Source organism: Perissodus microlepis, chromosome 18 (assembly GCF_051167445.1).
Source record: "Perissodus microlepis isolate ML-2025 ecotype Zambia chromosome 18, ASM5116744v1, whole genome shotgun sequence".
Taxonomy (NCBI): domain Eukaryota; kingdom Metazoa; phylum Chordata; class Actinopteri; order Cichliformes; family Cichlidae; genus Perissodus; species Perissodus microlepis.
The window spans coordinates 23,094,641-23,221,372 of record NC_140478.1 but is presented as its reverse complement, the minus strand read 5'-3'; the positions used below and the strand labels follow the sequence as shown (position 1 = coordinate 23,221,372).

The window sequence follows — 126,732 nt, the reverse complement described above, 5'->3', positions numbered from 1 at the left end:
CAGTTCCTGAAACTCTAAATGAGCATCTGTGCTGTCATGTAGGCTTTAACTTAAAGTCAGAGGGTTTCTCATGTGGCAACACGAGTGTAGTATATACTGTATTATTTTGGAAATACACCTCTCATGGGAAGGTAATTCAAGAGCTGTATTTGTTTGAGGTATCTGCATGGTGAGCAGATGCCAGCTCTGACTTATTATGATGAACAGCGCAGTGAGGCTGTAGTGGACAGAAATCATGGTAATGTATGTCAGGTGTGCTTGTTTTGCTTAAAATTTATACTCTGGATTTCACCGTGGCTGCAAGATATCTAAAATTTAATGTGTTGTCGCCATTATTCATCCTCCGACTACCCACTAAATTAAGCAGGAAAAGCTCTTCCTGAGTTATACATGCATGAAGTGCTTGTTATACCCAGGAGACACAAATCCCAGCAAACTCCAGACGCCACAACTTCTACAAGTTTCTGCTGGGTTTAAATGAGGCAACGCCGCCTCTTGGAGCTCATCCGTAAACCGTGATTGCAGGTATTTGAAGTTAACCGAGGAGTCGGCTTCAGTTATCTGAGTTTAGAGCTGAACAGAGACAGTTCTTAGAGATTACGGTCAGTGAAAACTTTTGTATATTTGTGAGTTAAAAAACAACCAAAAAAAAAAACCCCTTGGGTTTTATTTGGCCAACCAAGCACATGTTTGAGCTTGAGTGGGACTTACTGTATTTACTACAGCTGTGGGGGTGAAATGATTTCAACAGTTTGTATTTTGAAAGATTTCTTATTTTAAAGTCAAGCTTCAGGAATAGCAGGGAAGTGCATGCCTCTGTTGCATGAAACACACAGTACCCTCAAACATTTGGATGCAATTAGATCTGAAATATAAAGAATTTCGCCCTTGAAATGACAACTCCTCACTCCAGTTACCACCAGAGTGAAGAGAAAAACTTCATGCATGTTGTATTTACATTGTTTTCTTTCTGCAATTTCCTGATCGCTTCTCATACACTGCGCCCTCAAAAATGTGCTTAAAAATGTTTATAGCTGCACTGAAAAAGAATCTGTACCTCTGACATAAACAGATATTTCCGCTACTTACCACTTCAGCAAATGGACGTCAAACCAAAGCGCCTGCACATGCATCCACAGCAGAGAACTGGAAGACCTGCAGGAAAGAAATGTTGATAGCTGCTTAATCAAAGCAACACTGGTGAGAAATGTAAACTACATAATGACACATGGCACCCATTTGATCACAAAGTATAATTAATCTAGAGGAATCTGTAACACTCCTGCACCGTGGTTTGACATTTTCAGAGAAATAATCATTACAGCTATTTGTTTTTCCTTGTGTGATTTCATGGAGCGTTAAAAGAAGGTTAGACTTTGGGCCAGCGGGAGGTAAAGTCCAAATTGAAAGAAGGGAAGCCTCCTGCCGACAGCTAAGTAAAACCGAACCAAGAAGATGTTGAGCGACGCTCAGTTAAACCATTTTAACCGCAATAATCCCTCCTTAATGTCGCCTTTTTGGACCTTTCTTGTGCAAACTGTAAGCTGTCCGCGTGCTGGAGAAAGTCATCACAGACGAAACAGACGATTGTTTGTGTTTGCAGATTTAAGGGAAAACCCCGGAATATTCCTGTCAACATTAGTGTTTAGGGGGATAATAGTGTTAGTGCATGTAAGACATCTGTTGCTGCTAACGGCACTGACAAGATCTACAATAAACATGCCAAAGTTTTACAACCCCCCTCCCATGTCCAGCTGCAGCGTGTTGGTGAATTCAGACAGTTTTAGAGGAAGATAGAGGCACGGAGGATGCAGCGATGACTCTGGAGAACCCAAACAGCCTGAACAACTGCAGCGCGCAGGTGTTTCTCCTCTTCCTGAGCAACCCTGAACTCTCCAAAGACAAATTAGCACAATCCCTTTTTGGCTGTATAACAGTATGCTTACTCTAAGACACTGGGCGTTAATATTTTTAATTAAATTACTTGATTTATATAGGATTTGTTTTGGGGGGGTGGGTACTTTAGATCATGGATAAATCATTTTCTCATAGAGATCGATGTATATGAGTCATAGAAATGCAGTTGTACATCCTTCTTCATTCATAATTTATGTTCATTTTGCCTTCCACATCCATAAATATTTAAGTGCTTAAAACATAAATAATCATTAATAATTCATTACATTCATATGGCGGATCACTGAAAAACACTTGTGCACACTTTGTGTTTCAGAAAAGACCTTAGTCGGTGATTAGCTTATGTTGCATATGGCATAAATGATCACAGTGAGGGGCAGAATATCGTAACCAGATCCACTTGGGCCGCTGCAGGATTGAGCTGATTCCACTGCACTAGTGGGGAAACGGTGGCTTGATTTGGCAACGTTTGTCTCTAAACAGATCTTGGATGGCACTGCCTCTGCTGTTGAAGATAATGACGGCCATTCTGCGGGCAGGCTGGCGTGAGTTTATGGAACTGGGGATGTTCTGTTTTCTGCTTGTGATGTCCTCCGGTGTGAGTCTCTGCAAGCAGTGAACACTCGGCTGTAAGCCTACCTCACTTTGTCAGCCAGGTTCTATTGAAGTGTTTCGTTCGTGTTGAAGGAATGTAGCTGCAGAGATGCTACTGAGAGCTGGGCGAGCTTCAGCAATGAACATTAACGGTGCCGATAGCATGCTGAGATATGTCAGGCATCGGCAGTAAAGCTGACAGTGTTTTCTCAGCCTCCGCATTCTTCCTTTATGCTCTCTGTGGTACTTGCTGTGGTGCTCTTATTTATTTGTTTATTTAGTGTTCCATTTAGTCTTTGGTTCCCATCTGGATAAGGATACGCTCCACACCTTGCAATCTGTAAACTATAGGGTCTCTCACAGTTCACACACTAAACAGGCAGGGGAGAGGTGTTTTAAGTTAAAATGCTTTTGATTTGAGTCAGATATTAAGAGGCCTGTGCGTGCAGGGATGTTTATTTTTCAATGCTGGGTGTGTGAGTGTTTGTAGTGTGCATGAGTGTTTGTAGGGGCTTTGGGGTGGGGTGATCACTGGGAGTGGTGGGATTTGATGGAACAGTGGAGGATTAAAGGGAGCGGAGGAAGAAAAAAGGAAAGGTGTAGGTCTGGAAGGCCAGAGGAAGCAATGAGCTTACAGCACACTTCAGCTCCAAGATGTTAATGTTCTTTTTTAGGATCATAATTACACTGATGAATCCCAATTTTAAACTACAGTTTGTTTGTCTTGTATACAGGAAGTTGCTGCTAGATATTTAGTCTGCAGATGTAATCTGCTAATAAAGTAATGACTGTTATTTTTCACACGAATAAGCTTTTTAAATGAATTTATTGTCAGATTTAAATAATAAAAAGGTTTGTTATTCATATATTATTATTGTTAAATATTTACAGAGGCAAGGTGGCCTCTTATTTATTTATTTATTTATTTATTGCCATAGAGGTTTCACCTCAAAGTTTCACTGAACTTGAGGCATCCTTCTCGTTTCACAGCCCCACCTTGTGGAATATAGAAGAAGGACAGCTTAAAAAACAGTATATGATGTGATTTTATATCTAAATATAAAAACAAACCGGGATGTCCAACTGCTTTAAGGACATGCTGCATTTACACCTGTTATCAAAAAGTATAGGGATGATATATATATATTTCATTTTCTTAAACAACTTCTAGTCCTTCTGCTGTTTCCCAGAATTATAATGCTTTGAAAAGAAATCCTTAAACTGCTCTGAAATATGGAAATTTGAACATCTAAACTTCATGTAGTGAGGAGGAGTCAGATGTAGTTACAATTTAGGAGGAAAAAGAGACAAAATTGAATGCGGCTCATGCATAATGAAACAATTCCTCGACATCTGTGATGCTTTCTGCTGTCTGTACTGTTGTCCGAGCACTGCAGTACACAAACAAGTGTTTGTCACCAGACAAACGTTCCCTGGGTATCAGCGCGGAGAAAAAAGACAAGCCATTTGTCTAGTGTCTAGACTTCTAATAAAAAACCATGCTAGATCATTAGGTTGGGTTTGTGCATTTGGCTAAAATTCCACACCATTTTGCATCTCATTCATTCTGGCCGATATTTTTCCTTTATTTATACAACATTTCCATCCCGGAGGAGGATGCTGCTCGTAAATGTCTCATACTTGAAATAGCAATGCTGAAGTGATTTTTATTTTCCCTGGCCTCCTAGGAATGGCTTAATTCCTTGTAAGGAAATAAATGACACAAATAAAGAATCATCGGCGCCTCTTTATGGGAGATCATATAAATATTACTCTGGTTTTGATGGCTGTTTTTATGTGGCACCTGCTGTTCACTTAATCTGCTCAGAAGGAAGGATATAATACGACTATGATAGATACTCACCTCTCTTCGCTGACATTAAAATACTACTCCCCCTTCTCCTGCATCACAATCTTTTATCAGCTTCTACCTCAGAACTTAATCCTCTCTGACAAGATTGTCCTTCAAGCATTGCCAAAACTTCTCGGATCAGCTAGAAGTACATGACTCATTTACAGATTTGCCTTTTGTAAACACGGTTCAGCTCACGGGTGATAACAGGTCTTAAGACACGGCGTCCCTTTTAGTGCCATGTGAATTACAACACCAGCGCCGACTCCATGAAGAAGAGCAGCGAGTGTTGTGTTAGCAATTGTAATTTGTCCTCTGTAAGGAATTCTTAAAGGGAACTCTTTCAGCGGTGATATAAGAGTTCATTCCTGAGCTTTTACTTTCTTAAACAATGCATAATAGGTGCGGTATCACTTTGCAATAGCTTCCACCTGGTCTGAAGTAATGTGTTTCTACAGCGCGCCATTTGCATTTGTTGGGCGAAAAGCATCAGAGTGTTCATTTGATCCTGAAACGGTGCAAACTGAGGGGAACATTTTTATTTTTACAGTGATGAGGAAAAACAATATTTTTCCCCTGATTTCCTATTTGTTTGCATATTTGTCACATTTGCATGTCTCAGATCATTAATATTAGACAAAGATGAATTGAGCAAATACAAAATCTGGTTTTTAAGTGATTATTTCATTTATTTGGGAAGAAAAAAAACTATCCAAACCTACTTAGTGATAAAGTAATTGCCCTGTAAAACTAATAGCAGGTTATGCCCTTTGGCACCTTTGGCAACAAGAACTAAAAATGCAATTTGTGATGACTGGCAATAAGTCTTTCACATCACTGTGGAGGAATTTTGGCCCACTCTTCTTTACAGGATGTCTTTAATTCAGCCAGATTGGAGGGCTTTCAGGTATGACGGGTCTGTTTGAGGTCGTTCCAAAGCCTCACAATTGGATTTTAAGTCTGGACTTTGAGTAGGCAACTTCAAAACAAACTCCTTGTTGTTTTGAGACTTGAGAAGACAATCTCTTTCAAGGTTTTCTGGTAAAGAGCAGAAAGGATGGTTCCGTCAATTAAGTCATCTCAGCCAAGAAGCAGAAAAGCATCCCCAGACTGTGTTTGTCTGTTGATATAATGTTCATTTATGAAATGCTGTTAGTTTTATACCCGATGTAACAAGACAGAAAACTTCCAAAAACTTCAACTTTTGACTTGTCAGAATATTTTTCCAAAAGTCTTTGGGATTATTAGATGTTTTTTAGTAAATGTGAGACGAGCCTTTGCTCTTTTTTGGCTTAAAACATTTGTGTCCATCTTTTTTTTTATTATTATTGTTGAATCATCAACACTGGTCATAACTGAGACGAGTGAGGTCTGCAGTTCTTTAAATGAAGCTCTGGGTTCTTTTGTGACCTCCTGGATGAGTTGTGGATAATGGCTCTCAATGTGGTTTCAAAACCTTGGAAATTAGAACTTTGCTTCTCATCTGTTCTTTAGTTTCTTTAGAACGCAGCATTCTGAAATCTTTTAGCCTACTTCCCTTTGCCACACAGGTTATACTCTAACTCAGCGGTCCCCAACCCCCGGGCCTCGGACCGGTACCGGTCCGTGAGTCGTTTGGTACCGGGCCGCGAGAGTTGAGGCTCAGGTGTGAAATGTATAGTTTTCAGGGTTTTTATCAGTTTTCAGCGTTATTTTGTTATCGTTTTTATCGTTTACTCGGTTTTCCTTGGTCTTTTCACGTGTGTTATGAATAAATTTTCTTTTTTTCGGTACCGGTACTAGTTTTATTTTGTTGTATTTATCCGCGACACCTTAAAGGCCGGTCCGGGAAAATATTGTCGGGCATAAACCGGTCCGTGGCGCAAAAAAGGTTGGGGACCGCTGCTCTAACTGATTTCTTGATTCAACAGGTCTGGCAGTAATCAGGCCTGGGTGTGGCTAGTAAAACTGAGCTGAGCTTTCCAAAAACTTTAGTTAATCACAGTTAATGTATGATTTAACAAGAGGAGGCAAATACTTTTCCACACAAGACGGGGTATGTGTGGACGGCTTTTCCCCCCCTTAATAAATAAAATCATCAACTGCATTTTGTGTGTATTCATGTTATCGCTGTCTAATATTAACATTTGTTTGTTGCAAATTTGACACATAAATTTCATCCATTCATTCATTCTAACGGTTTGTTCAAATCACGGTTGCGGTGCAGGGTGGAGCCCATCTCAGCATGTTACCTGTGACAATATTTCCTTGCAAAAGGTTCCTTAAAAAAATGACGAATTATCCTTCAAATTAAAACACTCTGTGTGACCACACCACAGATGAAACTGAGAAGGAATAATTCAGTTAGAACAGATGAAGAGTCAGGAAATCTATGGTGACGTTTAAGAGAAGTAAGAAGAGGGTTTAAGCTCCTTGCATAGTAATTTTCATTCCCTATGAGCGTGGAAAGCACTAATGAGTATTTAATTCTTATATATTTCATGTATTAAGGCAAGAAAGGGGAGCAGAAAGACACCAAGTTAGCAATTCTCTTGAATTTATCAGTTCTACTCATCATCGCATCATCATAAAATATGTGAGAGAAGTGAGAGTGGATGGATAAAATAAAAACCTATAAGGCTGGACAAAATGACAACAACCTTACCAATGTTAACCACAGTCTGAACAGACAAATTCTTGATGGGAGTATTTTTCCTGAAAAGCCTCGAGTCAAATGCTGACTCCCAAAATTGGCACTCAGTCATCAAAACTTGATTACCCGTATGTCTACAGCAGGGGGTAGGCAACTCCAGGCCTCGAGTGCTGGTGTCCTGCAGGTTTTAGATCGCACCCTGGGTTAACACACCTGAATCAAATGATTAGTTCATTACCAGGCCTCTGGAGAACTTCAAGAAATGCTGAGGAGTCATTTAGCCCTTTAAATCAGCTGTGATGGATCATGGACACATCTAAAACCTCCAGGACACCGGCACTCGAGGCCTGGAGTTGCCTACCCCTGGTCTACAGGTAGCCGTGTATTTCTGTAGCTGCTGTGACACAACAATCTGGATCGATGTGGTAGACTGAACATTTGCAAAACAGACCAATTTCACTTCAAGTATGTGTATCATCTGCTGTAATATATCAAAAATATTTACCTTTAAGTGTTGCCTAGTAGTATCCACAATACATGGCGATTATGGAAACACTGTGATTATTATTACCTCTTTATGACACCAGTGCCTAAAGCAAACAATAAAAGATGTGATTCAGAGCACCAGTTATGTTCTAACACGCTTTTTTTTTTGGAGCTAGCTGAAAACCTACCACTTGTCAATATTAAGTCCACTTTTTCCAGGGGATTACTGTTTGTTTATTTAATACTTTATTTTTTTTTCAAGGAAAGCTATCTACAAACCCCATAAATCAACACAGGCTTGCAGAGAAGAGGATTTTTCTCATCATCCTATGATAGGAAAAAATAAATCTTAATTTAATGCCAATCTAACAGCATTACAAAGCATTACAAAATACATTTAAACCCAGTGCTTTGGATCCACATGCTCAAGTTTCATTATTCATTATATGTGAAGATAAATGAAGAACTGGAGCTCAATTTTTTTTTACTGCAAAGCAGAATTCGTGACTATATTTGGGAGACATCCCCAAGATAACACATGGAAACTAGGATGAGATTCCTAATGAAAAGTCTAGCTAGAGCTCCAGTGTGACTACAAAAGATAAGAGGACAGACTCAGTAGTGGAAACCACGTTAGCACATTTATGTTTCACCTATGTTTTAGTATGCTCTAAATTTCTTCTTGAATGTCTGTGGCTTGCCAACTCTAGTAGAAAACTGTGGTCTTATATTTCTTCAGCCTTAAAAAGTGCTTGTGATCCATTTGATCAGCTGGAACATAAATGTGGTCCAAATCTGTGCAGGACCAGCAAGTTTTCTATGAAGAACAGATGCAGGGCTAAAACAAACTATCCACAAGGTATGCATTTAAGGAAATATTTTATTTCTGCAAAAACAGACAACAGGAAATAAGACTTTCTGTCTTTCTTTAGAATTGCCTTGAAAAACTGTTCTAACCTTGTCGTAATTATGCTAGTAATAAATTTATGCTTCACATTGTTTCATTAGTTCCTCCATTTTTTCATGTATCAGTTTGATGGTGTTATGGTAAGTTTAAACCTTGGCATAGATACCAATCGCCAAGAAGTTCTGGGAGAAAAACCCTTTTAGTCACAGTAGCTGAGTGTTAGTGGAAAACCCTGATAAGTACAGTCCCAGTTTTAAGCTCCATTTAAGTCGAGACCATGTCCCAATCTCTCTATTCTGACCTAACAAGCTGAATCGCAACCTGACTAACTGCTTTGTTCGTATAACTAACTTTAAAACGCATTGCGGTTATAGCTTAGTCATTACATAGTTTGACCTCACTACTGACAAAAGCCAGGTGAAAAAACTATTCAAGTGTGTCTCCATTTAATTCACCTTTGGTGGCTTTCTTCTGATTTTAGAACTGGGGTATGCATGTTGTGCAATTCATTTTCCTCTCTGATGCTTATCTTATCTCACCTCCTTCCCCACTACTTTAAAGTACTTTGAGAAAATGTTAAGAAGATTTCTATTGTTTGCGGCCCAGTCTTTCAGGTGAAACCCAAATGGTTTATGTGTGAAGTTTAATGTTTGGGAATTCAATGAGGCGAAGATCCTTTGTGCTGACGACGACCCTGCTTTTAAAGACATGTTCACAAAGTCAACAATCTTTCAAACAAACACCATCACAATAAAGATGCGTGCCCTTGGTTGTTACCAGTATTTAGATTTTTAAAAGAAAAGGATGAAGATGAATCACATTTGATGAGAATTAAAGAGAATCTGCAGCGCACGTCAAGGCCTCAAGTAAAACTCCAAAAAGTTAGTAGTGCTTGACTTGTTACACTAGCCCAGCATCTAAGTTCGGAGTGTTTAGCTTTGACTTTCACCACACAACTGCAATCATTTACGGGAGACGCTGCAAAAAATGCTTTCCTGCCGAGTCACCACAGAAAGGCAGATAAGGCTAAGAATTTGCGAGCGGTGGCAGTTATGTTTCTAGTTTGGATGTATACGATTAGGCTGGGCTGTTATGATAGGTACATGCATCAAATATTCATGACCTTGTGCCTGATGAATACTGTATATAAACAAGATTTAGTCTGATTCCTGCTCAGTGCAGTCAGCACAGCATTCATCAACCTGCAGGCCAGATCCAGCACATGAATACAAAACAGATAGGCTGTTCTCATTCCACGTATTCAATTATGTCCAAGGGTAAAATTTGTTCCCTCTTTAGAGAGTTATTCATTATTGTACTGTTGCTTACAGGTACTACTTATCACTAGAGACAATGTCTAAGTATTACATATACTATACTGATACCCCTCTTGCTAGTGCAGAAAACCCAGTTTCAGAGGGAATAATAGCGGTCAGTCCAAAATGGTTTATTTTGTAAAGGGGGCAGCTGGAGATGAGAAAACATGGTGCGCTACTAAATGATGATATATTCAAATGTACATGACATTCAAAGGGTATTACAGTTGTCACTCAAATTTTCCACACATGAATTCTTTCATTCAAAACCTTTTTTCCAAATGTAAATGGATAAAAAAAAAAAAATCTTCAACATAAAAATATGAATCAACACGATAAACCCCTGGGATGCTGGAAAAGGAGAAAAGTAACAGTTACATGCAGAATGTAGACGGGTGAGTTCATGTTTTTTCTAATTTTGGAAAAAAGTAAAAACCAGACGCTGAATGACTAACACATCGTAGAAATCTAGACGAAACATTGTGGTGAACTGCCCTTTTGTCCCCAAATCATTAACTCACATTAGCGGAAACTGCACTGTTTCAGTCTTTTATTCGCTATAATATAGGTCAATAGGAAATATAAGAAACTGCTATTAATGACAACTCGAGTGGTCTTGGCTAGCCATTACAAACAGCACATATGTGTTGAGATGCCTCATGAAAATGACAGCCCAAAATAAATTACATTTGCCAAAACTTAACGCACAGACTGGTCAGGATGAGGGGGGCAAGAGGAAGGCTGGACTTGATGTAAGAGAGATGTAAGAAAAAAAGAAAAAACAACAAACGACTGGATGACGAGTCAAATACAATGTGAATTAAGCTCCTCTGGATGTGTGGTGTCCAGAGGTACGGCTGTAGAGTGAGTATAAAGGTCCCAAAGTAGAAACTGCAGTCTTAACATGTGCCATACTTTAAAATGTAGAGGAAAACACCCTTACACTCATCAATATGATGAGCAGAGAAGTCCCAAACCAAAGCTTTGAAGTCTTTATTTTTGCTATCGGGGAGAGGAAGAAAAAAAAAAATACTCGAGAACAAAAATTAAACACAAAAACAGGAGAGGGAGGGCGGGAAGAAACGACTCCAGATATTACGCTGAACGCAGAGAAGATGAACTGCACGAGTTGGGTGAGACACTCCGGCACAGGGGGTTATTTCCTGGAGCTAGACTTCTAATATCCAAAAGTACTGGTCTGGAGGACCCACGTTGGTCATGGGGTGTCCATGGAGATGCCTGCAGCAAAATGCTTCTACAGCGGCATCTCAGCAGGCTTTCCAAGAGTGACGCTATGTGCTTCCAGCTGCCTGGCTCTCTCCTCCCTCTGAATTACCTGCAGGAGCAGAGTCGCAACATGTCAGCAAAGGTATTTTAGTTGAATCACTGAAAAACAAACAAGAGCTGCTGCAGTAAAAACTATAAAATCAAAATAAGAAATAAAAATCACTGACTTGTAGCAGGAGTAGAGGCTGAAGCGGAGGCAGAGGCATTGTCCTCCTCGTCGCTGTCATCCTCGTTGGACTGCGGTACCTCGGCATCGGGGATGGTTGTTGCCGGGGTCTCGGACTCCTGTTCCACCCTGCTCTTCAGGGCCAGGATACGGTGATGTAATGCTGCAGCCAGCTGACCTATGTCTTTAGAGCTACCCTAAATATGCAAAAGTGTAAACAAAATTCAGCCACATGGACATGACACATGCACATTGCATTGGTACGCTGTAACGCTCCATTTGCAGGATTTTCCAAATTATCAGTAGGATGACTTCATCTTGTTGAGAATGCAGCAGCCAGAGTCCTTACAGATTTCAACATATTACCCAGCTACTGAAGTCACTTCACTGGCTCCCAGTTCAACACAGAATTACCTGTCCTTCTACAAGCTTATAAAGCTCTCAGTAGTTTGCCCTCCCAGTTCATCTCTGACTTTCTCAGTATCTATAACCTAATTAGATCTTTTAACTATTCTCAGAATTAGATCCAAGTGTGCTGAGGGTGCTTCAGTTACTGTGGAAACTGAACCTTGGAACAAGCTGCCTGCTGACTTGAGGTCATTTACAACTGTTTACACTTTACAAAACAAGCTTAAAACCTCTTTTTTTAAACTTTCTTGTAAAGTTAGTTTTTTATTGCTTTGACTTAAGTAAGCCTACATTTGTTTTTATGTTTTTCATTTTTGGGTTATGCACACTGAGTTTACATTTAATGAAATGTGTTATATGAATTATAAAATTGCCACTTCGATACGCAGATGTTTCAGATTAAATGCTTTCCAAAACCCACAGAACGGCTGGAATGTTAAACATCTGGGGGAGGAAGTAATGCATTTTATTAAGAACAGTTTTTAACTACCTCAAAATAATATGTTTGAAAGCAGTATTCTTGTACCAACTGTAGGCACTGAATGTTTTAATATCACAGGACAATACTGAGCTGATCAAATTAATAGCATGGAAATGTATTCACCCTTTACTAAAGAGGAAAAATACACAAAAACAGAATGAGACAGATGATAAAGACACATTAACAGTGGAAGGGACAGCGTGAAACTGAGGCAGAATATGTTTCACCAGTTCAATGCTTGTACAAAAAAAAGAAATCACAATTTTCTGTGTTTTTCTTACTTTTGATGTATACACAGAGAGGGGGGAAAACACTTAAAAGCTAACACCCTTTGGAAAAATTAAATGTTCAAATGTTAAACGTTTAGTAACACATACCGATATTAGGAAGACCTTGACACCCTGGTCCTCCGTGTCCATGGCAGTGATTCGTACACTCTTCTCGCTGGCCTTGTCCACTTGCATCTGGGGCCAAAGTTTAGTGTTGAGGATCAACCGGAGGCTGCCCTGGGTCCTCATTACTGCAACACACGACAGCAGTGACATACAGATGCAAATATGCACGTGTTTACCATTTCTTCAGCCCACTGACTGTAAAATCTCTTCACTAAACAGGCACAACTAGTATTTGCAGTAAATACACAGCTATAGTCCTAGAAACTGCTCTGTTCTGTCACTGAGAATGTGATTTGTACCAGGATTTCACAGTTTAGTCAAATATTAACCAGGATACAGTGAAAGGAAACTTCTGAAACTGTTGAATATTCATTAAAAACAAAACTTCAGAGTGCTTGTCCACTTAGATTTTGATTTGTCTGAATGAAACCACCATATATAAACATTACCACTGCGGTGGCCAGTCAACAGAGCCATGTAGTAGGAACAGACTCCCTCTTGTGTTCACTGTTGGGTTTTGTCATAACACGTGTAATCAAAACAAAAGGTATGTTTTGGTTTACTGAGATAATAGTCGCCCCTACCTGTCCCGGTAGAATAACAGTAAAAACAATCACAGATGCTTTCTTCCGCTAAAGCTATTTGGGTGACTGAATTGTAAAAACAAACCGTGCACATTCATAACAGGAAGGGTTTTTTTCCCTCTCTCCAGCGGCTTTTTGAAGGTGCTTTTACCTAGACGGGACTGTAGCGTGCCGTCGTCTGTCGATGCCATGTCATTGAGCCTCAGCAAACCCCGACCTCTCTCTATCCACGACTGAGCAGTCTTCTCAAAAACATACAACTTGCACTGCATCTGAAGTAAAAGAGGGGAAAAAAGAAGATTATAAAACATTCTCACCATGTTATTCGCTGCATGTCTTCAAGCGAAATACCCCGCCTTGTCTTTTACCTGTAAAACATTGCTTTCTGATTCCTCTCCAGTTTTCACATCGACTTTCTCTAAGATGCACTTCTTGGCTGTGGCTTTGGTGTATGCTGCTGCAGACTCCTCCAAAGACTCTGACACGTTGTTCACTGGTGAAATAAAACACAAACATATAACTGATCCTTTAGCAACACAGAAACAGTGCTACTGCAGGGTAATCAAGGAGCCTGTCTTCCATCCCCGAACAGAGAAGCTTGATAATGTTCTCTGCATCATTTCCAGAGCAGAGGCACTTGAGCTCTGCGCCCACATTAATGATTGCCTGGGCACTGAGTAGCTATGAAATGGTAAATTATTTTTCTAAGTCACCGAACAAAGTGAAATATTCTCTCACTCAGTATTCCCCTTTTGTATGTTAAGACACGAACCCTGGACACTTTAAAACCTTGCTTCCATGACATAAATCAAGCTTTTTTTCTTTTTAGGTGGATTTTAAGTTTAAGACAATATAAAACGAATATACAGTCATAAGCCCACAGGTCTTGTTTTTGTCTTGAGTGGAGTAAAGTTTTGTGCTTACACCTACTAGTAATCAATCCAAATAGCAACCATTTTTGTAAATAATAGGAGGGATGGGTTTTTTACCTTTCTCTGGGGTGGCTTCCTGCGATGAGGGCTCTGAAGCAGGGGCAGCTGACACGTCTTTATTTTCCTCATTTGAAGAGTCACCCTTTGGTGGACTCTGAAAACACAACAGAGTTGATCATTGCAGCTCGTTCAATTGTAGTCATTAGGAATTCTGCAGTATTGCAGAAGGTAAACAGACTACTGAATTCACCCTATTAACTCACCAGAACTCGTTCAGACATATTCTGCCCGAAAACAAATTTTGCTCCACTGTCTGCACTGTTTGTGGCATTTTTTGAACTGAAAAGGCAGAAATGCAAGTGTGCATCAACACGTTGATCAAAGTTAATACTGAATTTTGCAGAAATACTATTTTAAAAATGTAGAAGTAGAACACATTTTTAATTACCTTGTGGTAGAGATGTACTGCAAGAAATAATTTGTGCCCTCTGATTGAGAGTCCAGCGGCACGCCGTCCTTTGAGTTGTCTTCTTTATTGTTTTCCTCCAACTAGAGAGAGAGAGAGAGAGAGAGAGAGAGAGAGAGAGAGAGAGAGAGAGAGAGAGAGAGAGAGAGAGAGAGAGAGAGAGAGAGAGAGGAGAAATACACAGGAAGGAAATCTTACGACAGAAAGTAGATTAAGAAATCTCTACAGACAAATCTTAACCAACCCAATATGATGTAATCCAAGCATCATGTTGGTCCAAGCAATAAATAAGCACTTCTTTCATGTCCACTTTAAAGTTTCACAATAAATATGTCCACTTACATGTATTAAGGCTCATTTACTCCAGGAAACCTTACTCTTAAAAAAAGTGCCATCTTGTGTGAAGAATGTGATGTCATTAGGTGGGTTGGTTATTAGCATATACTAGCTAACTTGTGACAGCTAAAAAGCAGTCTAAGGCTCACTTTTATCGTGCCCCTGACTGCAGCAATGAGTTTTATGTTAAAAACAAAAACTAGAATATCTTGTCCACTCTGTCTCATAGGCAGAAAGTGGTTCTTCACTGTTGGCTAGCTGCACTGAAACGGGAATTACCAAAACTAGCCATAATGCTCAGGTTTGTATATGACTTTGTAAAATAGGTCTGTGTGAGGGAGAGCCTGTTTGAGTCAGATGTTCACTGAACCAACTAGCTGGAGTCAAGCACCTTCCCCACTATTTGATTTGATCTCATGAGGTCGGTGTACAGACCGAGCGACCAATCAGCCGACAGAGTGCATACCCAGAAAATAGGATCAGTAGGTTTAACCCCCAGTTATTTTGAAGTTAAATCTCTCTTTTCACAAGCACAGCGAAACTACAAGATAACTGGTTACTACATGCATTGCAAACATAAAGTTTCTTATCAAAGCAAGATTAGTAATCCTGATCTTCGCAGGTGGGACTCTTCACTTATTTTAATTTACTTCATATTAGAAGTGAGTAAAAGTTATCAGTGAGATAATGTGCTCACCTAAACAATTTTCCACAGAAGTTTCCCAACAGAATTTCAAAACCAAAACAAACAAAGAAGGGTTCCAAGAATTACGGCATCTCTTCCTTGGAAGCTCCTGTGTGCCCCCCCCTGGGTCATTGCCCACATTAATCTATTCCCCTCTGAACATCCTGATGATGGTAGGCTTCTTGATTGCACTTTGGTAAGAAACTTAGTTGCATTTGCACTGTGTCACCAGTTAGACTAACATTACCATATGTTAGCTATTAGCAGCAACCAACCAACCAGTGACTCACTCACCTTTGCTCTGTCTTTGATATTCTGACCAAACACAAATGATATTGCTACATTTGACTCTTTCTTCTCTTTTCTTTCTCCATCCTTGTTACCACTCGAGCCATCTTCCTCATTTTCATGTTTCTGAAACAGGAAGAAACAGAGCAGCAGGGTCAACTAATATAACTAGTGTTCACTGAGCCTTTATCAGATTTGAAGGATCTTTTACCAACAAGAACTTCCCTTGCATGCAGCAAGTTTCATTAATATCTTCCACAAACCATACTGACTGCAACTTGCACCGTAACTGTGTTTGCAGTTGACTGTGCGTTGCATAAAAACAAACGGGACCCAGTCTCACTTAGAAAAAAGTGACATTGCACTTTTAGCAGTCTGGGTCATTGTCAAGTATGTAGCCAAAATACTAGAAAAGTGGCATACAGCAGCAAGACGTGCCTAATTTTCCTAATGCAAATCCATTTACTTAGCAAGCCTATTAGTGCACAGCAATATAGTTAATATTTCTGGATGAAACTGATTGCAGAAAGCATCATTTAGTTACTAGTTAATTCATGCAATGTAGTGTGAAGTTCCCATCATAAAGAATCAAGAATAAGAATCAGCAAGCTGCCCGAGTCTCTGGTCTCACTGCAAATCCAGCTGCATAGCTTTAGACAGTGGCTAGTAATGACACTCTGAAGAGCTAGTGAAGGGCCAGCTGCAGACAACGACAGTGGATTTGGGGTCTATGCACAGGATAAAAACTTACAATTTCCTTTATTCATCCTTACAAAGTATCAACGGTTGTAATATCCAGTATTGTGGGAAACTGAATACAACTATGCTAACCCTGCTGAAGCACATATATGTGCGGCCAAATGACTCCAAGGCGGTCTCGTTCATTTTCATGCTGTTTGAAGAAATGTGTCCAAGCAACATCTGTGCTTCATTATTTCTTCAATTATCAGAATTTCTAACATACTTGTGACTTAAGAAATAATGAAGCCAAAATGTTTGCTTTACTTGTACAAATGATACGCATGTGAATGAGTCATCACTTTGAAGTCATTTGGACTTTATTGGGTGCTGAAACCGAAGCCTAATCATAATTAATTTATTAAAAACAGTCACAGCACAAATTCTTATTTGGCCTAAACAAATGACTGAAACTGGCTGGACTGCTGTTCTGAACACTACGAGGAGCAAACTCGTGCAACCTGTGTGGTTTCTCTTTGTTAGTCAAATTATGTTTGCCTTTTTCAGCTGTGGCTGAAAGATTCATTAAAGAAACAAACAAACAAAAAAAACCCTGTAACGATGGAGACCTGAGGTAATGACAAAAAAGCAAGTGTTGCAATGTAGTAACATGTTTGTAGTAACAGTTTAATAAATATGTTTATATTATTTAATCAAATGTAAACAAAAAACATTTAAAAAAAAAAACATGAATTTTCTATGCTGGAGCTTTTCATTCTATGACTTGTATCTATTAACACAGTAAAAAGACAAATATGTCAACAGGACAAATAAAACACACAAGCAAAAACTGTAATAAAAAAACTCAACAAACAAAAACTGCAGGAAATGCAGTCATGTTTGATTTTTGTCTCCTAATTATAAATTGTTTAGGTTTCGCTACTTCTCACCGGTGTCTTAGTCAGCGTGGCTGAGTGCTCTGTGTTGTTCAGGAAGAGGGACTGGGTCACAGGTGTGCCATCTGAGGACTTTTTCACACCATTGGTTCCACAACTGGAATCTACAGACAGAAAAAAAGGGGAAATTACTCCAACTTTTCACCTATCCTGATAGCATTTGAAGCGACACACCTCATGAGCAAAACAGTGCACAGTGAGAACAACGATTGCAATTATATCTTAAATTACATGTGATTAACTAATGAGTGTAAGACTCTGAGCTTTACTCACTGGACTCTAAATGTGATTTAGAGGGCGGTGCCTGGAGAACTGCAGGGCGGAGGACACTGCGTTGCTGCTCCTTGGGTTTCTGACTAGGGACACCTGCAACCGAGGCAGTTTTTCTCATGCTTTGTACACACAGTTATATCTTTTACATGTTGATGTGTGGGCTGCTCAGAAAGAATTTTTTGGATTTACTGAAAATAATCTGCAAATATTCAAAGCTTTGCCTGGGAGTAGAGTACAAGTAAGGGGTAGGTCAATATGACATTAGTAGTCATTTGGGATCCCTTCATTTGTGTGTGGGGGGGGGGGGGGGGGGGGCATATTTGCACAATCTGATGTTATTCCAGACCATAACCTGCATTCAAATGCTTGACTTTTTGTGACAGCTTTCAAACATAGTTGTAACTTGTATAATCATATCAATTGTTCATGAGGACTGTACCAATGTCAGTGCTGATAATTAAGATTAAATGTCCTCATCAGATAAAGCCTGAATAATAAATGATAATGCATAATGAACAGGATCGGTCTGAGTAAACATCTGCCAAGGATGAAAGTTCCCTCCACCCTGTGCATGAACTGAGTGTCTGGATCAACAATGGGTTTTACATCTAGATGGGTTTTTTTGAGCCTCATGACGATATCTGATGATATCTGCCAGTTTTTCTTATTTCAGTAACAAATATAAAGTAGTTGTGAAGATATGATACAATTTTGCTCCATCTAAAACAGTAAAAACCTTTTCCAAATATTTTGCATGTGTGGACCAAGTAACACCTAATGCAAAAACATTTCATGCAAATCCAGCAATAGCTTTTGTATTATACAGCAAATAAACAGAAAAACTGAACCAACTACAAAAGCTACTTGCCAGATTTTTGTGGTCAGGTATATAACAAAACCATAGTATAAATAGTAAAAATAACACAAAAATATTTTAAACATCTACCTGAACTTGGTGCCTGTCCATGTATGAGAGTCGGTGGTTTTAAACGGAACCCCACGGGCTTCTCCTCTGGTGTAACAAACCATAAAAAGAAGCAAAAGTTCAAAAAAACATATTCAGGTATTGCACAACAACCTAATGTGAGCATGCTCTTCTGTCTTTGCAAATTTTGTAACCACAGAGCCAGTTACCACAGCAACCCTTGAACGGCCTTAAGACTTGTGTTGGAATCTCAGTAACATGGCGGGCTCTAGGGCCTTTGATCTATTTCTACCTCCGTCTCTTCATCTCAGTGGCTTTATTGGGATACCATCAAGTAATCAGCACTAGAACAGAAACCCAAAAGCACATGCGAAAAGCCACATCCTGTTTGTCCTCAGCGTTTAGGAGACCCTTCCAGTGTGCATAAATGTGTGAAGCTTAGATTGCACATATGCTAAAGAAAAATGTTTTCAATCTAATTATAAGAAGTATTTGCATAATTAAATATAAATGAACGTGAATATCTTTCAACATTTTTACTAACCAGCAACTCTCAGGACATGCATGCAAACAATGAAGAAAAAAACCACACAAGCAATAAAAGCACTATAAACATTTTAAATGCAACTAAAATAACCAAACTTCCAGCACATAGTGTAGTTCTGCGTCCCTATTAACAACATTTTTTGGGTCTGTTCATCATTATTTTTACTTTCAAATACACACATTATGTAACATGCTTCAGGCAGTTATTAACTACAGCCTGTTTGTTTGCTCAAGTGGAAGTCCTCTCTGTAAATCTGTTGACTAGTGATTTAAACCTCTACGTCACTTTTCAATTGAGCTCAAGCCATTAAAGCATTATCACTTTTATCTTTGACAAGAGATGGGATTAAAAAAAATCCATAAAAATCATACTTCCTTATTCTCCCTTAAAGTGCTTCTGCAATAATAATTTCATATCTCTATTAACTAGTCAGTATTTTTCATAATGATATTTTCCCCCATTTTGACTCGTCTTACCAGTGTAATATGACCTTGATGAAAGTGATTCAACAAATTAAAGTATGAACGGCTACTCGGCAAATGACTGATTAAGCTGAGCTTCACAAATTAAACAAAATCATTTAACATCTAAAGTGATACAACAAATTTACTGGTCAGACTTCCTATAAATATTATGCTTTGGCAGGAAAACCAGACACAGACGAGTGCTGCTGAGTTCAAAGCAAAGTTACCACAAGATAATTATTTACAAGCTTCGTGTTAGAGATATGCTACTGATAAACAATGTTGTTAATCCAGCTTCACCCTAACTTCCTCTCCTCACAGTTACTATTTAATTTCTTATTTAACAAATATGCATATGTTTTTGTTCCCATTAGCCTAATTTATGTCAACTAATATAACTACTTTTTTGGCCTTGTACATTTCCTGTGCAAATGAACAACAGATACATAAACTGCAAATGACTAAATTTATTGGGGTTTTTTTTTGGGGGGGGGGGGGGGGGGGGATTTAGATGGATTTTTAACTTAACAAAAGGGCATAAACAACATAATAAAATGACAAATTTTAGTTTGACACAAACACACCTCTAACCCTGGCAAGGAGCTTGCACAAGCAAGGTCATGAAGCGGAAACCTTTAAAGTTTAAAGCCCAACTTACCCTAACCTACCAGCTGCAGCTTATTTAGAATTTCAGGTTATATTTTATAAATTTGCAAAGAAAGAAATACTTCAGTTACAAAGAAGGATCTAATGTGGGAACAGCTATTTTATCCAAGTCATACTGTATTCATAGAAAGACACCATAGACACCTAAGACGGCGCTAAATAAACTAGCTTTTAATACCCAATAAGCTAGTCCTCTGTAGCAGTGGCACTAGGAAAATTGCTGTCACATGACACTAGGAAATCATAATAACAAACCCTATGTATTTACTAATGTTAACCTTAACTCTGCCTTTTTCAAATTCAAGCATCATAAATTTGTTTTCCAGTTGAATCTGGCAGTTCAGAGCTATATTATATGGAGGCAGGATCACTGAAGGTTTTGAGAGGGCGGCGAATTACAAGATATAGAAAAAGACTTCTCCCTGCTTGGTATACTGAACGGTCTTTGTGCAACACATGACACAAACTGACAGATCTTTGGAGCAGTGAGAGCCAAATGAGAAATGAGCAAGGAGAAGTGAAATCTCAAACCAGACTAAATACAAAGACTTAAATTTAAACCAAACAAAAACAAGATGCAGAAATCTTTTGAATAATTCAAAAAGTTGCAAAGTAAATACCAATACTACATTTATAAAAATTAGCTTTCAGTTTATGTTTATGCAGTAAAGACTCTGAAAGGACAGCAGTCAAAACTTAATGGACAAAATCAGAGTAAAATAACTAAATAAGAGTCAACAAGAACTAAGAGTCAACTTAGTGAGAGTTAAGAGTTTGTGACACTTTTAGAATTACCAAAATGATCTGTGACTTAAAATCTTTAAGTCAGCAAAAGCTACTATTTACCAGTTTTAGTGAGCGTCTTGTGCCAACTGCCTTAAATTGTTGATGTGTTTGATTTTTAATACTGAGATTTTTTACCACAGGGGCCCTTTAAGCTGTGAAAGGAAAACTAATAGTGGTCTAGATTGCTCACCTGGCTCGGAGTCAGAGTTCCCAGTCGGAGACTGGCAGAAACTTGAGGGCATGAATACATTGTTCTTAGGAACTGCAATGTAACAGACAGACACTGCAATCAGCATACAAATCAATGTGTACACCACAGGCAAGAAGCAACATAAAGTAAACGCTCTGCTTTGCTTAGTCATCACGTGCCCTTACCAGAATGTGGGGGTGGGAATGATGAGGTCCTTTCCCTTTTCACAGGGGGAGTATAGCTTCCCTCATCTTTATCTGAATCTGAATGAAGTGAAATGATAAAGACTGCATGTCAGTTTAAACAGAAAGATAACATGGACAAACAAAGTGGCCAATTTGGATATTTCATTTACCTTCTCCATCCTCTGCACTTGAGCCCTCAGCAGATCTCTGCAAGGAAGTGCAAAACGTTTGGGGGGGGTTTTATTTATACCAAAGGAGCACCATTACTCATATAAATCCTAGGTAGCTTTCTTAAATTCATGAAAATATGACTTAATTAAATTAGAAACAAACTAGCAAGAAAGATGTGCACTGATTTTGCAGGAAATGCTGCTAACAGTGACAAATTTGAATCCAAGAACTTTTCTGGGATGTGTGCTTTTCAGAAACTCAGCTTGACTAAACGTTGGCATAAATAACATCTGCAAACTTAAAAAGGTAATTTTAGCCCTTATAGATAAAGAAAAGCAAAACAAAACAGAAACTTACCTTCTGTGGTTTATCTTTATGGAAAACAAACACAGGGGGCGCTATGGCAGGCTTGTCTGTTAAGAAAAGATGTAGGCTAGTCATCTAAACACTAACTTAAGGTGTGCAGCAGTACTGTCTGTCTGATTCTTCATGCTCAAAAGACCCTATGCTGTGGCTTACTTCTTCTGTGTACCTGAACATTGTAAGTGTATTTGGACATCTTCTATTTTATAGACTGTACAGCTGATTAAAAATAAAAAGTCAAACTTTTCAAAAATTGCTGTGGTAAAGATTCCAGTGAGTTAAACAACTGTTCACAACTAATTTAAATGTAAGAAACCTAAAAAGATGACCTGCAAAAATGCAGCTTAACAACAATCTGATTTCTATCTGTGTCAACCAGCCAGGCGAAATCATGCCATCAAACCGAGTACACTAAACTTAACCATACAATCCTATTAGAAGTTCCTGGAACAATTATATCACATTATTGTGGATTGTTCACTTTAGGTAAACTTAAACTAAATAACGTGATCAAATGTAAGATATCCAAATACACGTATTGCAGAATAGGCAAACTAGACAGAGACTGTGTAATTTTAAATAAATAAATAACTAAATGAGAAATTATGACGCTTTCCACCGGTATTTTCTTGCCTCCATAATCTATGATCATGACATAACAAGAATAACTAAAGCCAGGCTAGGCGATAACATGATGTCAGCTCAAGCCACTTAACGACTCTATGTTCACACTGTACCCTGGTGTAAGATGTGTAATCCTATAACGTTAGCAGACAAAGGTTTTCCTCTGTCTGGGTCAGGCCTGCACACTGAACAGGTGTAGCATCGCTGTAGCTGCGCAAAACATGCATGCGATATCAGCCAAAAGCCGGCAGCACATAGCCACGATTGTTTCCTGAAGCGACAATCACCGCTTTGACACACGCTCGCATGGTTTAAGCTGATCATTTTTGTGTGAAACTAAAGAAAATGTTGTGTGACCTACATTTTACCCCCACCTTTGTATCTGCTGTCTGTCTCACAATCAGCTAACTTGTCCAATGATTATAAGATTTCCGGCACGAAACACTTCTATTCACATCTGAAATACAAGTAGCCCCAATGCGTCCCTTGCTTATGTTAACCAGTTAGCATATATACCCATCTGACCCTTTTCAGTAAATAGTCGGCGCCACTGGTTGTTCCCTAAAGCCGAGGGAGGTTTAGCTCGATGGCTAGTTAGCCTGCTAATGCGCTCCAACCAGCATGAGTCATGTCGCCTGACAAACAATGTCACTACGGTCCTCACTTCATTCTCCCATATTAGAAGCCCAACATGATGACAATCTGATTTTGATGGAATAAGAAAACGCGCAAACAAGCAGAGGCTAAACCGAAGCATTGTCTGACTGGCTGACATTTTTCCTCTACGCGCCTAAATGAACGTCAAGCAAACCTAAAACGTAAAGCTAACAACATGAAATAAACACGGACACTGTTTCCAATCACTGTTTTTCTTACACTTTAGCTTCGTTACAAGCTGTGCTTTTCAAATGTGGCTTAGCCAAGTTTGGTGTTTATAATCACCTTAGATCGTTTAGCTCACCACAAATGGCAACAAATACACACACACCGACTATAAATAGCCGGGTGCTAGCGTTAGGAGGTAAACCGGCTAACTGACAGGCAGAACTGGAGGGCGTTCCGAGACATTCCAGGTATTACCCCAAGCCCAGCGTTAGCATTGTTAGCCTGTTTGCTAACGCTGTAACCTTATAAACGCCGCGACGTTATTAATCCACCTGAAGTCGCCATTTACGTGTGCCACAGTTGCTTGATTTCAGCTATCAAACATACAAACCGCGAACAGACACGCTTTACATGGCCACAGTAGCTGTATTGTTTTTCTCATTCTGCCACTTACTCACCTTCGTTTGCCAAGTCCGCCATTTTACTTCGACGCTCACACACCCACAACCCACCGCGCAGATAACACCAGTCAAGGCAGCAATGTGCTCAGAGACACCCGTTTGCTAATGCAGCCAGCGACCCCTGTCCTCGCCACCACTCTTTTAGTAAACCAAAACTCTAGTATATGTCCATGCTTATCGATATGTTTATGTGCTTATTTATAATTCAGCTGGCCCAAAGGAAGAGCTTGAAGTTTGCCTGGGTCGCCTAACCCACTATTACAGCTTTCCCAGGCCCCTGTGTACCAACACAGACTTTAAAGGTATTATTAACTACGATAAAGCTGCACATAAACACCAGATGATGACACGAATGGCTCAGGTTTCTTAACCTAGAAAACAGTGGTTTGGCGGAAAAACAAAAATACAGCCTCCGAGCACGTCACAAAGGCATCACCACAGCCCGTGTTAAGTGGTGATTTAATCAGATTCCCGGTAAAGGTAAACAACCAAGGCGTCGTTCATATTTCCTGTTTCCAAATTATGTGTGTCCAGTAATCACTGTGCTTACATTTATACACATGGTTTATGCAAGGCCACCTCATAGTAAAAAGCCCTGTTAGTTTGAATCTATTGCCCTTTTTTTCTCCTGGGGTTTACGCATTGGTGTTGTTTGTAAAGGCCACATTTACAGTGCCAAACATGACAACACCACTGACTTTACTGCAGTGCCAATTGGCTTTGATAGACACACACATACACACACATGCACGCAAAAACTGTATTCTTTAAGATAGCATAAGTATAAGATCAGACTCTGTTATTAGTCCTACAGCAATGAAATTTCAAGTGCTAGAGCAATACAGAGATAACGCCATAAACGTCACGCCTAAGTAAAAAAAAAAATCGTGAGTAGTAAAGAATAACTCAAATGAGCAATACCAAGATGACAAACAAATAGATCAATAACATTTAAGCAATCTCTGCGCTGATGTAGCACTTGGACTTTACCAGGCCTGTAACCAAAACACTGTGTGATCATGACTCACATTATTTACATGAAGTGCATTATTATAGGAGTGATTAGGTCATGATTAAATCCTTTCCTAAGGATGAATTTGAATTCTGCCCATTTTCTCTGTTTTTGTTTTCTAGACGTGTGGACTTATTCAGCTGTCAGGAGATTTTCACAGCTATGTGTTTTGCTCAGAAATGTGCAATAACGTTGAATGTCCTTTTCCAGTGTCCTGTCAGTGCAGTTCCACTTTGCTTCCACTAGAGGGCGAACTGTTACTGCAACTGAGCAAATCTGTTACAGGTCAGCAGTGTTTACATTTTTTCCTGATGGCTTCGGGACAAGCTTTGGAACTACAGGCAACTTTACAACACCAACTACAAAATTCTACAACACCAACTACAAAAGCAGTTCATATTTTTTTGTAAAAAACGATAAATAAATATATAAAATATATATTTTCTCCAATGGATGAGGTAAACACAAACCATAAACTGCACAAGTGCATGAAGTACCAACTCTGCAGTGACAGTATAAATAAAATTATTGACTTGTGGGGGTTTGCTGTTTGCATTTTGTACTTTTTGCAAATTCTTTGTACAAAGCAATTTTGGCGTGCATATAGTAAGCAAGCATTCACGCAGATATCCAAATGTGTAAACTACATATGTTTATTCTGGATACAGTATCATGAAAAATATGGGCGGAAGGTATTTCCTTTGTTTCCTGAAGGAGTTTCAAAACAATAAAACCACAGCGGTTGAAAACAAAAAGATTTGTGCTATACATAAAAAGAAAGAACGAAAGCAAGTTCTGAGCTTATTTGTGCATCTTGTTTACCTTGGCCGGCTTGATAAAACCTAAAGCCCCACCTGGATTTATCAAGTATAATTATGGGGGTTGTCAATATTCTCTGTTAAGCCGGGTTTTCTGCTTCAAGTTGTATGCGTGGTCACATTTCAGTCAGTTGGAAATTAATTTCACTGACTGAAGTGGTATTGTTGGTGTGTGTTCTGTGTTCTTTTAGCTGCAATTCAAGTAGTGTGAAAGAGACTTAGCTGTAGATTAGACTCAAGTATGCAACCTTCAGTTTGCACTTTATTGTGTGGTTTTCTTGCACATATAAAATATATTCCAGCAGAGAATCTATATTGCGTTATACTGCATGCTGTAAATAAAATAATCATTCAAACTATGGTGCTTCCATAAGATTTTAAATTAACACTGGGAAACATAACCTGCACCTGACCAGGTGATGTGTTTGGCATAAGTTACCACGGTAATTTATCACAAGCACTTCTGTGACACAGAAACTACAACTTTAAGCCCAACATAGCTTAGTAGGCCATTAATCTCACTTTCTAGTACACCCTTCAGGCCATAGTCTTTGTGGTGTTGAGTTTGGCAGTTTGGAACGTGCCTGAAGTGAAATGTAAAGCACTGAGTTGTTTTCTTTTCTTTTTTTTCTTTTCATGTTTAACAGACAACTGTGTTAAACTTTCTTTAAAAAAGCGTAATGCTGAGAATATACATGTGCACATTTAGTTCGGCTACAAGTGTTGATGTGGTTGTAGAGGCTCAAGAATCACTCTTAGAGCTTAAACGTTCATAAAATATCATAAAATACAGATAGTGCATGCTCAGACAGTGAAGGCAAAGCTGTGACACTATGTGTTTTTATGGTGAGAATGTTTAATTAAATTGAAAATATCTGAAATTCTTTCTAATAATAAAATGTTAATAATTTTAGCCTTCTTTTAAAAGGCCTTTGTTAGCAGCTATATGTTCATCAGCCTTTTGTAAGTTGAGCCAACTTGAAATTGCTTTTCCCATAGCACTTGTTAAACTTTCCAGACCATCTCTTATCGTAATACAACATTCTTCCTGAAGATAACAGGATAATCATCCTGTTACGATAGGAAATGTTGTAATGTGGGAATATTGGTATTACGTGATTCATTATTTGGTGATAATGGTAAGTACCCCTGCTTTTCATCTTCCAATAAATGGTCTTTCCCTGCATTTCAGGCAGAGCCATCTGCTTAGTTATGAACTAGATTAAGAAATGTAAGTTAGGCATAAAACAATAGTTAAATACAACACAGTCATAAATACAAACCAGATCTTTGCCTTCTTTGCTCAAATGTGGCTAAGGAACACTGAAAAGAGGACATTTCATAAGAGTTTGCCTGAGTTGACCAAAAGTTGGTAATAATAATCGAAATAATCGTGCTTGAGATTTCCCCTCAGGCTCCCCTCAAACAAGCCACTGCATGTGTTTATACTCTTTGCTGCTGAGGGCTGTCATCCATCAGACGAGCTTGGCTTCTGCTTTGGGTCATATCAGTTTCTCTTTTGTACTTATCCACTGGTGTGGCGAATGTCCACTGTGCATCACTGTGTTTGCGTCTATGGGCAACAAACACCCCTCGCTCAAAAGTTGGAACACACTCCCCTGCGTACGAATAGCAAACTGGCTCTGTAACGCTCACCAAACTCTAATGCATTCGATGGTGTTTCTATCATAACGAGTCAAAACCCATCATGGCAGATCCTGTAGCATTATTAGGAGGGTAAAAAGTAGTCTTTCAGTCAGAATCCATGCGTGGTGCAAAACCTGACTTTCTCCCTTCCTGATATGTGTAATATCTGTGTAATGACAACATCTACTTTGAAGTAGTCCAAGATTCACAATACTTTTTACATAACAGGCTTCTCATTTTCCAGAGTTTTGTAACTAATACCTAAAGATGAAACCCTTGGGGGAGTCCCCTACAAAAACAGGGGGTAATTATGGTTATGTAACTTTCTTCCACAAAATCCAAAACCATGTTATTTGGTCAGTGGTATAATGTTGGATCTTATCTACTGAAACTTGTCATTTGAAGGGCAGAGCTGATTGTGTAATACATTAGAATAAAATAAAAGTGCTAGGGGAAAATTAAAAACTCCAAAAATGCTCAACGTAGCCACATTATATGGACAAAAGTATTGGGCCTCATGTCTTAGTCTTTGAATTCAGCTGTTTTCTGCCCCATTGGCACATGCATATAAAAGATCCTAGCCATGCAGCCTGCCTTTACAAACATTTGTAAAAGAATGAGTCATTCTAAACAGCTCAACCATAGTAATGTTGCAGGATTCCCTCCAAGACACTCGACAATTGATTGTCAGTGATATTATTGCAAAGTGGAAATGTTTAGCAACCACAGCACCGTAAAGTTACAGAGTGAGCTTGATGAGTGATGAGGCATATATTGCTTAGAAATTTCAAATCTCCTCTGGCGTTAACATCAGCACAAATCCAGTGCACTGGGAGCTTCATCCTCTGGTTTTCCATGGTCCATGGTCTACAGCTGTAATGTGTCATACTCTTTGGTCCATAAAGTTTAGCAGTGTTGTCTTTCATTTCAACTCGAATCCTGCAAAAAATGTGCATATTTGGTTATTTGTTTTGGGTTTTCTAGTGTGCCAAATGTGTTTGAAGTGTTCTCCAAGTGTTCCCATTTTCTCCCTGAGTCTGCAATACATTTTTTCCAGACTCTGACAGACAACTCTAAGTGCCTGCAGGTGTAAAATTATTCATCTATCATTAGAGTCAGCTTTGTGATTGACTGGTGACCTGTGTCTGGCCTCTCACAGTCTCACAGTCATAGCTCAAACAGAATCCAAGCTCCCGCAACCCTCAGCGAAGTACATCGCTGATATATGGATGGAATAAATTACAGGTCTGGGACAGGACAGGAATATGCATTAACCTAATCTTACTATCCACATTACTACATAACATGCACACATAGATTTGTCTGCCACTGTGGTCTGTGTCAGTTCTGCCATCACAATCAGGTTTTATTTTGATACTGCAATAAATCTTCTGTGAAATAGGCCATTAAGGTTCCCGGAACTTCTGGGAAATTGTTGCATCTCTAGAGGTGGCTTTGTGTATGTTTATATATGTTTATGAATATATAAAATCTCATTATTGCACTTGCAACTGGCTACTGAAGGTCTGATGTCCTAACCTAACATCAAAAGACAATAAAAAATACTTGTTATTGCAGAGGCCTGTAAGATTATAGTAAACTTACGCCTGTTTGTTGTATTCATTTCCTGTTTTCTATGTTGATTTAATGTTGACATGAAAAGCAAAAAGGCCGAATCATAGTGACGTTTGCGGCACAAATCAATGCCCCTGAGATTAAAGAACCTTTTGATCATGTCGGTTATTTTTCCTTCCAGAAAGCAGTCAGTTAAAATTTAAACCTCAAATGAATTTTGAAGGCCTCCTCACAGGCAAAAGAAAGGAAGAGCGGAAGGAAGGAAAGAAAGGACGGATTTGCAACTCCTTGACCTTTGCTTCAAAATAAAGCAATAATAATAAAACTGAAAAAGAAATAGTAGAAGCTAACTTGTTTTGGATAGCTTTCCCATGTGTTTGCTTTCATTTTTCCTTTTTTTGGTACACTGCAGTTTACAAATGGATCGTTGCCAGAGAAGTAAATGTTAAATCAGTATCATTATTCAGTCTGCAGCGAGTAAAAAGCCCTGTCCTCATCTATGCTGCTGCTTCTTTTTTTTTTGTACTGCGTGCCAAAGTAAAGTTTCTCACACAATGATAAATGTTGTCTTGGAGATGTTAAATGACAGCGATAATGAAGGGATAAAACAACATATCACATTATCTGACGGGAATGCTGAAGACAACACTGTGCATCTTTGCACAGACAGAGTCCAAGTAGCTTTGGCAGCAGACCATCATCTTCTGACAAATACTCAATACCATTAATCCATCAGGATTTTTCAAATATGCAGTCACATACAGGAACAGAGCTCGGCACAGCCAACAACCTTTTTTTTCTTAGAAAGTTACTCATTGGTTTGCCAATGAATGTTCAGTTGAATTGTACTGTGATCAAACCCGCACATCTAACATGAAATATTCACTGCAAGACCAGAATTGCCCCTCCAAAAAAAAAAATAGAGACAATTTAATCAGCGCAATCTGAACGTATGTAAACGTCTTTAGAGCCTGGGTGGCATCAAATGCAGATTCTTTCTTTACGACACATGCAGGTTGCATGTGGGAGCAGTAAATAACTGAAGTGAGCACAAGTATCCTGCAGGCACAAAAGAAAAAAAAGGGACAGGTCAGTGGCACGCTTCACACCGAAGAGTGCTATCAGATGTCCACTTAGCCGCTTGAGGCTCATTAGTACCTGTCACAGGGCGTTCAAAAAGAATCCTTCTAAATGTGCCGCAGGAGCCTCTTGTCAGGAATTAACATGGGTGGATATGCATAGATGGATTCTGACAAGTATCTTTAATGCAAAGTTTATCATCTGTCAGAACTTAATATGACTGTAGGGAAGATGCATGTACATCCTGATGTACTCTTACAGCTCATGTTTCCCACATTAAAGTCAGGTTTTCTGAGAATACTGAAGAATGTAAACAAGCGTTTAATGTTGCGCTAACATGTATCCCCTACACCGCACATATCAGACTAATATTGGTTCTGAAGTCAATATATCTGAGCCTAAAAGGCAATTATTATTATCATGTAAGCTTGGGCAACATTAATGTTATATAAACCTGCACTTATGACTTGAAAATACAAAGACTTGTTGTCTCTTTTTTATGTCCCCTTTTTGGTAAGTTCCAAGGGTCAAAATGGAGTTCTCATATTTCCAGAAGGCCTCGTGAACTATGCTGATATAAAGTCTTTATGGTCCAATAAAACTTTGCGTAACACCTGCAGGGAATTTCCACATATTTAAGAGTAAATGAACAACAACAAACCTTTCATCTTTATTCTGTGATAGACATCAAAATGTTTCTTTTTCTATAGAAAAAAAACACCATACATTTACTGTGTGCTCTTAAAATACAGGTGGGGGTGTGAAGATTTATGTTATCAGATGAAAAGATTACAGTGTTTGAGAGTGATTCAGTCAAATGAGGCTTTAAGATGAATTTATCAAGAGATCTAAAGGAAAATCGTATGTTTGTATGTAGTAAATATGCTGTTAGCGTGTCAGAAAGATCTTATCAAGTTACACAATTGCCAGTTTCCAAAGAAAGAAAAGACTCAAGAAATGGGAATAGTTTTCTGTTTTGGAATTTAAATATTCAACTAAATCCTTATTTTGCTGTTTAAGGGGTCATTTATTTTGACATAAACAGAAATATCTTATTAGTTGGATATTTGACTGTTATGGTTGTGGCAGCCACTGCTCTGATTTTGCAGTTTGATACATTCAGCAATTATGCAAGAGCACTTAGGCTTGAAAAAGAGCGCTCCAGTACAGAAGCCCTTTGCACCGTAATGGCTGTGTGGTAATAGTCTGCTCCTGCTCAGTGGAGAGTAGGATACTTTGTTTATTTAACCTCATTACTTAATTATACCTATTTAATTTTCTCTTGCATGTGGTGGCCAACTTGTAGATTTTGTTGTTTTCTTTTGGATTTTTAAAAATATCTACAAATAGAGTTTTATCAATAAAATAAATATAAAATATGACATATGTGGTATACTATAAGCAGTGCTGTGCGTATATTAAAAAATGTCAGTTTTGCTTCTATGATTGTGTTTTTATACTAATGTGTGTGAATTTAGATGAACTGCCTGTGCTGTCTGTATGTTGTATAATATATATAATAATAACCATATTTTTTAGTGTTATAACTGATAATCTGATAATCATCTACCAAATTTGAGAGTGATGGTAAAAAGAAAGTACGCCTTCATTCAGTTCTAAAGTTTTATGTATCAGTTCATGATTTAAAAAAAAACCTTAGATGACACAACATGTTACACTGTGCCATTATTTATTTAACAGAAACAAAATCAAAATAAGTCAGAGGCAGTGTGTAGAAAAACTAAGTAAAACCCACGATTGATTATTTGGGCAGCAATAGATTGAAGTAACTGTTTTCTGTAAGATTCATCGATCTCTTATGGTTGTAGGGGAATTTTGGCCCACGCTTCCTTACAGTGTTGCTTCAGTTCATTGAGGTTTGCAGGGATTCATTTATGCACAGCTCTCTCAATTTCCCACCACCACTACATTTCAAACAGGTTGAGGTCTGGGCTTTGACTGGCCCATTGCAACACTTTGATTTATTTCTTTTTTTAGCCATTCTGTTGTAGATTTGTAGTTGTGCTTAGGATCATCCTGTCGCATGACCAACCTTTGACCGTGCCAGATGACCTCACATTGATTATAGAATACTTTGATATAAAGATGAGTTCATGGTCAACTCAGTCACTGCAAGATGTTGGAGATCCTGTGACAAGCTCCAACCTCTACCACCGTGCTTGACAGTTGGAATGAGATGTTTGCGCTGTGTCTGGTTTTCTCCAAATGTGATGCTGTGCATTATAGCCACACATTTCCACTTTGTGTTATCTGTCTAATTATTCCAGATGTTTTATGGTTTGCTTAGGTGTAACTTTGCCAACCTAAGTTGTTCTTTTAAGAGAGAATAAACTTTCTCACGGCAACCCTTCCAGACAAGCCCTACTAGTTCAGTCTTTTTCTAAATTTACTATCATGAATTTTTAGTTAGCAGGTTGGGTCCATGTCTTCATGACCAAATTTCAACCTTACCACCCGTATATCTCAGCAACAGTCAAGATTCACAGTTTAGATGTTACCCATGTAACTGTCAACAGCCACAGATTAGTATTGGAGCCCAAGCCCAGGGATCATTGTTGTAGATATTCACCTAAAGTTTACCAAAAAAGTTCCCATGTTCAAGTCTGTTATTCTGTTAATGTCATTAAATACTGTTAAGTACAAGGATTTCCCCAGCAGAACTTTTTGGACAAGAATTGAGAACAAGTTACGCAAGTAAGAGTGCACTTAACACCTTCATTCAGCAGCCATTCAACAGTATTTCTCAATATGTAACTGTCAGTGTGACAGTTACATATTGAGAAACCTTTAGAGTACAATATGCCATACTCCAATTACAAGAGCCTCAAGCAACATAGGAGTAAATGTTATAGTTAGAGATGTATATTTCAGATAAATAAAGCATAATGTAGACACTAAACATTTGTTTAACCTCCGCCTTCACACGCCGGCAGTCTGTTTGAATGCAACTGAGGCAGGTGTGGCACTGACAACCACGTGAAAGATATGAAACGAAACAAATAGGATTTTTTTAAAGAGAATAAGCACAAACGTTTGCATTTATTGTGCATTCATTTAAGCGTGCTCTAACTTGGATTTTTTTTGCTGGTAATGACTGATTGACTGAAAAATTATATGATCTAATGCGTGAACTTTTTTAAAGGCACCAAAGTAGGGCATGTCAACAACATGAGAAATAAACTGGGATCCACCTAGTTACTGGAAACTAACTGCTGTCTTTGTTTGATCAGTATTAGAGGACATGTCACTCTTTGTTTCACCTTTTATCGTTATATTGACCCAATCTTGTCTTTCATAAGCAAAACCAGTCTTTTTAATCAGCGTGCATTGCACCTGACCAGCTTGATCCCTCACAGACACGTGCCTTTGCACGAAAATGCAAAAAGTCAAGTTTCTATCAGTGCAAGTTCATTCAAGTGTTTTTACTTTTTTTTTTTTTTTTTGAAAAAATCAGCAAAACATAAAATTGCAATGCCAATCAAGAAACCTGAGGCTGACGCCTTAAAGGCATTCATCAAACAAGAGTTAAAAAAAAGTCTTGGTACAAAGGTTATGGAAATATGATACTGCCCCTGAGTGTCTTTATAAGCGTGCTGTGCCTGCACAAGTTGATAGACACAACGTTAGAGCTTCAGTCTACACCTGGAGAACAGGAGGTGAGTTATCATATTCGTTTTTACAAACAGACATTGCGCTCGGTTTTCACATGGATGCTCCCTAATTATAGGTTTATTTATTATCATTTAATTTTATTAGTATAGTAATATTAGTATTGCATCTGATTAGTTTCAGTAAGTTTTGCAGTATTTGTAAGAATACTTAAATGAAAGTAATGATCTTATAACACATTTTGCTATAAAATCATTTAAATAGATAATAGAATAGATTCAAATAGAAACTGATTTGATGTTTATTTGTTTTGAATCTTGTTTCCTTAACACATTTGGGCATTTGATGCATATTAATTCACATTTTGTGGTCTAATGGCCAAAGCTAAGTAGTCCTATTTTTGCAAATAGGGTAACATTTCTTTACCAGCTGAGCTTAAAAGATTAATGATACATTTCGGTAACAAGTCCAGTTAATGTACAATATTTGTTCAAGGTTCAAGGTTTGAGATGTAAATCATGAATGCATGGGAGGGGTTGAGGCACCATAACCACAGAGTGATAAGGCCTACAATGTTGATTGCAGGGAAAAACTTATATTTCTTATATGTATAAACCTATATTTTTTTTTCAGCGCTGCCACAACAGACCTCGCCATGCGGTTCAACACTCTGTTCTTCCTGCTGATCCTTTCCTGTGTCTGTCTGGCGTTGGCACAAGGTACAGCAATTTTAAAGAAAGAAATCTGAAAACAGTGTCATATGTGCAGCATGCAATAAAGAGGCGTGAAGACACAGCAGAGATAAAGGAGGTTGTTTTATTGCTGAAGTGTGTGCGTGGGTAGATGTTGCTTCACTGTGTACTTGTCTTAAACAATATATCTTTGTTGTGCAAATTTGATCATGTTGTTAAATGGTGATTTTATGTTTTCAGTGTCCTATGATAACTGCTGTCTAAAGTATGTGAGATCAATGGGCCCCAGTGCTCAAAAACACGCAGTGAAGTACAGACATCAGAAGACAGATGGAGGCTGCAACATCCCAGCTGTAATGTAAGTGGATGTACAACAAATAGTGACGTTATTATTGTTAAATAAACAGTCACAAAAATGCTTTTCTGGTTGCGTCTGTACTGTAGCACCCATGACATGATGTCTTTAAGGGGTTCCTCTGACAAATACCCCCTTCATTGTTATATTATAATAATGATAATTACAGTGAAACTAGCAAAAATCTAAGTGGAAAGTGAACGTACATACAAAACTTCCATTTTAGCACTTTAACACAGCAACCTCTCTGAACTCGCAGTGATTTTTTCTTTAACCCATATCTGTTTTATTTGCATGCTAAAAATAATCCTCACCTGTGCCAATTATCTTTCAGCTTCACCATGAGGAGGGGCCGTATCCTCTGCACAGACCCAAAAGAAACGTGGGTAAAGGAACTGATGAAAAAAATTGACGAGAGAACAGAGAAGCTCAGTAATATGGTAATTACTAAAACCATTTTGCGGCCTGAGGATTTGCTTGCGCATTTGAAAAACTGATGTTCACACTATTGTCTCTGTTCTTAACAGCGACGTCGACGACATTCAAGGAGAGGCTGAGGGCAGCTGCCAGCTAACATTGGCCCCCGTTCATCTTTCTGCCATCTGCTATCTTATAAACGAGCAACGTGTGGTTTTATGGTGGTTTTTATGGTGTCTTACGGGAGGCAGTTGTGGAAGCCTGCCAAGAAATCTTGTAGCATTACTTTTGCTTTCACTCTGTGCAAATATAAGGGTCAAACGCTTAAAGTTTCGACACTTTTCTCTTTTTGGGTTGGACTCTTCGAGCTAAATGGCCACAGAAGAATTAATATCAATGCATGGCTGGAAATATTTCAATGAATTCACTGAAAATATTTGCTACTGTTTCTTGCCTTTTAAGACATGAGATATTCAACAAGCTGCTTAATAATCTAAATTGTCATTGAGTGTAAATGTTGTACTATTTAGAATAGCTGGCTCTTATGTAATATGTCCAGATGTCTTTAATTACTTTTTGAAATCAGCAAAAATAAAATAGGAGTCATAATTTTGTCCATGTTTTAAATGTTAATCTTTTCATATATTTTCATGTATTTTGTTTGCACGTTTTACTACAGTATATGTACTCAAATAAACATAACTTTTTGTATCATGGTCACAGAGGCTTTGATGTTTTCTTGCTGTCACACAGTTAATCACAGTATATGCAGATTGGGATGAATTTAAGTCTGAGTAAATAAACAAGTTGGACTTAAAAACCTTTGGTAAATGCATATTATCATATTATTTTCATACTGCGTACCATCTGTGCCAGTATTTATGTCTACATGTGCGGTCTCTTCAAGAGATTTCATGAGGCTGTTTTAATGCTCCTCCCTTACTTAATTCAAATAAAACATTTCTAATCCTGCGTGTGCAGTCCTAAACATCAGTTTTAGTAAACAGCCCCAATCATAAAAGACCTTGACGTTTAACTACTACTTCAATAATACAAAGACTGCAGTACAGAGATTACTATTAAAGTTTGTGTTAGAGTGATGGATGCACATGGTTTGCCATTGCATGCTCTGATAGTCTTTGTCCACCTCCAACAAATAAAATTGCTGCATTCTCTATTTTTCCTTCCTTAGCTTTTAGTGGAGCTTCAAATTGAATTGCTTTGCACAAAATGCACAAATTCTTCAGTTTAATAATAACAAAATAAGCGACTGTAATATCAAGATTTAAATCCTCTGACACAAGGAGGGAAACAAAAAGGAAATTCTCGAGAAAGAAATCAGGCACAGGCAAATCTTCAATGAAGCATCTGTGAATGATGATTAACATCAGTATGATCTGATTTGACAGTGCTGGGCACATTCATTGATCTGTGCTACTGCTGAGACTTGCAAGCGATAAAATCTCGCTGTGAGTAATGTAGGTGCTTTCACACAATGCTGCTCTGCAGAGACCTTTTTTTTCTTGCATGCAACAAGATGAAGCAAGTTGGTAAAGTATGGCTCATGTACTAATTTTCTTGTGTTTGTTGATTAAAGAATTAATACGAACACTGCTGACAGCTAATGTGCACGTGAGAAAGAAGTGAGAATGATTGGTATTGCTAAAATTGGTATTGCTAAAAAAAAAAAGAACAAAAACTTTTTAGCACAGGGCAATTGAGATTTTAAAAAACGAATCTTCTTTGCATGCAGTTGAAGTATTTGTTTGAAAAGGTTGCCAACTTAGCCAAAAGGCAAAAGTGATTGATAGTCTGACAAATACAAAATAATTACTGAGACATCGGTGGCATAAAGAATATTGATGGACATCCAAAATTGCATCGAGTATGATTAGTAGTTGTACCACCATTGGAGGTCAAAGAATTGGGTTGCAGCTTAAAAAGGTTTTCGTTGCTGAGGCTTTGTTCCTTCGTGTTTATACAACAGTAATGCTGATGAATGTGCATGCTGAGGCAGAAAGAGCTGGCTGGTTGGCAGCCTGAGCAGAAATTTTAGCATCTTTGTTTAAGAGGGGGGGACGGGGAAAAACATGAAATCAAAACATGTGGAAAATCACCCTACACTGAAACAAAAGTGATGCATTACAGGAAAAGTGGTGTTTGAACACATATTAGAGAAGCAGAGGAATTTATGTTTTAAAAAAACTTGAGTAGAGACTTTTTTTTCCGCTGTTCATCTTCGCTTTTTAACTGCTGCTGGTAAGCGGCACTCATCTATCACTCAGAGACATGAGTGATGCCTATAAATCATGGTTATTATGAAAATGTAAAAAAGGGAAACAAATCAAGTACCTAGATGAAAGAAGTTGCAAAAGATTACACATAGAAAAGTTATTTGAAATTGACATTATATTTATTACTGTGATAATTTAAGACTTTAATCAAACTCCCAAGCTTGTCACCACAGCTACTTACTTTCACTCTGACCAGTGAATGCAGTGAATGAAAAATATTTGTCTAATATGTGACACAAATATGTAACAGAACTGTAATGACTGGACAAACGTGCAGTTTCAACCACCAAACACTCTTTGGTAGATTTCCCATCAAAGAATGGCCTGAAGGAAGGAAATCACAACACAACTTTGTACCTTTTATTTATGACAGGTGTAAGCGTGCTATTTCTGAGAGATAACGGTTCACATTAAAAAAAGAAAGACTGAGGCAAAATGCAGAGTTTTTAAGAATACATGGACTTTTACATATTTATTTACTGAACTTGAAAGTAAACTTGCTGTGCTTATTTTGTGGAGAAAAAGGAGAACTTGAAGTGTTTATCAAAGAAAGTTTGGTGGACTATAATGGCACTATAATGGCCCAAGAAAAAAAGAATTTAAAACAACCAGAGTGCTTCATAGGCAACCAAAATAAATACATAAATAAATAAATAAAACAGATCGAGGATATTGTGGGAAATCTGGAGCTTCAGTTCATAAACAAAGGAGATAATTTGACTTTTTCTCCTTGGCTCTGGATGAGAGCTGCAATGTTCACGACACAGCACATCTTTGTATGTTGGATAATGACCGACTTTAAGATCATGCATGAGCTGGCATCAATGCACTCAGTGAAAGGGACTATAAGAAGGAGTGATTTGTAAGTTTTGATAGGCTCGGGCTGAAATGGGACAAACTTGTTTTACAACATGTGTTACAACCACTGGCTGTCCAAATCTGACAGGGAAAACTTTTGAAGCAGATCCAAGATAAAGTGACTAAAATAAACTTTTGATCTACCGTTATATACGAACAAACAATTTCAGTGATAATGTTCAACAAATCCAAATACAAAGCCTCTCTCTGTATTGATCACCTCTCTGGGTGATCCAAGGCGACTTTAATCTATTTGTTCAAGCCCAAAATAGACCAGATGTCTCTTAGTGAAGAAGAAAAAAAATGAAAAACCTAAACTATGTGCAGTAACAGTCTACAGAAAGTTTTTGAAATTTTGCAAAAGAAAACATGGCCATTTGTTCACAGTTGGTTTTGGTAATGTTGATTAAATAGTGAAATGTTGGTATTTTACTATGCTATTTCACAATTTCATTACTAAATTGTAAGATCTACCCTTACCAGTAGTGGTTTATAAAAAAATAAAATTAATATTGATCTGAACTGACTTCAGTTTATTGGTGCTTCATATGGGCCCTTGGGAAAATTTCCCACCGCTGGTCTAAGTCAATAATTTTCAGTCATGCTGCACCAATGCGCTGCCCAGGAACTGCAATCCATCAATTTCTCAGCTTTCTCAGCCCAGAATGGTGACTGACCTACTGTAAGTCTGCTTATGAGCCGGTGTATTTCATGTTAGCATAACATGCACACAACTGTGCAAGTATATGGTTTAGCATCAAACCTAATCAGACGCTTAAATCACCCTCACACAGCTAAACATGAACATTTTTAAAAAGCTAATGGCTAAAACTAGAGCTGGCCAGAGTACATATCTAGCAACCTGGGTATGAGCAAAGCGTCAAAGCACTAACTGGAAAGTGGACAAAAGACAAAACAGAGAAGAGGGTGGATGTCCTGTCATACTGGTAAAGGATGTCAGTAACTGACATATGTTTTGTAAGGTACAATTAGTCAGGTAAAGGTGACACAGCACACAAACTCCTCTTCAGTTGCACTAACTTCCAGTAGCAGAGCACTTAAGTTGTTGTTTTTTAATTGAGAGAAGATCCTCTAACTTAATACAGTTTTAGGAAAGTTATAATGTTATTAAAATAATATTTTGCATTAAAAATGGTCAGTTATGGCTTTTAGAAAGAAAATGGAAATCTGCAAAAATCGGTGTCGGGAGATCAGACTTAAAAAAAACTAAAATTGGACAGAAAAATTGCAATTGAGAGAACTCTAATTTTAGATATAAATCTCTGTGTCTACTTTAAAAGTAAACATTGTTGGGCAAGCTACACATTACTGTGTCAGCAAGGTAATTTTGCTTTTTGCTTTGTAATTTTATTTGAAATGAATAAACATGGAATTCATTTTTTTTCAAAGTCCAAGAGTTAATAAAACAAAGAATCTAAGCTTCGGGAAAAGATGAATGAAAACCCTACAAACACATTAAAATCATATTTAAAATTCAGATATATGGAGTATTATGATCTTGTGAAACAAAACACAGAAACATGCACGTATTGTTAAAACCAATCAAGACTTTGCTCCTTTAAAAATGAACATGTATTTATGGGTTTTGATACTTCCACATTCCTGTTACCTTACCGATGGATGAACCTGGGTTATTGTCAGCCCTCATAATATTTCTGTCAGGCTCATTTGGTTTAAATGCTCACTTCGTTAAAGCTACAAAAGAGTGCCAAGTATGGTCACAGAGTGTGTCGGTGTGTACACTGGCATTTACAATAACGTCCTATCCAAAAACAACTCAAAAATGAAACCATTTCACCCCTTAAGCAGCTCCATATGACAACAGATAGATAGATAGATAGATAGATAGATAGATAGATAGATAGATAGATAGATAGATAGATAGATAGATAGATAGATAGATAGATAGATAGATAGATAGATAGATAGATAGATAGATAGATAGATAGATAGATAGATAGTAATTGTACCCCTCTTCTCATCTCATGGTTGTTCTTCAGGAAACTAAGCCAAGTTTTCCAAAGCTGGTGCTGTACTCTTTAATTTCTTTAAGAAACAAAAACTACATGATGACACAGACCACAGAGTAGCGCTTGTTTAGCAAGCCATCTGAACCTGCTCTCCATCTGAGTCTGTTCTGAGATTCTCTGGTGCATGTCTGAATGTAACCCACAGCTTCCACAGACCTCCTCTTCTGAATTCGATGTAGCAAAATCCGATATGCACCAGTAATGGGGCTCTGCAAGTTTAGGTTGTTGTTGAGAAGATGAACTTTGGTGATGCCAAGATCCTCCAGCATTGCTTTTAAATTTAGATCATCTGACGTCAGGATGTAGTTGGGTTCAGCCAGATGAAAGGGGGTAGATCTACAAGGTGCATAGGCCTGAGGGTATTCAATGCCTCTCATCCAGTCACTCTCCATGATCTGTGTCATAGTTAGGCGATCCAGTGGAAGTTGCCTCAAGAGGCCCTTGATAATATCCTGGCATGACTGGGGTACATAAGAGGGGATTGTATAAGAGCCATGCAGGATGCAGCACTTAAGCCTGCCTGTGTTACTGGCTTTAAATGGCATTGTGGCAGTCACCATAAAGTAAAGCAAAATACCCATTGCCCAGATATCTACGTACTGACCAATGTAGCCTTTCTCTTTAAACAGCTCAGGGGCTGCATAAGGCGGAGAACCACAGGATGTGTAGAGGACATCGCTGAGGCAGCAGGATGTACTAAAACCAAAATCACCCACTTTAATGCAGTATGTGCTGGTGTAAAAGATATTCTCAGCCTTCAGGTCCCTGTGGACGATATTATTATCATGCTGGAAAAAGAGAAAGAAAGACTGTTAAAGTTATTTTACAATTTAATAACTGACAGTAGTACTTTTTTTAAGATATGAGAACTTTAATACAAACACATGAAAGTTTAAAAGTGTCACTTGTTTTATTTTCCAGCAAAACGAAACCTTAGCAATGATCAGCTGAATGTTTCTCTGAACTTACCATATATCTGACTGCAGATAGGACCTGTGAAAAGACAAGCTTGCTCTCCAGGTCTGACAGGCGCCCCCTGGTGCTGATGCGGGAGAACAGCTCTCCTCCGCTGGCATACTCCATCACCAGGTAGAGCCTCTTGAATGTTTCCACCACCTCATACAGGCGTACTATGTTGGGGTGGGCCAGCTTCTCCATGCAAGAGATTTCAGAGGCAAAAAGACCCTGAGAGTGTTTGTCCAAACGCGCCTTATCCAGGACTTTTACAGCTACTCTTTCTGTAAGATGAGAGGAAAAGGCAAAAAAAACAACAACAAAAAAACCAGTGAGGAAACCAGAAAACAACGTTTTCCAGTTTCTTTTCTACCTTTTTCCTGTATTCAATCTTCTTTATCTCTGCATAATCTGCTATACAAACGAGTTTCAGCATCATTGTCATATTACACCACGTACACGGAGTGCTAAGCACAAAACAATATGGATTAGTGGCTGGCTGAGATTAGCTGTCTTCTGACATCTGCAGTGACCCAGACTGACTGAAGTGATGTCTGTGCATTCAACTGATAGCTTACATCTAACAGGTGAATGAGGTCATTTGGCACAAAATCCCCCGTGTACTTTGCAGCATATATAAATAACAGAGATACTTAAGAAAGACGTCCCTTATAAAATGCCTGAAAAGCTTGATTTTACATCTTTATCACATTCTTGTAGTACATCTTTTCTTTGGGAAATGCAGTGTAATTTAAAGGTTAATTAGGATCAATCGGGCACATATTTATGTATTGAGTGCTGATAGCCAAATACAACTCAGTTTATTGCCAATGTTTGCTTCATGTATGAGATAAATGGCAGACGTAGCTTTTTCTGAGCAATTCAACATTACACCGGCACTTTAATTGTATATTTTATCTTCAACGAATGTGGATCACACACTGTTTTCTGCTTTAAATAACATAATATTATTTATGATAACAACAGGAAGTAAAGCTTTATGTAAACTGGATTATTTCTGATGTAAATATGTGATATAATAACAATGATTTTAAATTTACAACTTATAGTCATTTCCTACCTGATGACCCAAGATGTGATAATGAAGGTAACAAAAGACAAAGCATCAAAAATCTCACCTTTGGTCAGGTCATGAATTCCCAATCTAACCTGGGAGAAGTTGCCAGACCCAATCTCCCCTCTGAGCTCGTAAAGCCCTACTCGACGTCCAAATATCAGGTCATTCATCACCTTTTCTGAATGGGTCAGATCATACAAGGCCTTTCCAAATGCCGTGTGCTGCGTCGCCGCCTCATCCCCTGTCTCATTCTCTTTTGTCCCTGCCTTTTTGCCCAAATTTGGAGACATCACGGTAAAAACCTCTTCCTGGCGAGGAATTGTCTTCAAGTGAGCCCCTGAGAAGAAGAAGGGAATCCAGCTGTTATCATACTGTGAGATGCAACAAGAGTTACTTGATTATTGAATGATTATTTCTGTATTGGATTTGATCTAATTGACATGTACACATAAAATGCAATCCTGCAGTTAAAAATGTTCAAATCAAACAAAAAAAAACATCTTTGTACTCACATGTTTTCCCTTTTATGTTCTTTTTACTCCTTTCTACGTTTATGGCATTATTTTTGTTTTTTAAATACATGATTATTTTCGCCTGGCACCAGAGAGTCCTCCAAGTTTCTTTGTTTTCTGTCTTGTTGAATATTTTAGAAAATTAAAAGTTGATAAATTAACAAGAAAATAAATTTCCACAAAACAGCAACCGGAGGAAAAAGATTGTCTGAACAAATACGAGCAGTATGATAGGAAATGAAAATCATCTGCAGGCATCAGGAAAAATGCTCAGAGAAGAAGTTTCTTAGATGATGTCAAAGGAGCTTGCAAAGAAAAGCGTCTGGACTTCTTTAAGTTACTTGAAGACGTTTCACCTCTCATCCGAGAAGCTTCTTCAGTTCTAAGGTCAAATGGTGGAGAGTCCCAGATATAAACCTAGTGGGAGTATCCCCCCACAGAGGGACAAAAGGACCCCCTGATGATCCTTTCTTAGATGATGAACCGCTTGTCCAGATGCTGCTACTGCACCAGCTCTCGCCCTACGCTGCAGTGTGTCTCTCCTCGCATATAATCCGGAAATACAACATAACGCCATGTAATCCCAGCGTGTTGGACTCCTCCCACGCAGACAGACAATAGACAGGATTTGGAGGCTTCTAAACTCTAGACATGAACTAACCTCTGTATATCCTTGTTAGGGGTCAGCCAGCTGGGGCAGGGTGATTACTGCATCTTCAGCTGGCTCAGCTGGACATGCATTCCTCAGATTGTAGCCTTTATTGAAGACAAGCACGGATCACATTTTGACATTACTAATTAAACATTTTACCTAAACAATTATCATACTTGTCAAATTGCGAACAACAGCACTGATAACTCAAAATACTCATTGTTTTCCAATAGAATTGCAAATAAAAAATGCAATCCTACCCTCACCTAAAAAACTAAAAACAGTGAGAATAGAGTATGCGTGCCTTCTTTGCCTTGTTACTGGGCTACAGAGCAAAGCAGTGACCCAGACATTGACCATGACACCAGACAGACACTTGGCCAGACAGCCCACGCACTGATATGTGTTACCAGTCAGTCCCGTCAACCTCTGCTACCCAGGCTGGACACGGGCACCGTCTGGCAGTCACCGTGCATAAGCTGCTTGTTCGTGTCACAAGTGAGTCTCTATAATCCAATCACAATCTCAGTGATCATCCAAGCACGTGTATTGTAGTCTTCTAATAAAGAAGAGATCTGTCTGGGAATGTGAATTAACTACAAAGGGACTATTTCCTGATACAATATCAGGATGATGTTACAAGAAATTTGTGATCTGTCAGCATATGGTTAAAATTACATTAGATGAATTGAATACAGTTGTGTGATTGAAAGGTTTTTTAATGGTAATCCAAATGGGCCAATGTCAAGACTTGAACCTAATGCAGTTTAAAAACTATAAGAAAGAAAAGAAAAAATGGTTTATGCTTCCTCTTCAAATATTATAAAACTATCTATTTAAAAACAAGTACTCCAAAGGTTTGTAAGTATTCCAATGACCTGTGTATTTTATATTCAAAAGAACTTCACAATGTGAGAAAAAGAGGCACACACAATGCTTTGAAAGACTCTTAAATGGACACAAACTGAAAGTCATTCTCACCAATAACATCTGGAGGTTTTTCTACTGTCACAGTCACCTTTGAACTGATTTTATTTTGGCTGTTTCCAAGTTTAAACATAAAAAACAAGCTCAAGTAACCTCCATCTGTGGAGGAAAGGGTGGGATCCTAATACTGGACATTGTGATCAGACAGCATGCCAGAAAGCTGCACTATATTTTGCACCGATCAGCCATAATATTAAAACCACAGACAGGTAAAGTGGACAACCCTGAGTATCTTGTTGGAAAGCAAAGATCTGCTGGAAAATCTTTGGTCCTGGCAATAATATGAATATTATTTTTGATAGATAGCATCCACCTGGTTACCCCTGGTGCATCCTCCACATCCTTCAGCCCCGCATGTGCTTAACTCATCTGGTTTGTTGTGGCTGACCAGGATGTGACTTTTATAAACAATCTCCGATAATCTTCTTTATGTGTGACTCAAACTTGATAACCTATGTGACCAGATTGCATTAATACAAGCCAGAAACTTATTTTGAAAACCAAAAGCAAAGCAACACACCCTTTGATCTACATAATCAAATCAAGTAACTATGAATGTAACATTACCAAGATTATAAGAGAATTTCAAAGAGATGTGTAGTAAATTAAAGAAAGGAATCAACAGCTGAAACTGCTGTAGGGCTGTCACCTTAATAAAGGTGTCTGAGCGCTGATGGTCTTCACGTTGATCCGCTGATCCTGGTGAAAATGAGGGGATCACATCAACACATCAAAGAAGGATTAACACCTCGTCGAGATACTAATTAAAAATGAGCAAAATGTGAAGATTACCACACAGCTGAACGCTAAAGTCAAGATATCTGAAGAGGAGAGAGAAGGCCTTATTGACCTGACAAAGCATCCAGATCCACTTTTATCAGAAGTAATATTGACATAAACTTGTATCTCTACAAGTTTATCTTGTAAGTACTTAATCTCTCCACTTTCAGTGAAGATTAAAAGCAGAGGGCAGTTCTGAGGGGTTTGGCCATTTGGTGTCATGTTGAATAAACACAAAGGTGCTGGAGTTTTCTAAAGGTGAGGCTCAAGCCCCCATGCTGATTGTGTTTATGTGTTTGGGACAGATTTTGTTTTAAGTCAGAGGTGCTAAACACCTTCCCCCTGAGATAAAAGATGATTAATGCCTTTGAATGAGCGACACTTTAATGACTCAGGGATACTTAAGCACTTCATTAGCGTGAGCTGAGGCCCGGTCGACACACTCGAGCCAGTGTGTCCTTACAGCAGGAACGGAAAAGCTGTAGAGATTTCCTTTGAAGTTGGCTTCTGGCTGGAGAAGCATGGAAATTTGATTAGCTCTCACTTTTTTTTGACACCGCCCCTCTTTGAGGATTTTAGGTGACATTTGGGGCTAAAGCTCAATCCCTTATAAATATCTGAGGAGGGCAGAAGGACTCTCAGGATCTGGCAACTGAGGAGTAGATTTGGACTAAAGCCATGGATATACAGCAACCTTTCCTACTCTTTCTGTGCGTCCTCCACTTGACCTGTAAGTGTTTGCATTTTCTTTTCCACTGCAGCTGTGATGTGTAGAGCAGAAGGTAATCACTGACTCAACTGACACAAATTCGCTCAGATACACAAATGATCGCCTTTTAAATGTAAGTAGCTGAAGGTGTGATGCTGAGATCAAGGATGGGTTTAAAGATTAAAAGTAATATTTTTTGTTAAAGTTTTCTCCATAGAATAATCTTTTTCATGAATAAAAGACTTGGAAGAAAACCGAATCCTGTACAGCTCATGTGTAACTGAAATGCAGTTCCATGTTGAATCACCAGGGGAAATGTTGCGTGCTGCTTCTTGTGTTTTCCAGTGATGGGAGTGCTGAGCAAACATGTTGACCACAGGAACCTGTTTACACAAAGAGTGTGCTGCAAGAGGCAGAGCCACTTTGTGTACATTGGACAAGGCAAGGAAACACATTCCTCCACATGTTTCAAAATCCCACATCTTTCCACTGTACCCTCTATAGAAATCAAAGCAAGGTTTCCTCTGATGTGTTAAAACAGGCTAAAGCAGGCCTTGAAGCTAAATGATGAGTTTAGACTTCTGCAGTTAAAAGGATGAACTTTGTGTGCTGTCTGTCTTTAAATTGGCCTCGTTTTTCTTTCTTCAGATATTTTAGGAAGTCACATCAGTGTAGATGTAGGAATGTGCAGATCACATTGTGGGGCCCCAACAACACCATCGTATGAAGCAGGGAAGCAGCAATACTCAAAATATTCTTCAATGCTGGACTTCCTCAAGAGCAAAAAAGTAAGTGAAAGCTTGCATTATCATAAGAATAGCTGCAATAACAATATGGAAAAAGTGCAGCTTTGTAAACCATTAGCCTAACATCTGTGGGCTTACTTTGCACAAACTTATCATTTATATTATTTATAATGTGACACTAGCATTAGCAAGGTATTAGCAAGTGCTTAATTCATCATTTATATATCATTACTGCTACTTAGTATAACATCTGTTACTGTTACACCATGTACAGCTATCACTGTTACTACTTCACTGCTAGTTAGAATCGTAATCGTTATCACAGTCATAATAATATATCTATATTTATAAATGGCATACTAAGGAGGAGTAATGCTATATAAATGATGAATTAAGCGCTTGCTAATTTTTCACTAAGCCCTTAAATATACCCAATAGTGTCACATTGTTATAAAGTGCTCCCTTATTCTCTCATAAGTCTGAAACGACAATAAACGCGCAGGTGAGTACATGGGAACATGTTTCTACCGGTCTGATTCAAACAATAATTTCCCCTTGGCTCAATAAAGACGAGGACACGTGGACCCGCTGCTTCACAGAGCGCAGGTCCGCTGAACCACCTGCCTTCATGCGGCGTGACTCAGGTGTGTGAGCCGACTGGGATGCGCGTGGATCGGCTTCTTCTGTTCGAGGGACCTCGAGAAGTGGCGGTCATCGAGGACTGTCACTGTGAGATCAAGCTGGCCCAGTGCATCCGAGTTCCCGGACTGAGGACATACTTCTCTGAAACACCGTATGAGACAGTCATTGACGTGGGAGGATGTTCCCAGTCGAAAGGATCCCCAGGTGTGTCTGTGTGTGTGTGGGGTGGGGTGGGGGGGGATTAACAACAGACAAAAAAACATGAGGAAGACGTGTTTAAGCGAGCATGAAGCCGCCAGTAAAATTCCAAATGACTGATTTGGAAACAGTCAGTTTACCTTTTGTCCCACTTTGTAGGGCAAAAGTATTTTTCTATTTAGTGCATATTAAGAGTCAGGAAGTTAATCAGTAATAATTCTGAAATAAATTAACGCACATAGATTCAACACACATATAATATTAATGGATAACCTGATAGCTACAGTTTAATTGACATTGCCTATGTAATTTTGAGTTAGAGAGGTCTGAAAAAAAAACACACACGTTTGATGAAGAGATGTTTCCCCTTTATGCACCTTATCAAAAAAAAAGTATTAGAATTCTGCTTCAGGGACCAGACGACATCATCCCGTCTATTTAATATTTCTGCTTCCTATCACAGATCATAATCCTGTTACTTTTATTATCAATCATTCACAGATGGATTCTCCTGTGTCCCCACAAAGTTTGAATCAGCCTTGGTGGAAACCCCTAACGAAGTGGATCTCATACAGACTGTGGCAGCCTGTGAGCTGAAGGAAAGCTGTTACAGGGTTCGATACGTGGAGTATTATTATGAAACAGTCCACCATGCAGAGGGAGTCAAAGAAGAGAAGCTCAAAGTAAGTGTCACCTACAAGCTCTTACTACAACTGTAATTTTTCCACAAAATCCCTACCCTTCAATTTTAATTTCAAACCCAGCCCTTCACAATAAACATAATTCCTTCTTTCATTAGCCCCCCTGCCACAGTTCACACTGCAAGAAGGATTCACGCTTGGTGGCAGTTTCACACTCTTTTGTAGTGAGGTCAAGAGGAAATGGGGCTCTAGCCAGGTGCCAGACAATAATTAAGTATCTTTGTTCACCGCAGATAAGTGGAAGACAGCACTTAATCAAAACAACACACTGGCTGGCTCCGTGCATCCTGGGTGTGAAGTAAATCAGCATGGCCTGCATGCGTATTCATGCACAAGCACAGACTTGAGGCTTTGATTGTTGTAGGAGAGCAGGAATCTCTGGCATAATTTTAACTTCTTCTAAACTGCATAAAGAAGGCAAAACCAGGTCAATACTCCCACAACACTTTACTGTTTCTTTGCACTTACCAAACGTTTCACTTTACAACGACTTTGAAAGCACCATTACACAGATTTGTATGCCATGCTGAAGCAAATAAGGATTAAACACCAAATTCACAAAAAGAAGCTTTCCACCACCTGTACAACTGCAAAGTAAGTCAGTATCTGTGATTTTAACATCACATTTATATAATAGACGGTAAGGATTTAAGTTGAAGACTGGGTTTGGGTAGTCTGCCATGTCCAAGAACCAAAGGTGCGAGTGGAGCACCAACACAAATGGCCTCTGCAGGTGGTGAATCAAAGCAGTGCTAAACATGCTAAGCAGCAGCTGGACCCCAACTCAACTGGGTAAATATTTGCGAGCAGCTGTGAGCTGATTCCTCTTTCTCTCTGTTGCTAATTTTCTTCAGGAAATAGATGTGGGCAGATGTTTGGGAAGCTGCACTACAGGAAACCGATGCCTTCTCAGGTATGTGTGAACACAGCTGCTCCACACCGCCTCATGCACACCTCATAACAATTACTTGTGAGCTCTGACGCCTTCTGCTCTCAGCATGTTGACTTTTGGGTTAATTCCTACACCAAATGTTCTTTTTACACCTTCTACTTTATTTTGAGATGTTTGCAGACAACCAGTGTTATTGCTTTATCTTAACCATATCAAAATAATACAAAATCCACCATCTAAATTTACCCTACACTTTGTAAGGTAAACGATAGATAGAATTTATTATGCTAAAGAGGTGCAGCATTTAAGAGATTTATTCAACCACCACCCAATGCAAGGTTTATGGCCAAGTTAAGAATTTTTCAGCATTTTTCATGTTTTCACTAATTTTCACTAATTTAATTTAATCAAAAATCATATTTTGTTGATAACATGTAATAATTTATATTATCAATTAATTTTCTAGTTTACTGTTTTGCAAAAAAAAGGGAGGAAAATTTAGCACATTATTATTTTTTTATTAAGGTGCCGACTTACAGTTATTAACTTGCCTTCCTGAGCAGAAAATTCAGCTTCAATGTTAAATATTTTACTTTACCAATTTCTTCTCAACAAACTCAAGTGTGCCAGCTCAAATTTTAAATTTTAAAAACTGGGTTTCAGTTTGTTATTTGCCCAAAAAATAACAATCTAATTTTTACTTAGAAACAAATTTTAGGCAAATTTGTCAAATATTTTTCTTCTTTCTTCTTCGATGAAGGGGAAAGACGTTGTGCATATATAGACATAACAAGATCCACAATTATCCTATTGTAACTTTCTTACTGTACTGTACAGAATGGTACAACATGTGTGAGACGAAATTCTTGTACATATTGTGAGACTGGCAATAATGGTAAACTAGATACAGAAATTATATTTAGTTCTATTTCTGTACATTTTTCTATAAAAAAAATATGTTTTGAGAGATAAATGAAATGCTGCCTACTTATAGCAATAAAGTGATTTAATCTTTTTGTCTTTTTCTATGTTTTTGTTGCAGGAGTCCATCCGATCCAGAAATCTGCCACTTGTGGTCCGAGAGACAGTCCAGTTCCTGTGTTCCTCAGGGATATGAGAGCCACAGCTTTGTGAACCAGTATGGGCAGATTCGTACAATCCTGTCCATCACTTCCTGCCATTGTCGAAACTAATCACAGGCCCCTCTGCTGGAAAAAACAAAAAACTTGAAAGACTTTAAGAGGTTGCCACAGTTGGGCCCCATATTTACTGTAGCCCATTGATGACCCCACGGAATAGTGAATATTAAAGTGAATTTTTATTATTGTATCATATGTAATATATGTAAGATGCTAAATTTGTAAATAAATTTAATACAACAATAAACGAGGACTTGTGCTTAAAGCATTGTACAAATACTGAGAATGCAAAAGAAACATGATGGGAAAAAGTTAAAGATTTAAATCTAAGATCCACGATCTAATCTGAAAAAATTAGTGTGTGATCCTCTTTTTAATTCATGTATATTTAGTAGAATTTGTATTTTAAAAAAAAGTATGTAAGCTAAGAAAAAAATGTATAATTGTGCTATAGTCTTTGAGATGATTGTGAGTCAGTTAAATCTGAAATATCATAATATATCTGAAAACAAATTCTAATTCTAATAATGTCATGATGTAATATAAAGATATTTGGGTCTGTGTTCCTCTCCAGATGCATCATAAAACATTTAACGTTTTTTTTTCTTTTCCAATAAGAAGCTTTGGTGAAGCCTGGAAAAGAGGCGCAAAAAAAAAGAAAAAAGAAAAACAACTTTGCAAATGCCCCTTTGAAAAAACACGTGCAAGTAGCGCTTTGTTTTAATACCAACATGTGAACACTCCACTTTGTCATCTAAAGAAACGTTTTATGACCTGCCTGCAAGGTGTCATGCAGAAAAACTTTGATCTTTTACGTGTTTATTACAGCGAGGGAAACAAATTTCTCTTTTTGGCCTCAGTTTGCGTTTTGCGGTTAATCGTGCATAAAGATCAATGGGAGCAAATGGTTTCCTAGAAGCTCTGAAATAATATGTTCAACGCATAATTTAGACCTAAATCCATCTACAGTTGTAGATGTATGTAATATGTAAATAATATTTCTTTGTGGAAGAAGATGATGTTGATTACTCCTGAATATAAAATCAGAAAAATGAACTGAATTGATTTTATTTATTCGACTTAATGCGGAAGAAACCTGCAGAATCCGTTCCACTTGCCTGGTGAGGAGTGAGAGCTCAAAAACAAATAACAGTCATAGTCATGTTGCAGACAATAACTCATTTGTGCAATAAAAATGATTTCGATTGGTCTGATTGGCCCAGAAAAATACTGTGGCGTTTTTTCCAAAACATAAACCGCAAATGTGGCGATCATCCAGCTGAACCAGCGCTTATGTAAATCTCACAGAGTGTTCCCAGCGACACTTGCCTTTTTGTCAACGTAATGGTTTTTTCACCTAACACACTGCGCCCACTATTCCAAATTAATTGATTCATTTAGGCGCAGTTAACCCCCCACTGCGAGTGCATGTCCTCAAGACATCACCTCCGAGGTATTCCAGCTTCAAGTTTAGATTTTTGCCTCTTATAAAATCATCCAGGCTGCTAGTTATTAAATGTGCATTATACACCATACTCAACAATACACTGTATTTTCAGTGAGAATTTAAACTTTTCGTAGGCTGAGGGTAGTTTATTCGAGCCTTTATTGCCAGACGCAGGCTGAATGGAAAGTTCACACCTTTTAACGCCCCCATTAGTCTGCGTTTACATTCGCTCATTGCTGATTTACATTTGCGACCAAATAGCATCTTTACTGCTGTTTACTGAGGGCCTGGCGGTACTGGAGAGGAAACGGGGGCATTTGATATAAAAGTCGGCCTTCACGGATCCCACTGTCACTCCACGCAGCTCGCAGATCGAAGACTTGGCTCACCGGGAATTTACTCACGCGACAAATATGCTGAAGTTTGTCATCAGCTTCGCCGCACTGCTGTGCACGGCGGCTGCCGTGTCGCTTCACTACCCGGAGAACTCGTTCACTCCCGCGACAGAGTCCGAGGAAGTCCGCTCAGCTGCTATAAAGAGACTTTTGGAGGTTTTCGGGATGGATGACCCCCCTGTGATTCATGGACACAAACAGCCTCCTCAGTACATGCTTGATTTGTACAACGCGGTAGCCGACGTGGACGGTGTGACCAAGGATCCGCATCTTCTGGAGGGGAATACCGTGCGCAGCTTCTTTGATAAATGTAAGATCTGATGTGTCCCCGCATGCGTGCCAGGATGGCTGCTTTGAAAGACACTCTGATTTGAGCCCTAATCCTCTCATTTCTATTGCAGTGTACAGTGATCAGGTGGAGTTCAGCTTCAATTTGTCAATGGTCGCAAGAACAGAGAAGATTCTCGCTGCAGAGCTCCATCTTTATAAGCTGAGACCTCAGGCACCCTTGACGTTCAACAGACATCACTTCAGCCAGGTATGTGGACCAGCTCTAGACCAGTATTTAAACCCGAGTGGCTGAATGGCTGTTTCTAATTCTATCTACATTAATTTGGCTCTTTCAGGTCAGTGTTTATCAGCTGTTTGACTCCAGCAAAACCAATTTTACGCAAAAGAAGCTGCTTTCCTCTCGACTTATCCCAGTACACTCCTCTGGTTGGGAAGTCTTCACAATCACACACGCAGTAAGTATCACCGCCTCTTTAAAGCCCACAAAGATCTGCTTTGAGCTACACTGGACAGTGTAGAGTGCTGAAATAAACTTATGACCTTCTTCCTGAAGGTGCGCTCCTGGATGGTTGATGAGGGCACCAACCTGGGACTTCAAGTGGTGGTTCGGACACTGGGAGGGAGCCAAATGGATAAAAAACTGATCCGCTTTGCCTCAGGGCGCCACCACCATCACAGCAAACAGCCCATGCTGGTTCTCTTTACTGATGATGGCCGCTACTCTAATCCTCTTGAGAGCAAAGGTGAGATTTCTACTTTAATGTCAGTTACTCCCAGTGATATTAATATTAAGTGAAGATAGTAGCCCTGTGGATAAGATTTACAGTGGTTAAAGGGAAACCAGCCTCCAGTCTCTATATTCATAAGCACAACAGCCTTAGTTTTAGTTTTAATGGAAGACTGAACTAAATGTCCACTGAGGTCAGTGCTGAATGTATTTCCATCCACATGTGCAACCATTATTTAGCATGCTTATGAAGGAAACACTCACGTACAACTGGCCTGTGACTGACTGGGAGTATGCTTACAATTCAACAACTTGATGAAAAATGAAGCTCTCAGTGTTTTGTGTGTCCCACTTAAGGGCTTTAGATGTTATATTTCTTTGCACTCTACATTCAAACTTCTACTTCTGCTTGTGTGTCACTCCTTCCTCTTCTGTTTATGGAATGTACTTCGTAACAGTTCAAAAATTGCATTTTTAAAACGGTGGATTTCTTTCTCCAGATTCAGATGATACAGCAGAAACTTCCAACCTGCCCCAGACTCCCATGTCCGGTCCACCTTCCCGTAGCGCTCGATCTCTGGGCTACGATGCAGACGGTGCAGCCACGCACTGCCAGCGGTTTCCCCTAAATGTAGACTTCGAAGAGATCGGCTGGTCGGGCTGGATCGTATCACCAAAGGGTTACAACGCTTACTATTGCAAAGGCTCCTGCCCCTTTCCTCTGGGTCAGACCATGAAACCAACCAACCACGCCACTGTCCAGTCCATCATCAATGCCTTGAAGCTGGTGAAAGGCATTGAGACGCCGTGCTGTGTGCCAGACAAGCTCTTTTCCATCAACTTGCTCTTCTTTGATGATGATGAGAATGTGGTTTTAAAACAGTATAATGACATGGTGGCTGGAAGCTGTGGGTGCCACTAACATTAACTAGTCACTGGTATCGGGCTGCGAAGATTAAAAACTGTAAACATTGTAAATAGAGCTTGGTCAGCTGACCCTGGAAACTTTGACTGCAACTATTGTGTGCCCAGTCCTACATGTGACACTGTAGTATATGTAAATAATGATAAATTATAATATATGAAAGTAATTGAAATGATATTAAATAATCAAAGGAATGTTAAATAAATTTGTAAATCTGTATTTTTTATGTTTTGTGTTGGGATATATTTGAATAAATATTGTAAATGAAAGTCTTGTTTATTGGCCCTTGCATCAGTTTGTTGCATCATTTGTGAGGCTTTACAAAGCTTCACAATTCTTTTGAGACCCAACCACCAAAAAACAAAAAATCTAACAAACGAAATATGAAAAACAAAACAGGCTTTTTGTAAAGTATAAAGTTGACTTGTAGACCTGCTATGATTACAATGCCCCCCATGTTTTCCAGCTCTGTGGACTTTTGTAAGTTTTCAAAAATCTGTATTAAAGCTCATCTTTTGCCTTTCAGACATGTTTCTGTGGGTCCTCCTTTTGAGAAAAGTAATCTCTAATGTTGTGCTAGATCAGGCTCATCAGAATTCAGTATCTCTAAATAGTTCATGCTACGGTTGCATTATGATGTATACATGGATGCATGTAATACATTTTTTTTATGTCACTATTACACCACTTGCAATATTACTGTATCACTGTATGTAATGACAGTGAAGGCATCTTATCTTATGTCATTCATCTGCACTGAGTATATTCAGGCTGTTTGAATCCCAACTTTATAAACAAGAGGCTTCCACTAGCCCACTGGACATCTTCCTTTTCACCTCTAGAGGGCACTGATGTCCAAAGGGGTTTCCCTTTGGGTCCAGTGAGCACAATCATGAGTGTTTATAGTGTAGTAGCAAAAGGCCATCCTCCTACATCCTCTTAAGAAAAGACATTCCTAAAATAAGTATGTATTTGAGAGTAACTTGTAATTTCAATTTCCTTGTGAATCTAAAAGAAAAACATACATTTAGCCATACTTCTCCACAACCATAAAAGCCCTTATTGGGAAGGTTATAATGTTTATCATAGTCCCTGTTGTTTGGTTTGTTGTTTTGGAATCAATTATATATTTACAATGGTTCTAATAACTATACTGGTTATGGTTAAGATTAAGTTTTTAAGGGTGAAAGTAAATCTTAGTTAAACAGCAAACATAGAACACAATGCAGTGGTAATATAATATGACTAAACAAATTAATAGTTTATTAAATGTGATGTAACAGCAAAATGTTGTATGTTGTTATATGATGATTTTAAAAAGTATTCACACATTTACAGTTAAACCATTTTCCTCTGCAAACAATAATTCTCATGAGTTGCGGTGTCCTTGACTTTTGTTTGGTAATGTCAGTAAATTAACAGTTGATTTAAATAAATTCCTCTTGCCACCCAGTTATTCTTCACTAGTTTAGATGTTCCTCTCATTGCTTTGAGCCCTCGGGTTTATCTTGCTAACTCTCTCTCCATAGAATACAGCAAGAATCAATCCAGGAATATAAATCCTTAGAGCGAGAAACAAAGGCAAACAGAAAGGATCGACAATTATATGGTGCTTTTTTTAAGGCTTACTGACCACTCAAAACAGTTTCCACTAAAAGCCACAGTAAGTTTTTTCACACCACACGTTATTCTGCTTTAGCTACCTTGCATCCACACCTAGTGCTAATTTAGTATCACCAGTTAAGCTAACGTGCATGCCTTTGGACAGATAGACAAAACTACCAGAGCCTTCTGGTGCTGGAGAAAAAGATGCTCAGGAAATAGGAGCATTAGAAAAAAGACAGGATATGCTGGACTATAAATAGAGAGTCCTTTAAAGATGCCCCATCAGTACAGTAAGGTATGTGTTCAGCTGTAAGATGGCACGGCTCTCTGTGACCTCGTATAAAACGCAACACAAGCTAAAGTCAAAGTGTTAGGAAGCTTTCTAAGAAATAGACTGATGTAATGTCTTTGTTCATTTAATGTCTTATAACAGCTCATAGGTGTTTATGCTGTGCGTCATAAGCATTGGTGTCTGACCTAAATTATGATGTGATGAATCATGTGGTATGGAAGGCAAAAAACACAATATTTTCTATAATGGAAGAATCATTGAAATTGTTCTTTGGGGTCTCTAACGGGAATCTCAGGTTGTTGCAGATAGATGTGGATTTTTCAAAATAAAATATATGACCCAAAAGGTTTAGCCTTTATTGAGCCTTTATTTTTATGACTGCAATCACTGGTTGTTCTGGTAAGTTTCATCCTTATTACTCATCCTACTTGGAATAGAGTGAGGTAAAGTTGATGCTGTACACCTGCTATTATAAATCATAATTGCAGGATCAAAGGGAAGTTTTATGTCTGTGCCTCAAGGTGTTTCTGCACTCATTTTGTGTGCACACAAGTCAACACAAGTTCAGTTTTAAGTGAGCTCTGGAACACCTAAAACCTAAAACACTTCAAAACTTGCTTATATATCTATATCTATATCTATATCTATAGATAGATAGATAGATAGACACACACAACAATTAAGTTCTCAACTGAAACAAAACTTGTCTCACATCAAAAACTCTATTTGCCCACTACAAAACCCTGTCTCTAAAGAGTGTAACCTGAGCGGCGAACAAGGCGTTGGCCGTAGTGTGCCACCAAAGGGGGTTGATACCACTTGGCATGATGCTGGACGACAGCCCTTATTCACTGTCAAAGGGGTTTCTATTCACAACGGAGAAAACGATGAAATGCCTCCATTATAGTGGGGACCAAAGGGCCCCGGTGCAGCCAGACACCTGATCTCCTCTTTGGCTCTGGCTTCCCTTTGTCAGAGTATTTCATAACTAGCATACCCACTTTAAAAAAGGACTTGATGCTGGAGCAGCGATGGACCTGAGACTCTGTGTTTCTGCACTCAGACATGGGAAATAAACAAACCATCTTTACGGCACAGCAGCTAGATGCCTATCAGGTTGGTATCACTCATGTTTCTTTATCAATTAATTGATAAGGCTCACTCAGAATGAATGGAGCTACCATTATCAGTATTAGCTTAACATCTACGAACAAGATTAATCAGACCTCTTCATACTTTTTATTAGCAACAAAGAAAGGGATCCAGTCCCATGTGGTGCAGCACTTCCTGACATTCAGAGTCAGTGTTTTTCTGATATTGTGTGATGACTGGATTTGCTTTTGACTTGCATCATTTTGATGAAAAGAAAACTCTCAGAAGTAATTTGAGGTGCAAAGTTAGAGATATCATATGGTAAATAAGTGGTAAATGGCAAGTAAGGTATTTATAAATAAAGTTTTTCATTTGATTTTTGGTGCTCCTTTAATGGAGAAATGTTGGCGAAACATTAATATTTACACAAAAATAATTGCCATTTTTAAAAAAAGTATTGAATTTCACTGCTTTGATCCACCACAACATCGCCACAACATGCTGATACATGATAATAATAATCGTAATAGACAGACAGAGATCATTTTGCCTGTTTTGTAAGCAATTCATAATTTGCTTCCAAAAACTGTATGTTTACTTCTCTACTTTACCAGCTCAACTGTTATAATTACAAAATGCATAAAATTGTGTAAAAATAAGTGTTTTTTATTGATGTATTGCTATTACTGAGTAAAGATTATACACATCACTGTATGCAAACAGCTCACATTGAATTTAAATTGTATTTACAGGACTGTACATATTTCACAAGAAAGGAAATTCTGAGGTGAGCCTACATTACTTCAGTTATTTTGTTTATACTTCCTGCTTTATGACATCCCTCCAGTGCAGAAAAGATCAAACCTAGAGAACTAAACATGGACTCAGGATAAGTTGTGTTAGATCTCATTAATCTCCTGAGTCATTGCTTATGTAGCATGCTTGACAGAGCTGAATTTTGTTCTATTCTGCACAATACCATACTGTAACTCTAAACTAGACTATCAGGACACCTGTCTTGATGTGGGGCAGACTGCCACTGAGATCACAGGCTATTTTTTACTGTGCTGGAAAGTGTATAAGTTGAATGTTTTCTGTTTTCAAAATAGTGTCCGTAGCTGAAAAGCAAGTTCTTAACTTAACTTTTCCTTTCTCACTTTTCCTTGTCCCTTTAAAGTCCAACTCTACATATTATAGGACATATCTTGTAATTCAATATTGATAGTAAATTTTTTAAACCTTTCCTAGACTCTTCTACCGCTATCGGGATTTGGCACCGCAGCTCGTTCCTCTTGACTACACCAACCACCCAGATGTGAAGTTACCATATGAGCTGATTGGCAGCATGCCAGAGCTGAAGGTAGTCCCGCTGCACTGGTCCGCACACGCCCTGCAGACCCGCGCTCTCTCCCTGTGTTCCCAATCCATAATTAATGACCAATTAATCGACAGAATTCTTTGAGCGGTTATATGTTACCCGACTCCTTTAAACTTGAAGGATGTTGGTGGGTCCCAGAGGACACACTTGGTGGAAATAGGTCAATTATATGCCTCTTTACTCAGTGACAGCAAGGTAAACAGGTGTGTTAACAAGCTGGTCACTGACATGCCCCAAGAAAGGGAGAGTGAGCCGGTCACGATCAGGGTCACGCCCGAGGTTGCCACTTATTCCAAGCTGTTTTTATTACTAAAGATAATTTTATGACTTTATTGGATTTCAAATAGGAAAACAAAACTTAAGTAAAATCACAAACAGCACAGTTTTGTTAGAACAGGACTAAACTCCATCACATCGAACAGGCAGAAGTTAGTTGTGCTGAACATTTATGTGTTCATGCTGTTTGTTTAGGACAACCCATTTCGACAAAGGATCGCTGAGGTTTTCTCTGAGGATGGCGAGGGAAACATGACACTGGACGACTTCTTGGACATGTTTTCTGTCCTCAGTGAGATGGCTCCACGGGACCTCAAGGCCTACTATGCTTTCAAAATTTATGGTAAAATCTTCATAAATCAAGGATGCTTGTCATTGTTTTTGTTTTTTCTTTAAAACCAATGTTAATTCCAACCAATTTTTTACGTTTTTGCAGTTTCACAAATCATACTGTGCATACTTTACTACACACGGTACATAACAAAGTATGTGAATAACCCTTCCTACTGCCACTGCAAGCTGAAAAAATACATTTAAATGTTAACATTTTACACCAAATAAGGAGATATTTCAAGTTAAATGCACTGTTTACATCTGTTTGCAAAAGGCAATCATGGAAACAAAATTGCTATACGTTAAACTGCAGAAAACAGCATTGACTTAAGCTCATTATTAGTTAGAATAAGGGCAAATTTAATGTTAGAGCCATGCAGATATAAACCCTTGGATTTTCTGCAACTGATTTGAGTTGTGAAAGAGGATGTTTGGTTTCCAGCATCCCAGACAGCAGAGTGGGCGTTAAACACATCTTGAAACTTGCAGCATTTAAAGAAGCGGTTTGTCAGTAAAACTGAACTGATTATTGTGCAAAAAATGTACGATGAAATCATCAACAGTAATATATATTCATCCTGAAGGGTTATGGATCGGTAAACACAGCAGATGGGGAATGGAAAGTTTAGGATCATATACCAGCTCGTCAAAGCCTCGGTTAAAAAAAAAAGACAGCTGACAACTTGTGAAACTACACACGAGAACTTTTCATTCCTTATTCAGACTAACAAGGGTGACACAGGATTATAAGAAAACACAGCCTGCTTTTCTTCATTAAATTAATCATACACTAAATATTTCAGCCACATTAACAAAAAGTTGTTAGCTTTAGTTCCACATTTGTCCAAAACAATATATTAAAAACTGTCTTTTGTCCAACCAGATTAGTCTAAAACATGTTCAATTTACAGCCAACAAAGACACAAAAAGGCTTAAGTTGAATAAGTCATTAACTGATGCATTATTTGACCTGTTGATATTTTTTTATTTATTTATTTTTTCTGTAAGATTTCAACAACGATGACTTCATCTGCAAGTCAGACCTGGAGAAGACGCTGAACAAGCTGACTCGTAACGAGCTGACAGAAGACGAGGTGAGGATGGTGTGCGAGAAGGTGATCGATGAGGCCGACCTGGACAATGACGGCCGTCTGTCACTCGAAGATTTTCAGCACATGATCGTTAGAGCTCCGGACTTCCTCAGGTAAACCAGCAGTAAACATTTACAATAACATTGAAACCCATCAACAAGGACTAGATGTGTTATTTGGTTACAACTATTGACTCTAATATAGAATATTGTCCTTTTGCTGACTTTCGTAATGAGAAGTGTTTTCTGTTCACAGCACTTTTCATATAAGGATATAAGCAAATGAAGCAATTCTCTACATTTGCTACCTGGAATAGCCCCAAAGGATGGACTGGAAATACTTCAGAATGAAATCCTGTCATCTTCACATCTTTATCATTTTTTTAATGTAAAAATAAATAAAATGACCAAAATCATTGTTCTGGCATTCTTTAAGGAGTCCACGTCCAGTTTTTCTCTTACAGAAACACCAACAGTCATGCTGTGACTGCAGATCTGTCATCAGGTGGAGGCATCAGCCAATCCCTCAAGACAAGGCTCATTAGCTATGATTATCAACAGTGAATTTGTGTCTTGTATCAAAAGGGGTTCAGTTACACTGGACAATAAACAATAAACACGCCAGAATATTCCAGTGAGCCAATAATAGGAGAGCCATTTGTCATGAAAGCAGTCAGTGGGTAAATTGATAGTTTCCTGTGACATCCAGCCAATAAAGCCACTGAATTGAAACGCACAAGGTTAGTTTTATAACCTTATTTTATTAAATCAAAAGTTCACATATCTACAAAATTGTAGATACATTTTATATGGGTTTAAAAAGTACAGTACAATTTAAGCAGACCTACTTTTTAGTGATATTTACAATGTTTTGTTGATTTTTCGTATTATTGTCCCTGTGTACTTCACACTAATGGAATAAAATATGGCTGTAAAAAGGGAAACATTTCAAGAAAACAAAAGATATGACTTAAAAACAAAATCAAAGAGGAAGTATCATATTTCAGAAAAAAATTATACAGCTCGAGTCCCATAAAAGTTTGCTCCCTATGTTTCTGTTTATGACTTAAAGCTCGAACAAAACGGTGCCGTCTTCACAGTTCGACACCCGCTCTCTTCCCGCTCAACAGTACCCCGCTGTGCTAAATTTCACCTGCACTGATGCACCAATGCAGCTTTAAATAAACAGAGCGTGTCCTCTCTTTTTGGCTCAGTGACTGACACAAAACAAAAATAACAAAAAGCCCATACATTCAACCGTACAGCTCTGTAGGTATGTCTGAAAAAAAGTACATTACACACACGCACAGGTCCGAGATTCACAATGCATAGCTCACCTATGACAGAATAGATTACTAGTGGTTAAGACAAATGGCCATGGTATTCATGAGGTCCCAAATTATTTGATATTACAAAAGGTGCATGAAACATATTGTCCCTCAATACTGTGCATGTAGGAACTTGATTTTAAGACTGACATAAACATAGAAACAATGGAAACAGAATGAGAATCCACATCTAAGCTCAACACAGGTGGAGTGTACATAATTGCATCACACTCCCCAAATTAGCTGTCTCTAATAAAATACTGATTCATATTTGAAGTTTGGCAGTTACCTAAGATGCACCGTGTGCTTCTGGCGCCACCTAGCTGTCAGATCTAATGTCCACAATGGGGAAAAACAAACCTGTAAAAGAATGCAGAATACCCCAAACAGGGCCATCTTTAGCTTAATTCAAGCCATCTCTATGTAAACTCATAAAATATTACTTTTAAACTACGGGTTGGCAAGCACAGTAGTATAAAAAAGAGAGGCTGAAAGACTTTTATCTTTTACACGCAGATATATGCTGAAATAACTTACAGTCTGAGGAAGGAAACGTTTTTAAGAGAACTAATAACAGGGCAGTGGACTGCTAGCTGTGAACTACCAGAGGAGATCAAGTCCTTTGGGTGTTGTAAAATGTTGGTAATATATGTCCTTTATATTACCAAGACTCAAAATGAGCAAAGAAATTTATAGCTGTACTGTATTGCAAAACTATCACTTGGCACAGACTACACACAAACCACAATTTACTGGTAAAGTGCAAGGGGAGCTGCATGACAGCAGGGAAGGGGCAGAAGGGGCTTACAGTGTGAAACTTCAAGTGATTTTAACTGCTCATCAAACAACCAGAGACGTCATTCAGCTTAACTGCGACTAAGAGCTGACAGAAAAAATTCAGACATCAATCTGAAAGCTTAAAACACTCAAATCTATTTTACTGAAGAGCTGAGGCGACAGACCAAAGGAGAGAAACAAACTTCAATAATAAATTGTTTAAAAAGTCATTTTTCAAGATAAATACCAATAAGTGCAGCATCTCAAATAAATGAGATTGCTGCTTTTCTGCCTCATGTGACAATAAACTGATTATTTTAGGACATCTTTAGTGGCTTCAAACAGGCTGTGATTTCAAACTATAAATTAAGGACTCATTGTCACAGTAATCCCATTATTACAAATTTAAGACTGGTCATTTGCTACATCAAGAAATGTTCCTAAACAGAGTATTTGCATTTTCATCATTAGAATGACAAAAACCTAAACTGTAGTTTAAGATAATATATTCCTCTTCATCACTCACTGAAAGGAGGAGAATGCACCAATGGTGGAGTAATCATTTTCAGTCACAAAAAAATGATTGTCAAGGACAACAAGAGCAGTGCTCTCAGCTCATTCTGTCTGATCCTTGACTGACAGTGAAAAGGAAACCTGTACAGCTCTGTTTCACAGCATTTCAAGCTCATCGGCCTCTGGTTGAAATTTGTCACATAAAAAAGGGGAAAGAGTGCTATTAAAAATAGATCTAAATATATCACATTTGTAATCCAGTCCACAAACTATTAATGACTTCTCATCCCTGGTTCTGCTACCGGTTGTGTGAATGAGTGAGTGAGGATAATGAAGAGACTAACATCTGGAGTAAGAGCCCATTCCTTTGTGTTAAATGGAACATCTGGATAATGCTCCTGGCTGAGTCCTCCAACCAGCAGAGCACCGTGACTCATGAAGTCAACATTTATCCTTAAAATGGAAAAGATGAAACTCTGGAAGCTTTCAGAAGAGGAAGCAAGGAGGGGAAGTCCTCCATTTACTGACAATATAATGGCTTATGTGGGCTTTTAGGACTGACCATAGCTGGAGAGAAAGGGGGAGGAAGTGCTAAGAGCAAGAACAGTCTATTTATGTCCAGTCAGTATGAAAGGCCTCAGTCCTCAGAGTAGGCTACAGCGGAAGAAGCTGGTCTTTTTCTGAGGCTCTGAGATCTTTACGCCCTGACTGCTTCCTTGCGGTGTGTTGCCCTCCTGCAGCAAAAACAACAAAGAAAAACAAAAGACAAATCAAAACACTGTCATCTGCTGCACAGTTTTCCACAAGCTGGAAAAACACAAAAACATTCCATAAAAAGAGCCACAAGAGCTGCTGATCATTTTCCTCACAGTTTTATCCTTACCAATTTTGTGTCCATTTTTGATTTGATGTCTCTGGCCAGCGTCAAAAACGCCTGTGAAACAGAAAAGCATGCTTTCAAAATTCTAATCTTCATCTACTGTAAATTCAACTCAAGAATTTAAGGCAGCTGGACCTAATAGTCACAAGGTTCAATTAGATTCAATTTTATTTATATAGTGCCAAACAGTAACAACAACAGTCGCCTCAAGGTGCTTATATTATAGGGTAAAGACCCAAAAATAATAGAGAGAAACCCCAAAAAATCAAACGACCTCTTTTGAGCAAGCACTTGGTAACAGTGGGAAGGAAAAACTCCCTTCTAACAGGAAGAAACCTCCAGCAGAAACAGGTCAGCGAGGGGCAGCCATTTGGCGCAACTGGCTTTGGGACGAAAAGTCCAGTTATCACCAACAAGGTTCTTAATTCTGTGCATATGGGAGCTTCGCTTTCTAAGCACGAAAGATGACATCAATATTAGACACAAGCAGGTGACATGTTTTGGGGTTTTTCTGGAGGCAAATACTGTTGTGATTTAGCGCCATATAAATAAAACTGAACTGAATGTTTACATGACGTATCAAATTAACTGTGCCATGTGTTCTAGCTGACAAAGTGCTTACATTTTCCACGTTGATGTTGGACTTTGCGCTGGTCTCCATGAACTTTATTCCATACTCTAGTGCAAGCTGAAATAAATAAACAAATAAATAAAGCTTTAAAAAAATCTGCTGACACTTTTATTCAAAGCATATTACTTTAACATTGCAATAATGACTAAGATTCCCCCTCGACTGATGATCTAGGTGGAAATGACACAGAGTATCACCAGCTACTTGTTGGTTTCCATTAATGAAGTAAATTTATATAAAATGTACTTACAGTAACCCCTGCATGTAACCAACACTAACTCAGATGCATGTGTATTAAGGATGGGCATTTCAAGCAAGCACGCTATTTAACATTCACTAGGAACAAGTCGCCTATTTTCCAAAAGTTGGAAACTGCTTTTAAATGACTATAAACAGCTGTGTCAGACTTTTCACCATGCTAGCTTTACCTCGTTTCCATTTGTTATATAAATTTGTTCCATAAAAGACCCTTTGATGGCTGTAATAATGATTGGCTTTGCATATTACAGCGACATATAACCTCAGTCTGGCACATGGTACTTAGTAGTGCACCCTGTCGTTTAAAACCTAGCAGATGTTTTACTGCCACCTACAGGTAGAAAAAGTGCATTAAATCCAACCAGGCAATAATAAAAACAAGGAAGAAACACTTTTAGAAAATCATGGATATCCCTGATGTGAATGCACACAGACGCGAGAAAACAGAATGATAACATGTCTTTCTGTTGGACTGATTTTAAACTAGATCTTAATGTAACTTTACAGTGGCAGAAACACTAGTTTCTCTTCTCTCCTCTCAGTTTCACTGTGTGTTTGTGCTGGTGAACCTGAAACTGCAAGAACAGCCAACCATTCCTCCCCACAGGGTGATCTCACAGTGTGACTACATGAAAATAACTCTTTGGAGAAGAATATGTGAGACCATGCATCTGTCAAGCTTCTCACCTTTTCCCCCATCTCTTTGGACACCTGCCGTTTGTCATTGATGTCACATTTGTTGCCAAGGACCATCTTCTCAACGTCCGCTGACGCATGCTGGATTAGAAGAGTTTGAATTTTAAAACGGTACATGATACCATACAGACTTTTGATGGGTAGAACATAAGTGGATGAGTTTATATTTGGACCAGAATGTACCTCTTCTATATTCCTTATCCAGTTCTTGATATTTTCAAAGGATTTTTCGTTTGTGATGTCGTAGACGAGCATGATGCCCTGTAAAGAGCAGTACAGTCATAAATAAATGCAGGTGAAGCTGCACCTTCAACAGGAAAGAGGATGTAAATCACATCTGTCTGTCAGCATGTGAAGATACCCACCATTGCACCTCTGTAGTAGGCTGTTGTGATTGTTCGGAAGCGTTCCTGACCAGCTGTATCCCTAAAGAAAAAACATCATTAGTTATCAGAAAGCTTAAGGACAAAATATCAAATTGAATGTTTGTGGAAATTATTAGAAAAGTTAACACAAATTTCTAACTAATATCAAGCATGACAGCTAATACACTAAATGTATATTAAAACTGATGAAACAGTTATCTTAAACTCGCTAGTTGAACAGGCTGATATAGAGCTGGCAGTGTATAAACACATCCAACATACATGTAACTGGCTTTTTAAATACCTCTTCATTGGTACAGGAGTAAAACACCAGCATACAGTATATTACTACTGTGTAGTGCTTGTGGGCAACTGTATTAAGTCTGCAACAGTGCATTAATGTAACAAATAATAAATTCAAGGAAAACATCTCGGCACACAAAACTTTCTTCAACATAAACAACCTATAATACTAATATTTGCAAGCTTACAATAATTGTAACATTTAAATTATGCTAGCTAGGATTACAATTGGGTACTCCTAGCTAGCCAGGTAACATTAACGGTAGAAGCCAAATATGGCACTACACTGAAGTAAAAAGCCTAACAGGTGGTCTGCTAATAACTGACTTTAGCCCTGTTTATTAAAGTCTGGAAGTTATGTGGCTTTATTTTTTGTGTAAATGACATTAAAATGTATTTCTTTTATTCTACATACACTCCTATCTGAAGTCTCTGTAGACTATAATGTTCACAGACAACACTGTGATCTGTAGTGAGAGTTGGGAGGAAGCCAAAGAGAACTTGGAAAGGTGGAGGTATGCAGTGAAGAGAAAAGGATTGCAAGTCACTGAAGCAAGATAGAATACATGTGTGAATGAGAGGAAGACATAACATAACAGTGAAGAGCAGAGGTAGTAAAGCTGGATAAGTTGAAACACCTGGGGTGAACCATCCAAAACACTGGACAGTTTATGAGAGAGATGAAGACGAGCATTTAGGCAAGGTGGAGTGGGTGGAGATGAGTGTTGGGATGATTTGTAACAGAAGCATAGTGGCATTAGTGAAAGGGAAAGTTTATACAAGAACAATGGTTTGAGGATGATGTCACTAGCAAAAACACAGGAGGCAAAGCTGGAGGTGGCAGAGCTGAAAGTGATCTTGAGGAACAGGTTTATAAATGACTACATCAGAGAGACAACTCAGATTTGAGCGGTTTAGAGACAAAGTTATGCTGCACTTCATTTGCATCAAGAGAGATGTAAATCCTGAGCTGAGCATGCTCCAGTAGTCAAGTTGGAGCAACAACAGGATTTGTTTAGCTACTTATCAAAGTAGAGCTGCTGCTGTAGCAGGTTCATGGATACAACCTGGTCAGTGTTCTAATTTAGCGAGTCACAAATACATAACAGTGGTGGTGCAGACTATGAGTATTACAATTTTACTACTGTTCATAGTTGCCATCTTGAATTGTTAAGCCTGGTTTTTCTGAGGCTCCTCCAACTTTCCGAGCTCAAAATCTGACTTGAGGGAACAGTTCAGATGTAAATTCCATCTGCCAACTTTAACTAGAACACACTATTACAAAGACAAAAAGGAAACGGTTTGGCCATGTGCACTGGAGGAATAGTTGAAATTGAGCAAAGAATGTTAAATATAGAGCTGTTAGTCAGGAGGAAAAGTGGAAGACCTCAGAGAAGATTAATGGATCTAGTGAAGGTCATAAAAGGGATTTGGTGTAGCAGAAAATGAGGATGCTAGAGATAGGGTGAGGTCGAGGCATATTATCCATTGCAAACCATGCAATGTAATGACCACTCATGGAAAAAGTGGTAGTGGTTAAAACACATTTTAAAAATGATTATATCTGTGATTCTTATCACTGATAATGTATAAGAAGCACATAAGCAGTGAACTCAAGTATTAAACTAGAGCTTGTAAATTGTATATACATAGTGTAAAATACTGAAAATAATTATTTGAAAAAAAAAAATCAACCAACACTAAATGTGTATTAAAACTAAATTAAAACAATGACAAATACAAAACATTGTCGGCAAAATTATGTCACATGTCCAGCATTAAACTTACCATATTTGTAACTTTATCTTCTTGCCATCAAGCTCTATTGTCCTAATCTTGAAATCAATGCCTGCGATTAAAATAAAAACCCAACATGAATGTCAAATCATAACGATAGCTTAGTAGCTCGGCTCTAGCTGTCAACACTGGCTAAGTCTACTTTTTCAGCAAGAAAAATAACACCTACGGGCTGCCAATAAGCTACATGAATATGATAATAAACAACCATTACACCAAATATCCGTGTTTCGTATGTCTCCCAAGAATGTAGACGGAGCCAAACGGCTAACGTGCTACTCGGCTAACCGTCTTGGTTAGCAACCCGGCATCAGGTTATTATACAACAAAACATTTCTGCTTAAACATGCGCCACACGCACAAACAAAGGTTATCAGTGCTTCACTTCACTACACTGAATTAACTAGTCAATCGTACTTCTGCTACTTTAGCAAATACACATTCTGCCTATATCAATGTAAAAGAGAAACTAGTTCCTTCTGCTGAAATCCAGCAAGTAGACGGCCTCACCGAGGATGCCCATTGACGTATTGTAAACAGAGAATGACTCGGTTTTTGTTTCCCCCCAAATACTCACCTATAGTTGAGATAAACGTTGAATTGAAGGCGTCTTCCGAAAACCTGAACAGGACACAGGTCTTCCCGACACCAGAGTCTCCGATTAACAGTAATTTAAACAAATAGTCGTATGTTTTCGCCATACTTGATATTATTGCGGAAATCCCGCCCGGCAAAGAAGCAATGTAAATGAGCTGGAATGACGCCCCCTGCTGGCCCGGAATTCAACAGCGTTTCAGACTGTGACCGTGAGGCTTTTAGGTTGTTGGCTTACTTAAGGTAGACCAGGTTATAATTGTGACTTATTTAACTTGTGCTACTTTATGCTTTTTTAAATATACTGTACTTGTTACTCTACTGTATAACTATAGCCTTAATTCAATATAAAGTTTTGTTCTTGCCATTTTATTATGTACACCTTGCTAGGACCAGTTTGGGTCTCTTTTTTGCTTTTTGAATTGCTTTCATTCTTCACAGCATAGATTTAACAATGTGCTCCAAACATTCCCCAGATATTTTGGTTCAAATTCACAAAGTTGCTGCAGATTTGTCAGCTACAGATTCATGACGTGAATCTCCATCTTTGGGTTCCACTACAACCCAAATTGCTCTACCCAGATTGAGAGCTGAGGACTGTGGAGGCCATTTGAATACAGTGAACTTATTGTCATATCCAAAAAAACAGTTTGAGACGATCTGAGCTTTGTGACATGATGTATTATCCAGCTGGGTACACAAATTAAGGGATTGACACGGCATTAATGGATGGACACGGACAGCAACACCAGCAACCTAGACAGGCAGGGTTGGCATTCAAACAATGGCAGGCAATACTTTCCCAGTTGTCTGTTGTCCAGTTTTGGTGAGCCTGTGTAAACTGTATCCTCAGTTTCCCATCCTTAGCTGACAGGAGAGGCACCTGTTGTGGTCCTATGCTGCTGTAGCCCATCTGCTTCAAGACTTGATGTCTGGTGCTACTCTGCATACCTTGGTTGCAATGAGTGGTTATTTGAGTTGCTGTCAGCTTCAACTCAAAGCATTCACTGACATTAATACTACTACTACAGGATTACATTGTTTCTTACATTTCGGTATACTTGGAAATCAAGGGAAATTTGTGTTCATTAATTAAAAAAGCAACTTCCATTTGAATTACAATTCAACTAAAGAAAAAAAATGAAATGCAAATTACCACAGCCTAAAAAAGGGTCAATTAGGACTTCTAATGAGGTTGGAAAGTAGAGTAAAAGTGAAAAAGGAAAGTGTAAAGATGAAAGGCAAAACAACTAAATTATTACAAAACAACAATAATTATTTTACCTGGTTTATCTTTTTTTAATAGCTGTTTAAAGTAAAAGTTGCATTTAAAAGCGAGTTGAGTGAACAGTCATTTTACGTATTCATCTGTTTCTGTGTGAACATGTTTATTTAGACAGTATAGGCGTATAGCATAAGCCAGGAATTGTGGTTTAGTTTAATAACCAGGAGAGAGAAAAAGTGTTTTTGTGCATCCATGTCTTAAGGAGCCTTATTTTTATATTAATAACGTTAATGCATAGTGGTGTTAAATATTATATTGTACATTAAGAAGGTCTAATTGTATTCAATGACATATTATAATTTTTTTGATAGGTGTAGTAAAAAGAATTATAGATCCATTTATAAAGATATATATACATGTAACGAGGGACTGTGTATTAGATAGGCATAGACTATTAGACATTATGATTAAAACAGATAAAAATACTGAGCTATAGTGGTAGGAATTAATAACCATTTGCTTCCTCCTACTCCTTTTTTGAATGGGAAGTGGTCAATTTTTTGAATTGACCACTCTTTTGAATGAATATAATGGTTTTATTTGAGTTCATTTTCATTTGTTTTTATGTGTCTTAACACTTGATGTGTTTGAAATAAGGATTTGATTGATTGATAGTGAACACTAATCTCGTTGTTGTGAAGGTTTTTTTTGCTTTTTTTTAATCTAACTGAATTGTAGGAGTTTTCTTTTTTGTGTTAATGCATTTTGAAGCGTCTCGAAAACCGCTGTTTCCAAAACTTTCCATCAGATCACACAGCCTTCTTTACTGCCTGGCCTCTGTCATGGTCTGTTAACAAGACCCACACGATTTTGCAACACTTTGTGCTGAAGCCAATAAGTGTTGATGCAGAGTTGGATCGTGTTTCTAATAGTGAGTAATTGTTGCACAATGTTGAGGTTTAATGTTGAGGACGTAGTCTTTAACTTTTCTTTTATTGCTCAGTAATTATCTTTACTGTACAGCATAAAGCAACTGGAACTGTTTATTTTAAAGCTCACAGTCATAAGAAGCTCGATAAGAATTTTGAGGACGCACTTATTTTCTGATAACATCTTTAATATTAACCTCATGCGGTTGTATGCCATTTCTTGATTATAGCACTCAGTGGCACTACTGTTGTGAAAGAAGAGATTCAGTATCTGCAAAAAAAAAAAAAAAAAAAGCTGCTGTCTTAGCACAGAGAGGACAGTGTGCATGTCAGCACATGTAAACTGAAGGGTGAGCTCTTTTCCCTGGAACGGTTTATAGATGTGTGTTGAAACTGGCTCGCGGACATGACACAAAACATCAGCAGCAGCATTAACACCGTCGTCATCATCAGTTTTATTTGTGCACAGAGTTTGGTCTACAACAATTCCTAGCACCAACACTGAAATCATGTGGACCCAAAACCATTTTTTTAAAAAGGAAAAGGAACAAAAAGGACCATAAATACATAAAAGGGCTACATGTGTTTTACAAATTAAGAGTGAAATTGCAAAAAAAATGGATGGCATGTAGAAAATATCTTTTACAAAGTTGTTGTTTGTTTTTATTTCTTTTACTTATTTGATGTTCTTCTTGGCATTTTACAAGCTACTGAGCTCCTGCAGTGTTTGGTCCAGGACTTGGTGCATTCCTATGTTTTCTTCTTTTGCGTGTGATAGGTTCTCTGTAATGAAAAGCAGCAGGAAATATATAATATAACTGTTTGTCAGGTAACAGGTAAAATTGTTAGCCTCATAGTGAGAAAAATGCAGAAACAGCTGCAAAGTGATGAAGAGCAGATTGCAGTGAATGACAGAAGGCAGTGTAAAAGAGAAAAAGGTCTTTATTAAGCTTCAGTTTAATGCAAAAAGAAGGAGAAGGGATTTCTGAATGCAAACGAATAAAAGAGACAAAGTGCTTCTAAAGATGCAAAGTCGGCAGAGTGCAGGGTTTACAAGGTGTTCATATCATTGAGGGCATGATCCAGCTCCTCGCTGATAGCCTTGAATTTCAGCTTCTGAGTGTACAGTTCATCTGCAGGTCAAAAGGAAGAGTAAGCAGGACACAGGAGGTTGAGAGGAAAAAGTGTGCAGGCCATGAAGGGGAAATCGGAAAAAGAAAGAAATCACAGAGCAGAAAGTTAAAGATTTATTAAAAGAAATAGTGTAGGGTAGAATATGAGGGCTGAAAGAAAGCGTACCTTCTAAGTCATCTATGGTCTTTTCCAGCTTAGCCACTGTCCTTTCTGCGAATTCTGCACGGGTTTCCGCCTTTTTCAAACAGTAAACACATTAAAATATGTATGCAAAGCTTACCTCAGAAAACACAGGTTCAGCTTAAGCAGAGGGAATGAATTTACCTCTTTAAGTCTGTCATTCAGGACTTTAATCTCCTCCTCGTATTTGTCTTCTTTCTCAGAGTACTATGCAGACAAAGAAAAGCAACAACTTTGTTTGTGCCATTTTAGGATGATCAGGGTACTTCCCCTGTTTTTTAGGTGATGGTAGTCGAGATGAGGATGCAAATAGTGAATGTGAGCACGAAAAAAATGGCACTTAATGTGCTGCCGATCCTGTTGAGTGGCTGTATTGGGTGACAGTGGTGAGTGTGGATGTGTGATGGTGTTTTATGATAGTGAGCTTACCTTCTCAGACTGAGCCTCTAGAGACTTGAGGTTGTTGGTAACATTCTTAAGCTCTTCTTCCAGGTCACCACACTTACTGAAAGAAAGAAAAGATGTTTTTTTTCCCAATAACTTGCTTAGAATATATTTAAAATTCACATATTGTGGTAGGAATAACTGCACTGAATTTCTCCTTACAGTTCTGCAATTTCTGCCCTCTCTTCTGCCCTCTCCAGCTCACCCTCGAGGATGACCAGTTTACGGGCGACCTGGAACGAAATCACAGTTGAACATCAGCTGAAGCGACATCTCACAAAAAAATAAACACAATCCGTCCGTTCATACCTCCTCGTATTTGCGGTCAGCTTCCTCGGCAATGTGTTTGGCTTCTTTGAGCTGCATCTCCTGGATCTCCATCTTCTCCTCGTCTTTCATGGCTCTGTTCTCAATCACCTTCATGCCTCTAAAGATGGAAACGATGCAGAACATTTAGTCCAACAAGACCACAAAGACACTCGACATTGCAGAGGTAATCTGGGAGTCTCTCTAAAAGCTGACTTAACTCAGTAACCACCAATTTTGCATTTCCAACAGTTATTTTTTACCTGTCAAATTTCACTGACAGGCAATGGCATCTATTCACTGCACTAATGGGATTCTCTATCTTTGTATCACACTGTGACTTGTATGGCTCTGTATACAGTTCTGTTATCAAGCCTTCCTGCTTCAGTTCCGATGGGCCATGGGCCATTTAATGGCCATTTAATGGCCATTTACCTTACTGTTCTGTTTAAGCCTCTAGTTTTTGTGCTATTGCTGTTTTTGATTTTTCCTTGAAAAATAAAACTTCAAACTTTACAAAGTTTTACAAAGTATTGCTTTCATTTATTTTACTTATTAAAAATACATCTGAATCTACAGATCTATGCTGATTTTCACCTTTCGCTCTCATCTGCAGCCTTCTCGGCCTCCTCCAGCTTCTGCAGGGCTGTGCCCAGTCTCTCCTGAGCACGGTCCAACTCCTCCTCCACCAGCTGGATCCTGCGGTTCAGCGATGCTACTTCGCCCTCAGCCTGTAGCCACAGATTGAGAGAGATAGGGAGGTCGCAGGTCAGAGGCCAGGAAGGAAACATGAACGCAGCCAAAACAGGAAGGTTACCACTTACGCTCAATGCTGAAAACTGCTTATTCATTCATCTATTTTGAAGCTACGCTATTATTTCCCCCCCCCTTTCATTCATGGCTTTAAGAAGATGTCAAGATCAGGTCCTTGCATGTCTCCGTTTCATTTTCTTTTTCAGCCTTAGTGACTTTGATGAGTTGTGGACTTTGCAGCCTGGCTACCTGCTTTACTAATATGCTGACACAGGATAACGCAGTGACAGCTTTTTTTTTTAATAAACATGCTGGCATCTGATATTTTACAGTTGTCTTCACTTTTGTAGTGTAAACCAAAGCATGTTTGGGGGGACACCAGCTTTCTTCTCCTCAGCCTGTTTCCCACAGCACTGATAGCGCAGATAACCATGCCTGCTCTCTCCTTCCTGTGCAGAGGCTCAAGAGGAACAGGAAGGAGGATTCCGGGCACCTTTTCAGATGGATGGTGTGTCAGCTGTTATTCAATCAAAAAGCTCAAAGGGCGAAGGGAGGGAGAAAAAAAGAATACGTTTTGAATGATTGACAAGAAGCGTAACTGTAAGATTGTACCCTTTAAAAACCTTCAATTTTACATTTTCTTTACAGTCAAACAACCACACTGACAGTTAATGTAACATCGGGGACTCTTGCAGCATTTCTTGGTGTTTTGGTAGATATATGGGGCGGGCTGGAGTTAGATAACACAGCCGAGCAAAAGTCTGCAGAGGAATGTCGACACAGCGATGTTTCAACTTGTCTCTGTAACGACTGTATAGAAAATAACTACAGATTTTTTTTTTTTTTTACTGTAATCTGTATACAGAGGTTTCGGTTTTTATTTCGCGCGTTAGGTGCGTTATTATTACCGCTACTTTGCAAGTCCAGCTCTCAGGAGTGCGTAAACGCTTCAGTCCCAGATTACAGTGAAGATGCTCAACCGGTTTGCTGGGATTACAGATCAAGACAAAAACTAAAAGAAGTTCACTTCAAGTTGGACTAAATACAAACTGATCTCACTTTTTCGCGCAGTTCCCGTTCAGTTTCCAGCTCCTTTTGTACTGCCAGTGCGCGATCTTCTGCCTCATCAACTTGCTGCTGGAGGGCTTGGATTTTCTTCTTCACGGCCTCCATAATTCCGACTGTTTGGTTTCTTTAAACGGGGATTCGTCTGAACCGGCAATCGAGACACTTAAGTTATGAATTCGCCTCAAAGTTGCAGGCTCTGTGGAAATCTTTTCTCGGGCAGGAAATCAGGGAGGTGCGGTGCTGGGACGGCGGAAAAAAAGGGCTGGGAGTTTTCAGGAAATTTATGACGAGATCCTCCAATCATGTGAAGAAGCCTGTCTCAGATGACATCACAGGATTTAGGAGGGGAATGTGGGACTTTTTTTTTCTCCACAAAGGAGGTGTGTAAAGTCACTTTTTTGTGGGGCCGGGGTTTTCTATTGTGGACTTATATGGCAAAGTGAAGGTGTTGCAACTGCTCGGACTGAAGGCAGAGGAAGTGCACTGTCAGAGTTATTTGTCTGCTGTTAGATAAAGCGTGAATCACGTCTAAGGGATCATCGTGTGATTGGATTTGGTTGTCTGAGAGAGAAAAGGAAGGAAAGTAAATGTCAGTGGGGGATGGTGAAGGAGAGAGAAGCAGGTTGCAAACTGTATCAAAGGACCGGAATCAAAAGTCCAAAGATTTACTTCTAGTGGAGGAGGAGGGTCAAGGGTGGGGTGGGGCCGTAATAATCCTTTTCACTAGGGGTTGTTGACCTGCAGTGGCGTGGAATGTAAATTGATTTGGTTGCAGACATGACCTGCAGCCATCGGGTGGCGACACATTTCTTCATCGCCCCCATTTGCCCCCCTCACGATTTCGTTCTTTTACTACATTTATATGTATGAAAGAAGCTAAAAAGTATTTGTGGCCACCTGATAAACCACCAGAGGAATAAAATCATCTGTTATCACCTCTAACCTTTGAGGTCGTTTCACGTGTTTCAGCTCAGATTTTTACCTGCTTTGTGAAGCTGAAACACTTTCCAAATACTCCTGAAAACTTCACAGACTTGATGGGAAGAGAATCTCCACGAGCCACCTTCAAAACCACTCTCTTCATTCCCAGTGTCAGATCAATATTATTATATTGGTCATGATTCACTCCCAAAAGCAAACTAAGCCAAGTCTGTGTCCGGATTTATTTTGTTTGTGATAAGGCATAATCCCCAGTTAGATTCCCATCATTTTCCTGGAAAGGATATGTTTAAGCAATAAATACATGACATAAATGTAGATGGTCTCCAAAGGTCGGCAGTCATTCAGCATTTCACACTGCCTAGGTATGTTACTGTAAAGGCCAGACTGAGGAGAGAATAACATCTCAGCCCCAAAAAAGGCCAAAGCATTGATTTCATTAGAAACTGCAGTACGGGGTTCTCTGTTTGCTTAGGCTGCATTCCTGAAATTCTTTGGTCGGTAACAGGCTGGCCAAGTTGTGTCTGTGCTTGAGAAATAGCTCAGCTACAGACCTCAGTGAACCACCAATAACTCTGTGATTATCTCCACGGTCTGGGTTAGAAGATGCAAGATAATCAATTCAGGATTTCTGGGTTATTAGTTTACATTGGGGTGGATTTTTTAAAAATAAATTTAATCTCAAGGCAGTTCTTTAAAGTAACAACCTTTCATGTCTTCTTTTATTCCTATCCTATTTCAATATGTATTCTTTTATGTATGACCGTCAGTGATTTAATCACTTCAGGTTCATATTTTGCACTTTAGAAACAACCAAGCTGCACTAAACTATTGGGCGAGTCCAGACATTTCCTTTTTTGGGTTATGTAAGCAGAAGAGGCAACTCTTCATCTGAGTCAAGCACTTTAGCCAATGATTTTGTTTAAACCAGTTTTGACAGAGAGGAATGTGTGTCCATGTTACCCCTTTTCCCCTCTCATAGAGTGATATCTATTTCAGTCCATATGAAGTATTTGATACTGATATTTTAAAAGCTGTGGGGTTCCACTGTAATAATGCCTTTCCGATGGCGTCTTGGTGGTGAACTCACGTCTGTGGCCTTCTTCTCCGACAGTTCCAGTTTCTCCTGAGCATCCTTCAGGGCCTCGGAGTACTTGTCCAGTTCATCTTCTGTTCCCTTCAGTTTCTTCTGCAGAGCGAGCAGCTCATCCTCCAGCTGAGAAAAGGCAGATGTGAGAGAAAGTCAGGAATCAAATATAAATTTTTGTTCAGTTAAAGTGAGTATGATGAAATTCTGGTATATGACAGAAAGCAGTAGTGGGCGATAGATCTTTTACAGATCACTTAAATGTTATTTTGTGATAATCCTGATGTATTTCAGAAAGATGAATTTCACTTGAAGATAAGGAGGTGAAAATACGTAGTGGGTGCATGAGTTTGGACTACAGCTAGCTCCTCTCAACAAATACATGTGTGCTGTTATTTTAATCAGGGTTATTCTTTCCACTTAAAAAGCTCCAGAGCCAAACATTCACCATGAAGCCTGTAGATTATGTGAGGTAACTAGGACGTTCCTTCTGAAAAGACACATAGCTGCAGAGTCTGGGTGGCCCAATCCTTTAATTGCCGCCGGAGTCTGTGCCTGATGTTGTATGTAATAGATGTTAATTTCGCATGCAGTTTTGTGTATTTTCAGTGCCTTTCGTCAGCCTAACTGCACTCTGAAAGTCTACTCATCATGCCAAGAATAGCAAAGAAAGCATCTCTTAGCACTATTTGAGCTGCAGCCATCCCAACAAACTAAAGAGCTCTGCATAATCTTCTAGGATTTCATGCTGACTGTTCTTTGCTCCTGAAGACATGCTGAGGGTCCATATGTGCAGTGCCAGTGACAACTGATGCTCCCTGTGCTCTCTGAGGGAGTTGTTATGGCATTAGCTACCAGAGAGTGGATATTTACACTTTCCACTTGCTCGATCCTTCATCCTGGCTTTGTCCGAGTCTCTCTAACTTGCTGCTCTCTAACATTCCTTTCATACCATGTTAATGAGGACACCATCTCCCACTGTGTGATAATTGCCTCTATTTAGAAACCTCAGATATCCTATTGCATCTCCAGATTCTATTTTGTTTGTATGAAATTAAAGTACACTGTCGTTAAGTTTGGCTGGGACACATCATCCTGTCTGTGGCTTGAGCGCTGCGGCGCCAAATATGGGGGCACAGAAATTTATGAGGTTTTATATTATACAAACTTCACTTCTGATAAGCATGCTGCCAGAGTCAGACCGTGATATTCTATAGGTTTGTTTTAACCTGGCAGCTTTTCCTTTGATTCAGTTCAGATAATAAGCCTAGCTCTTGTCACAGCCATCTCTGTGGATATCCTCCACCGTCTCCTACTGCAGAACAAGGAGCTCAGTATCAACTGATCCCTGTGATTCAGCATTTAGTGCTGCTGAGAAATATATCAGCAATCTGTAAATTGTGCTTTGGTGTTTTTATTTAGTATTTTAGATTATGACTGAACTTTAGCAACAAAAATAAATCAAAAACTATAAAAAAAAAACTATTATAGAAAAAGTGAAAAAACAACAACACAATAACGTAATGATGTTGTAATTCAACTGGTATGAGTAACTTCACAGATACATTTAGATATATAATCCTGATATTGAAAATGTCCACATTTTTTGACGAAGAAGATTCCCCATATTTTGGAAAAAAAGTAATTATTAAAATTAATTTATGCATGTGTGATGCATTTACTTCATTTGTTGTAAATATGCTGTGACATTTTAATATTCCTGTATTAAACATTAAACTCATGAGCCACATGTCACCTGCTTGCTTTTATCTTCCGCCTCCTTCTTGTCGGTCTCGGCCTGTTCCGCCCTGTCGATGGCGTTCTCCTTGTCCAGCTTCAGCATCTGCATCTTCTTCTTGATGGCCTCCATGGTGACTGTTGGGTGTCAGCGTCTTGAGATCTTTAGAAAATGAAGTTTTGTAGTTCGTTACGGGGAAAAGCTGCTGCAGATGTTCAGAGGAAGACGCCTCACAGGAGCCCTCACAAGGTTGACAGGGAGCGCAACTGGCAGATGCAGAGAGGAGGGAGCTCGGAGCGAGCGAGCACAGGAGAGGAGGATGCAGACTGAGAGTCGGTGGAGCTGTATGTGATTTAAACTTGACAGGAGGTTTGGAGACAGCCCTACTCCCCAGTGACAGCCCTTTCCCACCGGTTACCCCTTTCGCCACTCCCCACTTTGGCTCCTCTAGAACTTACTGTTGCCCCCACCCCATCCCTAATCTAAACTTCACCTCTCAAATGCTCTTTGGAGGGACAGCATGGTGTAGCTGTTTCAGCATTGACCAGCCTATGTCCTTGTTTGCATTTTTACGCAGATAAAAAGCAGGAGAATGACCAAGAACTCACAAACTTCAAAAGGGAAATTGTTCACATTAATAATTTATGTGGCTTCTCGCCTCTCTTTGGGCTATCTATATGCCTGTGTTCTTACTTAGGAATGTTCAAATTGATGTTAATACCAGAGTTGGTTAGAAAGGGACATAGTTTTCATTCTAGCGCTGAATGAAAAAGGGCTGTATGGAAAATGATCCAGCCAAAGAAAATTTGGGGGAAAGAGCTGTCTGCATGTGATCCACGCCAGGCAGCCACAGCATTGCAGTCAGGATACACAGACATAAACCACAGGTCCATTGCAATTAAGATCCTCTTAATTACTATTGGTTTGACAGATCTGTACTTAGATCTGTTTTCTCCAATTTGTAAGGTGCACTAAATAAAAAAGTTGACTGGGAGATATAACTCAAGACGGATTCCAGGAATTTGGTGCACTTATGCACTTATGAGATCTTTAAAAGACATGTTTTGTTTTTGTTTTTACTAAATTGCACATTATTTGTAGATTATTAAGTGAAAAATTAAAAACTCCCCAGGAAAGGCAAAGAAAAACAAAAGAAAACATGGATATGGCTTTAGTAACTGGGAGGCGCATATAAGCCTGTCTGCTTTCTTTCAGCCCTTCTGTGCCAGCTGCCCTGGCTAAAAATAAAGATTACACACAAATGGTGCGTCTTGCCGTGGCCATTTAAGTGACATCTCAAGATAAACTTGGACTAATGCATCTCTTGTTGTTCACATTGCACTGACGCAGCTGCAGCATGCATCATCTTGGTTGTTATTAGTCTTTATACAGACACTATTTTGGCCAAGCTCTGGTAAAGACAGCATTGTATAAACCTGAGAGTCTGTGTTTCAGGCCATCTGAGTTTGAGGAGAATTGCTGTCTGGGGAAAGCCGTGTGTTACCAGAATGTACATTATTCCAGGTATGCTGAAGGAACAGAGCTCCTTTGTGTGTTCAGTAATTTTGGGCCCACATGAACCAAAAAAAGGTGTGATCACAAAGCTGAAATTAGAGCTGGTTAAGACTGGATAAAGAAATCTGTCAAACAAAAAACTTTCTGCTGTGTTTGTTTTTCTTTTTTTTTAGTTTTGAGTTGGCCTTTTGGGCTTTTCCAGGGTAATGCTGAGGAAAGTTGATGGAATACGGTTGTAGGAATATCAGTCTTTTCTTTGCGTTCTGAGTAAGAGATCAGCAGGATATGAGCACGCAGGAGCCTTTTTAGGCAGAGGTTTACAAACGTGGTGGCAGTTTGATAGCTTCAAGATCCTGGAGTTAACACAAGCTTACATCATTACATTCAGTGTTGGTAGTGACTGTGCACCTTATTTGGTGTGTCAGAATGCCAGTTGCACAAAGTGTTATGGTTACACAATTGCATTCACGTTTGCAATCAGGGAATTTGGAAGATCTTTCACTAAATGATATTCAGGACGCTGTTCACGCTTTCTTGTGATGAGAAAGCAGGTTTGGAGTAGAACCTGTGCAGGGGAACAGAAAGTGATAGGACAGGAGATATCAGAGAGAGAGAGAGAGAGAATCAGAAGTGGAGTGAGAGAAATCAGAACCCTCCCACAGGAAACCCAGCTAAACTCCTCTTCTCCTTGTATGGTAAAAACTCCCCCAAAAGCCACAGTATCGCCTTGGGAGTAGAGTCAAAGTCCTGCTAAGTATAAATCACAAAGCTATGGGAATGGTGGAACAGATTAGAGTTTACATGAGCAGTACCACAAAGGACACAAACTAGCACTCTTTTAGAAGTCTTAAATGGCTGATGTCATGGATTTGTCATAATGGTGGACTCATTTTACTTACAAAAGCAGTTGTGCTTCATGTACTCTGTTTGATGACACAATAAAGAACATATACTACTCAAAGGATTTACGGTGGGAATACCTGTACAATCAAATGTAACACCTGGGTGATGCATTGACTCAGAGTGAGACAAACCGATTTGTCAGCCAGAGTAAACATATCAGCTCTCTTGATCTATGAGGGTTCTGTACAAACATGTCTATAAACGAGACACAAACAGCACGTAGAAAGTATGGAAGTGGTTGAGGGAAGCAGCAGTCTGTTATATTTGGCTGTGTAACTCAGTCCAGTCCAGTTGTATCTGTGACTTCTGACAACGTGTAGACTCCATCGCTCCAGCCAAGGGATGAGAGATTTGTCACCGTGACAGGGTGCAGTGTTCGTACACAAGCCCACAGCTGAAAGAGTCACTCCAAGACTGTGAGACTGGGTGCTAAAAATCAATTAAATAGAAGAACAAACACGAGCTGTTTGGAGTCGTGCACTGAAGCAGGATCCTGGATTTAGTTTAATTTAATAATAAACTTGTAATACTCCCTAATCACTGCAGTAGGTTTGTGCATTATAAACCGACACAGTAATAAGCATTATATTTTTAGATGATACGAAACAGCAGGACTTCTACTTGTGTTTCATGGGCGTTTTAACCTCTGATGATGTCAGTATTTGTTGCTGGGTTGCCATTTCATCCTTTCACATCAGCTGTTGTATGTCTGTGAAGGTTCTCAGTCATCCAGGTCATCGTAGTCAAAGGAGCTTGCAAAGAAAAGCGTCTGGACTTCTTTAAGTTTACTTGAAGACGTTTCACCTCTCATCCGAGAAGCTTCTTCAGTTCTAAGGTCAAATGGGGGAGAGTCCCAGATATAAACCTAGTGGGAGTATCCCCCCACAGAGGGACAAAAGGACCCCCTGATGATCCTCTAATCGCCTGAGCCAAGGTGTGAAACTGGGTGTGGGTCCCAATCAGCCAGAGTTTCGGGTGTGTTCATTGTGAAACCTGGCCCCACCTTATCATGCGAATTCCTGAGGTCAGATGGCGCAGGATGTGAGTGGGCGTTAAGGCGTCTGGGAAGGGATCTCAAAACTGGATTATAGATGGCAGAGAGTTGGTGTCGTAAACCCCCGCCTCTGTTCAAAGATGGTCGCTCACAGTGGACATAGATGGCTTCTTTCACTCCTCTTTCAAACCATCTGTCCTCTCTGTCCAAAATGTGAACATTGGCATCCTCGAAAGAGTGTCCTTTATCCTTAAGATAAAGATCACTTGGAGTAATTAGGACCCTACACCACCGGGCAGAACATGTTCCCTCTAAGCCTGAAGGAAAAAAGAAGGAACACACACATGTAAAGGAAGCACTCAAAACGTGCGGCTATCCTAAATGGGCGTTCTTAAAGTCAGCAAAGAGGCACAGAAAAGAAGACCAGACACCAACGAGGGAGGATAAGAAGGACAGACGCAACAACATTGTCATCCCCTATGTAGCCGGTGTATCAGAAAAACTTAGGAGAGTTTTCTCCAAGCATGACATCCCGGTGCATTTCAGACCCAGCAACACGCTCAGACAAAAACTGGTTCACCCGAAAGACAAAACGCCAAAACACAGACTTAACAATGTGGTGTATGCTGTACAGTGCAGCGAGGAATGCCCAGACCTCTACATTGGAGAGACCAAACAGCCACTTCACAAGCGCATGGCACAACACAGAAGAGCCACCTCCACAGGACAAGACTCAGCAGTCCATCTGCATCTTAAGGATAAAGGACACTCTTTCGAGGATGCCAATGTTCACATTTTGGACAGAGAGGACAGATGGTTTGAAAGAGGAGTGAAAGAAGCCATCTATGTCCACTGTGAGCGACCATCTTTGAACAGAGGCGGGGGTTTACGACACCAACTCTCTGCCATCTATAATCCAGTTTTGAGATCCCTTCCCAGACGCCTTAACGCCCACTCACATCCTGCGCCATCTGACCTCAGGAATTCGCATGATAAGGTGGGGCCAGGTTTCACAATGAACACACCCGAAACTCTGGCTGATTGGGACCCACACCCAGTTTCACACCTTGGCTCAGGCGATTAGAGGATCATCAGGGGGTCCTTTTGTCCCTCTGTGGGGGGATACTCCCACTAGGTTTATATCTGGGACTCTCCCCCATTTGACCTTAGAACTGAAGAAGCTTCTCGGATGAGAGGTGAAACGTCTTCAAGTAAACTTAAAGAAGTCCAGACGCTTTTTTTTGCAAGCTCCTTTGATCAGCTGTTGTAATTAGTACGATGATCATTTGCATTAGGATGACAGTCGTGTTGCTCAAACCCACAGCTGAGATTCTTTTCATACCAAAGGCAGAGGTGCAAAACCAGTAGAAAGTGGGACTGTGTACAGCTTTATTTTCACCCACAATGCATTTTTTTTTATATTTTCTTCTCTTCAGCTACCTCTACTACCTGGGAATGCAAATTTAGCCAAGTGTGTTTGTTTGGGTTAGCACACTTGAACAAGCTCTCAGGCTTCTGTTATCTTAACACTAAGCCTGTAATGCCTCCAATATCACTGCAGTAGCTTTGTGTAATTATGACACACTGACACATTAATAAGCATTTTATTTTTTGTATATTAAACAGCAGGACTTCTCCTTGTGTTTCACCTCTGAGGAAGTCAGAGTTTGTTGCTTGGATGCCATTTATATTTTGCACACCAGCATTTAGTGGGATTATCATTTGCATTAAGGGGACTAGACTTAAGATCGGCTCAAATCAGTTTCTGGCTGTGAAGATTTGCACAGAAATAAATCACTTGAATGAAAAGCTCAACTTCAGTTACCCGAGTATTTACCAATACAGTAGTTTAATTAGATCAGCCAACCAAGACAGATAAGCTTTTGAGAAGTTCCAGAAGATGGTCAAATGGACAAATATCCACATAGAAATAGTAAACACTGATTACACCCTACAGTAAGATACAAGTCAAGTCAAAGTCAAAGTAAACTTTAGTTACATCAGTTACATCAGTGCAAAGCAAGCTAATACATAGATATACAAATGAGAAGAAAATAAATAAATATACGCTTGAGAGTTACAATTAGAATTTACAGTTTACAATTTACAGTTGGTGTGGTTTAAAGTGACCCTAAAGGCACCCTATGCACAAGTCATGGTTTATAAATAAAAGCTTTTCGTTGTGTCATGTATTGACTCCTATTTTGATGTCATCAGATCTTTGAAATTAAGCGGAAATGCAAATCAGTCACCTTCCAACACGAGTGCCTGAAATTAAACTGAAACCTCTTATGCGACTCAGGGTCACGGGGGGCCTGGAGCCTATGCCACTCCATTGCAGGCCTGACACAGACAACCGCCAACTGTCACCTTCATAACTACAGCTAATTTAAAATCACCAGCTAACTTCACATGCATGTCTTTGCAAATGTAGAATATGGAACCTCCACACAGAAAGACCCAGAATAACCAGGAGATTTGAAGCTGTGAGATAACAGTGTTGACCAGTGTACCCCTGAAATCTAAACTATTCAAAGTAATCGACAAGTTAACTTACTAGTAATAAATATGAAAACATGTATTTTATTATATATCAAATGTTGAATTGTTTGATGCTGTCATATTTAATTAAGACCCACTGCTGCACTTTATTCTGTTGGACACTAAAACAGTTGAAAACGGTGCTATCTTGTGGTGATCATTATGTATCGTAAAACATGTGTGACACATCAATCCAGAAGATGGAGCTACAATACTAAAGCAAAGTTGGTGTCAGCATACAGGATAACACAAACCAGAAACTATGAGATTGCTAAGATGTTTATACTGGCATGTTTGCATGGAAATGTCTAATCAGCATTTAGCCATCTTTGCCAGTTTCAATCTTCCGGATCTTTTTGTTGTGTTCTCAGATTCTATCAAGAATCTCACAGCATGTCAGCAAAAGTGAGATAAGACATGAGAAGCAGTTTCTATCATGGATGTGGACATGACAACAATGACAGTAAGTGGCATGATCAGTGGCATGATTACACACCAGACTGGTTTACACTCCATCATGACCCCAGCTTATATGCAGGCTGTTTGGTTACCTCAGAGACTAATAATTATTTTAAAAGGGTGAGATAATTAAGCATAAGCCCTGTTTTTAAAGGTCATTATTATTATTATTATTATTATTGTTGTTGTTGTTGTTGTTGTTACCATATAGATTATTTAATAATGATTTAAATTAAGTTCCTGTCTTACTGACTTAACCATAAAATGTTTTTTGTTTTAAAAAAAAGGATGCCAGAGACTTGTAGTGCTCCCTCCTATTCCACAGGGGGCGCTACAAGCGAATGTAGAGTGTTAAGAAAAGGGGAAGGGTTGTGTTCTTCTTTTCAGTATTATGAATGGAAGTCTGTTCTTTGATTTTTAGCACTGAACTAGTTTTCGCCAACATTATCAACTGACAACGAGCTTAGCTGGGCTCGTGTAAATAAGTTCAAGATGTCTGCGAGCGCCGTGTACGTCTTGGATTTGAAGGGAAAGGTAAAGTAACAGTGGAGGGGCGATGCTAAGCTAAGGTTAGCCTAGCTAGCACATTCTTGCTTTACAGATTATAATGCGGCTCAGTCTGCAGCGAGCAGCTAGCGTATCTTCAGCGGTTCACACTGCAATTTAGAGGGTTTACCTTGTAACAAAAGTCAGCAATTTTCAATTTATATGACAGATGTCACCTGGAGTGATGTCAGGCGATAGCGTTGAATAAAAATGTAACCCGATGACTAACAGCCAGGGGACCAGCTGTTAGCAGCAGGGAGTTGTACACTGAATTTACAGCCCGGGGGCTTGTGATGATGCTTTGTGATTTACACGAACAGTCGGTTTTGAATCCGACTAAATCAATGGAAAAGTGAAAAAGACATAAAGGGCATGAAAAATTCCTAAGGTATCAGGTTTACCTGTATTTAGTTTCCACCCACGTCTCTGCTTTAGCCTTGCAGGTGTAATAATAACACGTGAATCCCTTTTAAATAAAAAAAAACTTTAAGTGTTTCGTGTGAAGGAGATTGCCTGCACATATGGAGATGTAAATATCTGTTGTTATGATGAATGTTGCGTTTCTAATAGGGGATGATATTGTTGCTATATACTGCCCTGGCTTTACATACATTCTGAGATACAGTGAATATACTCATGCCTTTTCTTTTCTTTTTTTTTTTTTTGGGCAGCAACGCATTTTTTTTTAGCTTTAATGTGAAAATACAGTGACTTACTGATATTAATGAAAGCTGCACATGTGCTGTTTTTCTCTTTCAGGTCTTGGTGTGCCGAAATTATCGGGGAGATGTGGACATGTCAGAGATTGAGCACTTCATGACCCTTCTGATGGACAAAGAGGAAGAGGGCACGCTATCACCAATTCTGGCTCATGGCGGCGTCCGTTTCATGTGGATCAAACACAATAATCTCTACTGTATCCTTATTAATCCCTGAAACACATCAACGTTTACGGTGTCCACGTGTTGTACTTACTCCCTCTCCTGTAGTAGTTCTTCTTAACACACGTCACATCAGTGGTTGCAACATCCAAAAAAAATGCCAGCGTCTCCCTGGTTTTCTCTTTCTTGTACAAAATTGTTCAGGTATGACTGAATTATTCGTCAGCTTTTAGTTAATAACAATAACACATGCATATATTTTTGCTACAAGTGCAACATGTTTATTTGTGTTGTTTTAGGTTTTTTCAGAGTATTTCAAAGAATTGGAGGAGGAGAGCATTAGAGACAACTTTGTTATCATATATGAGCTCATGGATGAGCTGATGGACTTTGGCTATCCTCAGACCACTGACAGCAAAATTCTCCAAGAGTGAGTATCCTCTTAGCTGCTGTCTCACTGCGGGTAACATGAGGGTTCATAAGTGCTGGATTTTCAGGGTCATGGGTCCATTTTTGTTCTTACACCAAAGAAACTCAAATGTGTAAAATAACATTTTAGTTATTCTGAAAGCAAAGTCATGGGGCTACTAGCATACTGTAACAGTTATAAGAAGCAAATTACTGCCATCTAGTGGTGAAACTGCAGATCGCAACCATATGAATACCCTTGGGCTCACCCTTTAAATGTGTGTAGGAGAGGTTGTGGTGGCTACGAAAAAGTTCTTTAGAAACCATACAACATGGCAGACTCTCTAAACGTGAACCTGGTCTGTTTTCAATGAGGTATACAGAGCAGGTTGAGGTACTCATCCAAGACTGAAAACTTATTAATAGTCTTTCATTGATACCAGTAAATACCCCTGAATCCTACAATTGGGAGGGCTAACCAAAAGTTGAAATGTTGTGTAAAATGTAAATAAGATAGTAAGAAGTGATTTTTTTCAAATCTCATGAACCCAGATTTTATTCACAGGAAAATCTGGGTTCTTACCAAATCTTTAATCTGTGAAAATCTTAAGAAAAAAAAGGTTGAAATTAAAATTTTGAGTTTGATGATGTCAGACGAGCTCTGTGTTTTTATGATATTCTTTTAATACCTGATCATGTAGCCGGTTAACCTCATTAGTTGCAAAATTTTCCTTCAGACATTTCTTTTTAGTGCCACTTAATTTCCACACTTTTGTTGCCTCATCCCAACTTTATTTTTCAACTTATTGCTGCCATCAAATTCACTCAGAGCTAAACCTTTGGTGTGTTTTCTACGTTGTGTTGTGAATAAAATGTGGGTTTATGAGATTTGCAGATCGCTGCATTCTGGGGGGTTTTATATTTTACACAGCATCCCAACTTTTAGAATTGGGCTTGTAATAAAAGACAAAATAATCTCCATGATATAATGCTGCACTTTACAGTGTAGGTCTGAGATCTGTACAGCTGCAAAGTTAATCAAAAATAAAATGCTATTGAGACCAGTTTATTTCAGTTTAACGAGAAAGCTCTGGGTTTCAGTTCACCTGCTGACTGGCTCGTGTGTGGAGCCTTCCTCCCACAGTCCAAAAGACATAGGTTAGGTTGTTAACTTGTTAGGTTAACTGGTGATTCTGAATTGGCTTTAAGGTGTCAATGTAAGTTTGAATGGTTGGATGTCTCTGTGATGGACTGGTGACCTGTCCAGATCATACCGCACGTCTCTGGAGCACTCAGAGAAAACATACACAGAATGGGCCCAGCTGAGCCTGAACCAGCGCTAATCGCTGAATCACGTAGCTTGCCTGAATAAACGACAAGATTATTGGAAATTAACTTTAGGGTGTTTTTTGAGCTAACCATACTAAGACAGCTGTAGCTGATAAACAACTGGGCCTCGAACACAATGAGTTCAACAAAGCCAGGCTATCTCTTCCTTATCTGGATTCACTTACCGTAACATTAGCAATCGTGATAAGCAGTCATGTGAAGCCAGTTATCAACTTGCTCAGTAAGCCAGACTTTCCCCTATGTGTTGACATGAATCGGGCGTTATTGGAAGCATGTGACGAGAGGCTGAGGAATCTATAACGGTAGATAAAAGGTAACTATGGGAAAAATGCAAAGACGTTAAGCACATGATACAGACTGAAAGTAACACAGCTGCTGCAGACACGTCGGCAGGCTATTGCAAAGCTAACTGAGCGAGAGCCGTGGGTGTGTGTGTGTGTGTGTGAGAGAGCGAGGAAAACCACTGTACAGTAGATTAGTATTAAAAGCACCGTGCGAATGTTAGAGCCCTTTAAGCGCTTTGGTCAAGATTTGCTTTATAAATAAAGTTGATCCTATTTGAAAGCTGGATGTTTGTCATTATGACGCAGGAGAATCTGGTGGATTATAATTGAGTATTTCATTAAATTAATGTTTAACAGACAGTTTTATCCTTTCAGCTGCTGGCTGAGAACGAGCAGTGAATAAAATCAAAAATGAAATTCAAACATAGCCTTAGACCTACGTATGCCTACAAATGGGTATCAAGTTTTAGGATCATAGGGGGAAAAAATCAAGGAATAAAATGGCATGTAAGGAAAAAAACAAATACTTTTGATGCTCCTGCTATACGTGCACAGAAATCTAAGGGGTCTTTAAGGAATGCTGACGCTAATTTCCAGAGACCGGCTTGGTCAGTAGGTGGGGATTTCTCAGGTTGGTCTTTAATCTCAGACATAACCTGTTTTGGGGCAGGTTTGGTTCGCAGCACAAGTTACCCTGGCTATGTAACCTGTTAAGAAGTGATTGACCTTTGTAGTACAAAAAACCAACAGCCCCAAAGTTTCCTGAATAAAAAACACTGTAATCACTCAAACAATAAAGTGCATCTAACCTCAGTAGAAAAAACAGTAGATCTTAAACAGAGATCGTTTTTTCCCGATGACATTTTCTCAGGTTTTCAATCAGTGCAAATCACTGTGCTAAAAAGCATATTTGATTGTTTTATTTATTTTTGTCCGATTTTTACGGTTTGCGTTTTCCCTTGTTGTGGTATTGTCCCGTCATTTCTGTATACCTACAAGTCAAAAAGATCTTACTGTCATCACCATAAACGACTGTAAATGACCGTTTAGTCTTTCAAAAGTGAGTGATGTAGACGTGCAGCAAACCAACTCTGGATTTCCCCCACATGAGTACAGTAATAAGTCAGACAATCCTCCCTCATAAAATCGACAATCTCTGTTCTTCTTTGATGTTTTCTGGGAACTCGCCATCTCAGACAGTTAATTTCCCCTTTTCTCAGGTTTTCCTCCTGTTTACATTTTTTTTGTCTCTCAGATACATAACTCAGGAGGGCCACAAGCTAGACACTGGGGCCCCGCGACCCCCCGCCACAGTCACCAACGCTGTCTCCTGGAGGTCAGAGGGTATCAAGTACAGGAAAAATGAGGTCTTCCTGGACGTCATTGAGTCAGTGAACCTCCTGGTAGGAACTTGTTTTAGAAGGCCCGAGTTGCATAAGGAATGCCGGTCAGAGTGTTTGTAAACTTCCTCTCCCGGTGCGTCACAGCGCACTCCGACTGTCCAGCTTGCTGTTTTGTGCGTACGGTCTTTGATCGCTAATATGTGCTTTCATCTGTTCCTCTTTACTCATTGACTGTCTTTCAGGTTAGTGCCAACGGCAATGTTCTCCGTAGCGAGATTGTTGGTTCCATAAAGATGCGCGTCTTCCTTTCTGGAATGCCCGAGTTACGGCTCGGACTGAACGACAAAGTTCTGTTTGAAAACACTGGACGTGAGTTGTTTCTTTGCTGCTAAGAAAAAAAAAAGCATTGAAGCTTTCGAGCAATAAATGAATAGTTGATGTAATAATAGATGTAAAAATAACCAGATGACAGTGCTTTTCTGTCATTCTTGTATCTTTACCTAAGCGCTTTTATCTAACGTTCACACACGCTCACATTTTGATGGATGCATCGGAGGGAACTCGGGGTTCGGTATCTTGCACAAGGATACTTTGACACATTGACAGAAGGAACTGGGCCAAGCCACTGAGATTCTGATTGGTTGACAGCCTGCTGTACGATGTGGAAAATCGCATTTTAATTAGAACAACTATTTAGTCTGTGCCTGATTCGTGCTAATTTGGTTAATCGCGTTAAATCGCCTCTGATGCTTGTATTTGCAGGAGGGAAGAGTAAATCAGTAGAGCTGGAGGATGTCAAGTTTCACCAGTGTGTCCGTCTGTCTCGCTTTGAGAACGACCGCACTATCTCCTTCATTCCTCCCGACGGAGAGTTTGAGCTCATGTCCTACCGCCTCAACACTCACGTGAGTAATATGTGGCTGAACAAGTCGAGTAGTTGGAGTCCAAACCAGAGGAAGGCTCTGAAAGGGTCTGACACACCTGCAAACAGACATGCAGTGAACATACATACATACTGCTGTAACAGTGAAAAAATTGGGCGTATATTAAAGGAATCCAGACAGATAATCTGATTGGAATGAAGACTGTGTACACGTGAACATGCGAATCTGCTTACTGCTTCAAATCAAATGAGGTCGTGCATAGAATTCACTACTGAAATCAGATCTCATCATTTAAGCTGAAGCCACTTGTGGAAATAATCAAATTAGATTTACCCTTTAAAGCAGTGGTTCATAAACCGTGGGGCAGGCCCTACAGGTGGGCAGTAGAGCCACTGCAGGTGGAGTGTGGGTGACCAAGTAGTGAAACTAAATTTGAATGAACAGATTTTTGATTCTATGTAAAACTGTTACTGCTGATGCTGCTTTGTGACGATTATTACACTGAAATTCAGCTTGGTAGAAATTAAGGAGCATTTTCTGCATCTGAAGTGGAAGCTTTCCAGAAAATGTATGAGAACCTCTGCTATAAAGCCTCCTAATGTCACCTTAGTGAGTGTTGTTAATTCCTAAGAGGATAAAGTGTTTGCTTGCTTCTTTTTGGGGGACAAAAAAACCCATTTCAAAATGTTTTATGTTGGGCTTTTCCTTTCCAAAATGGGCCTGTAGGGGGCAACTACGCAATTGGTCTGCTTATAGTTAAGTAAGTGTTGCTTTATTTTCCCATATACTTTACGTTATGCGAGTCTTTGAGTTTTTCTGTTATTTCTGGTTTGATTAAAATAGATATTTTAAGTAAAGTGAATTTGAACCAGAACTAATATAAAAAAAACAGGTTAAAAATATTTTGAATAGAACTCCTTTGGGAGAAGGCTGTTTCGGGGCGGTAGCAACGGTGGGGGGTTTGTGGCAGAATTATTTGTATACAGAAATACACCTGTATTCATGAGCCAGCAGCTTAGACTAGTACAGCTTAGACTGTTTATCAATGTTTTTGATAACCACAGAAGAAAACAGGTGAAACACAACCACACGGTTTAGTACTTGGTCTGTGGTTGTCACACATAGGCGTGTGTTATGAATAGTGTTTAACTGTGCTTTTTTTCTGAAGGGGAAAAAAACACTCTCAAAAAACAAAAAGAGAGCAGATAAGATCTCAACCATCATCCTCTACTCTCAAAAAACGTTTAAAATGACAAACTTTTTTCGATGAAAGGAACTGATAAATTGCATTTGTTGAGTCAAATGGTAATCTATAGGCAGACTCACAATGTTCTGCCAGTTTGAACTGGGATCATGGTTTCTATAAGTGTTTCACAACAGTTTTACCAGTAAGCGTGCCGGAAAGGAAGTGGTATAGTTGAGCAGAAGTCTTTCAGTTTTAGTTAACAAGGAGCTGCAGCGCACAGAACTGAAATTGTTAATCTAAGAAGCAATTTTTCTTGGTTATATTACTCAGCTAAGCCTTTTAATACTTTTTAAATTGTCTGTATTTTATTTTATGCCCTTTAAGCCCTTTACCGTGTACGTGTAAAAACTGTTTGAAGGATGGTTTCTTTTATACTTTGGTTTTTCCATATTATACCTGCTTCTATACCATAGCATGTGCCTCAGATTAAGCACGAAGGCTGTCTGCGTGTGGACAAAAAATACAAATCTGTTCATTTTAAATCCAGATCTGTGCTTGCTGGGCGTCGTTCATAAATAAAGATTATTTATATAGAGCCAAATCACAACAACAGTTGCCTTGAAGCGCTTTATATCGTAAGGTACAAAAATACAAAGGAAACATTAAAGTTGATCAAACATGATTAAAGTTCAGTCTCTTGTAACTTGATGATGTAACCGTCTATTTTAAAAGGATATACCAAGAAGCAGTTACATAATAACGCAGATTGCAAAGTCACTCCAAAGTTTTGAGCAATCTCTGTTTCTCCCTAATTTTCCTTTACAAGATTTCACACAATACAGCCGACACCACTGCAGCATGAGTATATGAGTATCTTTTGCTGGTTGCTGTAGAAACAAAATAAATGTACGAGCTAGTCTCAAAATGACTTATATTCGGTTGCTGTAGTAACACCTGCTGCCCTCTGGGTGGCGACTAAGTCATGTGTTATTTAAAGTGGTGCGTTCGACATTTGTGCACTTAAAATCGATGTGGTTTTTCTGTTTCAGGTGAAGCCCCTGATCTGGATTGAGTCTGTTATCGAGAAGCACTCTCACAGTCGGATTGAGTACATGATTAAGGTTGGAAGCTTTTTCAGTGGGTACATTTAGTTGCCAGCGTCATGTGTAGCTGAACTGTTATTGCTGTCATTCTTTTAAAGAAAAATTAAAGTGGAGTTACAAATGATTGGAGCTCAGCCTGGCTTAAGCTTCTATATGTTCAGTCAGGCAAAGCATACAGCAATTATGATCAGGCTGTTTATGTTCTGTATCATGTTGTCATGCGTGGTAACCCTGACTATTAAGGTTTTAAATGCGCATTAAATTAAGCCTTGTTTTAATTGACTATGTGCACGTTAGCATATGCTACTTCTGGTGCGGAAACTCCTGTGGGGAGCTTTGTTTCCGGTGTCCTATTCGCGCCTGGTTTACGGTCCAAAACAAGTTAAGCAAATGAATGAATCAAGCGGCGATTTACATTTCTATAGATGTCTTGGGCATTTACCCAATATATCTGTAAATGATGTTCATCGACTTGTCGATATTTTTCCCCCGTGCCTCAGAGCAAAAGAGAAAAGGGATTCAAATGTTATATTTCTCAGCTGTCCCTCGTTTATCGCGGGTGTTATGTTCTAAAAATAACCAGCGATAGGTGAAATCAAGTAGCCAATTTTATTTTTTGACGGTGCAAAACGTTTCGTGGACATACAGTACTGCAGTCACACTGCTAGCGATCGATGCAGCGATTCTGTACTGTACAGGAGAGACATCACGGAGGAGATCGTCTGCAGCGATCAGGACGCAGGACACAATGTGACGTAAAAAAAAAGCATGAAAACTTGCACTAAAAAATCCGCGAAACAGCGAGGTGAAAGGTGAACCGCGTTATAGCGAGGGACCGCTGTAATTTTGAAGGTAAGTCACAACATACCCTTCGTAAATACTAATGTATAGAAACCGTTACCAGCAATCATTCATTTTTTGTGTGGCTTTTTTCACGGTTTGTTAACATGCTGTGTAGGTGTGTACTTGACTAGCTGATATCGACATAATGGGAAACATCTGGTTTGACTATTCTTCACCTGTAGTTTGAATGCTGAACATTTGCCTGTTTAAATCATAAGACCAGTCACTATACAGAGATGTGCTTCTGAATGTGGACGATGTGTCTTCTGCATGCAGTAATGCAGTTCTGCTTGTGTTGAGTGATGTAAACAAGTGATCGATCTAAACGCTTTAAACGTCAAAATTGATCATTAGATTTTTTTATGACACAACAGCGGTGAGTGTTCCCACCTTCTGCTCTTTGTAACTTAACGCAATCTTTCCGTTTTCGAGTTTTGGACATGATTTTGGAGTATATCTTCGCAGTAGCGATTGACCGCAAAGTAAAGCTACCGGAAATGCACAACCCCACATCCGGGCTCAAACCAGGAAGTTAGCATTGTCTCGTGCACATAGTCAATACCCTGTTTAGGCAGAGCAGCGTGTTAGACTTGACCTGCTTGTTTTGGTTCTTAGGCAAAGAGTCAGTTCAAGAGGCGTTCCACAGCCAACAACGTGGAGATTCACATTCCCGTGCCAACGGACGCTGATTCACCCAAATTCAAGACCACAGTGGGCAGTGTGAAGTGGGTGCCTGAGAACAGTGAGATCGTCTGGTCAATCAAGTCTTTCCCTGTGAGCAGAAACTGTGACTCACGAGCTTCATACATACGGTTGCAGAAATTGTGTAATATTACTCTAGGGTTTTGGATGGTAGTTTGCTTATGTTATAAAGCTACACAATTCTGGTTTTTATTGTTAATAAAAACATGCAGATTGTAATTATACTTCTCCAAAACAACGGGGAGCAGCTGTGGGCCTTTATACAATCTGGTTTTCCTTTTACAAGCTGAAACACAGTAGATTTATAGTTTGTTTTCGTCTTTTATTAAAAAGCTTGTGTTGCAACTTCTCACAGGGTGGAAAGGAGTATTTGATGCGAGCCCACTTCGGCCTCCCGAGCGTAGAGGCTGAAGATAAGGAGGGGAAACCACCAATCAGTGTCAAGTTTGAGATCCCATACTTCACTACCTCAGGCATCCAGGTATGATCTCCGTCGAGTGGCGGTTTCTCAAATAACTTGTCAACCCTAAGCAAACAACAAGCTGTTAAACAAAAAACAAACACTGTCTCTGTTCATACAGTAAAAATGTATTCATCATCCCTTTGTGACATACTGTCTGTAAGCATGCTGAACCAAATGCTGCTTATTTACACCTGCGGTTTTGATTATTATTTTGGGTTTAGAATTCTTGGTATGTAGCAACATCACACAGCTGTCCCTGTTTCCACAGCTGGAATTCAAACAATCCACGTCGGTCCTGTTTTTAGCCAGAGGGGGCAGTAAGGGAGCACTGCTAAACAGTCAGCTTCCCTGTGTGGTTAAGAAATTTCTAGCATTGAGCCAACCAGACGGCAACTGCTCATCAAGTTGAACTTGGCCCTCTGCTTTTCTGTTAATCACAATGATATAAAATGTCAGTCTTGTTAGCAGGTGAGTAGATTCATTGGATTTTGATTGCCTTTGACCTGAAACTGAGACAGAAGCTAATGTTTAGGCTTCATTTCTGCTCCATGTTTAAATGAAATCTCTTGCTCGCCGCAGACTTACACACATGCACTCTGCTCATACTGTATAATCACAGTTGTCCTGTGATTATATGTGTAGCGTTTTCCCATGTCTTGATGTGAGGAAACAATGGCGACTTGACAAACTTCATTTGAAAATATCATATTATGGCCTCCAATGAAAATAACAGTGTTTCCGCAGGTACATTTGCACAATTATACCTCAGTTTTACACCAGCCACAGGTAATTTAGCGTTGTACTTTTTATCTAAAGCAAGAGCTCCTGAAATATCCTTAGGGATACTCTTAGGGGTCAGATGTTTAAACTTGACATTGTAAAAGCTGTTTTTTAAAGAATGTTGGGCCAGACATCAATGCCACTGCCTAACTGTCTTAGGAAAAGAAAACACACACACACACATTTTGCTTATTTTATGCTGTTTTCAGGTTGTTTGTCAGGCTGTCCGTTTCTCTTTCCTCAACATTTCATTATGACTGTCATTCTGTACATTAGTCATTGGCATATACAGTGGTCCCTCACTATAACGCGGTTTCGCCTTTTTACAGCACATTGTTTTCTGCGTCCTGATTGGCTGTAGACTATTGTCAATCAATCTCGTGCCGTGTCTCCTATACAGTACAGAATGCGTTCAGCTTGTCAAATTTACATAAATCTGCGATCGCTAGCAGTGAGACTCTGAAGTGCTGTACTGTATGTTTGTAAGTTTTCTCCCAACAAACACAACAATGTCGATGAAACGTTTTGCACCATCAAAGACGCCTGCGGTAGCTGCAGAAGGTAGAAGTTACCGTATATTTCAGACCATAAGGTGCACCGGATTATAAGGCGCATTAAGCAAAACAAAACAGATAAGTCAAACGTTACTCAACTCATTCTTCTTGCTTCCTCTACTTCCGTACCATTGATTCATTAATGTTGAATTCTCTCGCAGCTGCTCTATTCCCATGTTCTGGACCTGAAAACAGGGTTTGATCTTTGGTTTCATTCTATAGTACTGGGCTTATTTTTCTACGAAGGTTTGAACTCCCGCGATAAACGAGGTACCACTGTATCACGAAGAGAGCATAAAGATCTAAACTGTCACCGGGTTAAAAATCGGTTTTGAATGTATTTATTTAACAGCAGGTCAGATAAAAACAATAACACAACATCAGACAATGTACCATTAAACATGAAATTACAACATGAAAATCCACAGTAGAATAAAACAAGCCCCCACAGGACATACATATAAAAGGGTACAGAATCAAATATAACGCACAAAAAAATTAACGATCACAGGTCTGGTTGTTCTTAGCCGTCACTTGAGGTGACTTTTAAATGAGCTGAAGGCAGCTAATAACACCTGTTCACTAATATTCAGTTTTAACATGAATATTGAACTCACCCAGTGAGGGTGGGGTATGTCCATGTAGGATCTGAGAACTGAAGGCGGAAATGTATATATTTTTTTACGGTTTTCGAAACTTAATGTATTACAAATCTGAAGTGTGGGACAATGATGGAAGGAAAGCACGTGTGAAGCGTGTGAACATCCATACCTGAACTCATCTGCTGCCACTGCTGCACCAGAACCAGCTCTGGCAGCCAAACACAAACACACTTACTCACTCTGGCTTGATTCCTTCACAGACATCAGTACATGTCTGGACACTTCACACATGCACTCCTTCACGTGAACCTGAAATCATCTGAACGTGTCTGTTTCATCGCTTTTACAGTCTTGTGTGGGGAAGGGCATGGCGAATCTCTCGTAGGTATATTAAGGAAGTAATATACCTACGACGGTTACATAATTAACCCTGCGTGTGTCTTTTGTTACACGTAAGTCAAGGAAATGCTGTCGCAAAATCTGTAGCGTCAGTTATAACTCAAAGCATTGGCGCGTATGTAAACGTCCTTCTTCAGAAAATACTTTAAAACCACAAGTGTAGTCTTACCAATAAGCTGTATCATCAACTTATAGTTGACTCTTTGAGACTGCTGGAGACTCCTCTCTGCTGCTAACACAATTTCAATTACGTCTGAACTTTTATTACTGTTTTCTCTGTGGCTCCCATTAAAAGAGCTAAAAGGTCATATTTTCCAGCGTCTCCACATTTCCTATGGTTCTCGATAAAACTTTATTAAATTCTACGGATATTATGCAGCCCACTCGGAAACAAGACGCTCAACTTAATTGAAATGCATGATAGTTGTAATTGGGTTGCTTTTTGGCAGTATAAGAATGCTTGACGTTTTCTGTGGCAATTAGGTAGCTGAAAGAAATAATCCCCCATTCGTTCCTTCCTTTAAATTACTGTTTGGTCATAAATGAACAGATGCTGGTATAAGAGCAAATGTATGAATTAGTGCAGTAACACAGGCGGCTTTGCACAGCGATGGGTTGAAGTGTTTTTCCTACATTAAAAACTGACATCATCTGTAAGAAACAACATTTAAACTGTGATGTTTAGTACGATATTTGTAGTTGCAGTTTGTATATTCTTTGTTTCGGTGGAATAGCGCATCAGTGTAGGAGATGAATCCTCTTTTTTGTGGTTTTCTTCAAACACTGGTGACCTTTGGTGACTGAAACACACTCAGAAAAAAAGTGTTTTCTCATCACTTTAATCTGTACACACCCTGCAGAAGTGAAATTGTGCCTAGTGATGAGAATAAAGTGGTCCATATCCACCGCCTCTTATTTTCTTTACATTTGTTTATTGCATTTAAAGTCAGACGGAGGAGCTGAAGCATGTCGTGGTCTCGATCGCTAGTGCGGAGAGAGTGGAGTGGGAGATTAATCCAGGATCTGTGGGGAGTAAAGCGATATGACGTACTGTTGTGGTGCACAGAGTGCTCAAAGATGTGGCTGAACTGATCAGTTTATGTTTCTAACTTCACGTATGGCCACAAGTTTGGGTAATGACCAAAAGAATGAGATCACAAACACAAACAGCAGAAATGAGGTTCCTCTGTAGAGTGTCTGTGCTCACGCTTGGAGATGGAGCGAGAAACTCTGATAACTGGGAGAGAGTGTGAGTCAAACACTGATCATCCACATTGAAAGGAGCCAGTTAAGGTGTTCCAGTCATCTGCTTGGTATGCCATCTGGAGGCCTCTGAGTTGAAGTATTAGGGGCTTCCCTAACTGCTAGGAGACCGCATGACATGCTGGAGAGATTATGTCTCTCTGGGTGGCTGGGGAGAGTTGGCTCTGCTTAGATAGCTGGATCCAGATAAGTGGCAGACATTGGCGCGATGGGGTGGATGTTTTGAAATATTGCAGGTATAATCCTGGAATTAAAAAGATCGTGCTGATGGTGATCAGTAAACTTTTAATTGCAGGGCAGTATTCAGTTTTTCTCTTTGGATTTTGCAAAACCTGCAAAGGCATCTGAGGTGTTCATTTTACATAATTGTGTTTGCAAAACTATGTAGCGCTAAACCACAACTCAAAAAACTTGATTATCTATGAAACTCCACCGTGAACAAATGTCAAGATCGTTTTTTTCTTTCTCGGCTTAATTTGTAACTTCCTGGAAGGAAGCCACCTGAAAAGGTTTGAATCTGAAAGCCACAAAGCACCCCAGGGATTTTTACACCTAACGTACTTCAGCTGAGCGCTGCAGGTTGCACATTGAGCTTCAACCGATTCATTAAGTTTGCCTGCAAGGTGGGGCTGCTTGCAGCGTTTTATCAGACGGTTCAGATGATCACTCAAAAAACATTTTGTACTTTACAGTTTGGTTGATTTGTAATATTGAGAGAAAAAGGAAGTTGTAGTCGAATTTGAGAAGTTATAAAGACTCGTTTTAAATTTAGTAATGCAATGAACTGCTCTGCACATGTTTAGAACATATAAACAAAGTGTTAGAATCAGTGATTGAAAGGTCTTCAAAGTACAGAGCTTTGATTGTGAGACCAGAAGCTTGAGAAACGTCCCCACGTTTGCATTGACACCGTGGTGCACCCACTATTTTAGAGGGAACCTATTAAGAGCCATATTCCCATCAAACTCTTGTTTCAAGCCTGTAACCTTTCCCTTATTACAGGGCAACGGCAGACTGGGTCTCAGACCCAAATGCTGCCAGTAACGCCACTCTCTACGTGTGAGAAGAGGCCGTGAATCTTAATTAGACACATGTAAATATCAAAGCATGAGAAAGTTCCTCTTAACTCTACCACTAAGTGTAGGGAAGCGCACATGTGAAGTGTGTGTGATGCACGTAACTCCACCTTATAAACTTAACTAGAAAATGGCGCAACCCCACACTTTGGCTGAGTGGCAGTGAGAGCAGAGCTGCTGTAATATTTTCAAATTGTGCTTCTTTAGGTGAAGTCGAAGGAACCCAAACATGCTGGCAGATGGTTTCTGAGCCATAACTTCTACCAAAAGCCTGATAAGTGCAGACCACACATGCAGTCTGTACTTACCAAACTAGATACAACAAACATCCTCCTTTCCCCTTCTCATCTTACAAGCCATAATGATATTTTGCGGAGGATGGCTTTTGGTGCCGTTTTGCTGACTGCGTACCCACGGTCAGGCCGACTGCATGTTTGGCTGCAGCGTTCGAGGAGAAGTGCTGTGCCGGCAGACTCGGTGATCCCACGTCTATGCGCTTGTCGTCATGTCTCTGGTGACCACGGCGCTCTCTCGCTCTGACCTCACTGTGTACTGGAAGGTAATAACAAGGCGGCCGGTACCGAGGCCTCACCAGAGCCCTGCCACCACTTGACCCGCAAATTCCTGCGCCATATATCCGGCTCCTAGCTGGGAACTGGCATGATAGAGACATGACATGGTGACGTCTCCCAGAGCGGGGGTCATGTCAGCTTTAAGATGGCTTTGCGCCTCATCCCTGCAAATTATGACACCGCATATTGTTTTTTGTGTGTTAGATGTGCCAATTACACAGTATTTACCATGTAATTACCATGAAATTCTGCTTGCATTGTGGTATGTTGTTGTGATATTATTCAGATAAGTGAAGTGAACTATTTCAGCATTTAATAAAACTTTTCACACACACACTGTGCCAGTGTCATTTCCCACACCTGTCCAGGGAAAAAACATGTGTGCAATCAAAGATGGACATATAGTGAAGACGAAGTGATATTTTTAGCCTCTCTTCTCGAAAATCAACTCTGTGGTAACACTGGGTTGGTGAAATATCAGTTAATGACTTGTGAAAGTTGTATCTCAATAGTGCTGATGTGGAATTTTTCCCCCTTTTTTTTCTTTTTTTTTTTTGCTCCCAGGACTTACAAAAATACAGCTATGTAAATTATTTTTGTGTCTCCCTTGAAAGCTGTTCTGTAGTCGCTTCCCTCTTCTGTGTGACTCATACTACAGCTTCCTCATCAACAACAAAACTTTTACTACAACTCACAGCTCACCACGGCCTCAAAAGCATATCTCTCGACTGCTGAGCGCTTATCAACCTGCTGCTTAGAGAGGCAACGGGTGCTTGGTAACTTGCTATTATGCAGAAAGCAGTTGGAGAAAATGCCAATTATCATTGTGGGTAAAAAAAAAAAAAAAATGCATTCAGTAAAAGAATTATACATGTATATGTTTTGTATGTTTCTGAGACCTTTAGCTTTGCCATTAAACTCTTAAATATGCTTCTTCAAGAAGCCCAGTGAGCAACAAAGTAGTGCAGCTGTTATGAGAAATAACTGCTTATTTCTCAAGATTCGAGAAATAAACATACGTTGCAGTTTTATAAAAACAGCAAATGGAACAATAAGTGCATGTTGGGTGGAAATAAAACCACATCTTTAGAATAGGGCGGTGTGGTGGTGCAGCGGTTAGCACTTAGAATTGAACTGACACTGGGTGTGAACTCGAGTGTGAATGAGTGTCTTTCTCTCAGGGTCGGTCTCCTGCGACCGGCAACCTGTCCAGGGTGCACCTCGGTTAGAAATCAAGCAGGCAGTTTACATTGTTTTGTCTTTTTTTTTTTTCTTTTCAATGCACTCACTTCCTCTGGGTGCTATCATTCTTTGTAGAGTTCACAGGCTTGTATCTTAGGTGAAGTGTCAGCTGTCAGTTTCCTGTAGGTGTGATTTTTGTTTTGTCTGCATGAAATATGTAGCTTGTCCTTACCAGGTTCATACTGGGATGGTAGCCAGTGGTTAGATGCCCGAGTGCAGGTTAGATGATAAACGTAAAAGTATTTTTGAATATCTCAAATAATTTTATGAGGAAATGATTCATTGAATATACTCTAGAATAGCACATTACTCTAGAACTTTAACACCGTATCTGAGATTCTGTTAGACATGACTTATTGACCCCTCCATCTTTATCTTTTTTTATTTTAAATTTCAACCATGTTTATATCAGCTGCTTTTTCTTTTTTCTTCCTCATAGGTGCGTTACCTCAAGATCATTGAGAAGAGTGGATATCAGGCCCTGCCGTGGGTGCGCTACATCACCCAAAACGGAGGTAGGTCACTTCACACTGGTGCTGTTATGAGATACTGAGTGCCCATATGTGCAGGTATTAGGCAACAGTTAGGCAATGCAGTGCAATGCGGTGGGAACTGACCTTGCACCGATGCAGTTCTATGAAAAGGGGATACGCTGTAGTACACGAGGCAATGTGGCAACGTCCTGCAAAATGTGAGAAAGTGAACTTTCTTTGTCGAGCTTCCCCGATCTTCACACTGAGATTACCAAGGTTGCACATGTTGGTCTTTTTGCTAATGTTGCCAGTAATTGCTAAACATCCTCATCTCATTTCCTCCATATTCCATTCATTCTGGGTGGAAAGCATCAGCTGCCTCCACTTGATTTCTCTCAGATTCCCTCTTCTTTTTTTCCCCCCCATTTGATTAAGTCCTGTTCATTTCCTTCCCAGATTACCAGCTCCGGACTCAGTAGGCAGCGCCTCAGCCGGCAGTGGGCAGGTGGAAGTCAGACGGGGTGGAGTCGAGCCGCTAATGTGCTATCAATGGCAGGTGGCAGTCGTAACAGCGGAGGATTGCCAGTATCTCCTTTTAGTTTAGTTTTGTATTTGTTGATGTTACATTTGTTTACGATCAATGCAAATCTTAGACGGAGCCTTCAGATAGGCAAGGTTCGAAATTGATTGTTTCACTGCAGTGTGGCTCCCGATACGAAGGTCAAGTATAGCAGGAGGAGTGTTTACATCACCCGATGCAGCGAAGAGTCGTGCACAATCTATCACAGTGGGTCAGATTTGTTAAAAAACAACAACCAAGTGTTACATTTCCAATTTAACGTTACTGTAATCAGCTACACACAGGTCAACATCCCACTCAGTCAGCCTGAAAAGTTTTTTGTATGAAGCTGCTTTGTTCTGCCACAATTCCTTTTTGTTGACGATGTGTATATATTTTATTATATGTTAACGATCAGTGTTATTAGTTGAAACAAACTGTAAATTGAAAACATGTTTTGTATCATCTTCTCCATGTGATGCCATTGATACGTGCCAGAGTGTTGATTTCCCGCTTTGCTGTTGTGCTGTTAGTTGGTCCGTTTGCCCCCCCCCCCCCCCCCCAAAAAAAAAAAAAAAAATTTAAATGCGGTAAGGTTCGGTTGCATGGTACACAATTAGAAATCCCTACGTCCCACCCCAGCAGCTGTTTTTCTTTCCTCTGTCTGTACCTACACGCTTTTAAACCATTAAATGTCTATTTAGAGAAAAATGTTCCATGGTGTGCTTGCGTCATTTTGTATATAACATCACTGCGATCATCACAGCGAGCTGTCGTAGTGTCACATGCAAACACCTGTCGTGCAGAGTAGTGAGGATTGCTGAATTGAGGGAAAACTTTGGCGAGGGGGTTTCCTGTATCAGACCTGTGGTTGTAGCTAACTCTGGATGGTTCTTTCCACCCTGGTCCTGTAGATCTTTTCAAACAGTGCGCCTCTTAATACCCCTGCCGCCATGATATCATAGGCAACTCAGTGCAAGCACTCCGTAAACAAGCAGGAGAGCTGGAAAGGATGTGACTCAAACTGTGGTCAGCGATCGCAGACATACTCAAGAGAAATGTAGAATGGACCGGCACAGACTACTTATTGTTCACGCCAAGCCAAGCTGCAGTGGTGCGGCATGAGGTCACTGCTTAAGTTTGTCTTGTAAGGGGACTGTGATACTCCTAATTCATGTGAGTCACTCTGAGCAGGTGCTGAGGGTTGCAGTGACCACATTACCTGCAACATGGCCAGACTTGATTTTATCATTTAGATTCCAGTTGTCTTTATTTTTCTTTCGAGGCACCTGTTTTTGAGAAACACCTACGCAGCAGGTGTTCACAGTCTGGGAACAAACCTGAATCATTATCCACCGACAGAAATGTTTTTTTAACTTTCATTTTTTAAAGAAATTATCAAGATGAAGTGTAATGTTCACCCGTGTGAAACTATAAATACAAGCTTATCTCCAGCGCTCTGTTTTTTTCCATCCTCCAGACGTTTAGTTGCAAGAACACAAGATAACATCTTATATGTTAAAATGCATCTCGACTTTGAGCTTTGTTTTCTATATGTAACACCCTTATATTTGTCTGATATACATCTTTATTTAGGTGTTTTCTTTGTCAGCTCACTTGATATTTTTGCAGAAAGCATGTAGCTGCATTTGTATACAGCAGCACTGACCTGAATGGCAGGTATGTTACTGGTAATTACACCTTCTCAGATCAGATAAATTTTATCTTCGCTATCTCCACCTCTGTCTAGAGTTGTTTCACAACTGCGTTCTACAGATTTTTCCATGATGGTCTGTTTATTCGTTCCGGAATTATTTCAGCACGTACTTTCTTAATAATTTAAGCACCTCTTAGTCCAGGTCATGACATCGCTGCAGCACAGCCGTTGGTAAAATACACTCACGGTTGACTCTCACTCACTGGGGAACAGTTTCTGCGATACTTGGCAGTGCATGTGAAAGTAGCGTTTGGCACATGATGAGAAGGGCACATTCATTAGGCAAATTCAGCCTGAGACGAGTCAGAAGAGAGTCCTGACATAACCTCATGTTGCAAGATTGCTTGCAGAAGGTTTGGTTGCTGCAAAAAATTTAAAAAAAAGCATACCCTCACATGTTCACAAATATTTAATGCAAACATGCACTCTTCTCTAAGTTTGACCGCAGAGTTATAAAAATATGTTCCTCAAACTCAAAGCTTCCTCATTTATATTTAAAAATGTGTCACTTCATGGAATTCTGAAAAAGCAAATTTGTAGAAAGTGGAATATTGAGACTCAGTACATGCATGTAAAATGTTAAAAATAAATACATTCACAAATAAAAAAAAGACAGAAGAAAACTCAGAGGTGTCAAACAAGCTGCCAAGTGGTAGATTATAACTGATTGTGCAGCTTGCAAACTCATAAATACTTCTAATTGTTTAATACAATGCATCGCTGTCACTGGCGTGATGGCAGGCAAGTGTATGACAATTAAACTGCTAGTTTATTTAGTACAAAAGTCATCTGTCAGGGTGTGTTGCGGTATTGTGGATTAATTGTAATCTGCAAACTGTAATACATGTAGCGGGGCGTCAAACGTAAGGCCCGGGGGCCAGAAATGGCCCTGCAGAGACTTCAATCTGGTCCATTACACAGAAAAAAGAAAATGTTGAGGGCATACTTTTTGGAGTTTTACTTTCAGAAAAGTTTCTGTTTTTTCACTACCAACAAACGCAATTCAGGGTTGTTGTTTTTTTGATTATTATTATTATTTTTTGTTTTGTTTTTTGCAATTGATCATCAGTTTTTTGTGTTGTTTAAAAAGGACATTTTCTTTTAAAGTTAACAAAAACGTTCTGCTTTATAGTTACAGGAAAGTCTGGGAAATGAGCTACCAGAACTTTTTCCACAATTTTCCACATTTATTTTTTACAATTTAAGTTTTGCTGACAGATTTCTACTCAGATTTAGTATTTTTCACTATGTAGAAACACTGAGACATGATTTTATTTTGAAAGATCCTAGGAATTAAATGTGTAAGTCTTGACACCGGCTTCATTTTTTGACACTGAAAGGTGAAAAATTTGAAGGTGGTTTTTTTTATTATTATGTAGATCTTGTTTAGAATTGTATTATTTTATTTTGCAGCAGTTTTAGTCTGACTCGCTGAGGTCAAATTGGGCAGTACGTAGCACAAGAACTAAACTGAGTGAGCCGGTTCGTAGGAGAATCTAATCACAACTTCTATATACAAATGCTAATTAATGCAAATATCACAAATACTGAATTGCTGCCAATCACGCAGCGGTATCAGAATGGGGAAGATTTAAGGTGATTTAAGTGAATCATGGTTGTCGGTGTCAGACAGACTGATATGAGTTTTTCAGGTGAGTATTTATAAACCCGCTGAGAGAAAAAAGATAAAGAAAGAAAAATACATTTTAAAAATAAAGTTTATGTAAACAGTGTTTATATTTACAGATTAAGCTGGTTTCCATCGCTCTTAAGGATGATTTACACTGCGCTCATGAAAGCTTCATCACAAACACATTAGTGAGCACATGTAAGCGATCATAAGTGATGGCAGATGTTTATTTCTGGTACTTTATTTGGTAGATCTAAACCATTTCAAAACATTTATTAAAACAAGAGCAGTCCAAGACTGCATGTTTCCAACAAGGTTTACAGTGTCCTCTGGACAAGATCTCTGGATCCAGATTTGTTTGTTATGTTTTTTTGAGTACATGTATGTATATGTGAAGATATGACATGACAAATCATCCAGCCTTAATGTTGCATCATAAAAAAAAAATTCCGGGATCGTCTCCAGAAGTTAATCACTTCAAAGTTGGGACTTTAATCAGCTGGTGTAAATGTGTCATGCAAATCCTGCTAACAAACAGACAAACTAAACCCAGCAACACTCTGCATGATCTTTAACTTCTTTCATCATATCTGACTTTGATACTTTGGATAATGAGATTTTACTTGAACAGGTGAATAAATCTTCACTTGTTATTTAAATAAGGGCATTTTTAAAACTCTGGGACTAAACCACATAAATGAAGCCTTGCTATAATAGCATAATTAGAACAACATGTGATTGAAATGAAACTTCACCTTTCCCCTCAAGTGTTTTTTGGTTGCCATGCCAGTGTCACACTATTGACACTGATTTTATGGCAAATACCCTACTGTTACATGCAATGGAAAATAACTGTGGTTACTCAAGAGTGATGAAGCAACAGGTAGAGGTCTGACAGCGTGGCAGTGTCAACTTCAAACACAGGTGTGCCACGAGGAAACCCGTGTTTATCCACACACGGAAGCCCGGTGCCTGGCAACAGAGGGAAACCCTCTTGTGTCACTTGAGCACTCTGATCCTCGCGTGACGTCAAGACGAGGACAATCCTTTCTCAGGCATGAAAAGTGTCCCAGTAACCACCAGTAAAGTCTCTCACCTTCAGTTATAAAATACAAAGGGCTGATTAGTCAGTGTGAGACAGTAAATGGAGAAAAGGTATTTCACTACAGGAATTTGAGGGACACCCTGCCACACAAACCAGAAATAGTTTGTTACGCTAGATGAAAACCTCCTGGAGCTAGGTGTGTGGTCCACACTGGCTTTACAGCGTATTCCTCCAGCCTAGGAAAGTTTCCATCCTCTGTGTGGACCTTAGAACAATATTATTTTAAAGAGCATATAGCTGAGTGTTCAACCTACCGGCCTTGACATGCTGCTGCAATCTTCGAGTCTGCAGCCCACACATCATTAGAGGATTGAGATGCATTAGCTCGGTGGAGTATGTGACTCTAAATCACATAAACTCATCAGGGCTTGCACACTGGGTCAGTCACTTATAATGTCACTGGGTCAAAGTGTAGATCTCGCTGCTATATTTACGTCCCTCTAAAACCCTCATGTAGCAAGTCTTCTACTTCATCTTTGCCTTGGAAACTGACTCATCAAGAGTTAAGACCAAAGTCTAATGATCAGTCAGAACAGCAGAGCACGTACAATCTTACTCATTTCACAATACACACACACACCGTATTATTATAGACTCCTAGACCAATGTTTCTCAACCCGCAGGTCAGATTCCTTCCGGAAGTCCCATGATACATAAGAGGAGTCAGCAAACGATTAGAAGGATATGAAAGAGAAAACTTTTGCACAAAACCTTTATTTTTTCTACATTTATGATCAACTAAAAATTTTTACTTTCTGTTTCCCTCAAATGCAAGTACGACCACACCTCTGATACACACAAAGCAAGTGGAACAGCTCATCATAATAATGTAGCCTTCCAGTGACCCTCTAGCAATGCCGTAAAACTAGAAAGGAAACTAGAAACAAAATGACTGTCACGCTGATCTATCTAACTTTTCGATTCAATTCAGTTCAATACGGTTCATATTATGCCGATTCACAACAACAGTCACCTCAAGAAGCTTTATTGTAAGGTAAGGACTAATATTACAATGAAACCCTAACAGAGAACCCCGTTTGGTGGCAAAACCAGACTCAGGGAAGTTGAAGGAAAAGACAAGAAGAGCAGAGACACAATGTGGGAGAGCCAGAGTTTAGTAATTACTAATGATTAAATGCAGTAGTTGTGTATAAACACCAGTGTTGGTCAAGTTACTTGAAAAAAGTAATCAGTAACTAATTACTGATTACTTCCCCAAAAAAGTAATCTCGTTACTTTACTGATTACTTATTTTCAAAAGTAATTAATTACTTAGTTACTTAGTTACTTTTTAAAAACACAATTTACAACCTGAATAGGTGATAAAGCAATAGATCTTACAGCCCAATTCTACTTTTTCTGCATAATCCATCATACAAAATGTAATCAAATGGAAAAGTCTCTTTTTTTAAACTTGTTTTATCAGTTTTAATCTTTTAACTTTATGCATCAAGCAAAAATTAAATTATATGCACCATTCTCTGACTTGAATAAATTAGTTTAACATTTAAACCTATTTTCTGCACATTTCAGCACATGAAATAAAATATTTTTTGTTTTTACACTCAGTCTTTCAAATAGATGCAAGTAAAACACAGCAGAAAATAAATAAAATCAAAGACTAGCGGTCCTTTTGCTCTATTTTCACCTGTATAGCAGGAGTGGCGTAGGCGGAGGTGTGCCCTGGTGCAGGTGTGCCGCAGCGGTCAGTTGAAGAATCCGCGAGTTTCTCTGTGAATTTCCCATTACGTCGTTGCGCACTCGGAGCTTGTTTAGGGGGGTTTTTTCGGTGTAAAAAGAAGTTTTCTTCCCACGCACAACGGACGCTAATGTTTTTGTCACTTTTTATGGAATCAAACTCAAAGTAAGGTCAGTACTTCCACGCTTTAAACGCTGCACGCTCATACTCTCTCCCGCACTCGATATATTATCCATTGTTGATCTGCACACAGCTGTTGTCACGAACGTCGCACTCGCTTACGTCACTGTCATGAGACATTCTCGCAAAAAAATCACGGTTTTAGTAACGCAGTAACGCAGCGTTCCTACGGGAAAGTAACGGTAATCTAATGACCGTTTTTGCAATAGTAATCCCTTACTTTACTCGTTACTTGAAAAAAGTAATCAGATTACCCACGAGTATGTTTTGTGTGTGAGGAGGACTCCCCATTTAAATGAACAGAATCAATCTAATAGATAGATATAAATCAAACCATTCTAAAACAAAGTGGTGGTCTAAAGTTAGCATGTCTAAAAACAATATCTAAACTCAAGAAGATGATTATAAAATTAATTTTAATAACTACACTAATGCAGTAACCTGTTGTCATTCTAACTTCAGGAGCCACATGCCAAATGGCTGGGAGCTACTGTAATATCTATGTTTCATATGTCTTCCAACCACCTTTATTAACCACAGCTTCAGCTGTTTCATGAATTACTCAGAGACATGTTTGGAAATAGCGACTGTAACTTCGGGCATTATTAATATGTAGTATGTTTTCACTGGAAGTGTGTCTTTATTATTTATTCTCTTTTCCCAGCCTTTGTTTCAGAGCTTTGTTGCTTTTATTCACGGAAAGCTACCCTGGAGACAGTCATAGCATCCAAAGAAAAAAAAGACACAAACCACTTACCGTCAGTGTAGCTCTGTTTGTTTTGTCAGTTAGCAAACATGGTCTCTTTTTACTCTTAACCAAAACTGAAAGTCAAGACAAGAGGCATACTTTCTAAATATGCCTCCTGGTTGAACACTGGCTCTCTGTATTCGTAGGTTTTTCTCTATTGTGAGGTGTTTAGAGTGCCACGACATGCCCCACACTGCAGGAGGATTACGAGAAAATGACATATCTTTAATGACGGTTCTGTAAAAACCTGAAGCAAAAGCCCACGGGGCAGGTTGAATAATGTTTTCCTTTCACAACTCTGTGATGGTACCGGAAAGCTTGAAAAGTAAACAACCCCCCACTGAACAAACAGAGATCTGTCCAGCTTGTGTGAGAAGGAAGTTGTCTTGTAAAAAAAACAAAAAAAACAAACCCAAAACTCTTGAACATAGGAATACGTGTATGTTGACATTTCTCTGGGAATAATTTATGCTTATTAACAAAGACGGAAGTCTTGCTTTTATTCTTTTCTATCACTGAACAAAACCACTAAAATAAATGCTGCTCGAGGCCTCTTGGTAATCGAGAAGTCTTTTCTTTTAGCACAATAGAGGGTAAAATCCTCTTTGAGAAGGCAGAGGACACCTGGCTTTTAGATCTAAGTTCAAAGGCTTGTAGGAGGCTTCACTAACCTTCAGCTCTTGCTTCATATCCGCATAAAGAAAGTCAAGTGCAAAGGGAGAGCAAAGACACCTTGCACTCTGGGTAATGGCAATTGCAGATCTTCAGCAGCGCCACAGTGGACAAACCTCTACTTTCCAACCTTCAAATTGCTATTTTAACCAGCTACACGTCTACCAGATCTACATCTGGATATTATCTGGACTGTAACAGCTGTAATAAACACTGACGCACTCATCAGAAACCCCCTAATTCACTTTGATTGTCCACCAGGGCGCCTTTTGGTTTCACTCCCTGCTACTGAAAATATTTGTGTTTTCCCTTCTCTTGCTCTTCTGGACATTTGATAGGCCTTGGACGTTGTCCGACATACTTTCTGCTGTCTTAATGCTGGCCTATTGCACCAAATGATATTTTAGCACAAGTGCATGGCAACAGCAAAACAAAGAGGCACAAGATGAATTCTTTGGCCGACCACTTTTTGAATTACTGATCATGTAAAAACCCGCTGTGGCTCCCAGATTGCAAACATCAGTCCTTGGAGCCTGCATGCAAACCAGCCCTCTAAATAGGCTTGTCTATTTCTGTTGGGCTGCGGGGGGAAACATGTGTTTGACATCAGTGTCACTCACTAGACGTTTTGCAGCGGGGCTTCATTGTCCTCTTACAGCAGCTCTGCTCAGATTAACGGTTTACAATAGCTGCATTCAAACAGTGCTGGTAATTACAGTCCGATCAATGAGCTCACATTTGAGGAAAGCCCTGCCTAAAGAGGTTAAATGGTTTTTGGATCCATCATTGTGTCTAGTTTTGAATCTGTTTATACTAGCGCTTTGAAAAGGGCTCTGGATAGCCAACAGCAAAGTAAACACACGCACAAAATACAGCTTGTCCTGCGCCACAACAAACTTTTCAAGACTATGATACCATGTACAACATGCTCAGCATCAAAAGGCACAGTCATATACAACTTTAAATCACTATATTACTCAGAAACGTGAAGCGATGTGACAGTCTGGGCAGGGAAAGTGAATGAGCAAGCTTTCATAACAACTGCTGTTAAGAGCTCATAATCAAAACACCCAACCATTCCAGTGCTCCAGCTGTGCCGCTGACGATATCATGGAAATAAAACAACATTTGGGGTGTGGGAATGTAACATTTATTATATATTATCCTATGAATCATATTAGATCACATAAAACTTTGTCTTATGAAACATTTTGAAACTAGTACGACATTAAAATTCAGTCTGCGCAGGAGAAGAAAACAAGGGGATTACCAAAGGAGACAAAAGAGACACATCAAAACAGCAGAGTTCAGGAGGATTTGCCCTAAAATCTGTCCGATTGAGTTTTAATCCAAGCCAAGTTTTCAGTTCATCACGTTTTCAGCCCCAGAGTGGAGGATAAACCCTATTCATACATCATATTTTTCTTCTTTTTGTTACATGTATAAAACCAGATTTGTATTAGTTTGACTGTAAATAGAAACATGTTTTCAGTCATTCATAGAGCAAGATTTTTATATTATTTAGGATCACGATATTACAGCTGATACTTTGGAATTTAATCCTGAATTTAATTCAGTGGTGTAAAGAACTATTCAGCTCATTTCCTGTTGGTAAAACAACTTGTGGAACGTGGAAATAAAGAAAACATTACAAAATGCTTTTTTAAGAAAACACTTGTTCTGTATCAAAATGGAAATGTAAAGTCGTTTACTTATGCACTGATTTTCATGAAGGTATTTTCCTGTTGAATAAGAAATAGTTTTAGCATACTGATAATTTACTTAGTGATTTCCACACTTTTTATTACATTACCTTTCTATGATTTTTTTTTTCTTCGATTGTTGCTTTGTTGTAAAATACTAAAACCTTTTAGCTAACACTAATTTCAGTGCAACTATCTGAAGAGCTGACACTTGGATGCATCCTTGGGACGGGAGTCTGTTTAAAGTTTGCATGTTAGATTACACTTATTTACTGTCAGTTGGATCTGGCTGTGTTAAACTGTTATTTTACAGTGTACATCTACACAACAATACTTTCGGCAACCCCTTTTTTCTGCCAACAAAATAGAGTGAAAATTATTTTACTGTCACTTGTTTGGCTGGTTTGTATCTATATCTATTTCTATATGCTAAACAATATAACCCCATATCATTCCACAGCCATCAGCTTGTTGATATAAGGCAAGATTAATCTATGCTTTCATGTTGTTTTCACCAAACTGTGACCCTGCAATCTGAACGCTGCAGCAGAAATCAGGACTTATCACACCAGGCAACATTTCTCCAGTCTGGTACCGTCCAAGTTTGACAAGCCTCAGTTTCCTGCTCTGTACCCACTGCCGTCCTTCGCAGCTGTAACCCATTTGCTTCAAGGTTTGACAGATTGTGCATTCAGAGATGCTCTTCTGCATACCTTGGATGTAACAAGTGGTTACATGAGTTACTGTTTCCTTTCTATCAGCTCAAAGAAATCTGGTCATTCTACTCTGACCTCTGACAACAATAAGGCATTTTCGCACACTGGATATTTTCTCTTTCTCAGACCACAAAACCATCAGACACAACCAAATCCTAACAGATCAGCAGTTTCAGAAATACTCTGACCAGCCGATCTGGCTCCAACAATCATACCACATTCAAAGTGACTTAAATCACCTTTCTTCCTCATTCTGATGCTCAGTTTGAACTTCAGGAGGTCATTTTGACCATGTCCACATGCTTAAATGCACTGTGTTGTAGATATTTACAAGCGCAATCAGTTGAACAGCTGTAGCTAGCAAAGTGCCCAGTGAGTATGTATCCTTAATAAATAACATTTTCCACTGACTGGTGTTGAGTGAAAGGCTGTTGAGAAAAAGCTAAATTTTACATCAATCCAATAAAACGTTCAAAGATCAAATTCTCCTTCTGTAAAGACAGGTGATGCTTGTGATTAGTATCCTCATGAACCCGACCAGTCACCGTGTCCCAGTCCCACAGAAAAATTGTGTATTTACCAATTAAATGTGGAGAAGAGGAGCAATGAGAGGCCTGTGTGACACCAGCTCTCTCCCTCTATAATTTCCGTCCCCATTTTCCACTAAGACCACTCAATCTTACAGCCATATGGCGGTTTGCTGCCATAACCATTCACAGCTGAGTAAAAATAAACCCTTTGGATGCATCCTTGGGACAGGGGTTTGAAGACATATTCACTACAACTTTTGCTTGACTTTGTGCTGGTCATGATAACCTAATGTGATTCACCCTGTCTGGAGATGATTCTCCTCGTATAATTTGGGATGGGAATACGGTCAGGGTATACTGTATCATTCAGTTTAAATTCAAGGGTGAGGCAAAAATAGAAATTCAACCACATGAAGAAGCTCGGTCCAGAAATAGCTCTTTTCATGGGTATATATTTCAGTGGCGCAATGATGGGGTCTCTTCAAGGAGCTTTAAAAGCTCCCCCATTTATGATTTGGGGTAGCGTGGTTGCGCACGTGGTTAGCTCACTGTGTGCTTCTGCATACGACGCAGAAAGTTTAAGAATTCAAACGTCCCGCAGCTTTTGAAAACAAACGTCCTGAAATGTAAATTACACAAATTGCGCTCCCAAAATAAACACACGTGTTGAGAATGCCACTTATAGTAAATCCCAGACTTAATTAATGAGATTAACTGATGCTCTTTCTTCAGTCTTTCAGCAAACACAGCATGTCTTCACACACTGTGAAGACATGCTGTGTAGTAACTCGAAGGTGCGGCCACCGTCTGCTGCCTCCCACGTAGATTAACCTGTAAATGTGGTATGATGTGTGCAGACAGAGACACACAACCTTCACCCACCTGAGAGCAATTAAGGAGATTTCTGTCTATATAATTATTGTGTCTTATTTATGGCATTTTGTGGATTGTAGTCTTTGGTATTTCACAATGGAAAGGAAAGGTTGGTACATATGTTCACTGCTGCGTCACGTGCTTTTGTTCAGTCTTAAGCTTTTGAGTGATTGCATTAAGTCTCTGTAGATTTTTAGCCATGATAGCAGGATGTTTATAAGCAGGCAATAATGGTGGGTGAGTTGGTTCATTGGTGCAGAGCATTGCTCTGTATTTTTTGTTCAGGCACATTTTTTTGTCATTATCATATCAGTGTTTTAGCTTCTCCAGTAATATGCAAGGAAACATTGCAAAACTACAGACAATCCCATTGTCACAGTGCGTTTGGTGCTTGTTTAGGAAAAGTGAAACACTAAAGCACCAAACATGGAGAACTTACCAGAGAATTTCTGAATAATAGATACACTTTCAAAACAGCCTTTTAACTGTAGTAAAATGAGTTTCTGTTAAATATTAGTGGAATTTTATGACATTTGCTCTTTTTTGATTTCACGGATATCTGGTACCAGCAGCTTCCACACAACAGCTATTTTAATTTAACCACACCTTTTAAACTGTAGTGAATAAATAAATTATTAACAAATAATAAAGAACGTAATAACAAAATACATCTTATCTTTATGTCACATAAAGAAGGTCCCAGGTTCGAATCCAGGCCGGAGCCTTTCTGTGTGCCTTCCCTCCATGACCAAAAACATGCATGGGTTAGGTTGGCTGTAGGTGGGAATATGAATGGCTGTCACTCTCTGTGTTAGCCCTGTGATAGGCTGGCAACCTGTCTGGGATACACTGCCAGGTGAGACAGACTGCGACCCTGAATCAGATAAGCTACTTTCAGCATGGGGGTTGCTACAGCAAGTAGCGCCACATGTTTGATTGGGCAGTTCTACACACTTCTTGATACAACCTGAAAGCGTCTTTGTGTCTCCGACTGGAATTGAACCTTCACATACTAACTGAATGTATAAACTACTACACTGTGGTGCCCATGAACATGGATGGATTAATATTTGATATTGTGACTTTTTGTTTTAAACAGTTATTTTTATATTAATTGTTTTAAGATGGTTCCGCAAACAGAAAGGCTAGTGTAGGGCAAACATCACCTTCCCTCTAAGAAAAAAAAAATGGCACGAGTATTTGACTTTTCTCTAATGGTAGAGGCCTATAATCAATCCTTTGTGGGCAAAAGCTAAAATAAAAGATGGGCTTTCTTTTTTCATGTAGAACCTGCAAATAGTTATAGCCGATTAGCTCCACAGCCTCCAATTCACTGAGGCTCTTGCGAGTACCCTCTAATAAGGAAATTATGGTTCAGCGATGGAAGCGTGGGCAGCCCGTGGGCAGTGTCAGACAGCCCGTCTACCTGAAGAGAGTGTCTGCTGTCAGATGGAGCCAGTGTCCAAAGTAGCCTCTGTGGTACAACCAGCCTGCGGGCTACTCTTGCTTATGCTGTTGCTGGTCCATCAGCTGCCACAGGGAAGAGCAAAGTTAAAACATACAAAGAGCTAAAGTTAAACTTAGTGTTAACAAATGTTCATGCTTCTCCCATTCCTGGTGGATGCCGATGGCTAGCAATTGTTAGCTTTGTTTCATCACAATGCAAAACATCTGCAGTCCTTGATTTCAAAAAGAGGAACACTGCAATTTTTTAACACAACATATGAAAATGCACTTTTGATAATGACTTTACAAAAAGAACAAGAAGACACTATTGTAGCAAGTCCTCTTAAATTGACCTTTTCAACCCAGGCTTGACTCTCGACAGTCACAGGTGTCTGAAAGGGTTCACACCAAAGCAGAGGGTGCACAACTGTGATCTCTATCTCAGCATCTACACCGAGGGGGCAATTTACTCTCGTGCCCACAGGAGATCTACAGGCGCTCAAGCAATAAATAACAGGGCTGAATCAGTGGCTGCAGTTTCCAATCTCTGAACAGGAAGCAAAATTTCAAAATCACATTTCCCAGCTAACATGTTAACAGTGTGGAAATGTTTTACTGCTATTCTTGTTTTCCGTGTAATTATCTCCATAGAATATGCTTCCTAGTTGATTCATGCACATTGTTTAACAGGAATACACAAGGGATATTTCCTTTTAATCTGCGCTAGCATCACTATTGTCCCAAGTAAACACGCAGGAAATAATTCTTTTAAAAGGTAAGCAAATCACCTGCACTGTAAAGGACACGTGTTTGAGTTACACAGAACAGCATGACATTGTCTTCTGTTAACTACACAGGATATCCTACTTTGCTTTCACCATACTACAAGAGCTCCGTCTTTACATCTACTGTGCGTGTAGCTGCTCACTGCTGAAAGGAAGTTTAAGTGTGAATAAGGCTGTGGCAGCTCTGTTGCACCATTTACACTGTTGACAACCATTCTCCAAGTCCCGATGTTTGTTTTTAGGTGGATTTTCTAACTTTGAGCCACTAGCTACTTGTCTCAGCAGGGTACGAAAAATATAATACGTGGAAATTGAGGTCATCCATCACAATTAAAATACCATCCATTGTTATTTTTTCCTGAAAAGCTTCTTTGTCATTGTGGGAGTATATCTGAGGGCACTAACATGGTTACAAACCCCTCCAACAACTATAGGTAAAAATGAATATTGTGAAAAGGATTGTGTGAATTATGCCCTTTCTTGCATAGAAAGGTTTCAGCATGCACTTTACACAGCGTCTGAACTAGTGCTTGCATACAGCTGCCTTACAAAAAATTTACACTGTGACATTTTTTTTTATACTTTATCGTGCAAAAAATAAAAGACCTGAAAGGAAATTGAGATGACAAAGTTGGTTTATTGTTGAGTATGAATAGACTTTCAGCTGAAACCTTAAAAGTCTAAAAAACAAAAACTTGGTACTACAAACTGACCTTCTTATGATACATTTCAGCACAGTAATGAAGGAATTTATTTGTTTTTTAGGTAATTTTGTTAATTTTCTTAGACTGTAGTTAGTGAAAGATGTGACAGGAAGTTGAAGTTGTTTTTTTGGTGTTGACACTGAAAAAGACACCTATGGATATGACACTACAGGCTAAATAAGATTTCATTAGTTGTGCAACTGCCTAAAATCAAGACTAAAATCAGTTAGTGAGAGAAAATGCATGCTGCGCAATGATAATATGCAATAGTGTGCAAAAGTCTTGAGCCACCCAACTTTTTTTTTTGTTTGTTTTTTGTAGTTTGCTAGGAAAATGGGAAATAGAGCCCCAAACCATGACTTCCTCCTGACTTCCTCTGTACATACTGACGATGATTTGAACCAACATTTGGCTTCATCAAATTTGAAACCATTGCTTCTGATTTTCAGTCGAGTTCTTGTGTAATCATTACCTCAGCCTTTTCTCCCTGTTTCCCATCCATAAGAATGGCTTCTTGAGAGCCACTGAGACCATTTCTGGTCTGATGTCAGTGAACAGTAGGGCCAGATGCATCTCTCGGGTCCTGTCTCAGGCATTTGCTGGACTTTTTCTTTCTTGAAGACATAATAGTCATCTACTATAGACAGTTTTTACCCTGGCACTTTTTTTTAGCCTCCGCTTGTCCGGTTTCTTCAAATATTTTAAGGACACGCTGCACGCCATGCTGAGATACGCCACATTTTCAGTCACGTTCTTCAAAAAACTATTTCACGCCCGTTAAACTATGTTATCTTTGGCATTATTCATATGTTAATCTGAAGAAACTGGGAAATTATGTGCTTTTAGTGACAGGCTGTTAGCAACAAAGTGCCTAAAGACACAATTAAATTTTTTTATGCTCGTGTAATTTCAAGGTCAGTGTTACGTTGCTGAACAAACAAAAACCACTGCTTGGAAAGCAGTCAGGTACAAAGACTGGAATGAAAATTAGTGAAAAAGCAGCCAGTGTCCACAGAAATAGCTTTCAAAGACCTTCAGAAAGCCTGGGGAACTATTGCTGTGTTGTAGATCAGTGTACAAAGTATGAGTGATGTTTTGGGAGCAAACTATAAAGAAACAAAGGGTTGCTCAAGACTTTTGCACAATACTGGCATATTGACCATAAAAAGGTGCAACAGCAGCTAAGAAACCTCTAACAAGAGATGTCTTTCTTAGAGTGCTTTCTATGGTGCTAAACGAGCCACAGGTATCCATGTGTGGGTGTAAGTGGTGAATCAGACTCTATAAATGACAGCTAAAATTCATGGTGCTAACAGAAATGCAAGTTAAGGAATGGCGTTTGCGTAATAGCCCGAATGTGTCTACGTCTTTTGTGTTCTCTCTCCCAGGCGCACCAGCCAGGACAGGTGAGGTGAGGTGAGGTGAGGCAGGGTAAGCCCAGGTTAGGTGAACAGCAACAAGCAGCAGCATCCCTGAGGGCTGAAGCTCTTCTCCTTTGATCCTCCACAGCAGATATAATCATTGACGGAACCTCAATACCCACCAGAAGACCTTTGGAGTCATCTCCCTGAATTCAAGCTGCACTAATCTCAGTGATCTTTATCTCAACACTTCAAAAAAATGACCAAAGGACCCCCCCACCCCCTCCCTAAAGAAATCTGTTTGTGTCTCAAAGTTCAGCAGAATCTCTTGACCTAAATCCTAATGAGGAGTTTCACTGCACGGGGGGATGAAACAACTCGGCTCTGCCACCTGTTTGTATGCTGTTTGGAGTCTGCTTTCCAAAAAGAGGAGGGTGAGCCAGAGTTTCCCCGTTTGTGTCAAGCTCATAGCTTTTAAACAGATGCTTGTCCCACTGTAGCCAAACCAGCCTCACTTTTAGTGTTGACCCATGTGGTAATTCTATTTAGCTCCTCGCAGACCCCATTAAATTTACCCAAATGACTCGAGCCAAATATATCAAGCAATTTCAGTTTATATGGAGTCGACTTTTAGTGAGTCACTTTTAGTTTTACCAGCATACACAGGTCGGTTTGAAGGAATCCTTGAGGATATATATTTCGAGGATGATTTAAAAGTCAGAGGAGTTTAACTTGCTCCGGTCCCACAGGAGATGTGTTAAAGTGTTTGAGTTATATTGTTAGAAACTTGTGTGGGAAACATGCGTTTCCTCAGAATGAAAACTGTGCATGCCGCTTGTTGATTCACACTGCAGCACAATGTGCAGCATCTGCATCTGACTGAAACTGAGTGACTGATGCGTTTTGGCTACGGCAGAGAATTAGTGGAGTAGTAGGCGGATTATAGAGGAAGAAATTAGTCAAATGTGTTGATTGTCCTTTGTCTAATTTAGCTGAACATCCCCCATAAATTCATCTGCACTCCCTGCTAATCATCTATTACCCTCCTACATGGACAACAACAACACAAAAGCCCATTTCCCTCCGTGGATGGTTAACTGCAATGGTTTTGTAATTGCTTACACGTTGAAATGTCCTCTCCAATTTTATAGGAAGAAGGAAAAATAATAACAGCAACATTCCTGAGGGGCTGTAATTTTCTTCCGGCGGGTAAAAGTTGTCCATTATGGTCAGGGTCAAGGAACACATGCAACCCCATCATCAGGGCCGCGTGGTCGCCCACATCAGAGCCGCCAGTCACAAGCAGTGGAAAGGCCCCGTCTGTTAGCACAACACGCAGCCAATCACTAGCCAGAGGCCCCAGCTCCTCTGTGAGCTTGCCCCCCCAAACCACGCCGCGTTCTAAATTTAAGTTCACATATTCCATTGAAATTACAGTGTGCATACCCACCCTTCCCTGCAATTTACATGATTCGCACGCTGATGGGGCGAGCTCGGACAATGCTGATACACTACATACAGAACGTTTCTTTCTTTTGTTCAGAGCAGGTTATTGGTGTTATGGAAAGCTATCTGATAAAACAAGCAGACAAAGGAAGTTTGATTCATTCAGCAATAAAGACATTTCTATCACTCAGAAATGGATGACTGAGCAGGAAACGCCTCTCTTTCACTTAATTTATTTACTTAAATCAGACCCCATGAAAGATCACCTGTCTAACAGCTTTTAGAACAATTGAGAAAAAATGTTTGTGAAAACAAATGTTGATTATTCCATTCAGATAGCCAACAAAAACAAAACTAATGAGGTTATACAAGACTGAGTGTTTTAAGTGTGCTGATCTCATAAGTGTCTGTCGGAAATCATTAAAAAAAAACATGAAAGAAAAACAAATTTTGTGGTTGTTACTAAAACAAATCCTATTATTTTTAATCATCGAGCTGACCTAGTATGTGACTTTTATGCCAATCTTCCTTCTCCTAGCTGTGTTGCTGTTTGTATTCATTCTATATTAACCGAATGGCTCACTGGTAGAGGCCAAAGCAGAGATAAAAGAAAACATGTCCTAATAGAAGTGAACCTGAATCCCCCCTTTGTTAACGGGAGAAGGCCTAGGCTGTTGGGGGCTTCCCCTGATGCACTGAGTTATTATTTATCTCGCACTCTCTTCCGCAGCGTGTCTTTTATCCCGTCTTCCTCCAATCACCTCCAACCGATCGCAGCAGATGGCTGTCCTTCCCTGAGCCTGCTTCTGCCGGAGGTTTTTTCCTTTTAAAAAGGGGTTTGTTGTTCCCACTGTAAGGGGGTAGTTTTTTGTCTTTATTATTGTTGGGGTTTTACTTTATAGTATAAAGTAAAGGTGAATGTTCTTGTGATTTGGTGCTATATAAATAAAATTGAATTGAACTGAATTAAAAATAGAATATTTTTACATCCTATACTTTACTCTTTATCAGTAACTACATTTACCGTAGCTTATTGGGCAATAATATGTCAGTGTACATTTATATACTGCTCTGCTTTAAATTCTTTTTGTTTGTAGATGTTGCATTTGTGTGTGTGTGTGTGTGTGTGTGTGTGTGTGTGTGTGTGTGTGTGTGTGTGTGTGTGTTTTCCCCACATGAACTTTGGGCAATTTTGGAGGATTTAGAGATTTTCCACAGTTTTCCTTACTCACATGTAGTGCAAAGGAGGAAACGGCAAAACGTGTTCACACAAGTCCGAACGCTGGCACGAGGTAGCGCACACGATGTCCAATTGCTAGCTGGCTATTCTCACATTGGCACAATCGGACTTTTTACTACAGAATTGGCAGAAGAAAAAAACGGTTAATGTATCATCCGGCATGTGGGGATGATTTCTAGAAACATCCAGGTCTGCAGTGCATAAGTGAAAACGGCTGACTAATTAAACAGGCTTAACTGGTGAAAGTAAATGGCTGTAGATGTGAACGCTGGCTGGCTGTCTTTTACCTGGTGACTGCCGGGATAGGCTCCAGCCACCCTGTAAACCTGAATTTTGTAAGTTGAAGTAAATGTATGGTTGAATAGAAATATAACAAACTGAAACTGAATACAAGCAGTTAAGGTTTTAAGAATATTTAAGACTATTCACACAATGGTACTTGTGGCCAATGGAGAAACTGTCTTCTGAAAGAGAAAAAAAAACACACAACACAGTGTCTAGATATTTGGCATGGGAGCCAAATGTCAATCATAAGGGTTTTGTTTTTGGCCATGCACAAAAACACTTCCTCTAGCTAAAATATGCGTCTTGGTTTGTATGGATGCCCCTTGGCTGCATCAGCTATTTAAATCCAGAGTGGAATTTTACAGGTGTTCGGGGAATGTCAGGCTCCTGTGAACAAAACAACACATACAACAACACCGTCTTAAACATCTTTAGCTGTTGCTGGACCGGAAGTAATTCTTCACATTTTCCTGAGATGCTAACAGTGAGTGCTGTCAAAATCTCACAAGACTGCGTGTGCAATAAGTGCAACGAAAGACATAACAGACGCGCTAACGCACACACCTCACTTGGGAATGCCTTGAGAAACGCACACTGCTGCATGGCGTGGTGCATCTCTGGATGAGTCAGTGGGAACCTGCGGAGTGAAATGTGTTGCGGTGTCTCGGTATTCTGACTATCAGATAATCAGATCAGACATGGTTACAAATATTTGACTTTATTTTTAGAAGGCTTGGTTGCTGCGGTATTCTTTTGTTGTTTTTAAGGATTTGAGTCTGATGAAGAGATTGCGTGACTGCGTACACATGATTCGTATAATCCACATGTTTTTATTTTTGCCTTTGACATAACAAACACGAAAACAAATATGCCAACAAAAAGAGCAAGCGAGCGTTGCTTGATGCAAGAATGCTCCCTCGATGTCACCAGTGACGTGAAGACATATAATATAGTCAAATGAAAAGAATCTTCTTCCGGAAAAAGTTTCAGTCTACTACTCCAACCCAGACAGGTCTGAAAAATGAAGCCAGTGCATAAGTGTGTTAAAACTGGATTCTTTCCTAGAAATAGCAGGGAGTGACTTCTCTGTTTACAACAAGACCATATTTCAAGACGTCTAAAATGATCCTTCAGCTCCGCGGATCTCTCCACACTTTTCCGATAGTCGCCAGGTTCATGATTTATTAAACACAACATGATACTCGCTTTGTGAATCATTTCCCCATTAGAGTCAAAATGGAGGATATTTCAGGGTGGGTGTACCTTGTGATTGACAAGCTATTTTTGTATGACGCTCCACTCTCAGAGCACTTTGTGAAATCAGAGCCGTCACCATGGTAACCAAGAAAGCAACGTTTTAAAAGACAGGGCAACCCTGTATTTTTAAACCCAAGCTAACACTAATCCTAAAAATCATACAAATGTGAAAAAAGCTACGACCTGTATGACTTAAATTTGGTTCTCTGGTGTAAAACTCTCATTAACTACAACAAACTGCGGTGAGATTGGGTTGTGGATGAGCATGCAAGCAAGGTGCCTTTCATCAAAATGTTTATCATACCTGTGCATTTTGGTTCAAAGTCGTTGAACCAAAATGTTGCCTTCATTTCTTAAAAAAAAAAAAAGTACCAAAAAGCCCATAAAAACAAAACAGGTGACACTAATCCTAGTTTGTGTACAGGGAGAAAATGGTGTCTGACCATCTGTTTGCAATCATGTAATGAACAGATCAGCTGCCATTTAAGAAAATACAAATAAAAACATATTAATCAATATATGCAATAATCTAATATGATATTTCTCAAAAAATCAACACAATCATCTGCCCTTGTATGGTTCAGTATTTGCAGTCACACTGCGATCAGTTTGGACCAGGGTCATGAGTTTAAATCATGTTTGCTGGGACGGTAACTGTATAAAGGAATAGTCTTCTTCATCTTTGGCTGCTCCCGTACTCCCAGTGGCAAACCACACTGGCTGTTTGATTTGGCATAGATTTTTACTCTGATACCCCTCCTGACACGACGCTGCCAGAGATACAGGTCTCCTCCTGCTCTCAACCTGGCATATTTCAAACATGTAGTGTCAAAAGTAATAATTAAATATTGCAAAAGGCTTGTTAAAGGTTGCATTTGTTAATGATGAGATTTCATAAATGTCACCCATTATTCACTTTTTTCATATGAAGCGCTTACACTGGCAGTAACACTCAGTTCATAATCCAGCTGTATTAATAGGGGTGGTCACAATGCAGGAAGGTTACGTTCTCATCTCTGATCTGCCCTGTGGGTGAAAGACAGATGAAAACCATTGAAAGTCAGAGACCCAGGCAGCTCTGCCTCAGAGAAGCATTTTAATCCCCAGTGAAGCATCTTTATTTTGGACCCATTTCAATATGTCAAACAGGTTTTTAAGTAATGAAATGTGGCATCCGTCCAGCGTGAGTGCATCGTACCTGGTTGTCACTTTTACAGTTCAAGGCGAGCTTTGTTCAGCAGTGATGCGGTTCAGTCATTTGCTCAGGTGTGTCGAAGGCACCACAATGGTACGCTATCGCACAGTAAGTGCTTTTGAATAGGAATTTGTTCATTGTCACATAAGATGGAGAGCCGAGGGGGCTTTGGCATTTGAAAAGGCCATATTTGTGGGCCTCCTCTGTGAGTGTTTACTTTCAAGGACAAATGAAGCCATTGAGTCGCTGCGAGCTGTGAATGAGCTCCTTCTGTACACACAGGCTTTTTAAATGCACATCAAAACAACCTCAGCAAACCCAGGGACACATTCCTCAGGCGTTTAATGTGAGGGCAAATAGGCAACCACTTCAATAAAATACCTCTCGGATGGAATTGCATAAGTCAAAAAAGCAGCTCCAGCCAGGCCAGGGTGAGACTCAGGGAGCGGGGCTGGTTGAAATTTTACCTGAAGTTTGTAAGGCTATTTGTTTTCTTTTAATGAAAGAGGATTTATTGTGTAGGCAGTTTTACACCAGACATACATGCAACTGGTATGTACAGGTACAAAAACGTGATTGAGAGCAAGCAGAGGCCGTCGTTTCCCGAGATGCTGATCAGCGCCACCACCTCAAAGCGGACTTCATTCATCGAATTGCTGTAAACTATACAGAAGAAGAGAAAGAAAACATGTCTATTTTTACGTGTTGTCTTTTTGAGGTTGAAAAGACAATAACAAGCCGAGCTCCGCGAAGGCCATCCTATTTTAATTATATTGTACCAAAGCTCCCCAGCCCCATCTCCCTCCCTTTTCCGCAACCCCTTCCCTTCACAAACACACACAAAAAGGCATCACATTACACGCTAACATCCCCGCTCCCCGCACCATGTAATTATACAATCTGCAGAAAACATTTATTTTTAGGGTCAGTAAATGTTTGAGTTCTGCTCGAGAGTACGAGGTTGAGAGAAAAAGGCAGGGGTATTTCACTATAAATTTTTAACAACTCCAGCTTCATCGTCCAGTTTGGTGATTTTATGATCGGTAGGCGTTCACTTGAGTTGAAACCAGTTCCAACTTCATCCAGGAAAAGAAACAGAGCCCAGCTTTCTCAGTAACAGGTGTAACTGGTTAAAGCTACTTTGATTACTGTATAATGGGTGGATTTTCAGAGTAAAGGTTGGAATTCTGTGCATAAGTTAGTGATTCAGAGAATATAAATACCATTTTAAAGTTTACTGATATGATGAGGAATTTCAATAACGCATCTGTGCCTTGGACAAACACAAAGTGAAGCAATAATATATCATGATGCCAAGTCAGATATTGTCAGCTTTTATGTCTTTTTTGTGTTGCAATATCAGTGACTTGCACTCAGCTTTCTTCCTCAGCTGAACAAAGCTAAGCAAACCCATGTAGTTAAGAAGCTGATTGTGTCATAAAATCATCCTGTTTCAAAAAAATTTAAGATTCGCTTTCCTTCCATTTTAATGAAGCACTGGACAGAAAGTCTGGCTTGAAAGCCAGGACGGTCTGTGGCGTGCAAATAAATCTGTGAGTCACTGGGATTGGTTGACAGCCCTATCGAAGCCTTAAATATGTAATGTATTAAGGCCGTGTAGATGGAAACGAAAATCTTAGTCATACGATCTTTAACCCCCGTATGAGTAACACATATTTTTTGGACATGAATTTGTGTGTATGATATGAAAGTTTCTGAGGTTCTGTGTAATAACAGCTGTACGAGTGCTGATTGGTGCACTGTTTTTCTCTCTTTTGCAGTGAGGAAACCCCAAGTAAAACCATCTTCCTGTGATTTGGGTTTTTTTTTTCAACAGCTACAGCTGTTTGTGTAACCAACCAATTCAACAACCGTTTATTTTGTTTTACATAGTTGATAAAGCATATAGAAACACCTCAAAACTGTACGCATTTAACTGTAACAGCTCCAAATCAACAGCTGTAAAGATGGCTAATTCTAACTTGTTGAACTTTTGAACTGTAAAGACTTACCGAAAAGCAGAGCTATGGATTACGACTCTTACCAAAATAGCTTCCTTTTTTTTTTATTTTTCAGGTTTTCCCTGAAAAAGATGTTCACAATAAAGGGTTAAGTATTTAGAAGTTACTTGTACATGTAATTTTAACTGGTGACGGTGAGAGAGATTTCTTCAGGTATTAAATACAAAGTACCTTTTTTATTCCTCACATGCTCCAGAACACTCTGTCCTGTATGTACCCTATGAACTGTGCATCACAGGTAACAGTCATTCATCTCATCTGTCGTGCTGGTAGCAAAAGGACAAGACCGCACATGGTTTCATCTATTATTACTCATCCTAAGTTGATCAAAGAGGCATTTTAATGTTAAACAGAACAAAGAATGAGAAGGGATAATTGCTGCTGGTATAGGCCGTGACTTGCTTTCCAAACGCCTAACCCGATCACGTTTTTCTTATGGCAGACTATTTACAGGTCTTTACATCACATCTCATTGTTCGAGGTGTGCTCGGGCATGATGACTGCAGTGTTAACGCTGGGTAATTAGCACATTTTATCTGTGAAGTTCATGCGACCTGCAGGAGGACTGCAGTGAGTGTACACCTTCCCAGTCGCACGTTCTCCTATTACGAATATCTTGCAAAGGTCAAGGCCTTATCTCGGGTTCAAAATAAATAAAATATTTGCCATAGGTGTTGTTTAATCTGGTGATGTGCCTATTTTTAATCTAATCTACAGCAAAGACTGTATGTGGTTTATCTTATTTACTGCAGTTTATAGGTACCCATTTATCAAGAACTTTTTACCTACTTTTGCACCTATTTGTGCAAAATGAACAATCCTTTACTCCTCGGTTGATCCGCAAGTTACTGACTAATGTGTCCTAGCTGCTACATTTGCCGCAGGTTTTGTTTCAGTGTTGTTAATACCTCAAACAACCCTAAATTTTCACGCAAAGGTGTCCTAATTATTCTTCTGTCAAGGTTAAAGACCAGAATTGACCTGCCTCCTGGGTTTGGAAAGACCTGCCTGAGGAGCCCCACCTGGACAAATAACTCACAAGTATCGCTCATGTAGTTTCATAAAATTTTGCCTTTGACTTTCTTTATCTGTTTTATAGTTGGAGTTTTTATACACACACGGCGGTGCATGCCGGGTAAAGCAGAGCGAGTGTTAAACTGAATCTCGACTGATCAAAGGAAGCCGCCGCTGGATGAGTAAGGTGCGTCATTATGAGATCGGCAGGATGTTAATCAGCTGCACACAAGAAATTACTTGCATGCGCCAAGAAATTCACTGTGGAACTTTTTTACCACCACAGGAAAGTCGTGCATTGCTTTGTTCGAGGAAGAACGCACATATAAATGAATTCAGTAATCACAGGGCACAGATGCATCCAGATGCTGGAAAACACCTCTGTTTCTTCTAGCTGAAATCCTTTTTTCTAGCAGTAC

The 126,732-nt window shown here is 39.3% G+C and overlaps 9 protein-coding genes across 15 annotated transcripts; 5 read left to right on the top strand and 4 right to left on the bottom strand.

Annotated features, from left to right (window-relative positions):
• Window positions 1–9,819: 9,819 nt before the first annotated feature.
• ranbp3b (RAN binding protein 3b) lies at window positions 9,820–23,937 on the bottom strand. Of its 3 annotated transcripts, XM_084912711.1 has the most exons (17): window positions 23,844–23,936; window positions 21,931–21,986; window positions 21,573–21,609; window positions 21,403–21,480; window positions 21,218–21,289; window positions 18,586–18,651; window positions 17,640–17,732; window positions 17,361–17,470; window positions 15,739–15,858; window positions 14,406–14,506; window positions 14,221–14,296; window positions 14,015–14,111; window positions 13,394–13,518; window positions 13,177–13,297; window positions 12,424–12,566; window positions 11,159–11,354; window positions 9,820–11,040 (listed from the first exon to the last, which is right to left on the bottom strand). In XM_084912711.1, the coding sequence occupies exons 1-17, from the start codon at window positions 23,863–23,865 to the stop codon at window positions 10,997–10,999; spliced, it is 1,557 nt and encodes a 518-aa protein (XP_084768837.1). In that variant the 5' UTR covers window positions 23,866–23,936; the 3' UTR covers window positions 9,820–10,996. The 3 variants fall into 3 exon arrangements, with proteins under 3 accessions (XP_084768837.1, XP_084768838.1, XP_084768836.1); XM_084912712.1 differs by lacking the exon at window positions 17,640–17,732 and having other exon boundaries at window positions 23,844–23,937; XM_084912710.1 differs by lacking the exon at window positions 23,844–23,936 and having other exon boundaries at window positions 21,931–23,827.
• A 9,641-nt stretch (window positions 23,938–33,578) lies between these two features.
• Window positions 33,579–35,867, top strand: ccl25a (chemokine (C-C motif) ligand 25a). The gene is made up of 5 exons (XM_084912771.1): window positions 33,579–33,655; window positions 34,242–34,327; window positions 34,541–34,658; window positions 34,990–35,095; window positions 35,183–35,867. Exons 2-5 carry the CDS (start codon window positions 34,264–34,266, stop codon window positions 35,210–35,212), a joined length of 318 nt encoding a protein of 105 aa, XP_084768897.1. The 5' UTR covers window positions 33,579–33,655; window positions 34,242–34,263; the 3' UTR covers window positions 35,213–35,867.
• A 3,847-nt stretch (window positions 35,868–39,714) lies between these two features.
• On the bottom strand, window positions 39,715–42,934 carry LOC146367903 (serine/threonine-protein kinase NIM1-like). The gene is made up of 4 exons (XM_084912986.1): window positions 42,820–42,934; window positions 42,369–42,644; window positions 41,245–41,513; window positions 39,715–41,063 (listed from the first exon to the last, which is right to left on the bottom strand). The coding sequence occupies exons 1-4, from the start codon at window positions 42,887–42,889 to the stop codon at window positions 40,308–40,310; spliced, it is 1,371 nt and encodes a 456-aa protein (XP_084769112.1). The 5' UTR covers window positions 42,890–42,934; the 3' UTR covers window positions 39,715–40,307.
• Window positions 42,935–47,292: 4,358 nt separating this feature from the next.
• pnhd (pinhead) lies at window positions 47,293–50,469 on the top strand. The gene is made up of 4 exons (XM_084913348.1): window positions 47,293–47,539; window positions 48,035–48,216; window positions 49,089–49,147; window positions 50,169–50,469. Exons 1-4 carry the CDS (start codon window positions 47,356–47,358, stop codon window positions 50,317–50,319), a joined length of 576 nt encoding a protein of 191 aa, XP_084769474.1. The 5' UTR covers window positions 47,293–47,355; the 3' UTR covers window positions 50,320–50,469.
• A 1,421-nt stretch (window positions 50,470–51,890) lies between these two features.
• Window positions 51,891–54,575, top strand: admp (anti-dorsalizing morphogenic protein). Its single transcript, XM_084913010.1, has 5 exons — window positions 51,891–52,417; window positions 52,509–52,645; window positions 52,734–52,853; window positions 52,952–53,141; window positions 53,626–54,575. Exons 1-5 carry the CDS (start codon window positions 52,126–52,128, stop codon window positions 54,045–54,047), a joined length of 1,161 nt encoding a protein of 386 aa, XP_084769136.1. The 5' UTR covers window positions 51,891–52,125; the 3' UTR covers window positions 54,048–54,575.
• Window positions 54,576–57,012: 2,437 nt separating this feature from the next.
• cib3 (calcium and integrin binding family member 3) lies at window positions 57,013–60,394 on the top strand. The gene is made up of 6 exons (XM_084912657.1): window positions 57,013–57,063; window positions 57,792–57,826; window positions 58,288–58,399; window positions 58,889–59,036; window positions 60,035–60,230; window positions 60,373–60,394. The coding sequence occupies exons 1-6, from the start codon at window positions 57,013–57,015 to the stop codon at window positions 60,392–60,394; spliced, it is 564 nt and encodes a 187-aa protein (XP_084768783.1).
• A 463-nt stretch (window positions 60,395–60,857) lies between these two features.
• On the bottom strand, window positions 60,858–68,423 carry LOC146367899 (ras-related protein Rab-8A-like). Its single transcript, XM_084912656.1, has 8 exons — window positions 68,242–68,423; window positions 67,656–67,716; window positions 65,565–65,625; window positions 65,383–65,460; window positions 65,191–65,280; window positions 64,237–64,302; window positions 63,618–63,668; window positions 60,858–63,468 (listed from the first exon to the last, which is right to left on the bottom strand). Exons 1-8 carry the CDS (start codon window positions 68,363–68,365, stop codon window positions 63,379–63,381), a joined length of 621 nt encoding a protein of 206 aa, XP_084768782.1. The 5' UTR covers window positions 68,366–68,423; the 3' UTR covers window positions 60,858–63,378.
• A 2,420-nt stretch (window positions 68,424–70,843) lies between these two features.
• Window positions 70,844–78,414, bottom strand: LOC146367898 (tropomyosin alpha-4 chain-like). 4 transcript variants are annotated; one of them, XM_084912591.1, is made up of 9 exons: window positions 78,080–78,414; window positions 76,327–76,452; window positions 73,074–73,207; window positions 72,480–72,597; window positions 72,333–72,403; window positions 72,156–72,231; window positions 71,871–71,933; window positions 71,712–71,781; window positions 70,844–71,195 (listed from the first exon to the last, which is right to left on the bottom strand). In XM_084912591.1, the coding sequence occupies exons 1-9, from the start codon at window positions 78,191–78,193 to the stop codon at window positions 71,113–71,115; spliced, it is 855 nt and encodes a 284-aa protein (XP_084768717.1). In that variant the 5' UTR covers window positions 78,194–78,414; the 3' UTR covers window positions 70,844–71,112. The 4 variants fall into 4 exon arrangements, with proteins under 4 accessions (XP_084768717.1, XP_084768719.1, XP_084768716.1 ...); XM_084912590.1 differs by lacking the exon at window positions 70,844–71,195 and adding an exon at window positions 71,328–71,545; XM_084912593.1 differs by lacking the exons at window positions 76,327–76,452; window positions 78,080–78,414 and adding an exon at window positions 74,289–74,578.
• Window positions 78,415–84,810: 6,396 nt separating this feature from the next.
• Window positions 84,811–102,699, top strand: ap1m1 (adaptor related protein complex 1 subunit mu 1). Of its 2 annotated transcripts, XM_084912461.1 has the most exons (12): window positions 84,811–85,007; window positions 85,779–85,935; window positions 86,037–86,104; window positions 86,200–86,330; window positions 89,198–89,345; window positions 89,528–89,654; window positions 90,048–90,190; window positions 92,405–92,476; window positions 93,917–94,075; window positions 94,359–94,484; window positions 101,394–101,469; window positions 101,884–102,699. In XM_084912461.1, exons 1-12 carry the CDS (start codon window positions 84,966–84,968, stop codon window positions 101,904–101,906), a joined length of 1,272 nt encoding a protein of 423 aa, XP_084768587.1. In that variant the 5' UTR covers window positions 84,811–84,965; the 3' UTR covers window positions 101,907–102,699. The 2 variants fall into 2 exon arrangements, with proteins under 2 accessions (XP_084768587.1, XP_084768588.1); XM_084912462.1 differs by lacking the exons at window positions 84,811–85,007; window positions 85,779–85,935 and having other exon boundaries at window positions 86,037–86,106; window positions 86,201–86,330.
• The last annotated feature ends 24,033 nt before the right edge of the window (window positions 102,700–126,732 follow it).

Bases quoted from the DNA above. Each gene is read 5' to 3' on its own strand.
- ranbp3b (XM_084912710.1), bottom strand. From the start codon at position 22,014: ATGACTAGCCTACATCTTTTCTTAACAGACAAGCCTGCCATAGCGCCC. The intron at 21,610-21,930 runs GTAAGTTTCTGT...ACTTCCTTGCAG, and splicing joins ATAAAGATAAACCACAGAAG to AGATCTGCTGAGGGCTCAAG. The intron at 13,298-13,393 runs GTAAAAGACAAG...CTTTTACTTCAG, and splicing joins CAGAAAGCAATGTTTTACAG to ATGCAGTGCAAGTTGTATGT.
- ccl25a (XM_084912771.1), top strand. From the start codon at position 34,264: ATGCGGTTCAACACTCTGTTCTTCCTGCTGATCCTTTCCTGTGTCTGT. The intron at 34,328-34,540 runs GTACAGCAATTT...TTATGTTTTCAG, and splicing joins CTGTCTGGCGTTGGCACAAG to TGTCCTATGATAACTGCTGT. The intron at 35,096-35,182 runs GTAATTACTAAA...TGTTCTTAACAG, and splicing joins CAGAGAAGCTCAGTAATATG to CGACGTCGACGACATTCAAG.
- LOC146367903 (XM_084912986.1), bottom strand. From the start codon at position 42,889: ATGTATTTAAAAAACAAAAATAATGCCATAAACGTAGAAAGGAGTAAA. The intron at 42,645-42,819 runs GTGAGTACAAAG...TCTTCTTCTCAG, and splicing joins GAACATAAAAGGGAAAACAT to GGGCTCACTTGAAGACAATT. The intron at 41,514-42,368 runs GTGAGATTTTTG...CTCATCTTACAG, and splicing joins AATTCATGACCTGACCAAAG to AAAGAGTAGCTGTAAAAGTC.
- pnhd (XM_084913348.1), top strand. From the start codon at position 47,356: ATGCGCGTGGATCGGCTTCTTCTGTTCGAGGGACCTCGAGAAGTGGCG. The intron at 47,540-48,034 runs GTGTGTCTGTGT...AATCATTCACAG, and splicing joins CCAGTCGAAAGGATCCCCAG to ATGGATTCTCCTGTGTCCCC. The intron at 49,148-50,168 runs GTATGTGTGAAC...TTTTTGTTGCAG, and splicing joins GGAAACCGATGCCTTCTCAG to GAGTCCATCCGATCCAGAAA.
- admp (XM_084913010.1), top strand. From the start codon at position 52,126: ATGCTGAAGTTTGTCATCAGCTTCGCCGCACTGCTGTGCACGGCGGCT. The intron at 52,418-52,508 runs GTAAGATCTGAT...TTTCTATTGCAG, and splicing joins GCGCAGCTTCTTTGATAAAT to TGTACAGTGATCAGGTGGAG. The intron at 52,646-52,733 runs GTATGTGGACCA...TGGCTCTTTCAG, and splicing joins ACAGACATCACTTCAGCCAG to GTCAGTGTTTATCAGCTGTT.
- cib3 (XM_084912657.1), top strand. From the start codon at position 57,013: ATGGGAAATAAACAAACCATCTTTACGGCACAGCAGCTAGATGCCTAT. The intron at 57,064-57,791 runs GTTGGTATCACT...TTGTATTTACAG, and splicing joins AGCAGCTAGATGCCTATCAG to GACTGTACATATTTCACAAG. The intron at 59,037-60,034 runs GTAAAATCTTCA...TTTTTCTGTAAG, and splicing joins CTATGCTTTCAAAATTTATG to ATTTCAACAACGATGACTTC.
- LOC146367899 (XM_084912656.1), bottom strand. From the start codon at position 68,365: ATGGCGAAAACATACGACTATTTGTTTAAATTACTGTTAATCGGAGAC. The intron at 63,669-64,236 runs GTAAGCACTTTG...TCTGTTTCACAG, and splicing joins CCAACATCAACGTGGAAAAT to GCGTTTTTGACGCTGGCCAG. The intron at 63,469-63,617 runs GTAAGGATAAAA...TTTTTGCTGCAG, and splicing joins CAAAAATGGACACAAAATTG to GAGGGCAACACACCGCAAGG.
- LOC146367898 (XM_084912591.1), bottom strand. From the start codon at position 78,193: ATGGAGGCCATCAAGAAGAAGATGCAGATGCTGAAGCTGGACAAGGAG. The intron at 72,232-72,332 runs GTAAGGAGAAAT...TCTTTCTTTCAG, and splicing joins AGGGCAGAAATTGCAGAACT to TAAGTGTGGTGACCTGGAAG. The intron at 71,934-72,155 runs GTAAGCTCACTA...TTGTCTGCATAG, and splicing joins TAGAGGCTCAGTCTGAGAAG to TACTCTGAGAAAGAAGACAA.
- ap1m1 (XM_084912461.1), top strand. From the start codon at position 84,966: ATGTCTGCGAGCGCCGTGTACGTCTTGGATTTGAAGGGAAAG. The intron at 85,008-85,778 runs GTAAAGTAACAG...TTTCTCTTTCAG, and splicing joins TCTTGGATTTGAAGGGAAAG to GTCTTGGTGTGCCGAAATTA. The intron at 86,331-89,197 runs GTGAGTATCCTC...TTTGTCTCTCAG, and splicing joins GACAGCAAAATTCTCCAAGA to ATACATAACTCAGGAGGGCC.